The sequence below is a fragment of the Anas platyrhynchos genome, chromosome 6, assembly GCF_047663525.1.
Source record: "Anas platyrhynchos isolate ZD024472 breed Pekin duck chromosome 6, IASCAAS_PekinDuck_T2T, whole genome shotgun sequence".
Lineage (NCBI taxonomy): Eukaryota > Metazoa > Chordata > Aves > Anseriformes > Anatidae > Anas > Anas platyrhynchos.
In genome coordinates this window covers 2,989,312-3,111,513 of record NC_092592.1, presented here as the reverse complement: position 1 = coordinate 3,111,513, position 122,202 = coordinate 2,989,312, and the positions used below count along the sequence as shown (strand labels likewise).

The window sequence follows — 122,202 nt, the reverse complement described above, 5'->3', positions numbered from 1 at the left end:
AATTACAGTATTTTGCTGCATTAAACCATGAATCTTGTTGTTTCATTTATGTACTTCTGAAAATTCTCATTGTTTTCCATACTGCATTTTTAGACTTAAGCCAGTTGGATGCCAAATACTGATATACAGCATAGAGACTGAACAACATTCTGCCTGGAATGTTTAGAAATGAAGGCAAACAATGCATGTGATTGCAGGAAAAATGAATATTGAGAGATCTTAATACAACATTAGTAATCATCATATTAGTAATCATTAGTTACTATCTTAGAATAGTCACTTAGTATATTTGATTGTGCATCTGATCATATGTATACATTTTTCACATCTTCCTAAACTACTACAAATCCATGTGATACATAATGAAGGAAAAAAAAAATAATAGTGGCTGTAGTGGCTGTTAGGCATAAATAAAATCTTTTTTTTTTTTTTTTTTAGTAGAGAACTGTTTTCACACACCGAATTTTTACAAGTTTAGCTGAAATTGTTTTAATTATATATTTGAAATTGATATGCTGTTTTAATTTAATGATGATAAACATACTGATTCAAGCTAAACAGTTGAGTAAAATAAAATTAATTAAATCAAAACATAAAGAATTCTTGGGGAAAAAAAAAGTTTGAGGCTTTGATATCATGGCTGCATTCTGTAGTTTAACCTGATGCATCTTCATGTTCATCACTGTTTTGAGGTGCTAGTTTTGGCTAGGATTGAAAAAATCACAGCAAAAACTGCAGTGATAATTTGATGCTGCCACTACATATATACCACCAAGTATTTCCTGCTACCATCCTCACAGCTAAGCCAGGTTTTATGTTTATCCAATTCAGTACAAACCCAGGCACTTTTAATTACTTAATTACGGAGATATCCAGCTGCACTGTGGGATAGGCACATAGCTTTCATTTGACAGAAATTCTAAACAGAATAAAAACGATGCTGCTCAGCTACTGTTTCTGTGTTAGTCATACACGTATTAGTTTAATCTGTAGCAGCTACTCACTGCTTACTAGTCCTCTGGTAAAATATTGCTTTATCTGTAAAATTTGAGACAGCTTAAAGCATGTTTCAGGATTTCAGGAAAAGAAGGGAAATATATTTCTGTTGGTGTATTGCAGTGAAAGTAGATATCTCTCTATAGCTCTAAAAAGTCTTTTGAATATTAGTTTTCAGAGTGGAAACTTTCAGCCAAGTGAGAGATGCAGGCTGTCTAAATGCTGAATTACCATCGAAAGGACTCATGAACAAGAATGGAAATTAAAACAGAAATTTTACACTCTGAACTCTTAATTTCTGTAAAACTAACAACAGAAGAGAAGCAAGGATCAGACACACAGCAATTTAGGTCACTTATTGCTACCATTGGTACTAAACAGTTTAAATACCTGTTTCTTTTATAGACCACTATACCAGTATAATTTCCTCTTGGTAAGCAAAAGCACGCATGATATTTATGGGTAGTTTCCCCTCCATCAATGAGGGGCATAGGATACTAAAATCTAGGGACTTGGACTGGACAAAAAATGATCATGCTTGGGATTTCCCTGTGCAGCTTTGCCAATTGCATTGTACATCTTAGAAGACTCAGCAGTTTATTACCTACAGAATAATCGATCTCATCATGATGTGGGAGAAATCAAGCTTTATTAAAATTTATTTATTTATTGTTTTACCAAAAGTTGTATCATACAGGCTGAATGATGAGACCAGAAAGAGTACTGTGGGTTACCTACACCACCAAATTCATTATTCCTGTGGACTTTGCATTATTGTTTTTAAGGACTGCACTCTTGGACAACAGTTGTTTCAAAAACCAAAGCACTTTATGGAAACATCCTAAATCAGTGATATTCTTAAAGCTGATACTTTCTGTTGCTATCTATTTCAATACCAGTAAAGGACTGAATGTCACCAATACCATTCTCACACTGAAGCAACAGCTCCTACTGAATTGTCATGTTTAAACTTGGAAATTTTACATTCATGAATTTTATGTTCAAATATCAGTTTTCACTTAATGGGTTTAAAATTAGATTGTTACCCAATGTGTGCATGCTCTGTGGAGCAGAAGGTCTCATAAAAAAGAAAAAAAAAGAAGAAAAAAAAAACACTCAGATGTTTACATCAGTGAGGTATTCAGCCAGAGACCAGTTTCTGAAGTTGGATTACCATTTGGAGTCCGTACCGGTAGCAGTTTCCCTGGCTAGTAGACCAGTTTTTCTCCCACATTCATCATCATTTAGAAAAGCAGAAGTCAGTTTCTGTGGTTAAGAGTTCCTCAATATTTCAGTTTTTTCTCACAGCTGCACTGAGACAGTGGTTATCCCAACGTGTTTCCTGTTACAAATACAAAATTTATTCAGATAGCTTTCTTCTTTACGGTGAAGCAATATTCCAATGCCATGAGAGTTCTGCAGCTTTAAATGCCCCAAATGCCAGAACTGGTAGGAGCCAACACTGCTGCTGCATCCGTGACACCATCCAGTGGCAGACAGCAGTGTGCTCCAAACACCCTGCCTCGCCTCCCCAGAGCTCAGACCACGCCACCCGCACTTCCTCATGGCTTGAGCACAGCAAAAAGGGAACTGGTGATGACCACACTCTGTGTGTCTGCCCTTGTCATGGCTAAATGCCAAGAAAAGCTGTTGTCTGTGAGAGCAGTGCAGCTGCCAGAAGTCAGGAAACAGGCGGTGACAATATTGGAGCTCACATTGCTCACCCTGCAGCAAACAGAGCAATGCCCTGTCCATAGATTGCATGTGAGCTACCACCAGGGTGACACTGTCTCAAAATGGATCACTTCTACATTATTCCACTACTAACAAGGTCAGACGAGATGAAGAAAGAGGAAAATTATACATGTATGAGGAAAATTATCTCTGCCACTGATTCCTGTATGCACTAATACTTGATACTGAACCAGTATCAGTACTCTGAAGGACCCATACTGCTGCCTAGGGCTTCCATACTTCCACTGGAAGGTCCAAATTAAGAAACATACTTCTTACCTTCTGAATTTAAATTTTCAAGTGAGAAATGATGAACATCATACACAGCTGGTTTTTTTTTGTTTGTTTGTTCATTTGTTTGTTTTTGCATAGTGCTGTGGTTTAACCTATCAGGCAGCTAAGCACCACGCAGCCATTTGCTTACCCTCCTCCCTCCCTCTGTGGGATGGGGGAGAGAATCAGGAAAAAGAAAAAAAAAAAAAAAAAAAAAGGAAAGAAAGCCTGTAGGTTGAGATAAAGACAGTTTATTTGGAGAGAGGAAAAAAAAAAGAAAAAAAAGAAGAAAAAAAAGGAAAATAATAATAATGATGATAAGAGTATTAATACCACTAATGTGTACAAAACAAGTGATGCACAATGCAATTGCTCACCACCTGCTGAACGATGCCCAGAAAGAAAGAAAATTATCTCTAAGCTACACATGGCTCTGTAAAAGGAGTCTAGATAAACTATACTAAAATTCTTTTTGAGTCCAAGCCGAAAAGTGTTGAGAAAACCCCAACACAGAACATAAAACTTTGGAGTACTGGCTCAATAGTCATGATGTCAATTGGATTTCTGGTTTTCACATTTCTATTTTCACATTAGCCTGCAACTATTATCATCATAATATACAACACCTTTTTTTCCAGCTACTTCATAAAGTTTTGCATTAAAAGTCAGCTGCTTTCCTTGCATGACCATGTGTTTTTGTTTTTGTTTTTGGTTTTGTTTTTTGAGAATGGAAAAGAGGAATCTGAGTATAACATTTTCTCATGTTTGAAAGTGAGCAGCTTAATGGCTGCTGTGATATCAAAGTTCCAACACATTGACTTAATAGTACAATATTGCTGACCTGCAATTTATGTACTACAGTAGCCTGCAATCCCAGAAAGTCCAAAATTGCCACAAAATCATATTTTTCACACCAGCAGAGATAATCACAGACATTTTATTATCAATAATAAATGTATCAAGCTCATATGTCTGCATTTCTTGTGTAACACAGAAAACACTAAGATCAAGGACATGTATGCATCCTACATTCAGCATTTTTATGTCTTTGACAGTGAATGTCGTAGCAATATTGCAGGAGTTCTGGGAAAGCAAACAGAAGCAGAAGGCCATATTCCCAAGCGAAGGCATCATTGTGTATGAATCACTGAGCTCCCTGGGCCCACCATTTGTGAGCTATGTTACCTTGCCGGGAGGAAGTTGCTTTGGTAACTTTCAGGTAAGTGTCAGCTTCCAATCTTTGCCAGGGGAATTTTATCTATTTACTTATATATTTATTCAGGAAAATTCTTTTGCCATAGAAGATACAGGACAACTACTTCTGTAACAATGAATACTACACTTGACTTTTCCAATCTCATTCTGTCCCAGCCCTCACCGACTTGAGAGACAAGGTACCTGAAGGAAAACAACACAGAGTTCTAGGAATGATTTTACCAGTCTTGTCTCTGGTTTCCAGTCATATCTACAATGAAGTGAAACATTATGGGTAACTCAAGCATTTCTGTCAGTTGAATCTAAGACCAAGGTGTTTGTAGTTTCTTTCTTTCAGAAAACAATAATATATTTTATGGTGGAGAAATAGCTTAGTATTTTATTTTATTTTATTTTATTTTAATTTTATTTTATTATGTTTTCCTTCAAAACAAGGGTCTGATTTGCCATCCGTAAAGTAGAATGACACTGAATTTCTTGCTGGTTCTGTGCATCGTTTCTTTTAAACCAAATATACTGTGAGGAATTTTGAGGAGGTTTGACCACTGGAAAGGACAACTTGAAACAAGGTTGTCACCCACTGTTGTTCATTCCACCTTGCTGCAGAGCTGCTTAAGCTGGCAGTTGCTTGTGCAAAGAGGAGAGGAGAACAGCAGCGGGAAATTTACCTATTCTCCAGGTGTTCAATTGCAAAGCCTCCTCTGGAGGATCAACAGCAGTGAATTCAGCGTGCTTAGGAGAAATTAGATCTACGTCTGAACCACAACTATTTCAGTAGCATCACTAACTTATATTACTCTGAAGAAGCAGTCGGCACCGTCTCTATGTTAGGAAATAGCTGAACACAGTCTGTTATTCACAGGAATTATTCAGGCAGGCTTCTTTAGGAAGGCTGGGTTTCACTAGAACATTACTAGCCTGTAAGCCTCATGGCATCACCTTCCGTCTTGACTGCTAAACCTCCTTGCTCCCTACTATCTTCTTTGCCAAGATACAGCTGTCCACGTTTACTTTTCCTACTTGGCTGGACTGAATTTAAGAAGGGATCCTGCAACTCTTCCTCTTGTTTGCCACTTAATCATCACACCAAATGAAAACTATTTGCCTTTCACCTCTTTATTTCAGGCCTTCTTTCCTAGTGGTCATTTAAAAACGGAAAGAAAAAGTCCATCAACTTTTTTTTTTTAATATTCAGCAGACTCTTAAGTCATCAAGCACTTCAAGACTGTTTGAAATAATCTCTACATTAATAGAAAAGGAATTCCTCAGACACACTGCGGCCGCTTACCTTTAATACACTCGTTGGATGAGACGGAGCTGTATTTCTTGCTTTCGCCTGCACTGGAAGGCTTCCCTTCCTTGTAAGGTTGTTTACTGCTCTCACTTGTGCATTGCTCACATGAAGAGCCATCTGGAGGATGGGATTCTTCCTTCTTCTCCCGCATTATCTTCTGGAAACGAGGATCTAAGTGTTCCAAGGAGCCCTTCACTTTCCTGGTGTTTCTCTTTTTTCTTCTTTTTCTTCTCCTTTTTCTTCTTTTTTTACGCTTGCGATTGGCATTGTCAAAGTGGAGCGCACAGAAACACAAATCGTGAAGTCTGAAAGAAACACACAAGTTTAAAAGAGAAAAAAAGATGTGGCACTTGTTGCCTATATGAAACTTTATTTATTTTACCACAGGTGATGATTTGCAGCATGTCAGCTATTTTGTGGTGCTTTGTGCACACGCAACTTACTTTAGATGTAGCAAACTTAAGCCCTCAGATTGAAGGACCATAGGTCCTGGTTTGTACACAGATCATTAACAATGGCTAGCTCTGGAATACGTGCAAGCAGAAAAAAACTTTTAACCTAATCCAGAATGGTGTACGGATGTGTTTCCAACTATGTGGTCCAAAGCTAGTGCTCTGACACAATTCAGCAATAGCTTTCCTATCTTCACCGATCAACCTAACAACATGATCCCCAGCCAGCTGATGCTATCTAAGTAACTTAGAAACTACCAGAACAAAAAAAAAAAAAAAAAGAAGAAGAAAATAGAGAAGAAAAAAAAAAGGAGAAAAAAAAAAAAGGAATACATGAGAAGCACCCAGAAAAGAATTAGGATAAAAAATGGGGAGTATGCTGGAATCCTTGCTTACTTGGAATCCTTCTCTCCATGTTTATCCTTAGACTTCTTTTTCTTCTAGAACTTGTGATATTTTTGCATTTTTTTCACCACCTAAAAGCTCCTTTTCTATCTTTCTGTCTTTCCTTTCTATTTCACTTTCACTACCTTCTGCACGGGTAGATTTTCTTTTTCTGTTTCCTTCTGTTTCATTTTTCTGGCGACAGTTCTCCAAATGAGCTGACACAGGTGGAAGCGCATGTCTTTCACGAGAATGTCTTCCAGAATGTTGCTGAGATACCGAGCAACGATGCAAGTCTGCTCGGGGTGTGCTAAAGCGACGTACATCTTCATCTCTCAAGAGGGAACCGTGAGGCCATCCACTTTTGTAATGATAATGCTTATGTGACCTGCCGTAGTAAGTTGCAGTCCATTTGTCAAAGGCTGCATCGCCGTGAGAGAACTTTCTCTCTCTACTGTCTCCTGTCGCATGAGGTGAATAGTAATCATTGGAATAGCTACATCTTTCCCATCTCCGTGCTTCATCTCGATAGTATCTTTCTCTGCTCCAACTTCTTTCCCCTTTGGATCGGGAATATCTATTGCTACCTTGTTCTGATCTTCCTCCGCTGCCAGATCTGGACTTTGAATATTTGACTGCTCTTCTGCCATTCTCAGGGCTGTTTCTTTCACCAGGGAAAGATCTGCACCTGCTTCCCTCCCAGTGCTCCTGCTTGTGACGCTTTTGCTCAACAACTTCCACGCTCTGAGAACACCTCCTCTTGCTGGAAGGACCTGCTTTTTGACTCTCCTTCTCTTCACTAGGAGCATGTTCCCTCTTGCTTTGGTAATGCTCTTTCTCAGTGTTTTTAGTCTTGGCCTTTCTACCTTGGCATCTCTCTGCAATAGCTGAGGAGGAAAGCTTTTTAGAGCTACATTCAGTGTCACACTTGAGAGAGGAAGTTTGCCGCAATTTCTCACCACGCTCTTTGCCGTCCAAAACGTTTTCTTTTGAAATGAGGTCACGTTCTTTTGATCTTCTTGGTTTCTCCTTGTCTCCACCGTCATCACATTGGTACTGTGCGAGGTATTCATCCTTCCCAGCAGATTTCGGAGGGTCCGCGACACTGCACAAAATAAAATCACATTTCTCACTTCTGCTGAAGGACGTGAAGATTAACAGTAAAACCTTCCAAAGGCAAACAAACAAACAAAAACCTCCGGACTACAGGAACACTCGCAAAGATATGCCATTTAGAAACCTCTCCTGCAATTAGGACACCTTCTCCAGCTCCCAGAGAAAGTGCTTTTTCCCCTCTTGCTTCTGAAGCCATTGCACTAAAAAAGCAAACGCATCTGTCTCCCTCCACATGCTGCTGCTCTGAATAAGAGCCAGAAGGTTCAAAACCACCCTATTTGGTCTCCCCACATAGCCGAAAAAAACACCAGTTGAAACAGAGTTTTCTACCTCTCTCCCACAAATTTACATTCACATATCCTGTGACTGCAAAAATAGAAGGCGGGGCTCAGGAGGAACAGCCAGTGTTGGAAATGAAAAAAAGCAGCCTCTTTCTTCAGAGTCTTAAGCCTATGCTACTAAGAAAAACAAAACAAAACAAAACAAAACAAAAGGAGAGGAGAACAACAGCGGGAAATTTACCTATTCTCCAGGTGTTCAATTGCAAAGCCTCCTCTGGAGGATCAACAGCTGTGAATTCAGCGTGCTTAGGAGATATCAGATCTACGTCTGAACCACAACTATTTCAGTAGCATCACTAACTTATATTACTCTGAAGAAGCAGTCAGCACCGTTTCTATGTTAGGAAATAGCTGAACACAGTCTGTTATTCACAGGAATTATTCAGGCAGGCTTCTTTAGGAAGGCTGGGTTTCACTAGAACATTACTCCGCAAGTCCCTTCTATTCCTTTTCCCCTTAGAATCTGGGGATGTTTCAGCTAAAAAGGAGGGCAGAAACACTCTCCGTAGGTCTCCACCATGTAGTAAAACAGCGCTGCGTACCTGGTTAACCTCTGCAGCCAGCAAAGCATTTCTATTTGCAGCAGTGCCCTGACCCCAGCCTCTTGCTGAGCTCCGTCCTGTGCTGCTCGGATGCTCCCGCTGCTCAGACATGGGGGCTTAGAGAGCCACCGGGCCAGCACAAGCCCCCGAGCTCACTGTCAAACTTCACTTTTGGCATCTTTCACTTCACCAGCGCCGCCGGACGAGGAGCCCAGCAATGCCTGACGCCGCTCCGGGCTCACCTAAACGCGGGGCAGGAAATTCAGATTCAAAGCTGCGAAGGTTTTTCTTAGTGAAAGCATGGAATGAGTGGCCATCGGTGACTAACCTTACAGGAAGGCATTCACTTTGTGAATGCTGCAGTGAGTGAAGACTGAAGGCATTTTCTGAGTGACCTAAGGAGAGCCCTCCCCGAAAAGCAGGACGTTTTATTGTCTATGTAACATCTCCTTTGAAGGCTCGAGCACGAGATCCACCAGGTTTAAAGTCTCAAGACACGGATCTGCCACCACAGAAGCAATACATTTCATCTACTAAGCCTAAATACCGTATTTTGCCTCCTCTGTAGGTTTAAAAAAACACGGCCACGCTTGAAGGAATGCATTCTCAGATATTCTACGTATTTACAGTGCTTTAATTAATACCACAGACATGTTGTGCTGTTTAGGGGAATTTGCAATTACATTTTCATTTCCAACCAAACGCAGCCTGACACAAATTGGGAGCAACAGGAACTAATCATCTGGAAGCCGGGATATGCATCATTCGCCATTTTCTAAGAAAATGACAAAAATATAAAACCCCAGCAGTCTGAGAACGTGAGCACTGAGGTAAAGGCCTGATCAAACAAACGCGCACAACTATGATTTGTCCTTTTAACTCAGCAAAAGTCTGCAAACTGCCATGGTAGCAAATGAGGAGAAGGAGCTGGTATTTACAGAAGTTGCAGCTGAAGATTCAGATAAACCATTCGGGTCGATGCTCCCTTCCTGCAGGTTTAAGCTGCGGTCACATCGCCTATTTCAAACCCTTTTGATTTCTACCAGTCACCCCAGATCCCACCTATTTTGCACGTTTTCCAATCAATGAATTCGCTACATGATTTCTGGGGCACAAGAGCAGGCCTGGTGAAGAGGAGCATGCCTGGTGCCATCATTCAATCAAATCAAAAGCGTCCAGGAGAAGCCCGGGGTGTGGTACTCACAGGGAATGTTTGCGAGCGGCCAAGTTCAGCAGAAGAGAATAGGCAGGACTGGAAGCCCAGGGGAACGAGATGCATCTGTTGTTGCAGGCAGCCCCAGCAAAATGTTACAGCTTCACTAGCCTGGGGCATGATTCCCCCCTTCCCTTTTCACAGCCAAGTACAATATTAGCTTGCCTTTTCTTTTTTTTTTTTATTATCATTATTTTTATTTCTTTTTGCCATCGTCAGGCTGAGGCCGGCTGAGAATATTCTGTGTCTAGACTAATAAATGTTTGTGCGGATTTTGCAAGAGCGGCTTCTGGGAACAGAATCCACTTTTTGTTTTCTGCTGGAGGAAAAAAAATAAAATAAAAATAAAGGAGGAGCATTAAAAGCAACCAAGCACCCCCGTGCATTTGTTTGAAATTGCATGTTACGGTGCTTCTATTTTATGTGCAATCAATACATAATTTGGAAGAAAAAAATGCTTTTAAAATTCAGAGCTATCCCTGAGCAGCTAAGGTTCTCTTGGAAACTGAAGGAGGAGTCTGAAATGATTGTTCTTGTGTTTGCATCCCCCAGTGGGAAAGGCAGCACACAAGTAGAAGCCACTGTGCTTTGAGGCGGCATGAATCATTAAGAATAAAGATCCCCCCCCATTTAAACATGAGATATTAAAACTGAATCTAGGACAAAGGTAAACTAAACAGACTCCTTCCTTCCCGGGCAGTCAGTGGGTTAAATCAAATATCAAAGGGGCAACATCAACCTTATAACTTCCTCTGCCGAAATTAAAAAACAAAATAAAGGTAACTTCTATTTTGCCTGCCCCGACCCCAATCGCATCGCCCGAATGGGTGCAAACTGCTGGGATATGTGAGGGCCCAAGCCTACATTTTCCCTGTTTCGTATTTGTTGGAGGAGGGCGGGGTATCTCCAGATGAAATGGCTGACCGAGCTTTTTATTTCCTCGCTTTGGGTGGAAATGACTGAATCTTTCCAGGCAGCGGAGCAGTGCTCGACCGACTCCCTCGGCCTCCCCGCGTGGGAAGAGCCCTGCCGGGAGCAGCCCGCGTAACCCTCAGATGCCAGCCCCATCAGGATTAGGTCCAGCAATGGGATGTTGGCTCCTCTAAGTGAGGACGCATCCTCTCGAAACACATACACAGAGATTTAAATGAGATATTCCCAAGAACACCTGCCTATTCTTTCAGCACGTGTGCAAAGAGTAAATTCATTTTACTTCGTTCCTCTTTTTCTCAACTCTCCCCTCCTTCCTCCGGAAGGAAACAGCCAAGCAATATTAGCAGGGCCTTCCTTTTCCCCTGGTGGAGTCCAAGAACGCGAGAATTGAGAAAAGCGACTTGTCAGGAATCAAGTTTAAAAAGAGTGTTTGTGGTAAAATACCGGAAGCTGTAATCAGAAACACAACTTTTAACTAAAAAAAGCTTCTTTCCATTGTAAATTATTCCAGTTAGTGAAATAACAAATTAGTTCTCTGCTCAGCCACAGCCTCCTCCACCAAATTTAAGTAGAACCTGCAAAGAAGTTGAAGTTGTAAAACATTTGTCAGATGCAAGGGGCAGCGTTGCGTGGGTTAGCATCATGCTCGGATGCCCACAGTACCAACAGGTGCTTTCTTTCCAGAGGCACCAGCTCCTCCAAGAGTTCCCTGCACGAAGAACTGAAGAAGCTGCAGGCAGGGTGAGCTTTCCTCAGTCCTCATCCTCACAGCGAGGAGTACTGGGGACGGGGAGCTGTGTTTCGGCTTGCTAAGAAGCAGAAACCCCCCGAGTTTTCAGGCGGGCTCCGCTCAGCTCCCCTTGTGACTGCTGCTCGGGACACGACCCTGCCTTGCTCAGCACCCTCGACTCCAGCAGGTGCTGCTGCTGGCAGCTGCCCTATGTATACAAAAAAAAAAGAAACCAACACAGTATTTTCCTGCTTTTAAAGTATATCCCGAAGATTTACTAGGCATTGTGACGTTCTGCAGAAGCCCACAGCTGTAACTAAGGTTTGTGGGGTGTAGAGGGGCTGGGGGCTAAACAAGGCCAACAAGAGCCACATCTCCTCCCCGGTTGTCTCCCCTGTACTCTTTTTAGGACATCCAACATTCCCAGATCTCGTTTTGTCCCAGTGACCAAACAGGAGCCTGGCACTCATGCACTACGCCTTAAAACCTCTACAAACCGTGCGCCTAAGTCACAGCACTCATTATAAGCCGGCAGCTCTTTCTGGTCTCACAAACTATATGTGGCTTGAGAGATGCTCTCCAGATTCAGGGCGCTGAACACCTGCAGCCTTTGCCATAACCATGACAAAGTTCAGGAGCTCCCTGCTGGCTCCAAGGCTGGCTCCAGCAGCGGCTTCAAGCTGTGGGTCAAGAAGGCCAAGGCACCCAACGAGAACCTGCAACACCAAGTGGCTTTCTGGAACGGCTCCAAACACAACTGGAAGCCTGTTGGTTTTTTTGGAAGTGAGCTCTTCTGGACCTGTTAGGTGCAAGCAGAAGTCAAACTTTCAAAGCATGTTTGCATCGTTAAGCTCTCCATGATCCATCTCCAAGGTCTTCTAAGAGCTAGTAGCAACGTGGTCAGAGTTCTTGCCTGTTTTTCCCTTCACGTTCTCCCACGTCAGCAGCCGTGTGCTCCCTTTGGGCTGACTTCCAGAGCTGGGTGGAAAGGATCCCCTGGAAGCAGAGATGCTGCTTTATGCAACACCTTGCAGCTCACTGCACTCTGAAGGGTACACGAAAAGAGGTGAGTGGTCCTGGTGTGGTTCCTTCCAGCTCTCAGAAAGGCAAGAGAACTGGAAATGAACCATCAGCCAAAGGGAGGCACGGCGCAGCGTTACGAAATGCCATCTGGCTGCTACAGGATAAGGAAAGGAGGCATTTTTGGTGGCTCCCATCTCCACAGAAAAAGAAACAACTATTTATGCAGCAGAGTGGTTGGAGTATTTCAGGAGGCCCTGAGCTACCCCAAAAACCAACAACGAAACCACAAACCAAACCGAAACCAAACCAAACTAACATGATGGACTGCAATAAAAGATAAACATCAGAATTAATACTACCAATGACAATAAAGATGTTGAAAACTTGAGTCATCACATCCCTTGTGTAGACTGCAGGAGGAAGCACCTTTAGTGCCTGATGTGACAGGGTCAGAAAGTTAATTAATAACACCACAAAACTGGATTCCTGTGAGCACACACTCGGCAAAGGTGATACAACCGACAGCCGGACTTGAACACTGATACTGGTACCTGACTGGGAAATAGCAAGGAAACAAAGGGAGGAGGGGAAACCGTGCTATCCTGAAAATTGCATCACTTGTTTACAAGTCACCGGCAACTCCGAGGCAAACCATCTCGGGCATTTATGGATCAGTGACCTCACGTCTCTGGCACAGGACGGAGAGGGAATACCGACCGTGAGTTCACAGAAGGGAACAGCGCGTCCAGGCCCTCCTGCACTGCGCCAAATGTGGTCAAAATGTCCCCTCCCCTCATCACCCCAAAACTTATCACGTAGGACTTCTATTAAACAGACCCCAAAGAGCTCGTTCTGTCAATTTTGCAACAGGCTCAGGATTTCTCAGAATTAGAGAGGCTAATTTCATAATATACAAAAATACTGCATCTGGCACAGGGGAATTCTCAGCTAGACTTCAGCCTAGAGACACAAAGCGAAACTGACCATAGAAATAGAGATTGGCCAGAGCTCAGCCACAAGCGAGTATGCCTCGGTTATATTTATTACCTGCAAGCAGAACTAGAAAAACAGTTTACACTGACTTGCTGCTTTAGAAGTTAGTTCCATAAAGACGGAAGAAATTCTCAACTCAAACTTGAAGAAAGCATCAGACTTCAAAACCAGTCGTAGATCTTTGAAGTAAGACTGTTATGAATTCAGAAGTCACATCCAAACAAAAAGATCATTTATATTAATGGTAACTAGATTAAAAAAAATTAATCCTGTCCCTCAGGCTTTGTAAGTGACTGGGGAAAAAACAGCGCAAGGATAGTAATAAGCCTAAGGGAAACACCACAAACTGCTAAGGGAAGCAAAAGACCCAAGGAAACAGCCTTTTTGGTACATTAGGAACAAAAGGAATCCTAACAACAGCACAAAGTCCATCACTTGACAGAAATTCTTCAGCGTTGAGAAATTTACAAAAGGCAGAACCATTCAAAAGCCAGCTCTAACAGGCTCCAGGGACGCGTGGACACGCAGCGATAAACATCGGTTTTCCCAGTAATAACCAGCAGAGATAAATGACGACAATTACGGCTAGCAAACGGAGCGCTGGATGCAGCTGAAGCAGGCACAGGTCATCGAGGGCTTGGCAAGAGAAGAGAGAGCCCAGGAGAGCCACAAGAAGCATTCAAGGAGTAGGAAAGCCTCACAAAGAGAATGCGTGCCCTACCTCCAAGTGTTATGTCTCAAACTTGTCTTTGTTAAACAAGCACAGTGCACAGGTGCTTTACGGAAACGCAGAGGGCTTTTTGGCTGAGGAAGGCTAGTAGGACTGCCAGCCTGAAGTTAGCAGTCACCTCGTTTAGAAAAAATGGCACCTCCTTCTAACGAGCTCCGGGGAACCCAATTAACAGCGTAACTGGCAGAGGCTGCCTTGCTGGCAATGTTTCAAGACGGTAACAAATGGGTTTTCTACTTAATGTCTGCTTGTTCGGGGAGGTTTGGACTTACAGCCTATGGCATTTGGGTCCTGGGGTTTGCCTCATACAGGTTGTTCTCCACAGCTGGACCAGGTTCCTCAGAGCACCCACCAGCTCCTCGTGCGTGAAACCCCTCTGAGCAAACACCAACGCAGCACAGGCTGCTGCTTAACACCAGCAGCGCAGCTTTCCAAACTCCCCTCTCCTTTCCCCCTCCAGCGGGCTGCTCGTGTTCACCTCAGGCCTTCCACAACAAAGCCCCCTTTGCACGGATCGCCGTGCACTTTGACAGCCCCAAGGCGCTCTCTGGGGCGCCTGTCCCGGCTGGGACCGCCACCTCAGCCTTGACTCACCCTTCAACGAAGCCAAACTCCTCCGTCAAGCCTGACGGGGAGCCCCAGCACCTACCGGGCAGCGCTGACAGCCGCAGCCTCTCCGCTCCCTCAGCGCCCCGCCGCCGCCTCCATTAGGCGCCTCGCCTCGCCCCGCCCCGCCGGCTGCCGATCTCCAGCGCCGCGCAGCACCTGGGGGACAGCCGGGCGTCAGGGCGGCCCCCGGCACCGCAAAAACCCCCGGCAGGGCTGGGGACATGGCCCCGCTCCCCTCCCACCGCCACACCGAGCGCGTGTGTGTATATAGAGAGGGGGGGGAGCCCGGTCTCGGCTGGCTCCGTCCCGGTTCAAGGCACGGAAAGCGAAGTTGCTCGCCCTGCCCGTGTGCCCCCCATACCCCCGGCTCTGTCACAGCCCAGCCGCGCCCCGTTCCCCCCTCACAGAGCCGGGGAAGGGGTGCTCGCAGCCGCCCCTCTCCTCAGGGCCGGCCGGGGGAGCGCCTCGCCTTCTCCCCGGGGGTCTCCCGTGGCCGCTTGGGGTCGCCTCCCGCAGCCGCCTCGCCCCCCTCTCCTCTCAGCCCCGCCGCCTGCCTCCTCCTCCGCCGCCGCCGTTTTGCGTCTCCGGGAGTCGTCCGCTGCCGGCGGGGCGGGCGCTGAGCCGTCGCCGAGTCCCAGCTCCGCCGGCCGCCCGGGCCCTCGCCTCGCAGCCCGCGGCGCCCACTCGCATCCTCCCGGCGCCTCGCAGCCTCCCCCCCCCGTCCCCGGGAGGGTTTGAGAGCCGGGCAGGGCCGGGCAGCGGCGGGCAGCGGCGGGCCGCGGTGCCTCAGCCTCCCCCGGCAGGGAGCGGGGCGGAGCCGCTCCGCCCGGCAGGCGGCGGCCGGCCCGGCCCGGCTCGGCTCGCCTCGGCTCAGGGCATAAAGGCGCTGAGGGCGCCCGGCTCCCCGACCTCGGCTTCTTCTCCAGCCCCGAGTTCCCCTCAGGTGCCCGGTGCTGAGGGAGGAATGCCCTCCGGGGCTGGCTGGGACACCCCCAAAACCTTTGGAGAAAAAACAAACAAACAGCGAACAAACAAAAAACCCACCCCCAACCCCCTTTTTTTCCACCTCCAAGTTGAATAAAGAGGAGCTCTTCCTTCAGTACGTGTCCAGATATCTGAGTCTACGTTTTGCTTTAACTCCCACTACGTACTTCTCTTCAATACGCTGTGTTTCCACATACCGCTGCTTTTAGCAATGTTTTTGCCTCAGACGCTAAAAGTTGATCTTTTCCCCAAGTCAGAAAAACCAGAATGGGGCTTCTGGGAACCCTTAGCTGTGACAGCTGTTCATGTCCAACCGAGATTTACGCCTTTATATATATTTAACTGTGAAGGTCTTCTTCTCTCCCGACTAATAACGGGGAGAAGTTTGCCCAAAACTTCGAAGAGCAAAAGTTTTGATGCCAGGAACGCTCCTGCTTCCTCGTTGCCTGTCATTCCCTTTTAAGTATGAAATTTTCCAGTTGCAATGCAATGAGCTGACTGTGGTTCCAGAGGTAAAGATGCATTTAGGATACCAGGTTTTCAACATCGTCTTGAAGTGGATAAGAAGAAACACATTTTTGCCTCAGTGATATGTTTTTTCCTCTCCTTTGCCTGGAGATGCAATGAAAGCTTCCTGTTGTCTGCTCAACACAGGCATCTTCTTCACGGTAGCTTTTTAAATACAGTGCTAACAACACAGCTCTTTGTTCCCTTCTGTACATCTACTGAAACGCAGATTAGGTGCCAGGCGTAGGTCAGTCTTGGAAAAAGCTGCCACCCCTAACACACTGACGGAAACGTCGGCATTGAGTTGCACCTGGCTCACGATTTGCCGGTGTTTGCCTAGAAAGCTCCATGGTTTATATAGCATAGATAGATCCTGAAACAATTGAGAAAAGTTAGACTTGGAGCACTGTGTCCAGCAGTTCTGGGCTCCCCAGTACGAAAAAGACGGGGGTCTCCTGGAAAGAGTCCAGCGGAGGGCAACAAAGACGATAATGGGGCCTGGAGCATCTCCCCTGTGAGGAAAGGCTGAGAGACCCGGGGCTGTTCAGCCTGGAGAAAAGACTGAGAGGGGATCTCCTCAATGTGTATAAATATCTGAGATGTGGTGGACAGAGGGATTTGGCCAACCTCTTTTCAGTGGTTTGTGGGGACAGGACAAGGGGCAATGGCCACAAAATGGAGCCCAGGAAGCTCCGCACCAACATGTGAAAGAACTTCTTCACGGTGAGGGTGACGGAGCACTGGGACAGGCAGCCCAGGGAGGTTGTGGAGTCTCCTTCTCTGGAGATATTCAAGGCCCATCTGGATGCCTACCTGGGCAACCTGCTCTAAGGAACCTGCTTTGGCAGGGGAGTTGGACCCGATGATCTCTGGAGGTCCCTTCCAACCCCTACAATTCTAACAAAAAGGACTGGTTCATATTCATTCTGGTGCCACAGTGGTGGAAGACGCTTATTAGACTGGCCTAGAAACCTGAAGTAATGTGCTCAGGAGTGCTAGCTAGTATCCCAAAAACTCAGCCCTGTAGAATGCAGTCACGGGAGAAAGATGACAATGCACTTACAACAGATTAGGAAAAAAGCTAGGAAGCAGAAATGGATATTTTTATGGTGTACTCTTTTGAGCACCTCAGAAGTTCTTGTCACCTGTCTTGTCTGTGATTCCTCAACTTCATGTTCATTATATAAAGGATTTCTCAAAAAGTCATTTTAGAGAACAAGAAAAGCAAACCATATACACAATCCCATTAAAAATGTCAAGCATAGATAAAAAATACCATACGATGGGTGAGCAATGTCTGACGGGTAGGGCTCAGAGGGTTATGGTAAATGGGGCTACATCAGGCTGGTGGCTGGTCACCAGTGGGGTCCCCCAGGGCTCCGTTTTAGGGCCAGTTCTTTTCAATGCTTTTATAAACAATTTGGATGTAGGACTAGAAGGTGTTTTGAGCAAATTTGCTGATGACACTAAACTGGAAGTTGTTGACTGTTGAGGGTGGAAAGGCCTTGCAGAGAGATCTGGACAGATTGGAGAGCTGGGCGATCACCAACCGCATGAAGTTTTACAAGAGCAAGTGCCGGGTCCTGCACCGGGGACGGGGCAACCCTGGTTATATGTACAGACTGGGCGATGAGATGCTGGAGAGCAGCTCTGCAGAGACGGATCTAGGGGGGTCGTGGTTGACAGCAAGTTGAGTATGAGGCAGCAGTGTGCCCTGGCAGCCAGGAGGGCCAACCATACCCTGGGGTGCATCAAGCACAGCACTGCTAATCGGTTGAGGGAGGTGATTGTCCTGCACTGCTCCGCGCTGTGCGGCCTCACCTCGAGCACTGTGTGCAGTTCTGGGCACCACAGTACAAAAAGAACATTAAACTGTTGGAGAGTGTCCAGAGAAGAGCTACGAAGATGGTGAAGGGCCTTGAGGGGAAGACATATGAGGAGCGGCTGAGGGCACTGGGCCCGTGCAGCCTGGAAAGGAGCAGGCTGAGGGGAGACCTCATCGCGGTCTACAGCTTCCTCATGAAAGAATCATAGAAACACAAGGTTGGAAAGGACCCACAAGATCATCTAGTCCAACCATCCTTCTATTACCATTACTACCTATTACTAAAATAGCAGTAAGCACAAATGAAAGCTTAAGAACACTTTCTATTACTATAAAAATAAATAATTTGTAATACATGGTTAGTAATATTTAGCAAACAGTGTGCTACCGCCATCACAACGGCCTATTACCCCTTCTAGCTTCAGAGGCATCCTTATACATCCAAAATAGAGAGGAGGATATAAACTATATGGATCTCTCTCAGCAGTGGTTTCACAACAATTAGAAGGAAGAAACAGTTGCTGAGAAGCCACAACAAGCTCAAGTTAATTTCTGGACTTTGAATAATTACTCCTTAAGTTCTCTCTCTCTCCATACAGTAGAGCACGCTCCTGACTAACTTGTACAGTGCACTCTGAATAGGAGAGATTTGTTTGCCTAAGCTAAAGGAAGAAATAGAAAACCAAGAAAGCTACTTAACTTTTAACACTTAAATTAAATGTTAAGTTACAAAAGTTCACAGGCCATGAGATAACATAAATAAATCCCTTCTCGAGCTAAAAGATCTCATTTTTTTTTTCAGGAGCGGCCTCCCTGAATCTAAATAATCCTCTGACAGGCAGAACAGAGTGTCCGTTCTAACTCTTTATCAGATGTGGAAGAAGAGATCGAGATGACCAGTGCCTAAAAAAAAGAGGCACTCTCTTTTCAAGGCAGACTGATCGGCACAACAAATTTCATCTGTTCTCAAGCACAAGCAACTCTAAGATAAATGGGTTCAAGGATCTTCAATGTGAAGAGTGAATATCCAAGCGTATACTGGGAACACCTGACTTGGACCATGGACGCCTCACACAGATTTCTGAGGAGTTCGGACAACTCCAAAATCATCTTTTACAGGAAGAGACCAGAGAATTTGACTCAGTGTAAAACTGGCACAGGCAGAAATCTCCCCAATTACAGATGCTCAAGCGCATTAGTTAAAAAGAGATTAGAGTGTGACTAGAGAGAAGTCTCAAACTCTTGTTATATACTTAAATTTCTCTCCAAGGATGGAACAACTGCTATCACCGTGCATGACTGGCTGTAGAGGGAGAGAGCGAGTGAAAGACTTAGAAAAGCACCTTCCCTTCGTAGTCCTCCCGCTCCCAAAATGGTTCCCAAGGAAAACTACTGACAGACTAAGGTTAACTGCTTTGAAAGGGTTGTGTGGGTGGACCCATTGTCTTCAAGTTCAAGTTTTTTCCTGCAGAAACTGCCAACAGTTATGCCAAATATAAAAATTGTTTTGCAAGGTGGATAAACGTCTTCCAGACTGAAAGGGAGAAGTCGTACTGTTGTTGTCTGTGCACAGACAGCTAAGCAGTGAAGAGCAATGCTAAACAACCACGATACCCCAGAACACACAAGTACTGCGTAACAGTGACAGAAAGTGCTAGAATTCAAAACAAAAATTACCTCCACCATATCGGTTTTGTCGTAGTCTTCTCTCTGGTTGTAAATACACTGATTAATGACGCCATATACTTTTTCCAGGTGATAAATGTCAAATCCCTTCGTTATCTCAGTGACAAAGCATAACAATTTCTGAAGACAACAATGGAGCAAAACAACAACTTTAGAATAGTACAAGATCCTTTGAATACGCTCTATATGTTTTCGGAGGTTGAACAGTAACAATACAAGTGAGAGCCTACTTTTTCTTACGCTATTAAATAAAATGTGACACTTCAGAGAACAGATTAAATATCCCATGAGATTTCAGCAGGGAAAATGAGTTATTTTTTCATATTTCAGAGAAAGGAAAGGCTGAAATTTTGGACAATCTTTTACTACTAACCAATCTATCACATCAATGGTTGTAATTGCAAGTCGACTGCTCCCAAAGCAGTAGGGAATGACACGATCCTCTTTGTAGGACAGCTGCTGCCACAGCAAAGCCACTGTTGCATTTCATTAGAGAAGCATTGCAGCAGCGCGGGGCACTGTAAAAAGGCTGCAGATCTTGTAGATACAGCTGTGCCAGCTGGAAAAGGAAGCACCCTTAGGTGATTACCTTTACCCACGTGTGCCATGCCTACAACTCTGCTGGCAGAACAGATTGCTCAAACGCCCAGAGCAAAGGTGGATTAGTTTGCTCAATCCTACCTTTAAATTCAGGGGTGGGTAAATAGCAAAGCGACTGCTTGTAGCAATCACCTCTCTCTCACACAGTCATTTCTATTACCAAAGATGCAGAGATGATAATCTCTGGCACAGCAACAGTGACAAGCTAGTGGCAGCACCTTCTTCCACTGCCACAGCTGTCCATTACCTGTGTGAGCCTGCAAGCTTGTAGCTTTAGGGAGCAGCCATACCAAATGGAAATACTACTGCCCCCTGGAAATAATGCTGCTTATCATCTTATCAGCAAACTCTGCCTCCCTCATGTATATATATATATATACATACACACACACAATATAAGAAATTCTAATACTGCACTTTCAAGGAATTTCAGAAAAGTAGTCACTTCTCCATGGCTAGCTAGTTTACGTCAACCTGCTAACTTCAGGTTTAATATCATCACTGCAAGAAATAAAGATCCTTTTCAGGTTCTTAATACATCAAAGCATGAAAAAAAATCCCCAAATAAAAGCCCTCAAACCCATCATAAGAATTATGAATCATTAAAATGATATCCATAATAGTACTAGCAGGTTGTCAGTGTGGTATTTTAAAATTCAGCAAGGCCTTTTGTCTTAAAAATTAGGCAAAGAATCTGTCTCCTAAACTACAGATGACCAGAAGCAAATGGTAGCCTACAGAAATCTCCATGAGGTGTGGAAACTAAACAGTCACAGTGCATTACAGGCTGAATTATTTCACTATCTGTATGTCCTTCCAATTAATTGTTTTAATTGGCATTGGTTAACAATGGGCTTAATTTGCAATTTTACATGACGCAGGAATATGTCCTATTTGAGCATTAAAAAAAAGGTGAAATTAGACATACTTTGAGCTCATAGCGATCCACAATAACTATGTAGTCTGTCTCCGTAGGGACTTGTACAGTGTTCTCATCACTTATCTGTTGTTGGTCTTCTTCCCAAGAACGTTCAGGAGTCACCGCTTGAAATGCCCAGGAATCTGGAAGGACACAGATTTCTTCAGTCAGGTTTTCTGTTTATCTAGAATACAGTCTCAGTGAAGTATCCTGTACCTGCCAAACAGTCTCTTTCTACAAATACAGAGACAGAATTGTTATCGTCTTCACTGAGAAATACTTGGCTTCTCCCTTCTTTCTAGCTAAAGTCACTGCTCCATAAAAATTAGAAACTAAGACAAAAAAAGCAAACAAAAATACCCACAAACAAACCAAAAGCACTAATGAAAAGCTTAATAGTGGAAAAAAATAGTCATGTTGCCAATTCAGGGCTCAGAGTCTCAGAGCGCGTGGTGAAAGGTGACCCCCAGCTGGCTGCTGGAGGAAGCTGAGGCAGCAGCGTTCAGCTCTAACCTTTGCCTTCTTGGCTGGCATCTTTGCACTCCTGCTGTCAGTGGGTGTTGAGTGTCCTTCCTCCCAGCCTCAGAACGTGCCCTCAGATGTAGGCAGCGTTTAGCAGCTAGAATTCACTCCAATATAAAGAGTACAAATCATGCGTTTTCTGCTTTTGCTTTGGAACTCTTAGCTTGAGGTTTTCCTGCAGGCCATGAGGTTTCTTGCAGCAGCAGGGATGAGTTCTGTTAGCAAGAGGCTGTTCTGTGCTTCGACTGTGGGAAGATGAATGCACCGTGAAATAGAACTTGACACCTAGCACACCGCACTTGCAGCCTGTGGGGTGCTTTAACAAGCAGGTAAATCAGCAGAGGCTGTTTTGCAGCCGGGGTGATGCTGGGTGATTAAAAAGCAGGGGCAGAACAAGGAGTTTCTAGTGTTTGTTCTTGCTTGTCATCCGACTCTCCACTTCCACTGTTCGTTAGAAAAAAAAAAAAACAAAAAACAAAAAACAAGGGGTAAGCATCTTAATATCTTTATTGTAAATGGAAGGCACAAAACAGACCAGCAACAGAGACTGTCCAAGAGAAATACTTGGTGCTTTATAAACAAACAAGGAAGTACCCTTAGGTGGGTGTGATAATCCTTCTCTAACGCGTTTTTGGAGTGCAAAAATAGATTTGTTCCTTTCTTGCTCTTCTCTCCAGGACAAAGGCAGAATAGCCAACTGCAAAGTTAGACCAGGGAGGTCAGTTTGTTCCATACTGAGAAAGACAAGCCTGTAAAACAAACTAGACAGATTTTCTTTGTGTTATTTGTCTTCCTTCAGCAAAGGCAAAGCTTATGCCACTTGTTGGTGTGTATTTCCAGAATTTGGGAAAAAGGCTTTGCTCTGAGAGACTGATAACTTGATTTGATTAACTGAAGACAGCTGGAAAATTGTTGGTTCCTCATTATTTTTCACTTGTTACTTTCTTTAGGGTTACTTTTCAAAAGAAGATTTCCCTGCTCACAAGCCAGTAGAAGACTTTCAGCCCAAGCAAGGGTGAAGACAGCTCTCTCCAAGAGCAGAGGAAGTCCCTGTGGAGAGAAGCCGAGCTTGTTAGCAGAACTCGTCGTCATGTCTAAACAAGGAGACGATTGCTACTTCTATTTCTATTCTACCTGTACCAAGGTATGGCTGGCTTTCCTTTGCTTTGCTTTTTTTCCCCATTTTTTTCAGGAAGGAGTAGATTAGGAGGAGGAAGCACACTGGTCTTTGGTTAACTTGAGAACCAGATAGATTCTGAATTCAGTTGTAGCAACATTAGGCAGCAGCATGGCCATTTTTGAGGCTGTACTCTATTTTCCTTGTTGGTTTCCTTTTGGTTCCAGGGAGACAAATGTGCCTACCGCCACTGCGAAGCTGCTCTGGGCAATGAGACGGTCTGCAAGCTGTGGCAGGAGGGTCATTGTTTCAGGAATGTCTGCCGATTCAGACACATGGAAATTGACGTGAGTGCCTAACGATGTGTTCTCAAAATCAATCAACAAAAGCATTTTTCAGTGCCGTAGGTGTACTGATTGTGCTTTTGCAGGATAGATTCGTTTGCTTCAAAATCATACTGGTTTCTGTTACCAAGAGAGGGGGTGGGAGGAAGCAGAGGGAAATAAAATCAATGCCTTAGGTGTGTCTTAGCAAGATATATATATATATATATATATTTATTAGATGCTGACAGTTTTCTCAACAGATGCAGAATAGCTGTTAAATAGACTGCTAAAACCTGCTGGAGCAGGGGGGTAATAAACAGGCTGTTCTATCCTCATGGGAGCAGGCTTGATAATGAACTCTCAGGTCTCTTCTGACCCACAGTCCTTCCGATAACGCTGTTCTAGCTGCCTGGGGTAGAAAGTGGGGAAAGTTAAAGGTGCAGAAGAACTATGTCTCCAAGAAGTAGTTCTAGACAGGGTTAACCTAGGCAATTTCAGATGTTCTTTTTCCCTCTGAATAATGCTAGTATAATCCTAGGTGTATTAGTTTAAGCCACCCTCAACTGATGCCTGAGAGTGCCTGTCTTCTCAAACTGAATGATGACAAATCTAAATGTGCATAGTGGTTGCAGCTTATGCAAACTTTGTGAATATGCCCAGAAATACTCCACTGAACTGAGAAACTGACCTTTGGAATGATGTTTCAGCACTGCGTTGTGACAGCTGTCGTGATCTGGAGCTGTGCATCTCTTTGCAAGCCTCAGGTGCATGTTATCACGAGCTTTTCTTTCTTTCTGTCTTCAGAAAAAGCGCAGTGAGATTCCTTGCTACTGGGAGAAGCAGCCGGGAGGCTGTCAGAAAGCCAACTGTGCTTTTCATCATGCAAAGGGACGTTACATCGATGGACAATTCTTCCCACCAAGCAAGAGTGAGTTTAGGTCCTTTTTCTTTAAGTACTGAAGAATTAATTTGGAGTATTACTTAGTGGGTGCCAATCCTGTAGGGGGCATCAGGTAACTGTTCATTTGTGAGTGCAGGAAAAGGTCTGCAGTCATAGGTGTACTGCACCGAGTGTACTGCTGGTGTTTGTTTTCTGCTTTTGTGCTCAGCTTCTCTTGGCTTTGTGTGATGTTTGCCTTGCAGTTTGCTTCCTGTTGTTTCATCTTTTGCTGGGTGGTAGGGAGATGTGTTGTTGTTCGAAGGGAAGTCATTGTTCCCGGTGTAAACAGTGATGGGGTGGGCAAAAGGAGATGCTGAATTTGTTGTCTGTGCGGGTTATCTGCCTTTCCTACCATCTCTTTGCATTGTGGTCAAAGTTTTAAACTGCCATATTACCGATGATCCTCCTCTTCCTCTAGCTACACTGCCAAGTCCGCCTGAGTCCGCGGACGATGATTTGAAAGTGGCTCAGATGTCACTGCAGCAAAAGAAACTTTCTGTCCAGCCAAATCCCTCTCCACAGCTAAGGGGGTGATGAAAGTGGAAAACTCTGAAAATGTCCCAAGCCCTACACACCCTCCAGTTGTAATCAATGCTGCAGATGATGATGAAGATGATGATGGTGAGCATGTTATGGTTCTTGGAAGGAATTTGTGCTGTAAATGAATGTGTAGATCTTTGGTTCTTGAAGGAATCTGTGCTGTAAATGAATGTAGAAATCACAGATGGCCTGAGGTCTGACTAGCGATAGGGCAGGCAGTCTGGCCAGGTCACTGGTGGCTTTGTCTGGCAGTCAGTGGACAGAACCTGAAACGTTGGAGGAAAGCTTAGAACCACTCCTGGCTTTAGCTGGTCTGTTGTGTAAAGTTCTGTGTGAAACTAGGAAGGAAATTTCTTTTTTCTGTCTGAAGAGCAATGTGTTGTGTAGTAGTTAAATCTGCAGAGAGAATCTAGAGTCCTAGATGTTTTGTCCTAGTGTATTCTACTTAGGAGTTTATCAGGTCAGTGTAGCTCTTTAAAAAACAAAACAAAACAAAAGAGCGACAAAGTTTTTTATATGAAGCATGGGCTGAAGTGTCACTGCATGAGCTACGTAATCATGAACAATCTGGTCTATGCATAACTGAATAGATTTTTCCCCTTCAGACCAGCTTTCTGAGGAAGGAGAAGAAACTAGAACTCCCGTCCAGCAACCAGCTGCGAAAGGCAAAAATGGATTACGGGTGATTTCCACTTGCAAAGGCAGTTCTACTGCTACTAAACAAGGTATTCCAGCACCTTAGTAGGATAAATCAGAAGAACTTGACAGTTAACTCAAAAGCAGTGTGGTGTAAAAACACAACAAAATGTAGGGGTGCTGAATGGACTCAGTTATTTCCATGATCTCATTTTTGCCATTCATACCATCACGTGCCCATTGGGTCAGAAAGATGAACTCCTTCTCTTTACTTTTGGAGAACAAAACAGGGCCACAGCGTGGAGTTGAAATGGCTGCACGTGCAGCCTTGCAACCACTGTTGATAAACCATATCTAACGATAGAGGGATCTAATATGGTGTAAATGGATTAAAATTAAAACTACATTTTTAAGCCTGAAGGATGATAGGGGGGGCAAAATGCCCTTGGTTCTCTGGCTCTTTCACTTGTGAGGAGTGTTGACAGGCTTTATTCTAAATACTTCAGAAAGTTCCTGAGCGCTAAGAAGCCTGAGGACCTGTGGTCCCTCAGTTAGTGCCTCTAAGCCAGTCTCATGAACTGTTTCCTGTTTTCAGAGGGCAATCTGAATTTTGGAATAAAAACACTTGAGGAAATCAAATCTCAGAAGATGAAGGAAAAAAATAAGAGACACGGTGGTGAGTTAATATTCCCTACTTTCTTATCCTGGTCACGGCAGGTGATGGTGCCTGGGAGCTGCTTGAGGGACAGACTTCCATTTTTAGCTGGGGGCATCAAGCAACCTGATTCTCAGCCAGCTGGTATTCTAAATGGGAGTTCAAAGGGCAACCAAAGGCAAATTAGTCACCTCTCTTATTTACATGCTCTGCTTGCTGTATTTTGGACAGTAACAAATAATTTAAAGTTTTTTGTTTTTTGTGATAGTTTTTTATGTTGGGTAAACTTCCTTATGTTTTGGTTGCTCTGAACAGAAGGTTCTTCAAGATCTTCTCTTCATCCCATTGATTCTATGATTTTTCCTGCTCCAGAAAAGGAAAACGTCCGGACAGTGGTGAGACCTGTGACACTGTCTTCCAGGAAAGGTAATAGTGAATGCTTTTGTTTTGATTTCATTACTCCCAAACTGGAGGGTTAAGCAATAATTAAAACAATTCACCCATGTTAGCCTTCTGGTGCTGCCTTCTGTTCAAAACGTGCTTTTATGCTTAAAGTCCCTGGTTGTACTGGCAAGATTTGGTGCTCAGGTTAAGTGCAGTGGCAGGAGAAAAAAAAAAAGTGTCAGTATGCAAATAGGGGGGTAACTGAAAAACAGAAGAGTAACGAGAAGAAAGAGCTGTAGAAGACAGTGCTATATAAGAAGCAATTTCTGAAGCATTAAAGAGGCTGACAGTGGCAGGTGTGGACACAGTATGACAGGAGTTTGTGTATACATTGTTTAGAGCTGTGCAAATGCCTTTGAAAGGGAAAAAAGTGTGGAAGTACTTTTACTCGTAGACATTCACCTTTGAAAGGACTATTTGTCAGCATTTGTACCTAATAATATTCTGCTTGCTTATGCAGCTTTGTTCTGCACAAAGTATAGCTGTCAAGCAGACTCAGATTCACTCTCTACTATCTCAGCTGGAGTTTGAAGCAAGCACTGAGACTATTAATATTTTTTTTCTATGTTAATTATAGTTAAAATATGAGTTTATGTGGTTTAGCTGTCAAAACAGTGTCTGACATGGTGGAGATGGGCTAACAGGATAATATTTCTGTTGGCTACTGGTTTCTGTGAAATAGAAAAAAAAAATCCCTTTTGTTTTAGGGGAGGAACCTGTGGTTCGACTAGATCTTGCTGATAGACAAGGAAAACGGAAAGCCTCCGCGGGTAAGAACTTTTTATGAGCTGTTACGTAGGTGCTGCCTTCTATATATGACTGCATTAAAGAGTATTTTTGATGTATGAAAGGCAAATACGTTGCAGTGGAGATCTGTGTTGACTGCAGAAATGGCCAAAAAAAAATATCATTTATCAGCTGAAAGGCAATTCTATGAAAATATGCTTGAAAAATAGAAGCTTATTGTTGACTGTTCTCAAAGCTTCCTGCAAAGAAAAGTTCTTACAATATTCCTTGTTTTCTCTGAAGACGATGTAAGCACCCTTCCAGTGAAGCGCCGCCTTGCTGAAAGGCTGGGGAAGAAGGTAGAGGCTCCGGGAAATGCTGACAAAGCACCCAAGAGAGATCCAGGTACTAAACAGGCATCTGGATTGGATTCCTGGGTTTTGTATTTAGTCTTTCTGTTTGTCCTTTTCCAGTGATGTTTCTTTTTGCATGTTGGCTGAGGTGGTAATCACTGGGATTCAAAGTTCCCTTTCCTGTCTTGTTTTGCAATGTGAACCTGAAGTTGACATTCTGCAGCCTCCCTAATTCGTTCTTGAATTGAACTGTTTTGCAGTTCAAGTTGCCAAGTCTCTGAAGGACAGGCTGGGATTACCTCCTAAACAGACCAGTACTGAGAGAGGTAACAGCTAGATATTAAATATGCTTTCTCCTCCTTCCTTTCCATGAACTTGGACTGCTTTCATCCATCCCTAAAAACTAATTGAAACGAAAACAAAGAACTGATGCCTCTTGCTTGAGTGCTGAAGCTCTTCTGACAGCCACTATCAGAAATCTGGCTCTAGGTGTGTGTTTCTTTTCTACTTGTGCCTTGTCAAGGTTTTTAGCTGCTTCTGTGAACCGTTCCGTACAATTAGAATAGAACCACTGCCAGGAGCAGGAATTTGAAATGCAGTCTGAAAAAGTACTAAAGTAAAGCAGCATTTCTGTGTAGCAGTTCTCTCTGGATAGGGCTGGTCTTCAAAATACAAGTGGCTCAGAGGAGGAGGAGAATGTTGTTCTAAGGATATTGTTCTAAGATGCATTATTGGGAACACTCAAGATTAGTTTTCCTTAGTGCTCTGACAAATGTTGGAGACTGAAACTATTGCTGGACTCTCTTTAAATGTTGGTGCTTCTCCTCATTTCTTGATGATGACAGGGAAGGCTGCTAAGCCGATGGGAGAGATCCATGTGAAAACACTGGAGGAAATCCGTCGTGAGAAAGCTCTTCAGAGACGCGAAACTCAAGCCAAAGCCGAGGCTGAAGGGCATGGTAAAACTGAAGATTCCAGCGCAGGGGCAAGACCTGCTCGTGCAGCTCCCTCAGCACAACCCGGACCTGCCCCAGCAGAGCAGAAATCTTTATGGAGCACAAAACTAACAGGTGCTCCATAAACAGATGCTTTAATGCCTGCCCCAGTGAGGTGCTTCCCATCTTGAGCAAGTTCAGTTTGCTCAGGATCTGCTTCATGGATAATTGCTGAATGGATTGCACATTGTAGCCTTTCTCTCTCTCTCTCATGGGGCACAAGGAAATAAATGCACATTGGAAACAAGTACCCAGCTTTCTTTATTTCTGCCGTTGACCAAACTTTTTTTGGTCTTCTTTTTCAGGTGCTTTAAAAAAAGAAAAGAAGGCAGTGGAATTGAACCAGCCTTGTCCTAAACTTTCCTCTGTACCTGATGTACAGGTGAGTCCTCTGTGAAGACACACATACATTCGTACAATTTCTGATCATTCTGACAAGTTTGGTTACTCACCGTGTGCCACCCTCTTGAGTGTGTTCTTACCCTTCAGCACCTGGTAGGAGCTGCAGTGCAGTCTAAATCCTATCGCCAGCAGCATTTCCAGACAACTCTGTACTCCTCAAACTTGGAATCAGTCTGTTTATACCACAGCAACAAAGAAACCCTGTTAGCACCAGCTGAAATCTACACAGTTAACGTGGAGGGAATTCTTTTTGTTCTTACTGACTTGATCTGTCAGACATGAAGGATTTAATGCAGAAGGCCAGAGTTCTGTGTTCAAGGAAATCAATCTGTCAGTGGATACTGTCTAGGGGAACTTGTATGACTTTCTGCTGCTTAAAAAGAATGGGATAAATAGATGTACAGCAGAACACCCTAGCTGTTTAAAGAAGCTTGCCATAGTGGATATTGCAGATATGTGAGACTGTGTCCATAGTAAAGCATGGCTCTTGTTACAGGCAGAATTTTAGGGAAAAAAAAACACAACAGTAACCTGAACGATATTAATATGCTGTTCCACATCAAGACCATTTTGGAGGGATTGCTGATCAGATTTTCTTAACGAAATCTCCACGGATTATTTTTTTTTTTTGTGTCCTATTCATGCACTACTTTTCTTTCCTTCTAGCCCACTCAGCAGAGTGGAACTCGTAAATGTCCAGAGAAGAGCTTTGAAGAGAGACGGTGGGAGAAGTGGCAACAGCGAGAACAACAAGAGAAGCTTGGGAAGGAGGAAGCTGCTGTCAAATCTACTGCTGGCTTCTTTCATACTGAACCAGCAGGGAAAGTGGCAGCTCAATTTCAGGGCCGGGAAGCTAAAAGTAAGTGTTGAAGGTTAAGAGTTACTTAGGTTGTCTTCTGAAATACAGACAGAAGATGACAGTTCTCATGCTGTAACTCTGGCTGGGTGCATTTTGCCACGCAATGCTACGAAGCGAAGTGTGGACTTTCTTTTTCTTAGTTTGTTTCTTTTCCGGCCAGCCAGATGTTAGGTAAGGAACGGGAGACTAGAAAATGACACTACAAATTTGGACTTTGTAGAACAACTTAACTGTGGGACATCACTGCAAGGAAGAGGAAGCTGGTACAACAGTTGCATACGCTCTTGTCCTACTCTAACTGCTGCTTTTCCCTTTCCTAGAGGGAGCAGGACTTGAAATATAAAAGCTGTCTATATTTGTGAACCTAGCTTGCACTTAGGATTGCTATGTGTCTGAGGTTTCCCTTGTCCTGGATTCTTATTTACTGTAGCTATTCGGTTTCTTGGTTCCTTTGTATGGATTATTGGTAGACAGAGTTTACTATGTGGAAAACATTCCTGAGAATCCAGGCAATGGCGGTGCAATTCTGCTGGCCAAATGCATTTAACTGTGTAGAAGGACTGTGGAAATGATGAAGAGAACCTGGATTTTTCCTGAGGCAGAGCAAGACTGTATCAGTTCTCTCTTCCTTTTACTCTAGCCAACTTGATGACATCTGCGAAGCCTTCGGGTGGGAAAGTCACTTTCCCCAAGAAGAAGGCATTGAAACGTAAGGCACCTGGGAGTTATCCCTCTGCCATAGCAGCTGTGGAACTCCGGACTGCCTTGGATGCTGACATGATGGGACCTCCAGCCAAAAAAGCAGCCATGGTAAGGCCAGGGGCTAACGCAGAGATGGATCCCTTGTTAAATTCCTACCCTCCTCTAGGAGAAAAGGTGGAAAAGGCAAACGTTCTGCAGGCCTTCTGTTTCCTTGGAAATCCAGTAGCTGTCTACAGGATGCTTGTAGAACCCTTCTGTATTTATGAGCTGAATGGCACTCTTTAACCGGTACTCTGATGCTGTGATTTCTCTGGTGGGGGGGATTTTGTCCATGAATGCCATGTTCTTAAAAGACACAAGATCATGAGTAACCTCCAGGTGAATGTGAACTTTCTTCAGGAGCACCTTGGTTTTGTATTTTGGCCACGGCTCCGCAATGCCAGAGGAGAAGCAGTGTGGAGGAAAAAGCTATTAAGGAATCTTTTACCCATGTGTCATAAATACTGTTTTGCTGCTTTCTAGGGTGTTTCAGACGTGCCGGAGCACGTCCCAGCCATCAGACTTGAAGAAAATGCCCAAAACAGGTGACAACCCCAACTTGTTCTTTTTCTTAATCAGTGTATATCCCCAGGGAAACATAAGTTCTGTCACATGTGGGAAAAAAGGAGGGTTCTGAGATAATTAAAGCCCAAATCCATCAAAGGAATAAGTCACCTGAAACCACTTTCTAGCAGCTAGCAGGATTGCTTAATTAGGCTTTCTTTAAATGCTGCAAGTCAGCACAGCTTTCCAGTGACTTCTTGGGTTGTCTGAATACCTGAACGAGGAGGAGGTGAAGTTCTACTTCCTCGGGAGGTGATAGATGAGGAGTAGTGTCCTCTGCCTTTTGGTCCTCAAGAATGCCACCTCAACTCCAGGTGCCCTGGCTTCACAGATAAAGCCCCAGACTGAAAAATGTACCTGGTAACACATCGGGCTCTAAATGTAGCCCTGGGTTGATTGACAACAATCCCTGTGTAAGATTGAAGCGTAGGAGGGCTTGCCTACAGTTTTAAGAGCCGGTTTGCAGAAAAGGGATTTCCCGTTAAGAAATGGCATATCCTGATTGTTCTTTCTTGCTCTCCCAAGACCTGAAGTGCGTCTTGGAAGCCTGGCAAGATTAGAGGAGCAGATGGAGATCGATCTCGAGACCTCGACCTCAGCTTCTTCCCAGCTAGAAGAGGCACGGACACGCCGGCTGAGTTCCACAGGGAACGCGCCCTTATCTGCGGATGAAGATTTGGAGAAGCTACTTTGGGAAATCTCAGGAGGCAGACTGGAAGCCGAGATTGACTTAGACCTAGGGAAGGACGAGGATGAGCTCCTCCTTGAACTCTCCGAGATGATTGACAGTTGAACTGCGTAGTCCTATGGTATATTTAAAAAAAAAAAAAAATTGAAACTGTTCTTCTTGTTGGATACCCCGAGGTGATCCTTTTTCTAACTGAGGCTTTGCAATGAGACTTAAAGCACAGTCCGAATGGGTAGAAATTGGCAGGATCTGCACTCAGTTGTCCTAAATTTCCCTGCTGGTCAGAGTTAAGGGCTTGTGCATCCGTTCTGTAACTATAGGTGGCTACCTTCGCTATTGAGAGGACAAAGCACTTCTTTCGGCACAGAAAGATCTCCATTGGCACGCCACGGTGGCTGCAAATCGATCTTCTGATGGAGCGATGCTCTGAAGGCTTAAACGTAAAGCTTCTTCCTTCCTCCCCCCTTGGCACAACTCGATGTTGGGCACATTGTGAAGCTTCGGTGTTCTGATTTCTCGGACAGTTGATAGCCAAATCCTGGAGTTACTATGTCAACTCTTGACTTTTACTCGTGTATGCCATTGTTTTGACTGTACCCGTGTCAGATGATGAAGCTGTAGGGGTGTGAGGGAGCAGAATCGTTATTCCAGTGTGTTGTGGACCAAGCTTGCTGCCAGGACTGGGGGTGGGGGTCATCCCACCCAGCCTTACTGTCGCGTTAAAGGGGTGTAGCTGATTAACCGTCACGGGCCCGTTTGGATTCAGAGTACTGAACCAGTCGGGCCCGTGACGGTTAATCAGCTACACCCCTTTAACGCGACAGTAAAATTGGCGTAGTCGGCAGGATTGCTATGGATAAACTACTGCAAAAATATAAATGTGCCCCTTCCCAGGCAGGGAAGGAGTTTTCCCAAAAGTTTTGGAAAGATGAGGAGAAAGTGGTAGAGCGCATTGAGCCGTGTCAGGCTTCACGAAAGATTGGTCAAAGAAAGGGTAAAGGTGCGATTTATGCTGTGTTAGGAGATTGTTTGTCTTGTGCTCATCAAGAAGCTAAGGAAACTCCTGCTCCCAAAGTGATCTCTGATGCGGAACATACAGCTTTGAAATCAGAGATTGAGGTGTTTAAGTCATCATTGGCCTTTGAAAGGGAGACGGGAAAAACATTAGGAATCAGAGTGGATAAACTTTTGGATGAAAATAATAAACTTTCCATTGAGAATGACAAACTTGTGAGTGAAAATGATAAACTTGTGAGTGAAAATGATAAACTTGTGCATGAGAATAATCATCTTAAACAATTGCTGGAGAGGGTTAGTCATCTGTTAAATAAAGTACAGCCTTGTGCTCCGGTCAAGCAGATTCGTGGAGTGCTGCATAATGCAGAACCTGAAAGCTGGGACAGTGATTTCTGGTCTGACAGTGATGATGGTGTTGAAGAGATTTCTGATTCTGAACCCCAATCCATTTCCTTGAGACCTTTGGTTAAGACTGAGACTACTATTGATGATAATGATGAAATCCGCACTACTGTGCAAACAATTCCGTTGCCACCAGCAGAGTTGGTTGAAATACAGGAGAAGTTCTCAAGGCGATCAGGGGAATCAGAAGTTGAGTATGTGTGTCGAGTTTCTCTTAAAGAAGGAGATCGAATGATGTTGAGTGAGGAAGAGGTAGGAGGCTTTTGGAGACCTGGAGTATTTTTAACCACCACACCAGGAGCTGACCTGGCTGTAGCAGTACAGAAAGCAGCCTGCATTCAGGCGATATATGAAAGAGATGAATTTAGGAAATCCCCGATGTTAGCTCCTATTGATCCGATTCGGTTAACCCCTCTCATCCGTGGACTCCCTGATTGTCTTAAGATGTTTGTAGCAAACACCCAAGATCATATACTAGCTGCTTGTAGGGATGATGATAGTGGTTGTAGGCAAAATCCTAACTCCCCTATTCCCACCTGGAGTGAATTGGTACAAGACATAGATAAGTACGGACACCGAATGGGCTGGATTAATTCATCCAGTATTAAATCCCAAGACCACTCTCGGCGAGTCCGCCAAATCCACACTAAAAATCCCAGATATCCCAAATTCAAAGAGAGATTGAAACCTAATAGGGAACGAGGTGAGTTGTGGTGTCGGCAAAAAAACTCTTATCCCCGGGGAGGGCAGTGAGCCACCCTGCTCGGCAGGTATTAACAATTCAATGGCTCTCTAATGAACATATTGACCCTATCATTGCCATTCCTGTTGAACCCCCAAAAATATTGGTAAATTTTCTTATTGACACTGGGACCCAAATATCAGTAATTACACATGAGACAGCACAAACCCTGAGCATAACACCTGGTCAACGCAGGGTTAAAATCACGGGAATCAATGGTGTGGAAAAACAATGCCCCACTGCAAAAATTTCACTCTGGTTGCCAGAGTGAAATTAACAAAAATTAACCAGGATAGAAGTATTAGTTGGTGCTGCATATACTAATATTTTAGGATTTGACATACTGCATGGTCGTATGTGGAAACTCCCTGATGGAACTGCGTGGAGTTTCGCGACACATCAAAGGGATTCAGGCACCATGAGACTGAGTCTGTTACAAACATCCATACCCTCATCCCCTGCTAAAATCATTAATGATCGGCAATATCTGTTGTCAGCAGCAGCACTTATGGGGATTGACGGGGTGGTAAAAGAATTGGAAAAAAGAGACATTATTAAAAGGACCCATTCACCTTACAATTCACCAGTGTGGCCAGTAAAGAAACCAACCAGGCAATGGCATTTTACAGTGGAATACAGACAGTTGAATGCTAACACTATACCTTTGACTGCCGCAGTTCCAAACATGGCAGAGATAGTGAAAGCCCTCTGTGTTTCTAACAGTAGCAATAGTGCTAACTACTCCCAAATATTTCTACGCATGGGAAATCAAAGATTGCTATTTCACCCTCTTTCTAACCCTGCCGGTTGAATACAACCGAGCATATTTTATTTTCTTTTGTGTTCACAGGAACCCTGAGCGAACTGTATATGGACATCTGGAAGATGACGAATCAACAGTTTGGATTAATGATGCTATGCTTTACCCTGACCTTGATGCAATTACAGACCTTAAAGGAAACTTAGCTACTGTGGCTGTGCATGGAGCTGAGGTGTTTCACCGTGGCATTTAACCATGTATTGTCACAGTATAGCACAGTCACTGGAACATCTCAAAACAGAAAGGACCTAAATCTCTCTACTTTAGTTCTACATGGAAACAAAATATTTTCAAAAGATGAATGGAGTTGGAACAATTCTCTAAGAATGGCTGAACTTCAAGCCATGTCTGGACAGACAATACAAATTGGTTGCCAAATAACTAAAATAACTGAACCAAATTTTGATTGCTGATACAATTTTACTTTCACCAAACCTATAATTGTGTACTGTCTTTGGGGTTACAGAGGCACAGAAATATTATTTGAATTCATGGTTAATACAGAAACATCATCGACTACAAAGGATAAGAAGCCTCTGCCTCCGCAGATATTTGAAAATGAACCTACTCAGCCCCCCATTAGTCTGACTCCCTCCATCTTCAAAACAGGTCCTTACATAATTAAAAATGTGGGACAACAACAAATTCTCTTTAACCCTAGTTGGTCCCTAAAAAGGGTAGAGCTAGCGCTGCATATTAATATCTCTGAAATTAACTCGAAATGCACCACCTTTCTGAGAACTGCCTACACCGGCTGGTTAGCATGGTTACATGGACGTTCTCTAAAACAATCTCAGCGCGTGCCACGGGATGCAACTGGGTTATTAGGGACAGGATTAGGTATATTAAATAGCATTGATGCTGAGGTCTTAATGAGTAGAATAACTGCTACTACAGATGACCTAAGGAAATTGGAACAACCAATAAAATCATCCTTATTGGCTTGAGGAAAATGATCATCAATTAATTGTAAATACCCTTGGAAAAGCCCAAGGCAATACCTCCCTTGCCTTGAGCTGTATCCAAGCACAGTTATGGATACAATCTGTAGCAGCAGCTATTATTAGAGAGGGAGAAGGAAAAACTTTGCCCACTGAAATTCGAAAATTGATTTGGGATAATGCTTCAGAATTTGAAAAAGAATTTCAAGCTTGGTGGCAATTAGTCAACTTTACCCATTATGCAGAAAATGATAAAATTGTTGCCTTTATACTTACTATAAGTAATGCCACCGTATACAATGTATATCCAATCATTGCATTAGGACTCAATCATAATGGAACTATACTTTATCCTAAAGAGCATAAAGTATGGGCCCATCAAGAGGGAGGAAAGTGGCAAACAATTGATGTAAATGCATGCATTGTGCGTGAACAAAAAGGTTTCATCTGTGAAAGTAACACGCTAGAATCTCAAGACATTTGTCTTGACACTGAGCAAAATATTTGCCACTTTGAGATACATCCTAATGAAACCCTTGAAACTGTACTTATATGTATTGGGAAAGGTTGCGTTTGTATGAGAACTCATTGTGATTCTATAGTCGTAGATGATACAGTGGTAGATACCAGTAATCTCTCTAATGTCTGTGTTTGCAATTTTACCAAAATTCTAGGATGTGATTTTAAATACTCAGTTCCTGTCACTTCTTATCAACTTATTGCATCTAATTATATTCTGCTTCATGAACTGCTGCCTACTCCTATTGGAATGAACCTCACCTTGGTGAAGAAATTGCTGGTGCATGAGGACCTGAAGCAGCTGATGACACAAGTCCAAGAAAATGGACAAAAGACTCTGATTACTGTCCATCATGATGCACAAGAAATACATCGAGTGATGGAAAGAGTGAAGAGAGATGAGAGACACCGATGGTGGGACACTTTGTTTGGATGGTCGCCAGCTGCCAAGGGAATCTTCAACAAGATGCTTCACCCTGTTATTGTTCTGCTAATACTCACTGTATTGTGTTTTATACTGACAATTAGTTTGTATGTCAAACTCTGGTTTATGATGAAACGTTTAGCATCCCTACACAATGTACATACACTCGATAAACCTCAATCCGAGAATGTATGTGATGTCCCTGACATATTCCAACTGTTGTGAAGCTTGAGTGACTATAGTCACGGGGTGGATTATGTGGTGTAAATGCCTGAAGTAACTAGGAAAATAAAACTAACATTCACGTTTTTAAGGAAAAGGTACAGCTTTGAGGAGGCTTTCAGGGTAGGGCATAACTGCATTATCTGAGCGTTCCCTAGGCTCCCAACCTTAGATGCTATCGCGCTGGGGAAACTTGGTGTGCTAGCTCTAAGGAACACCACAGAGCGTGGAGTGGAGTGGAGACACCACGGCTAGGCTCTGTAATCAGGTGGGACCTCGATTGTTCTTGTGCACAAAGCTGCACTTTTTGCCACCCTAAGCCAAAGACCTGTCATGTTTTGACAAATGCTGTACCCTAGTGTACTTTTTGCTCATTATAATATCATTATATTACCAAAACACACCTCCATCCCAAAAGCTACCCGCCTCCAAGGTGCGACCACCCCTCACTGAGCATGCGCTCTGAATTTCTCGGAGCCTATTACTTTAAACGGAGACGGGAAAACTTTACACCAATCATAACTAAGATATGCTTGACTAGAGCCACTCAAGCTCCACCTAAAAGATAGAAAATAATATAAATTGGCCCAAGAGAGAGGGGATGTTAGGGAAGATACCATCGTCAGGGGAGATACCATCCCGAGGACATACAGCATCCTTAGGACCTCCTGACTCCTGGGATCAGTCGACGGGCTGAGCCTCTCTTCCCCCCCCATTGGGACGCCTTTGGGTGAGATCTGAATATTTGCTTATAAATCTCTATATAGAGTCTTTGATCCTTTCAACGCGTTTATTCCTAGGCAGTGCACCTGTAACACCCATAACATCTGTAACACCTGTAACATCTATACCATCTGTAACACCTATAACACCTATAACATCTATAACATCTGTAACACCTATAACACCTGTCACATCTGTAACACCTATAACGCCTGTGTATTTCATACATACTAACTTGCTTTTGCAGACAGTCACTATCGCCGGCAATCCAAAAGAACCTGATTATCTGTTGCTGTAATAAACCATACTTGATTGCATTGTGATAGCTTTCATTAATGCGACTTGGGTGAGGGTGATTATCCGTGATAATTCAGTGTTCTGAATCTAACCAGACCCCCAGACGGTTAATGCATTGTTGGTGAATGTCTGAACGGACCCCCAGGTGGTTAATACGTTTTTGGTGAATGTCTGAGTGGACCCCCAGGCGGTTATTACGTTTTTGGTGATTGTCCGAACGGACCCCCAGTTTTGGTGAATGTCCGACTGGTTCAGTACTCTGAATCCAAACGGGCCCGTGACGGTTAATCAGCTACACCCCTTTAACGCGACACTTACTTTCAGTTATCAGGGATGATCAAATGGTGAAAAGCAGCAGCTCTGCCATGCGGCTCCGCTACCCCCACTCCCTTCTCTTGTGCTGTACCAAAGTTCCCCCAGGCTTTGGTTGGTGCTTTTTGCTGGTGTGAGGACTCCGGGGCGAGAAGTCGGGACTCTGCCGCAGTCTGAAAGGGTAACCCCTCCTTTTTAGTGGCTTTTTCTTGCTTACACATTAATCTTACAGACCAGGCTGCCACTTACAAGGAACAAACCCCTATTTTTAGGGTCACAATTTTATTATAACCTTATTATTGCCACATCAGGGCCCAGGGACCATCTCTGGAACCGGGAGCAGGGCCTCTGTGGCAGGTCCTGTCCCAACGGACACAACGGACCTGGTTCCCTGCAATGCGGACTTCTTAGATGGCGAGGCCTTATTGGAGAGGAACAGCCCTCCTTTCAAATTCCCAAATCCTCATGCTAGGAGATGAGGCCTGAATGTTAGAGTCCAAAGCCTCCTCTTTGGGTCCAAACACCCATCTGGAGGGATCAAAGCATCACTTTAGGATCCAGACAGAGGAAGCGGGCTGCGCTGTGCATGATTTTTAGGCCCCAGCATCACATATTAGGGCAGAAAGCCTCTTCCTTGGACTCTAAAGCCTTGTTTGAAAGGATAATTCCTCCTTTTTAGTGGCTAATGATTTCTTGTATCCCCCTAACTCCCTCTCTCAGCCATCCAACCCGCAGGGCTCAGGACTTGTTGATGCTCTAAGGAAAAGCCTGAGGAGACAGAGAGCTGTGTGTCCAGCCCACAGGGCGCCGGACAACAGGCTGGCCAGGACAAGGAGACAAAGAACAGGCAGGCAAACAGCGCGAAAGAAGCAGGAAAGCTGGAGGAAGAGGTTCTGCCTCTGTTCTGCTGCTGGCTGGAAAGCGGATCTGAGAAGGGACAGCCTCGTTCGCAGCTGCTCGGAAGAGAGCCCCAGCTCGTGTCTGGAATGCTCTGGTGTCCCCAAGGCTGCCAGCACTGGGAACAGCCTGTTTATGGCGGTGCCTCCCCTTTCCTGGTCTCGCAGAGAAAGGGAAGCCCATGCAGGACCCCGTTGGGAAGGCCTGCAATGCCATGGGAGGGCCTGCGTGCTGGAGCAGGGCAAGAGAGCGGGGACAAGCGGCAGAAGAGGCTGGAGAGGGGGGAAAGGTGTCCGCAGGTTGCTTGTAGCTTCTCCCTCCCCTGGCCACTTAGCGCGAGGCGAAGCACAGCCTGGACACTGGCGATTCGGGTGCAGAGCTTTACTCAGAAAAGCTGCCGGACGGCTGCCAGTCCTCACCCCCCCGCTGCCCCGCACGCCGGGGGGGCCGCCCCCAGCCCTGGCAGGAGGGCCGGGACGGTGGTGGGGGCCGGGGGGGTGGTATCCACGGGGGCTGGAGGGCGCTGGGCCGGTCGCGCTGCAGCCGGCTGGGGTGCGCTCGTCCAGGCCCGGGTGGCGGCCGCTGGCGCTGGGCCCGTCTCGGTGCCCGGGCTTCTGAGGCTGCGGAGAGGCGCCTGCGGAGAGAGGAGGCTGGGCAGCACCCGGCGGCCGCGCCGCAGCACCTCACCGGCGGTGCTGCAAGGCCAGCGGCAGCCGGCCGACGGGGAGCTGGGGCGAGAGACGGCCGCTCACTGCTGTCTTCTCCTGCGCAGCCGGATGACCCCGCAGCACAGAAGCGTGCTGAAGAGCAGGGAGCCCACGATTGCCGCCGCGCTCACGAGGCAGTGCTTGCGCACGGCGGCACCGGCCGAGGCACTCGCGCTCCTCTCGCCAGCCGCACCTGGAGGAACAGCTCTGGGCCTTAGCGCGTCCTCGCGCTGCTGGGCAGCCTGCGGGAGCTCTGGCAGTGCCGAGACGGTCGCTCTCCCGCTGCCAGCCTCTCCGGGAAGAAGCTGCCTTGCTTGCAGCAGAAGGCGCCGCTGCCATGCTCGCGGCTCCCGCTTACGGGCTGCTCAGTACCTGGATTCTCTTGAAAAAACTGGAACACCCCGGTGTGGCGGGCTTCTCCGGGCTCCGAGAGCACTGCCAAGAAGGAGAGAAAGGGAAAGCCTCAGCACGGCTTAGGCACAGAGGATGCCGAAGGACGGGCGGACAGACGGGCGGATGGAGAGGCTCCCTCTGCAAGTCCGTGCAGCCCCCTGGGCCGCAGGTCACAGGAGGGGTCCCACTCGCTGCTGCGGTGCTGCTTTGGGCCCCTGGGGACTTGGGCAAGCTGCGGGGCTCAGGTGCTGCGGGAGGTACGCTCCGGTACGGGTCACGGGCTGCAACTGGCTGCGGTGGGAGGCAGGCGATCCCCACCCACAGGCACAGAGGCCCGCCAGCATCTCTGGCACACTGCTGGCGCTGAGCTCCGCGCGCCAGAGCCCACAGCCCTCCTGCAGAGCGCTTCCAGGCTCCTTTGGCAGCACCTGCTCTGTGCTAAGCGTGCCACCGGACGGCAATTACCTGGCGGGACGGTCGCTGGCGCTGCCTCTGGCGCTCCCTCCGAGCCTGGCAGCGTGTTTCCCCTGGGAAGCGCCTCCTTCTGCACAGCCTCTCCGTCCGCCCCTTCGGCAAGAAAGCGGCACAGTTGCACTGGGAGCAACCACTCCTCAGCAGGAGGATGCTTCTAGCTGCAGCAGGCGATGCTTCTCAGCATGCACACGGCTGTAGCCAGCCCCTCAGGCTTCCCCGTGCAGCACACCCACCCTGTGCTCCCTCCAGTTCCTGCAGGATTTCCTGCAGGATTGCCGAGGTCCTCTGGGAGCTTTGGCCTCTTCTCGCTTGATGCCTTGCTCTTCGAGGACCCAGCGCGGAAGCTGGAGAGCCGTCGCCTACAGCCACACCTGCAAGCAAACACAGAACAGAGCAGCTCCCACCAAACAGGGCGGGATGCTTCTTCCCATCGCGCAGCTCCCACAGGGGATTGCTGCATGGCCCTGGGCTCTCCCTCCTGCCCAGGAGCCTCTTGCAAACAGGCAGCAGGGGCCTGCAGTGCCAGCGTGCCGGGACAAAACGAACGAAGCGTGCGTGCAGCTGCCCAGAGAAGGGCCTCCCCAGAGCTCAGCCCAGGCTCGAAACTCAAGCCCACCGTGCCCGCTGGCTCTGCAGCACGCTTGGGGGCGGAGCGGCTGGCAAAGACAGCTTGGCAAGGCAAAGCGCCCCAGGCGTGTCACCGAGCCTGAGCCCTTCCCTCTCTGCTCTCCTGCGCGGCTGAGGCCAAGGAAGGCTGAAGGTCCATTGCACGCGGGCAGCAAACAACAAGGGCAATGCTCGCTCCTCCCTCCCGCTGACTTACCTGGGGGATCGCCCTGGGGCACGAGGACAGGACCATGCTCGGACGTCCCGGACAAATCACCTACAGGCACAGAGCAAAACCGTTGCCAGTGCGTGCTGGGAGCTCCTTCTGCCCCAGCGCCCTGCGGTGGCTGACAGAGGGGCCGGGGCACGGCGCAGGGCCCAGGAGCAGGGCGAGCTGGCGGAAAAACACTCGTCCCCGCTTCTTGTGGAGAAGAGCCCACTGGCCAGGGAGAGGCTGCAGCACTGCTCAGCTGGCGCAGAAAGCCACCAACAAACCCCAAGGAAAGCAAGAGCCACACCGTAGCCCACGTACCTGTGGGGTGCCACCCAGTCTCAGGAGCAGGATTCCACGGCGCAGCTGGAACAGCACGGCCTGCGGGCACAGATGGGGGCCAGGACAGGTGAGGAGGGCTTCCACTGCGTGCTGCAACCAAGTCTGCCCTCGGGAAGCCCCCCCAGGGAGCGGACGACCCCTCGGAAGGGGGTGGTCTGCCTGCGCAGGACCTCCAGTCGCCCGCGGACCAGTGCTGCTGCTTTGGAGGCAGGGGACGGTGACAACTTACCGCTGGGCTGCCCCTGGAGCTCCACTCCAGGACCCAGCTGAGGAGCTGGGGAAGCGCTGCCGAGCGCATCGTCACCTGGAAGCAAGCAGAGAGCAGACACGTTCCCCTTGCCCGCTGTGCCCCCGAGCACCCTGCAGTGACGGAGGGGCCGGGGCACGGGGCGAGATGCCCGAGGCTGCGGCGGGGCTCAGGGACCTCCCGACGGAGGGGAAGGCTGGAGCCGGGGCAGCGCGGCGCATGGCTCGGCTCACAGGGGCCCCGGGGGGCTCAGCCCAGGCTTCGGCCCCCAGCCCCTCCGGCGACTCGCCCGCATCCGGCCCTGCCGCTGCCTCCGGCGCTGGCGCCCACCTGCTCCCAGCGCTCGCCTTGGCATAGCCCAGGCATCCCGGGCACACAGCACGAGGAGGAGGAGGAGGAGGCGGGTGGGGGCCGCAGCCCCCCACATCCGCCCCATGCTGCCACCGCCGCGTGAGTGCCGCCGTTGGGGCCGGCGCAGAGAGGTGCCCGTGGCCTGGCACAGCGTCACAGCGCGGCGCTGTGACCTCATGGCCGCACCCTGCTGGCACAGGGGCTGCATGCATGGGTTGGGGCTGCGTGGCATCAGCCACAGCCGCAGCTCCACTGGGCCACCCGCCCTCAGTGTGGAAAGTGGCCTCCTCCTCCTCCTCGTTGCCATCAGAGCTGGCCAGCAGCATCCTCAGCATCCTAGAGGCCTTGGGTCTGTACGATTCAAAATAAATACATAAATAAATAAATAGAAAACAAATAAAAACAGAAAAGGAAAAACAGAAAGAGAAAAATGGTGTTGGATCCTAAAAGGCTTCTTTGGTCCCTCAAAGCCTCTGGGCTGCATGGTCTGAAACCCAAAAGGACGCTCAGTGCTGGCCAGAGTCAGAGGGGGCAGATCCTTCCTCCGGGAAAATGGTGAAGTGGAGAAAGGCAGCACTCCAGCACGCCCCTGCTGTCCCAACAGGGTGCTGGTTTTCCTCAGGTGGGCAGCCGAGTTCCAGCACGGCCGCTCTCTCCCTGCCCCTCCTCCAAGAGGCAGGAGGAGAAAATACGACAGACACATGGAGCTTGTGGTTTGAGATACAAAAAGTTTAATTAAAGGGAAAAGGGAGAGGGAGGAAAAAAATGAAGGGACGGCAGGGCAGGGCAGGGCAGGGCAGGGCAGGGCAGGGAAGGGAAGGGAAGGGAAGGGAAGGGAAGGGAAATGGGGGAGACCGCGCGAAAGGCCAGAGAGAGGGCAAAAGAGCGAGGCCCCCAGGCGTGGGGCGTGTGCGCAGAGCTGCGCTCCAGGGAGGGCTGCACAGTGCCCCCGGGGCTGGGGAGGCACAGCCTGCGTGTAGCTGAGGATGCTGCTGGCCAGCTCTGATGGCAACAAGGAGGAGGAGGAGGCCACTTTCTGCTCTGAGGGCGGGTGGCCCAGTGGAGCTGCGGCTCTGCCATCCCTGGCAGTGTCCCAGGCCGAAGCGGGGGTCTTGGAGCAGGCTCGCTGCTGGAGAGGCGCCGGCTGAAGCCCTGTTGTTCATGGGCTTCGGGAGCTGCTTCGGGCGTGCCCCCGGCACGCAGAAGGCCGGAGAAGTGGAGGCAACGTGCCCGGGGAGCGGGGCTGCGCCGCAGGCAGGAGGAGATGCCGGGAGCTCTCCAGCACGCTCAGCTGCCTGCCGGGGAAGAGCGTCGCCTCCTCCACGCCTTCTGCAGCCTGGAGCACAGCTGCCGAAAGCTGAAGCGCGAGCGTGGCCTTGGTGCTTGCAGGTCTGAATCGCCAGCGATGAGACCGACTCGCAGGGGTCGTTTGCCAAGCCTCGCAGGACTGAGAGAACAGAGGAGAGGCGAGGTGACGGCCCTGTGCCCGCAGAGCGCCCGGCCCCCCGCAGACGTTGCCCCCAGCTCTCCGCACAGCCAGGAGGGAGCAGGGGACAGGCTCCTGCCATCCCCCTCCCTGGCTCACCTTGGCAGATGTCCTGGCTCTTGCTCTGGTGCTGATCCAGCAGGTGCCTCCCCACGAGCCCTGGGGACACACGGCCTGTCAGCGCCCCCGGCTGCTCCCCGGGGCGCAGCACGAAGGCACAGGGACGGGGGACCCCAGGCTCGCGGCTCACCAGTGAACCTCACAGCCTCCCGCTGCAGGGGCTCCTGCAGGCTCTGCAGGTAGGGCAGGCTCTGGGCCAGGTACTCCTCTGCTGCGCTGCTCCTCCTGGCCAGCTGCAGAGGGAAGGGCACGGGCTCAGCGCAGGGCGGCCCCGGCCCCGGCCCCGGCCCCGGCCCCGGCCCCGGCCCCGGCCCCGGCCCCGGCCCCGGCCCCGGCCCCGGCCCCGGCCCCAGGTGCAGAACTGTGCGTACCAGGCACTCGCTGATCTTCCAGCTCTGAGCGTCTCGGCCAGGTGCGCCAGCTGCCTCCAGCGCAGGAAGCGCGCGACACCAAGGAGGGCTTCCCGGGAGGCCTGCAGAACAGCTGAGATGGCAGCAGAGCCTGGGCAGAAGACCCTGCTCCCCCCCCCGCAGCCCCTCCGCAGGGAGGGGGCCTCAGTGGAGACTAACGCTGCCAGCAGCTGCAGCACCCCTGGTGCTCGGGGGCCCCCAAGGCAGGGCAGGGCAGGGCAGTCAGCATCACCCTCCCCCGAGGAGCAAAATGCCCACCTCGGCCACGCTCTCGTCCTGGTCGTGCAGGTGGAAGGACAGCGGGAGCAGGCTCCTGTGTGCCACCTGCTGCAGCTTCTCTTGGCTGCCCTCCACAAAGCCCAGCGTGTCGAGGAAGAGGCAAATAGAGAGAAGCCGCACCGTACTTGAGTCCTGGGGAGGGCGAGAGGGGGACATGGGTCCCACTGGGGGCAAAGTCCCCGAGCCCCCAAAAGCGCTGCAAAACGAGCCTGCCCAAGGGCTCGCAGCGCCCAGGGCTGGGAAGCGGGCAGGGAGAGCCCCCAGCGGGCTGTCCCAGGGACGCAGCCATGGGGACGCAGCCTTACGTCGCCAAAGAGGGCTGGGAGCTTGCTGGCCAGCTCCAGAGCCGCGAGGCTGAGCGTCCTCCCCTCCAGGAGCCGCAGCATGGTGCTGAGCATGGGCAGAGCGACAGCGCGGGTGTCGCTGTCTGCAGCCTGCAGCTGCTCCGTGATGCTCAGCAGCAGGACGAGCGTTTGCCTCGCCTGTGTGAACAAAACACCTTCCTTTGGGGAAAGCAATGACTGCCCCCTGGGCGAAAACACTCTCCCAGCCCGCCCAACGCCCCTTCCCCTCCCCGCTGCCTGGCAAGGTGCCGAGCCACAAGAGCCCGGGGCCAGCCCAGCCCAAGCCGCGGCACTCGTGGCGTTGCCGGCTGCCCCCGCTCACCGTGGCCGGCCTCTCGGTGAGCCCCAGGATCGCCCTGAGCACCAGGCTCTGCATGCCCAGGCACGGGCTCCGCAGGTAGCTGGCAAAGAGGCTCACGACGCAGTCCAGCTCGTCGCCGAGCTCTGTGCACTCCAGCAGCTGAAAAGGACGTGGGGCGCAGTGCCGGCTCAGCAGCAAGAATGCCAGGGCAGGAATGCCAGGGCACGGCCAAGCCTGGCCCCGAGGCAGCAGGGCTTGTGCAGAGCCCCACGTGGGCTCGCTGCTCCTGCTGCCCCTGCTCACCTTGCTGAGGATGACCATGGCCACCGTCTGCCAGGAGGAGGCCTCCGTGCGGAGCAGCTCAACCAGCTGGTGGATGATGGTGGTGCGCAGGCTCCTGGGCAACTCCTTCATTTCCCTGGCAGGGAGAACGGCAAGCAGGCGCCGTCAGCCCCGAGCCGGGCGGGCCCAGCTCTCCTGGCTTTGCAGCGCTCTCTTTTGCCACCAGCCCAGCGGCCACGGGCACCCATGCTGTGGCAGCACTTCCTCCGAGAAGCCCCTGTCACCTCCAGGGCTGGGATGGTGCCGACGAGGGGCTCTCACCTGGCCACCACCTGCACGCCCCAGAGGTGGCTCTCGGCGCTGAGAAGCGCGGCCCAGACGCCCTGCGCCTCGATGGCCAGCACCTGGCTCCCCAGGCCCACGCTGCGGAGCAGTGCTTTCAGGGCCTGCACCGTGGACCTGCAGGCAGAGAAGGGCCCGGGTCACGCCGGGAACCCCAGCCCTGGGCTCCTCTGAGCAGCAGGGGCCGGGGATGTGGCACCTGACGGGAGTGAGCAGGTCCTGCTGGTGCTTCTCCCAGAAGACCTGCACCTCCTGCAGCTTCAGCTCCGTGGTGAAGGACACTTGGAAGAGGAGGGCCAGGAAGAGCTGGGGGAAAATGGCCTTCGCCTCCCCCCGGCTGGTAGGCAGCAGGAGGATCTCGTGGAGGGGCCTTGCTGCCTGCAGGAAGCAGCCGGAGGCGGAGGCGTGGGCAGGGAGGGACAGAGGAGGACGCAGCCCCCCAGGCTGGTGCCCCAGGGTGCGGAGAAGGCTGGCAGGGGCCAGGGGAGGGGAGCGGGGCCCCTGCCCCTGCCCCTGCCCCTGCCCCTGCCCCTGCCCCTGCCCGATGGAGACGCAGACGGGCAAGCGAGGAACTCACGGCCAGGGCCTGGATGCGCAGGTGGTGCTTGGTGGAGGTGGATGTCTTGCAGCCAGACTGGTTCATGAGGATGCGGAGCAGCTCGTGCAGCACCCTCTCTGTGGCTGGGGGCTCAGACACCATCGCCCTCCACATGGTGACGGCGACGCTGCGGGACCCCCGGGCTGTCAGCAGGGCCGCCCCCGGCCCGGCTGACGGCTTTGGGGGTGTGCGAGAGGAGCCCTGCTGGGCCCCGTACCTGGTGCAGGTCAGTGAGCACTGCAGCAGGCTGGCAACCGTCTCCCTGGGGCGCTTGCTGGCCAGCAGCAGCAGGGCCCTGTCCAGGCTCTGAAGGGCCAGCGCGGCTCTGACGGACGGCAGGCTTCTGTAGATGGCCCACACGATGTGGAGCACCTGCCGGTGGGACACGGCTGAGACTGGGCCGGCACCAGGGCAGGAACAGAGCCCCGAGGAGCTCTGGAGGCTGGAGCCGTGGCCGTGGCCGGGGGTGCTGGCGGGCACCCACCTGTCCCGAATGGAAGTCGGTCTCTGCCGCCAGCACGTCCACCATGTGGGCAGCCAGCTCGGTGCTGTGGGGACTCGGGGCTCTCATGCTCTGGACGGCGGCGAGGAAGACGCCCAGGCGTTCCGAGGGCTGCAGGTACTTCATGAAGATCTGTGGGAGGAAGGGCAGCACGTCAGCCACCGCGAGGGCTGCGACGGCCCCGCTCAGCCCTGCTGCTCCCAGCGCCCCAGGAGAGCTGGGAGCAGGGGCTGGGCGCCGGCTGGGGTGCGGCCGCGTGCGGGCCCGGTGGGGACCGGGCTTTGTCGGGGACAGCGCCGGTCCTCTTGCTGCTGTCGCAGGGCCGGGCTCTCCTCCGGGGCTCAGGGCTCAGGGCTCAGGGCTCAGGGCTCGGGGCTGGCGCTTCTCACCATGAACATCCTGTTGCTGTTGCTGTCTTCGGAGAGCCGCAAGGACAGCCGAGCTCGCCAGCTCTGCCAGCCCTGCGGCTGCTCGGCATCCTGGTCGCACAGCCTTGTGCCTGGAGAAAAGCGGACACAGTGTCTGTCGGCGGGGGGGCCTGGGGAGCTGGCAGTGGCAGCCGGGGGCTCGGGCACAAGCCTCCCTGGCAGGAAGGGGGCATGCCAGAGCAGAGCCGGGGGCAGCGCGGCCAGGGAGGGCCCGGGCTCTCGCGCTCAGGGCAGGGGGAACAGCTCGTCAGCCCGCGGCAAGGCAGCCGGGCTCGCTCGTTCGCTCGCTCGGGTCTCTCCTGCTGAGGAGAGGGGCCCAGGCGGCCTGGTGCTGGCCTGGCTGTGCCTGTGTCTGGAGGGACCCGGCCCGACGCAGCTCCGCTCACTTCTTTGCTGTGTGACGAAGAGGCAGAGGTGGCGCACAGCCTTGGCTGCCTCGTGGCTTTTTCCCTCGCTCTCGCAGGTGCAGCACAGGAGGAGGTACCCCACCAGCCTCCCAAGCAAGGCGAAGCGGTGCTTCTCGGGGTGATGATGCCTCAGCACTGTGGCTCCTGCAAAGCAGGAGCTGACCTGGGGAGAGAGGCAGCGCAGGACCATGGCTGAGCGGGGCGGCAGGGCCCCAGCCCCAGCCCCGGCTCTGCGCAAGCCTGGAGATGGGGAGAGCCGCAGCCGGGGAGCGAGGCTGGGGGCGCCGGGGCTGCCTGCAGCAGGGGCTCCCTACCTGGGGCAAGGAGCAGGTGTTGAGGAAGGCGGCCAGCCCGGCGATCCGCACCATGGCCCTCTCCTCCATGGCCTCCGGCTGCTGCTGGGTGAAGGGCAGCAGGAGCTGGGGGGAGAAAAGCTGCTGGTGTGCCCGCAGCACAGGGCACTGCTCCTTCCCGTCGTCCCCCCGCTGCGCTGGCCAGGCGGGTGGCCGTGTCCCCGTCCTGCTGAAGCCCAGCCTTTGCCCAGCCCCACCTTCAAGATGTTCTGCAGCTCCAGGAGGCCACAGGCGCCGGCGCTGCTCACCAGCGCCTGCAGCAGGCTGTCCAGGGCTTCCACAGTCTGCAAAGAGGAGGACAGGGCTCGGGGCGCCCAAACATGGAGCAGTGGCATCCCCAGAGCCCAGCCCATGCATACCCTGACGTAGAGAGACGTGTCCATGTCTGTCCCGTCCTCGTGGCCAGGGAGGTGGAAGACCCCGCGGAAGCAGGCACGCAGGATGCCGTTGGTCATGCCCTGCGGCAGCAGCCGCGCTGTGCTGCAAGGGGAGGGGGGCAGAGGTGTGGAACGCCCCCTGTGCGGCACCCTGTGCCCCACTCAGGGCCCCTGGCCGGCAGTGGCGGCCAAGCCCGTGCTGGCCCAGGTACCTCATGGCGGCGATGGCGAGCATGGCTTTCTGCCGCACCTCCGTGTCCAGGCGATCGCTGGGCTCCTCCTGCAGCAGCGCCTGCAGGGCACAGCGCGATGGATGGCACAGGGCAGCATCTCCTGGCCAGCGAGCGGCTCCAGGGGCTGGCCTACAGCCTACAGGATGGCTGCCCCGTCCCAGACGGCTCCCGGTGCCCAGCACCCGGCCAGAGGGTGCTCCCCGCGGGGCAGGGTGTCCCCTCACCTCGATGCTCTGCGCCACCTCCAGCTGGCAGAAATACACCGCGTCCCACATGCGGGGGTCCGCGACGGCGGCTTGGCAGGCGTCGCAGATGGAGGCCAGAAACCTCAGCTTCTGCGCCTCTCGCTGAGCTGCGGAGGGGAGAGACGAGCGAGCGGGTCAGGGGAGCCCAGCAGGGGCTGCCCGCAGGAGGCCAGCAGCCGTGGCACAAAAGCAAGTGGTACCTTGGGTCTGCGGCTGCAGCAAGCGCGGAGGAAGCTCAGGGCGTCCTCTTCCTCCTGATGCGCCACGGCCGAGGCAGAAGGGCCCACGCCTGAGCCAGAGGGCGCCTGCAGTGGCTGCACCTCAGTCTCCTCATAGGGCTGCGGCTGGGGCCTGGAGGCCGGGGAGGCCCCAGCCTCCTCCAGCCAGGCCGCTCGCGGGGAGCAGGGGGGTCTCCCTGACATCCTGCCGGGAGCGCTCAGGAGGGAATGTGGCTCCTGCTCCTGTGGCGGGGGAGGGATGCCACAAAGTGCCACCGCTGCCACCGGCCCCAGGCCCCCGCGGATGGCCCCAGAGCCCCGCGGGGGTCCTGTCCCCAGGGGCCTGCAGACGCCAGCCCCTGTCCTGGAGGGAGGTCCCCCTGCCCGGGGCTGCCCCCAGCCCCACTGCCGAACCAGGCCCCTTGGGGCCGGCCCCGCTGCGCAGCCCTGGCAGCGCTGCCCCACCTGCTCCTCAGCCCTGGCTCCTGCGCTGGGTTTCTGGGGCAAGGTGCCCGCGCTTTGTGCCTTTGCTTCGCACCTGGAGCACCTGGGAGCACTCCAAGCCGTCGCTGCTGCACGGAACCAGGTCCGTTGTGTCTGTTGGGACGGGACCCACCCCAGAGGCCCTGCTGCCGGTTCCGGAGACGCTGCCTGGGCCCTGCAGTGGGCAGACTAAATTAGAATAACATCGTGGACCCTAAACACGGGGAACTGTTCCTTGGAAGTGGCCGCCTGGTCCACGACATTGACGTGGAAGCAAGAAAAAGCCACTAAAAAGGAGGGGTTATCCTTGCAAACAAGGCTTTGGAGCCCCAGGAAGAGGCTTTCTGCCTCGATATGTCACGCTGAGGTCTAAAAAGAATGCTTTGGGCCCTGAAAATGAGAGCCTGTGTCCAAAAACAGAGGGAGTAGGTGATAAAAAGGCGGCTTTGGATCCCAACTATAGGCTCTCTTAGTGATGAAAACGTCCTGAAAGCTGGGTGCTTAAGAACAAGGCTGTGGTCTACACAGAGGAGCCTTGGTGCCATGCCTGTATGCTTCTCAGCTGCAAAGAAAGGGTGAGAAAAAGGGTTTGGATCCGCAAAAGATGCTCTTAGCCCTGAAGAGAAGGGGTTATAGGGTGAAAATGAGGCATTTGGCCCTAATGAGGAAGGCCCCAAGAAGGCGGCTCTGAATTCAAGAGGTGGGTCTCTGGGCCCTAATATTAAGGCTTTGGTCACCAAAAAGTAGACTCTTGGCCCTACAAAGGAGTAGGTAGGCAATCAGGAGGGGGCTTAGGATCCCAAAGCAGCCTCTGGGCCCTGAAAATCAGGGTTTGGAGCCTGAGCATGAGACGTCAGCCATGAAGAATGAAGTTTTAGAGCCTAGCATGGGGGTCTCTGGACACTAAAATGGGGCTTTGAACCCAGAAAATGAGCCTTTGTACCCCAACCTGAGGCTTTGAGTCCCAAGGAGAAGGCTCTGGGTGCTAAAAAAGAGGCTTTGGGCTCTCAGGTTGAGCCTTTGGGACGTGACTGTCAGGCCTTGACTTAGCAAATGATGATCCTGGCACTGAAAAGGAGGGTTCGTTCTCTAAAAAGGGCTTTGAGCCCAAGGAGGATGCTTTTTGCCCTAATATGTGATGCTGGGGCCTAAAAATCATGGACAGCGCAGCCCGCTTCCTCTGTCTGGATCCTAAAGTGATGCTTTGCTCCCTCCAGATGGGTGTTTGGACCCAAAGAGGAGGCTTTGGACCCTAAAATTCAGGCCTCAGCTCCTAGCATGAGGATTTGGGAATATGGAATGAGGGGTTTTCCTCTCCAATAAGGCCTCGGCATCTAAAAGGGCCGCTTTGCACCTTACGATCAAAGTGTGGACCCTAGAAATTGGGCATTGTTATAAGTTGCCCCCTTAATTAATTTTCAGAGAGCATTGCATTAAGAATAGAAAGGAACTTATTGAGTAAGCAACAGCAAGCAAAACAGCGCTGGGCAGCCGGGGAGTCTCGGCTCCGCCACCAGCACGCACCTCACCCCCGCCAGGGTCCCTTTTTATATCTTGGTAATTCTGGGATTACGCAGCACATCCTGGTATATTCTGCGACTGCGCGCACTGTTGCTAGGGGGTTGTCTCTGTCCCTCTGGTGGTCGTGAAGATGAAGGCCGTAGTCTTCCTCGGCATTGTGGTTCAACTTCTTTTTTTTAGATTTGGTCATGTTGGCCCAGCGTGAGACAGGAAGGCAGGATGTTGAGACACTAGGTTAGCAACTTATCAGGAGATGGTTACATGAGCTTTGCAACAGTGTCTTTGAACCAAAGAGGCAACTGAGATGCAGAAGGAGAGAAGGGGAGGGGGTTCTCTTTTTTGTTACATTAAGCAAAAGTATTTTCATAGTGTCCAGCCAGGTATTATACAGCTCCTTACTTCAGCAGGGAGCCTTCGCAACTCCCGCTCCTCAAACGGAACTCCTTGTTTTTATAATACAAAAGACAATGAACAAACATTTATTGTGTATTACAGGCATGTTGCCCTAAAACGGGCAGCCTGGTCCGTAAGAGTGTGGCTGGAAGCAAGAAAAATCTGACATTGGATCCAGAAGCTAGGTTAAGGGGGAGGCCTGGCCATCTAAGAAGGCCGCGTTGCATCTTATAATAGAATCGTGGATCCTAAAAATAGGGAATTGTTCCTTGGAAATGGCAGCCTGGTCTCTAAGATTGATGTGTAAGCAACAAAAAACCAGGAGAGGTTATCCTTTCAATCAAGGCTTTTGAGCCCAAGGAAGAGGCTTTTGCCCTACTATGTGAGACTGAAAATGTCAGACAGCACAGCCTGCCCTCCTCTGTGTAGATCCAAGAGTGATGCTTTGCTCCCTCCAGATGGGTGTTTGGACCCGAAAAGGAGGCTTTGGGCCCAAAGCCTCAGGCCTTGGCTCTTCAAATGAACATTTTGAAACTAAAAATGAAAGAGGGTTCCTGTCAGCTAAGGTATTGCACCCTATAAAGGCAGCTTTGCAGCCTCAAATGAAACTGTGAGACACCAAAGTAAGGCATTGTGCCCTAAAAATGATGGCCTGGGCTTGAAAACTGAGGAGGTAAGCCATAAAAAGTCCCCTTTGGATCAGCATGGAGTTGCAGGGCCCTGAAAAGCAAGATTTGTTCACTAGAACGTAGAGCCTGGGGCTCAGTTCTGAGGGGTTAGGAGATCAACAGACGACTTTGGATCCCAAGTGGAGGTGCTGGACCCTGAAAAGAAGGCTGTGGCAGGCAAACAAGGAAACACGGGGGCCTACTAATGAAGATCATTTGGATCCTAAACGAGGGGTGGTCCTACAAGGAAGTGAGGCTTTGGACTATAAAACAGGTTTTGGACCATGCAGCCCAGAGGCTTTGAGGGACCAAAGAAGCCTTTTAGGATCCAACACCATTTTTCTCTTTCTGTTTTTCCTTTTCTGTTTTTATTTGTTTTCTATTTATTTATTTATGTATTTATTTTGAATCGTACAGACCCAAGGCCTCTAGGATGCTGAGGATGCTGCTGGCCAGCTCTGATGGCAACGAGGAGGAGGAGGAGGCCACTTTCCACACTGAGGGCGGGTGGCCCAGTGGAGCTGCGGCTGTGGCTGATGCCACGCAGCCCCAACCCATGCATGCAGCCCCTGTGCCAGCAGGGTGCGGCCATGAGGTCACAGCGCCGCGCTGTGACGCTGTGCCAGGCCACGGGCACCTCTCTGCGCCGGCCCCAACGGCGGCACTCACGCGGCGGTGGCAGCATGGGGCGGATGTGGGGGGCTGCGGCCCCCACCCGCCTCCTCCTCCTCCTCCTCGTGCTGTGTGCCCGGGATGCCTGGGCTATGCCAAGGCGAGCGCTGGGAGCAGGTGGGCGCCAGCGCCGGAGGCAGCGGCAGGGCCGGATGCGGGCGAGTCGCCGGAGGGGCTGGGGGCCGAAGCCTGGGCTGAGCCCCCCGGGGCCCCTGTGAGCCGAGCCATGCGCCGCGCTGCCCCGGCTCCAGCCTTCCCCTCCGTCGGGAGGTCCCTGAGCCCCGCCGCAGCCTCGGGCATCTCGCCCCGTGCCCCGGCCCCTCCGTCACTGCAGGGTGCTCGGGGGCACAGCGGGCAAGGGGAACGTGTCTGCTCTCTGCTTGCTTCCAGGTGACGATGCGCTCGGCAGCGCTTCCCCAGCTCCTCAGCTGGGTCCTGGAGTGGAGCTCCAGGGGCAGCCCAGCGGTAAGTTGTCACCGTCCCCTGCCTCCAAAGCAGCAGCACTGGTCCGCGGGCGACTGGAGGTCCTGCGCAGGCAGACCACCCCCTTCCGAGGGGTCGTCCGCTCCCTGGGGGGGCTTCCCGAGGGCAGACTTGGTTGCAGCACGCAGTGGAAGCCCTCCTCACCTGTCCTGGCCCCCATCTGTGCCCGCAGGCCGTGCTGTTCCAGCTGCGCCGTGGAATCCTGCTCCTGAGACTGGGTGGCACCCCACAGGTACGTGGGCTACGGTGTGGCTCTTGCTTTCCTTGGGGTTTGTTGGTGGCTTTCTGCGCCAGCTGAGCAGTGCTGCAGCCTCTCCCTGGCCAGTGGGCTCTTCTCCACAAGAAGCGGGGACGAGTGTTTTTCCGCCAGCTCGCCCTGCTCCTGGGCCCTTTGCTCACTGAGATGCACTCCTTCTGCCTGATGGCCAGAGGGTAGGGGATCCTCCATTTCCTCTGCTGTGTCTGCCTGACGCATCTGTCCCAGGGCTGGCAGAGTACAGTTCAACCTTCTCCGACTCCCTGGTGCTCCTCAGCCTGCCCACCTCCTCCCGAAGCTCTGCCAGGAGGCTGAGCAGTTCTTCTACCTGGGCGCACCTACCACAGGTGGACTCACAGGATGGGATGTCAGGAAGAGTTTCTTCATGCAAAGGGTGGAACCGGCTGCCCAGGGCACTGCTGGAGTCCCAGGCCTGGAGCTATTAAAGAAATGCGTGGACTTGGCGCTAAGGGCCGTGGTTTTGTGGTGGGCCTGGTGGTGTTAGCTGACGCTTGGACTTGAGCTGAAGGCCCTTTTCCAAGCGCAAGGGTTCTGTGACTCTTTCACTGGTTGAGTAGGCGCCATGCAGTCACCGGGCCCAGGGAAAAGACGTCCTTGGTGGCCTCCAAGTTAGCTCAGCGTCATGGCACCGAGTCACTGTGAAGGAGCTGCTGGAATAACGAGACAACAACCTAGTTCTATTAAAATATATATTGCTCTTTTGAGGACTGCTGCAGGGCTAGCAGCAGCACAGCAGTGGAAATCTCCGTCCTGACATTGCGTTATGACTTGAAGTCAGGATCAGGGTGGTTTGAACTGCCAGGGAACGGACCATGGGTTCCGGGTCGTTCTCTGAAGGCTGGAGGACTGCAAAAGAAAGAAGAGCAGAGATGAAAACCCACTCCTTGCACAGATCCCCAGGCATCCCCTGCAGACCATGCCAGCCCCACTCGACTCTTCCCCAGGCCAGGAGGAGCAGGAGGGACAAAGGAATCCGTTGAAAGCTGCTGCTCAGCAATGTCCCAAATGCAGCCACCAGTCCTTCCCCACCTGCGCACCACAGGTCAAGTGGGGCACCTTCACAAGCTGGTTCCCTCACCACCTGCCTCCATCCCTTGGGAGGATTCACACACTCCAGGAATCTCCTGGACTCTTTCCTCTCGCTATTGTGCTTCCCCATGAGAGCAAGGGCTAGCAATCGTGACCCTGCTCCTAGCTGCTTGTAGGCCGTCTCATCTCCCTCTTCGTCCTGGTTGCGTGCTCTACAACAGGCTCCCACCTTCTGTCAGCCTTACTGCCCTTTCCCCTGACTCTTCCTCAGGGACACTCAACCCTTTCAGCGGCACTGCCCAGCTCCAGGCTGGGAGGCCATTCCCTGACACCACAGGCTACCCCGTCTCCTCTCCCTCGTTCCTATGGCTGCATTGCTCCTCCGCCCTGAAGCATTTCCCTGGAGCAGGGCAAGGCACGGAGGCCTTTGCCGCTGTCCCCCCAGCCCTAGCACACCCCCCACTGCCCTCACTCACCGATGAGGATTTCCTCCAGCTTCTCCTCGCTCTGGTCCTCGCAGTAGCGTGCAGCAAGACCTAGACACAGAGATCCCATCAGAGCCCCGTTCCCCAGCATGCTCCCAGCAGCGCAGCCCCTGGCCTGGCCAGCCAAGCTGTGCCCCTTCCTGCACCCTGGAGCAAGGGCCCAGTCGGGGGGCTCTGGGGGCAACAGGGCTGTGCCTCACTGCCAGGTCAGTGCCTGGGGCTGCCAAAGGCTGCCCCAAGAGGGACCCAGGGGCTGGGCTCACCAATGAATCTGACGGCCTCAAGTCGCAAAAGGGTCTGAGTGGCCTTCAGGTAGGTCTGGCTCTGCTGCAGGTATTCTTCTACTCTGCCTCTGTCCTGCTGCAGCTGGAGAGAGAGAGAACGCAGGGTCACGGGGCTTGCACACCCTCTCCAGGGTCTCCTCCAGCATCCTGGGGGCAGGGAGGGCAGAGGGGCCTGCAGAAGAGCCCCCTGGGGCTCTGTGCTGGCAGGAAGGGAGCGAGGATGCGGCTGCAGGCAGCGGGCTCTGGCCGGGCGCGTTTGCCCAGCTGGGGCAAACCAAGTTGGGTCCTTACCAAGCACTCCCCGATCCTCCACGTCTGTTCTGTCTGGGCCAAGCGCTTGAGCTCCTTGCGTCGCAGAAACTTTGCAGCCACGGCGAGAGCTTCCCCAGAGGCCTGCGGAGCAGCAGAGGTTGGGAGGTAGCAGCACAGCCTTGGGAAGGAGACCCTCTGTCCCCTCCTCTTGGCAGGGCTGCGAGCCTTTCCCAGCGCGTTATGGGAGGCTGTGGTGGGGGGCAGCGTGCACTGGGTTCAGTGGCCAAGGCAAGGCCACGGGACAGCCACTATCGGAGGCAGCTCATGCTGCCGGCCAGAGATCCCCCACAGCAACCCTGTGGCATCAGCACACCCTTGCCCACATAACTGCTCAGCTCTGAGATCTGTACCTTTGCTACGCTCTCACTCTGGTCTCTCATGAGAAAGTAGAGTGGGAGAAGGCTCCTGTGCACGGTGCTCTTCATTTTCTTCTTCCTTTGCCGCAGCACAGCCTCCACCACGGCTTGGAAGAGGCAGATGGAGTGCTCCCGCACCTGGCTGGACTCCTGGCAGGGAGGAGGACAGGAGGAATTTCAGCATTAGCGTGGCTGATGTGAAGGGAGCTCCCAGCACTGTGAGATGCTTCAGCGCTGGATCCTTCCCAGAGGAGCTGCTCAGGGGCAGCTGCAAGGCCTGGTGCCCGTGAAGGGCAACGCAATCGGTTGCCATCGCAGGCTGCCCGCCAGCCACCCCACTTTCGCCACCAGCCGCACCAGCCATGCCCAAGCAGAGCTCCCCAGCGCCTGGGCTGACGAGGAGACTGGGAAGGCCCTGCCTGAGTGCTGCCCACAGGGCCGGGCTGAAGGGCAGCCCTCGTTACAGGGGGCCCAGCTGAGGGCTCGGGCTCCCGCAGCACACTTACGTGGTCAAAGAGTGGCAGGAGCTTCTCAGCCAGCTGCAGAGCCGGGCCACTGGCCTCCCTCCTCTCCACATGAGCCATCACGTTTTTCAGCACAGGCAGGGCCTTCAGCACCACGTGTGTGTTGGTGTCCTGCAGGGCCTCCAGGATGTCTGGCAGCAAGACCTGAATTTCCCTTGCCTGTAGGAAAGACACCATTTCCCTTCCGTGAGGCAGTGAGAGACCACCCTGGACAAAGGGCTCTGGTTCCTGAGCACCAGCCTCCTGCCTTGCTTCCTGGCAGCGGGGAGGGACGGGAGGGCAGAAGAGCAAAGCCCCAGGCTGCCAACATGGCTTTGCTTGACGATGGCCCACTCACCTTCACAGGGCTCTCTGACACGGTGCAGAGCCCTTTCAGAACCAAAAAGCGCATCATTGCTCTTGGGTGCCTCAGGTAGCTCTGGAGGTGCACTGGGTTAACAAAGTCCTCCTCATAAATGTGATTCTGGGCCAGCAGCTGCAAGAAAGAGCAGTGAGAGCCTGGCAGGGCCTGCAGGGCTCCCTGCAGCCTCTTCTTCTCCCACCTTTGGGCAGGGATGGGGCAGCGCCAGCTGGCACCAAAGAGGCACCAGGCGCAGGGAGCTACAGGGGCTTGCCGGCCCCAGGGACCATGTGTCCGTACGTCCTGCGGGAGCTGGCAGTTTGGGGGTAGATGGGCACAGGGCTGTGCCTGTGTGCCTGAAGGGGCACACGTAGCCCTGCTGGGAGCAAGGTTTCATCTGGGAACTCACAGCCAAGCGACGGATGCAGGTGTCTTCGGTGACTTCCTTGCACCACTGGCACAGCGGGATGCCTAGCAACACGATGTTTAAAACCTTCTCCAAGGTCTTCGGCATGGCCAGGATCACCTCCCAAATGGCCAGGTCAGTGCTGCAAGCCCAGAATACTCTGTCAGTGAGGCTGCCTCAGCCGCAGGGCCACAAACTGGGCCAGCCCCAGAGGCCCCAGGCTGTCCTGCAGCCCCTGTGACTTGGGGAGCACTGAGGGCCCAGCCTGGGCAGGCAGGAGGGGGCTGAGCTGGTGTTCCCTGGGGGCAGGGGGACTCTGGGCTGCCTTGGACAGCTGGGCTGCTGCAGCCCTGGCTGGCCCAGTAGGGCTGGAACACATTGGTGGGAAGGAGGGCTGTGCTCCTTGGGGATGTCCTGTCCTTTGCCATTGGTGTGGCAAGCAGAGAGTCTCCAGGTGCATCTCCCGACGCGGAACAAGCCCTCAAGGATGTTAAGGCCAGGACCTGTCACGTGGCGGAGAGAACTGCAGCAGGTTCTCGAGTTCTTCCCTGGACATCATGTAGGTCAGCCTGAGAAGCAGGGAGTCCAGGCACTGCCGCGCCGATGCCGTGTGGATGCTGCCCAGGTTTCTCCTGATGCACTCCATGGTCTTTGGCACCTTGGGGGACAAAGTGGGAATGGTGTTGCCAGCAGACAGCAGCCATTGCCACAGCTGCCACTCAAACTTTGGCCCCTTCCATTGCTCTCTGCTGGCTTCAGGTGGCTTCTGGAGCCCAAGAGACCCTGATGTGCGAGGGAGGCAGGGAGGGAGGCAGGGAAGGAGAGAGGAACCACGCCTGGAAGAGCTCAAGGGCAGGGCCATGGCCACAGGCCACTTACATCTGTCAGCCAGTAGAAAGGGTCCTCCAAGGCTGCGTCCAGCACGCTGCAGGCCCCCTGCTTGTCATGGATGCTGGAGTCTTGTAAAGCTTCAAGGGCTGTGAGGACGATGTCCAGCCTCTCAGCAGGGAAGAGATGTCCTCCAAACCCCTGTGGGAAGAAGGAGGAGCGAAGACATGCCTCACTGAGTGTCCCAAGGGTGCTGCTTAGCTGAGCAGCAAGGGCAGCTCTGGAGAGAGGGCCCTCGGGGGAAGGGGTGAGGATGGGGCATATGGGGCATATGGGGCCAGAGTGCTGGCCCTGCAGGTAACCAGGGCTTGCTGGTGGCCAGGAGGGTGGAGCTGCTGCCGGGACACAGGGGAGCAGCCTTCGCATAGCCCCAGCCTGGGGACAAGAGGAACCCTCTCAGCAGGGCGAGTGAGGCCGTGCCAGCCCCACCGGTTCTGGACCCCTTTGCTCACATGAGATGCCTGCTGATGCTGCGGACAAGATCCCCGGCAAGGCCAGAGCTCATTACCTTGGCAATTTCACACGGAGTTGATGTTGTAGAAAACGGGTATGCTGTGTCCTCCAAATTCTTGTGTCTCTCTGCATAATTTTCCATGTCCTCTGTCAGTGAGTATGCTAAACAGGGGGAAACAGCGAAGAGTCAGTAGGGAAGAGCATCTTTGCCAACAAGCTTGCCAAATGGTGAAAAGCACTTTCACTAGGAATGGCTGAGGAGGGAGGCTCAGACCCACGGCGAGTAGAGTGGTGGGCAGGGATGTAAAGCACAAGGTGAGGAGTGCTGGGAGCAAGAGGGACCTCAGGGATGATGCAGAAGGAGGAGAAGCAATGGCGTTGGGTGCCGTGGGGGTAGCAGCGTGTCACAGACCCCCTTCTGCTCGGGGTCAGGATGTGCAGGAAGCCCCCTGACACCTGCCTTTAAGACAGCAGGGAGCAAACAGTCAGGGAGCATTCTGGAGGGCGTCACCATCCCTGGTGATGCACGGCTGGCTCTGCTGTTCACTCCTCGGGGAAGATGCGGTTTGGGAAGTGCTCATCGATTGATGGCTTAGACTGGGGGACACCACAAAAGAGCGTGGTAGGTGATCTGGGGAGGGTTGGGAAGGACAGCAGCAGAGAACTGCTCCTGGACGGCAGGTGAGCGTCTAGCTTCTGCGGGAAACGATAGCCAGAATGCTGCGGGAAGCTGCTGTGAGGAGCAGAGGAGGCCAGGGAACCTGGCAGAATTCCGTGGGCAGCCTCCACCAAGCACAAAAGCAATCCTTCACAATACTCAGGGAGAACAGGCAGACAAACCAGCAGATGTCTGTGTGCAGATGGACATTGCCCACCACACCTTCTTACCTCTTCCTTCTCTGACGACTGTGTACATGCGATGAAGACTTTCCAAAGCTGAGTGTCTCATGGAATCATCGCCACTGCTGAAAAGCAAGAGGTGGCCCAGCAGCTTGCCCAGGATGGGGATGCGCAGGATGAAATCAGTGGGCTCATCGTTGTCATAGTTTTCAAAGTTCTCTAAGATCTGTTTGAGGAAGGGAGGAGAGACAAAGGGCTTAGTGGAGGCAGAGCCAGCCCCTGAGAGAGCACGGCCTGGGGAGGGAAGAGCAGGGGTGAAGGAGGGACGAAGACCCTCGATTCACGGTTCTGAGGCACTCACGTGCATCGAGGCTTGCCTCACAGGCACCCCTGAGTGGCAGGATGCTCTGGGATGCAGGAAAGGGTGGAAAATTCCTTGTGCCTTACCTTGATCACCAAATACCAGCGGATGAAAGTAATCAGCCTCTCAATCACCTTCACAGCTCTCTCACACACAGCTGAGTTTTTGGAGACAGCAAAGTCCAGCATCACCTGCGAGGAGAGAAGTTGCTGGGGGTTGACAGCGGTCTGCAAATGTGACCTGAGAGGATTCTTTGGAAATTCTTTGCAAATGCCAAACCTTCAACATATTCTGCATCTCTACGTTGAAACTGGCGATGGGACAGTTGAGTACAAAGCCCTCCAGCATGGTGTCCATGGCTTTCATAGTCTGCAGGGAGGACAGAAGAGCATCGAATTATTTCTTTGGCCCTCCTCACCCCCAGGAGCTGGCTCTGAGCCCCTCAGGAGTTCAGGGGTGGCTTTGGGGCTAAAAAGCCACTGCGTGCAGACCTCCTGCAGCACAAGATCAGGTCGGGGAAGGGGCGAGGCTGGGAAAGCAAATCTGGGCCCCGGCCCTGCACTGGTCTCTGCTTGTGTCAGCACGGGGAAGCAAGGCAGCAGCTCAGCAGGACTGGGGGTGCCGGTACCTCACCCAGCACATACCTTGGTGTAGAGCACTCTTTCTGTCTCTGGCACATCCGACTCCGGAGGCAGAAAGAAGACACTCTTGCAGCACATGTTTAGGAGTCTCTCCTTTTTGCCATGCAGTGCTGTCGGCGCTGTGTTGCTGAAGGAGAGAGAGAGAGGAGCCTGTTGGACGCAGTGCCTTGAGGCTTATGAAGGAGGACACGGACCTTGGCCAGGCATCCCTGGGAGGGACGGGCAGCCTCCCTGCCAGCTTCAGGGCCACCAGGACATTGCCACCAGGGGCTGGGCACGCACCTGAGGAGGGCGACAGTCTCCATGGCCTTCTGCCGGAATGCTGTGCGCAAGCTGTCCACGGGCTCCTTTTCCAGCAGCGCCTGCAGAGCACAAGCAGGATGAGACCTTGGAGCCGCCGGCACCCAGCAGCAGCAGAGCCAGCGCTGCCCCAGCCCTCGCCTCCCAGGGGGCTGGTGCCGGGGGGCCTTGCCCCTTCCCCAACCCGCTGCGCATCCTCTCACCATGATGTTCTCCACCAGCTTATGTTTGCTGCAGAAGCCATGCAAGTTCAGCGGCGCACCCTTCTCGGTGACACATCTGCACAGATCGCAGATTTTGCTGAGGAACAGCATCTTCTGCTCCTCGTCGTCCTGGCAGCCACAAAGACACCAACAGAGCATTAGGGGGACACCCACGGCCAGCAGGACCAAAGCCTTGAGGGGTCTGGGGCTGTGTGGGACCCCTGGAGGGCAGCGCCAGGAGCACAGCTGTGATGCAAGCGGCTGCCATTACCTTTTCTGTGCCTCTGACATACGCCCTGATGAATTCCACGGCCTTGTCTCTGCACAGTTTCCATGCCTTATCTGGAAAGGAGGAAAGCAAAGAGTGCTGCAGAGAGGGGCTGAATGCAGGGGTGAGGAGAGGAAGGGCCCCAGCCCCAGAAGGACGTGGGGAGGCCGCGGGGATGCCCAGAGGCTGCAGCAGCTCCGCTGGGAAGAGAGGCTGAGGGAGCTGGGCTTGTGGAGCCTGGAGAAGGCTGCGGGGGGACCTCGCTGCGGCCTCCCCATGCCCAAAGGGGCCTCCAGGAAAGCTGGGGGGGGATCTTCATCATGGACTGCAGCGACAGGACAAGGGGTGACACCTTTAACCTCAAAGAGGGCAGGTTTCTTTTGGACAGGCAGGGATTTCTCTCCTTCACGCCCAGGGCAGTGAGGCCTTGGCGCAGGCTGCGGTGCCCAATCCCTGGCACTGCCCACGGCCAGGCTGGGTGGGCTTTGGGCAGCCTGGGCTGGGGGGAAGCATCGTGATCGCCGAGGTTCCCCCAGCCCAAAGCGTCCTGGGATTCTGTGGTGCTGCGGAGGAAGCTCGGCCCCGTCAGCCCAAGCGCCGCTTTACCCAGGGAAGGAGTCCTGGAGTCAGGCAGGGGTCTCTGTGTCCCCAACCCTCCCCACCCCATCCCGAAGACCCTGACTCACTGGGATCCAGCCACTGTACGTCGTCCTGGCTCTCCTCTACCGGGCGGCTGCCCGCTGCCTGAGCAATGTCCTCTGCCGGGCTGCTGTCCTCTTCCGGCAAAAAGGCCTCGACTGGGGTTCTTTCCACTGCCAGCAAGCTGTCCTCTGCTGGCCGGTTGCTGCCCCTAGAAGACCAGGTCTCCTGCCAGGCCAGCCTGGGCTGCCTGGGGGGCATGCCTCCCTCCTCATCCCCTTCAGAAGCAGCCTCTGGAGTGGGAGAGCTCGCAAGGAGAAACCGGCGGCTCCTCTGGGCGGGCGGTTGTGGCATTGTGGGACGTGGGCTATGCTCGGGGACTCCTCGCAGGCCCTGTGCTCCTGCCCTGTCCGTCACTGCCGTGCACCGACACTGAGGGTCCGAGCCACGGCTGCGCTCTTATAAGGCGGAGCCCTGGGGTGTCACCAAGTGACGTCACAATGGGTGCCACTGTGACACGCGCCTGGGCTGGGTGGGCACCCATTGTGACGTCACTTGGTGACACCCCAGGGTGCTGCCTGACGCGAGCGCAGCCGTGGCTCGGACCCTCAGGCCCTGCTTCCCAGGACGTGGCTGAACAACGCTCGTTGATGGGAAGTAGAGAATAATTTTTTTTTTCCCTCTCTCCGTGCTCCCGCGCGGACTGATTGTTTCTTTTGTTTCTTTTTTTTTTCCTCCCCATTCCCTTTCCATTTAATTAAACCTTTCTCATCTCAAACCTCGAGTTCTCTGTGTTGTATTTTCTCCCCCTTCCTCTTTGAGGAGAGGGGGAGTGAGAGAGCGGTTGTGGTGGAGCTCGGCTGCCCACCTGAGTAAAACCACCACACTTTGTCCCAGCAGCTGCGGTGCCTTGCGAGGGGCTGGGGCTGGGGTGGCCGTGCCCAGAGCCCTGCAGCAGCCTGTGGAGGGCATTGCCCTGGGGCCAGCCCAGCCTGGGCTGCTGGGCTGGGCTGGGCTGGAGAGAGGGCAGGGTGGTGGGGAGAGGTGGGCAGGGGCCGGGCTGGGCTGGGCAGTGCCCGGCAGAGCACTTTGTTGACTTTGATGACTTTCACCTATTTCTTTGAGGACTGTAGACACCCGTCTCTGTTCACCACCTTGCTCTCATCCCAGCATTTCCATCATTTCACCAGTGTCTCATCAACCCTCACCAGCTGCTCCTTCTCACACAAAGCCATGGTCTGATCACAGACGCTCTTTGGGTGACCTCTGGCAACGCAGCACAACACTCTGAGGGACAGTTCTTCCTCCTCGTGGCCAGCACCAACATTCCAAAGTGCACTTTGTGGCAGTTTTTTCTCTCCTACTCTTTTCTACTACAAAAGAAAGCTCCATCAGGGTGGAACCCCCTCCTAAAGTAGGCATCCCAATCCATCAGGCTCCTTGCGGCCTGTCAGCCAACCAGACAGAAGTCACCGCACCAGCATCTTCCAAGCCATGGGCCTGCTGCTGTCCAGTCATGGACTCAAGCAGAAGGGACAGGACAACCCATATGTGGGCCTTCTTTCTGCATGGGTCCTCCTGGGTATGTAGGCAGAGGGGATCCCACAGTCAGCATGCCAGCCAGGTGCCTTTTGCTGGCCTACCAGGGCCACTGGCAGATGTCAGCCAAAAAGTACCGATCCCAGCTCTAAGTCAAGGGTGACCTGCCACCTACAGACAGAAGTGACCTCTCAGTCCCTTTCTGTGACATGTTCCTGCTGCTGCCCTATCTTCTGCAGGGACAGAAGTGACCTTACCGTCACTGCCACAGTCACATTGCTCCTGCTGGTGCAGGACTTCCTGAGGCAGAGCTGAGCTCATCAGAGCATTCTCCCCTGTCTCCTCCTTGTGGCCCACAATCTGATGAGATCCATGGCCCCTCACATTCAGCTTTGAGTGCCATGACTGCAGAGCAACCTCATGGTTCCTGCCCTGTCCCAAGGGATGACGGGCCTAAAGTTAAGGCTTAGTAGAGGGGCTGAAGGTGAGGAGGTTAATGCACAGGAACAGGGGTTTTGGGTGTTAGGTGTTCATGTATATGACTAGGGACTAGGGCCCACCTTACTGGGTTAAAGATTAAGCAAAGTTTGAATGGGAATGTTTTGGTATTCTTATGTGGGTATCAGGTCTGTGTTTAGGGTATGGACAAGCTTTGTGGTTTAGGGTTTTGTTTAGGTCTCTCAGGCAGTTTCCTAGGGTTAAAAAGAGCATTTTAATGCTAGTGTTAAGGTCAGGGATCAGAGTGATTAAGAGAGTAAAAACAAGGGGAAGGGGCTATGTGATGAATTTTGGCTTCAAGGGATGCGTTGAGGTCAGGCATTAGAGTAGTGGATTCCTGACAGTGTGTACAGTAGCATTTAGGTTTAAGGATTAATGTTGCTGGTTAAAATAGGGCAAGGTCTTTACATGACTCTTTTAAGTCAGTGCTACAGCAGAATCAACATTGCCTGAACCTTCTAGCCTCCCAGAAATCATTGATTCCTGCTGGCCTCTTCTCTCTCCCAAATCTCACATTTCTCCTGGCCAGGCTTCTTCTGACCTCCCCATATCAGTCATCTTCTTAGGGGTAGTTTTCTGATGGCTTTCATGATCTCACAGTGTCTGTCTTACCTCTGTTGGCTACTCCTTTCTTAAGACAGACGCAGCACCGAATCCAGGATGGAAAAGAACATAAAGGCTGCAGGAACACCCTGCACAATGTGCCCTGCAGCTCCGTACCACGCCAAAAATTTGTTTCCTGCCTCCAGCTTTTGGATATAGAATGGCTCCTATGCAGCCAGGGTAACTTTTTCCAGGCCCTCGTGCATGGTTCAGTTTACCCCAGGCATCTTGGAGGCAGTGGCCCCCTCTGTGTTGAAAACTGAAAGCAGTCCTGAAGGATGACTTCAGGCAAAAGCTGACACCTCTGACATGACAAGCCCTATCCAAGACCTCTTCCTTTATGGGGCCTACCAGGTACTCGGAAAGAGCGGATCTCACAAACTACAGGCACAGCAAGTGCTTTCTGCTTGCCTTTCAGGTACTTTTGCAGATATGAGCCTAATGGCATAGATCCCAGCCAGGAGTCAAGGGATGAGCTGCCAGCTATTTCTCCAAGAAGCCACCTCAAAGGCCATTTAACAGCCATTCACTTCCTGCTGGACTTAGAATTTCTGAGGCACCACCGCCTCATAATATCATACCTACAAAACACCCCCTTTTTGGCCTAGGACCTGCCCAGGTAGAAGTGATCTGATTGTGAGCCTTCAAGCCCATGGCACTGCTGCTGGGCTCCCAGACCCTCTGATGCATGTGAACCAGTTCCGTGCCAGTTCTGGGAGGTGCTAGGGCAGGTGGGACCTTGCAGGCAATGTTCCAGCCCCATGACTGTTGTTGGTCTCTCAGCTCCTTGCACACAGCAAAGATCACTCTGACATGCAGATGTTGTGTGCCTGAAGCTGGCCTAGAAGACACTCTGGGAAGCGCCCTCCCAGCCCCTGCCCCAGCCCGAGCTGGCGGTGCTGCTCTGCAGAGCAAGGGGGCTGTGGTGCCCAGGGCACGGGGACACTCTGCAGGGCCATGCTGGGCAGGCTGGGAGGCAGACCCAGCTCATGGGGTCACTGTCATTGCCCAAGGCTGCAAGGAATCAGTCACCAGCCTCCTTTGCTGGGGCTACTGCGTGTCCTGGGGCTGCAGAGCTCTCCTCTGCCTGTTGGCAGCAGCTTGAGCACTTGAGCTCTGCTAAATTCACCTTGGACAGGCTCATGCTCTGCGGGCTCCACCTGTTTTATGGGCTCATGCTGCTCCGGCCAATACCCTGGACTCTGCTGGCAGATGCTAATTCCCTCTGCAAGAAACATTAACCTGCCAGCAGTCCCAGCACAGCCCCACAACAGCACTGGCACCAAGCTCCAGGAGCAGCCGGGCCTGGCCCCACCAGCAGGAGAGGGCGGCAGAGGCAAGAGAGCAGCTTGGCATGCCCCAAGCGCTGGTGCTCCCTGGCTGTGCTGCTGGAATGGGACTCTTTTCCTCTGCAAATGGGCACTGCCCCAGCAGAGCCAGACCAGGTCTCAGAGGAAGGACATCAGACAAAGAAGGCAGTGTAGGCTGTTTTATTTCGTTAAAAGTTCACAGAGACCATAATTCCACATGGACAGAGACTCAGTACATACACTAAACACACGTACAGAATTGGGAGTGGGACAAAAATGACATTTTATTGGGCAACCTAACCTGAAAAAAACAAAACAAAACAAAACAAGACAAAACACAAAACTAAGTAATACCAGTACTAAAAATACACACTCACACACACAAAAACAACAAAAAAGGGAATATAGGTTGTTCTGTGTAAGTGATATTCTGAGTAATCTGCAGAAACAGACTGTGAAATTATTGCTTCCGAAGCAAATCAAGTCATCAGTTTCCACAAGGCATTCTTGAGGTCCTTGTTCCTCATGCTGTAGATGAAGGGGTTCACTGCTGGAGCCACCACCGAGAATAGAGCGGCCACCAACAGGTCCAGGGATGGAGAGGAGATGGAGGGGGGCTTCAGGTAGGCAAACATGCCAGTGCTGACAGTCAGAGAGACCACAACCAGATGAGGGAGGCACGTGGAAAAGGCTTTGTGCTGGTCCTTCTCAGAGGGAATCCTCAGCACAGCCCTGAAAATCCGTATATAGGACAACATAATGAAAACAAAACAAGCAAAGATTAAAGAAAGAGTAAATAAGAGTACAGCAACTTCCCTGAGGTAGGCATCTGAGCAGGAGAGCTTGAGGATCTGGGGGATCTCACAGAAGAACTGGGCCACTGCATTTCCAAGGCAGAGGGACAGGGAAAATGTATTGGCTGTGTGCAGGACAGCACTGAGAAAGCCACTGCCCCAGGCAGCTGCTGCCATCTGGGCACAAGCTCTGCTGCCCAGGAGGCTCCCGTAGTGCAGGGGCTTGCAGATGGCAACGTAGCGGTCGTAGGCCATGACGGTGAGAAGGGAATACTCTGCTCCAACCAAGAAGACAAAAAAGAAGACCTGTGCAGCACACCCGTGATAAGAGATGGCCCTGGTGTCCCAGAGGGCATTGGCCATGCCTTTGGGCAGAGTGGTGGAGATGCAGCCCAGGTCGAGAAGGGCGAGGTTGAGGAGGAAGAAGTACATGGGGGTGTGGAGGCGGTGGTCGCAGGCTACGGCGGTGAGGATCAGGCCGTTGCCCAGGAGGGCAGCCAGGGAGATGGCCAGGAAGAGCACGAAGTGCAGGAGCCGCAGCTCGCGCGTGTCTGCGAATGCCAGCAGGAGGAACTCGCTCACAGAGCTGCTGTTGGGCATTTGCTGACTTTGGACACAGGTATCTTTGAAGAGGAGAAAAAAAAATAGAACAGACTTCAATGAGGAAAACCTATTTCATCTCCTGGAAAGCCCGCAGATAAGCCTCTTTCTTTGCATGAGAACCTTTCTGCAGCTCTCTTGCTTGAGCTCTGGGTGGTGCTGGCTGCGTGTGACACTGGGAGCAGGGGCTGCTGTGGGCTCCAGAGGAGTCCTTCCTGCTGTGCAGCAGGAGGGAAGCAGGACCATGGGGGAAACTCAAGTGCAGTCCACTTGTCAGATCAATGAGCCATGCAGTCTTTTTGCAAACAACTCATCCGACCACACTGTAGAGCAAGAGAGATTTTATTTGCTGTATTTTCTTAACAATTACCCCTGTAATGCTTAGGACACCGATCATACTCGTGTTACGCTGAGAAAAAAACGGAGACAGCTGAGAGCAGAGAAGCCCCAGTCCGAGTGAGGCTGGACAGAATCCTTACCTTGGCCCTGGGGGCCTGAGCAGGATCTCAGCTCTTCCCCCCTAGCCAGGGCTGCCGAGGCCTCACTCCAGCTGCTCACAGACAGACATCCAGCAGCACGGACATGGCCTTAGCAAGGAGGTGTCTTCTCCTTGGGACGCCTGGATGCCACAAGGATGCCACGAGAGAGCTGCATCCTGCTGGAGAGCAGCCTGAAGCCCAGGAAAACACCCCACAGACAGGTGAATATCCACACGCTGGGGTATTCCAGTATCCCAGTCACACAACATGCTGTACCTAGAGGATTCTTGGCCACTCTGTTCCTGCTGATCTTGGCCAAACTCTTCTTTCCCCCGCCTGTGCTCACAGACCCCATCCCATGCGGCTGTGCTCAGCGCTGCCCTGCAGCACCCTGCCACCAACAGGGCCCTGCCAAGGGGCACTTCCATGCAGCAGGAGCTATGGGGCAGCTGACAGAGAGCCCTGCATCACCAGCAGGGTGTTCGAGGCTTCTAGGGTGTCAGGGGCACCTGGCTTAGGCCACTCCAAGGGGCTTCTGCCAGACTTCCTCACCTCGCAGTGCAATCCAGCAGGACTCTCACAGCCTACTGCATTGCCCACCGCCCTCCCAGAAACAAGACCCAGCACGAGACCCTTCCAGGAGCTGCAGCTGCATGGCCCTGCAGCCAGAGACTTACCTTGTCAAGGGCTGTGCAGATTTCTCCTGCAGGCAGCTCTCAGCACCCTCCCACTCCCAACTGCCTCCAACCCCTCTCTCCTCTCCTCTCTTCTCCTCTCCCCATGGGGGTCAGAGCCCCCAGCCCTTCTGCGCTGTGCAGAGGAGCTGCTCCTGGGCAGAGCTGTCTCTCTGCACCAGGGCCCTCTTGCCAGGAGCTCTCCCTGTCCCAGGAGCCCAGCCCAGATCAGCAGCAGAGGCATTGGAATCAGCCCTCTGGGGGCTTTGGCGATGAGCCCATGAACCTCAGGCACTGAGAGTGCGTTGAAGAAATCTCTCAAGAAATCCAAGGCAGATGCAAGTTTCCTGCAGTGTCCCCCTGAGGGGGGACTCTGCTGGCACTGACACAGCCTCCCTTGGAGCTCATTAGAGCAGAACACTGGAGGCAGTGAGGACAGGTAGACAAATGTGAAGGTGCAACTGATGTATTGAAAAACAGGCTTTGACCCCAGGCTCCTGGGAAGGGAGACCCTTTCCCTTCACACAGGAGCTCAGGGCTCTTCCTGGGCAGTAGGAGATGGGGATGTCCATGGCCCAGTGCAGGAGAAGGGTACGACTCCTGCCTGGTTCATGGCTGGTGAGGAGGCAATGAGACCCTGGTGCTTTAACAAGAAGCTGCCTCCTCATAGGCCTCGCTGTCGGAGACAACAGCCCTAGCCATTGACACACAGACCTCAGGCCTGTTAGGACTTTCAGCCTTTCCAGTGTGCTTGCTCCTCTCCACACCAGGCTGTCCAAGAGATTCACAGACCTGCACCTCTCTCCCTGCTGGCTGTGTGGTGTCTCATCAGATCGGAGCCGAGCATGGTAACTTACATTTTCTTGGTGGCCATGCTCCTCATAAGGCAGCTCTGTAGGAAGTTGGCCTGGTTCCTGGTGAGCTCCTGGTGAGCTCGTATGGCATCCCTCGTGGTGCCCAGGCCCTCCTCCTCCTGGGCACTGCTCACTCAGCAGGGTCCCAGTCTGCCCTGATGTGTGGGCTTCCTCTTCCTCTGGTGCAGGATGAGGCTTTTCTTCTTGTAAATGTCAAGAGGTTTCTGTAGGCAAAATCCTGCAGTTTCTCAGGGTTCCCCTGGGCAGATGCTCCATTCTTTCATCTGTTAATTTCTGCAGGAAGATGGCTCACCCTGATTGTGCTGTCTCTCACAAGATAGCATCAATGAGGTGTTAGTAGATACTGTGGACAGTAGAGGAGTAACCAGTTGAACAGAATTGCAGCACAGACTCACAGAAGGCTGGTGGATGGAAGGCTGCCAGATTCCACCTTTTCTGTGCTTCTCATGTATGCTGTCATTTTGTCTGAAGCTGTGTCCTAAATGTTGTTAGGGTGGGCAAGGATAAAATTGGAAGGGCCAGACCCTAGCGGAGATCAATCTATCTATTGCCGTCAGAGACAATAAGAAAGGTTTTTATAATGAAAGGAGAGCAGAGGGGAAGGGAGGGGAGGGGAGGGGAGGGAAAAGAGAATCTTCATCCTTTATTGGATGTGGGAAAACAGAATTAGAAGAGATGTGGAAAAGGCTGAGGTACTTAATGCATTCTTTACCTCAGTGTTTAGCAGCAAGACCAGTTGTTCCCCTAGTACTCAGCCCTCTGAGCTGGTAGATAAGGACCTTCAGCAGAATGAAGCTCTCATGAGGAAATGTTGAGAAAACTGCTACTGCACTCAGATGTGCACAAGTCTAGGGGGCTAGATGGCATCCACCCGTTGTTACTGAGGGAGCTGGCTGAAGTGCTCTCCAAGCTGCTTTCCATCACTGACCAGCAGTCCTGGCTATCAGGGGAGGTCCCAGTCACCTGGTGACTAGCAAACGTGACGTCTGTCTACAAGAAGGGCCGGAAGGAGGATCCGGGGAACTACAGGCCTGTCAGTCTGATCTTGGTGCTGGGGAAGCTCATGGAGCAGATTGTCTTGAGTACCATCACGCAACGCTTCCAGGACAAGCAGGTGAGCAGGCCCAGTCATCATGAGTTTATCAACGCCAGGTCCTGCTTGGCAAATCTGATCCCCTTTGAAGATAAGGTTATGCTTTCAGTGGACAAGGGGAAGGCTGTGGACGTGGTCTACCTAGACCTCAGTAAGGCTTTTGAAACCATTTCCCACAGCATTCTCCCAGAGGAACTGGCGGCTCAAGGCCTGGATGGATGTATGCATCAATGGGTCGAAAACTGTCTGGGTGGCCAGGTCCAAATTGCTGTGGTGAATGGAGCTAAATGCAGCTGGAGGCCAGTCACTAGTGGTGTCCCACTGGGCCCAGTACTGGGGCCACTTCTTTTCAATATCTCCATCAGTGATCTGGACAAGGGGATCAAGTGCACCCTCAGTGAGTTTGCAGATGACACCTAGTTCAGAGAGAGTGTTGATCTCCTTGAGGGTAGGAAGGCTCTGCAGAGGGAAATGGATAGGCTGCACCCATGGGCTGAGGCCAACTGGATGAAGTTCAACAAGGCAAAGTGCCGGGTCCTGCACTTGGGCACAACAACCCCATGTAATGCCACAAGCTGGGGGAAGAGTGCGTGGAAAGCCGCCCAGCAGAAAGGGTCCTGGGGATATTGGTAGATAGTCAGCTGAATATGAGCCAGCAGTAACTAGGGGTAATGGTTTTAAACTGCAAGAGGGTAGATCCAGATTAGATATTAGAAAGTTGTTTACTCAGAGAATGATTAGGCATGGGAACAGGCTGCCCAGAGAAGCTGTGGCTGCCTCATCTCTGGAAGCAGGGCCAGGTTGGATGGGGCTTTCAGCAACCTGGTCTAGCGGAAGATGTCTCTGCCCATGGCAGGAGAGTTGGAATTATGTGATCTTTAAGGTCCTTTCCTACCCAAACTGTTCTGTGATTCTGTAAATACGAAAGGCAGCAACATACCAGCTACTAGGAAGAAAAATGAACTCTATCGCAGCCAAAACTAGGACAATATCCACCCCTAATTCCATACCATATACGTCATGCTTAGGTCCAACACTTTTCAATTAATCACCGCCACCTTTCCTGTCTTTTGATTGTTGTCTCTCTCCGTGCTACCCCAGCCCGAGAGACAACATCAATTGGCTGCCTGGACGTCTGCTCCCCAAGCAGGGACACCAGAGACAGACACACCGTGTCTAGCTCAAGTGCCAATTTATTGCTGCGTAGCATAGCTTCTTATACACATGACTGCCCCAGATCCCCGTGACCCTTTGCCCCACCCACGGTCCCTCCCAATCCTCCCCCCACATCTCCCCCCCACATTGATGTGCACACAAAAATATCATGCCCTTACTCTGTTGGTGTCTGTAACAATAACAATAACAACCTACTCCTTTTGTGTAATTTTTTTTTTTTTTTTTTTTTTCCTCCCAGTTCTCTCCTTCATTGCATTGGATAAATAGATCTGTAGTGCTGAGCTGCCTCCTGGGTCAAACCACTGCAAGTCTTTTTGGTGCCTAGCATGGAGCACAAAGGTTGAGATGACAAATCGGACCAGAGCATTTTAAAAGTAAATTGTTATAAGCAATAGATCAGTTTAACAGTTGCTTTAACAGTTGCTGATCACAATGTTGATCTTTTTGATCTTGGGGCTGTTGTGCTTGTTTTCAGAATTGTGTTGTATAGCACATCACTAACTGTCTGTCTTCCATGTCATGCTGTTCATCAATTCTGGGGGCTGGTTTAAGGTTACTGTTTTGATGTATGGGATAACACTGACTTATGACAGGATAAAATTATTGCCACCTCTGTACCTCGGGAACCATCTCTTCATCTCTTAGAAACTATTAATAGTTACATTATTTTACACTTTTTGCCTTTTCTCCTGTGCAGGGTGGGGCAGGAGGTGGGGGGATGGAACTGGTGTGGACAGTGGGGGACGTTTCTCCCCACTTCTTCACTCTCCCTTTCTTCTTCTCCTCCGGGCTAATTACAATAGCTCTTGAAAGCTTTGAATATCCGTGGGATGGCCGAACCAGCATGTTTCTGTTGTCCCATCTCCTAAATGTGATTCAGGTTTTGTATAATTTTAAACAACTACTTAAGCATGCCATCCAGAGATCTTTCCAGAGGCAGGAGAGTTAGGAGTGGCAGGGACTGTGTGAGGATATGGGCAGGAACCTAGAGCAGTGGGCACCTCCAGTGCTTTGGAGCTTCACCTCTGAGAATGTGCAGAATCCTAGAAAAAACTGTGAAATGCTTGAAAACTGCGTGTGATCACCCTGGCATTTCCAAAGAGCCACAAATTACTGGAATGTGCTGGGGCTTGACCTGTGCTTAACAAGCCACAGGCAACACGTCTCCGACCCCTGGGACTTTTCCTGCAGGCACACGCCAGTCCCTGTGGCAGGCCCATCAGCCACTCCAACTTCTCCTGGACAGATGCTCCATTCTGTCAGTTGTTAATTTCTGTAGGCAGATGACTCACCCTGATTGTGCTGTCTCTCACAAGATAACAGCAACAGGAGTTGCAGGACGCTTTAGAGAATACGGCAGTAAGCAGTTGAACGGAATTACAGCATAGACTCAGGTAAGGGCAGGGGATGTAAGGCTGCCACGTTCCACCTTTTCTGTGCTATTTTTCCATCCATTTTTTCGTTTGGTGTGGAGCTCAGTCCTCCATGTCTTGAAGCTGTGCAGGGACAAAATCAGAATGGCCAAATCCTAACTGGAGCTCTATCTGACTATTACTAACAAAAAGAGTAATTATATATATATATATATATATACACATATATATACACATAACAAGAGCATTAAGGAGCATCTCCATTCTGAATTGGATGTGAGGGGAATGATAGTGACATAGAACCATAGAAGACATGAGGAAAAGGCTGAGGTACTTAATTCCTTCGTTGCCTCAGTTTTTAGCAGCAAGACCAGTTGTTCCCCTGGTACTCAGCCTCCAGAGCTGGTAGATAGGTACAGGGAGCAGAATGAAACACTCATAATCCAGGAGGAAATAGTTAGAGAACTGCTACTCCACTTAGATATACACACATCTATGGGGCAGAATTGGATCCACCTGTCACTACTGAGGGAGCTGGCAGAATCACTTGCCAACCTGCAACCATCATTGATCAGCAGTCGTGGCTATCAGGGGAGGCTGCGGTCAACTGGCGACTAGCAAATGTGACGTCTGTCTACAGGAAGGGCTGGAAGGAGGAGTCGGGGACCTACGGATCTGTTATTCTGTCCACGATGCTGGGAAAGCTCACGGATCAGATTATCCGGACTACCATCACACAACACATTTCCCCCTGTACTCGGCTCTGGTGAGGCCGCACCTCGAGTACTGTGTTCAGTTTTGGGCCCCTCGCTACAAGAAGGACATCGAGGTGCTTGAGTGGGTCCAGAGAAGGGCGACGAAGCTGGTGAGGGGCTTGGAGAACAAGTCCTACGAGGAGCGGCTGAAGGAGCTGGGCTTGTTCAGCCTGGAGAAGAGGAGGCTCAGGGGCGACCTTATTGCTCTTTACAGATACCTTAAAGGAGGCTGTAGTGAGGTGGGGGTTGGCCTGTTCTCCCACATGCCTGGTGACAGGACAAGGGGGAATGGGCTTAAGTTGCGCCAGGGGAGTTTTAGGTTGGATCTTAGGAAGAACTTCTTTACCGAAAGGGCTGTTAGACACTGGAACAGGCTGCCCAGGGAAGTGGTGGAGTCACCATCCCTGGAAGTCTTCAAAAGACGTTTAGATGTAGAGCTTAGGGATATGGTTTAGTGGGGACTGTTAGCGTTAGGTCAGAGGTTGGACTCGGTGATCTTGAGGTCTCTTCCAACCTAGAAATTCTGTGATTCTGTGATTCTGTAACACTGAAAGAACAGTCGGGTGATCAGGCCATTTCAGTAGGTGGTTATCAAAGAGAGGTCCTGCTTGACAAATCTGATCTCCTTCTAAGACAAGGCAATGTGCTCAGTGGACGAAGGAATGGCTGTGGATGTGGTCTACCTAACCTTCCGTAAGGCTTTCGACACCTTTTCTCACAGAATTCTCCCAGAGAAACTGGCTGCTCAAGGCTTGGGCGCATGTATGCCTACCGTTGCGTCCCGCATGTTCGTGGGAAACCCGGTGCTAAATCATTTGTAGACGACCTGATTCTGGGTCAGGGTTCCATACGTAGCAGAGCAGCTCCCTCGCTGCGATCTATTGAGAGTCAGCCCTTGACACGAGTTTTTGTCACTTTTCGCCCTTGCCACCACCAGGAGGAGGAGGGAAAGGCAAGGGGATGCGGTTGTCACGCGCAGACCTGCGCCTGCCTGCCGTTCACTCGTTCCCCCCTCGGGGGAGAACACTCTCGCTTTTCTCCCTCTTTTCCCTCTTACCCTCTTCCCATCACACGGCCCCACTTCCCCGCTCCACGCGGCATGGATTGGGTCTCTCTCCCATCTCCTTCCCCGTTTTTTTTCCTCCCCCCCCCCCCCCTTCCCGGGTCTGGGTTGACCTGGCGGCTCCGGCTCTCTGTTGGAGAGGGTCCAGAGGAGGGCGACGAAGATGGTGAAGGGCCTAGAGGGGAAGACATATGAGGAGCGGCTGAGGGCGCTGGGCCTGTTCAGCCTGGAGAAGAGGAGGCTGAGGGGGGACCTCATCGCAGTCTACAACTTCCTTGCGAGGGGGAGTGGAGAGGCAGGTGACCTATTCTCCGTAATCACCAGTGATAGGACCCGTGGGAAAGGTGTTAAGCTGAGGCAGGGGAAGTTTGGGCTGCACATCAGGAAGAGGTTCTTCACCAAGAGGGTGGTCGCATACTGGAACAGGCTTCCCAGTGAAGTAGTCACTGCACCAAGCCTGTCTGAATTGAAGAAGCGATTGGACTGTGCACTTAGTCACATGGTCTAAACTTTTGGGTAGACCTGTGCGGTGCCAGCAGTTGGACTTGAACGTTATGGGTCCCTTCCAACTCGGGATATTCTACAATTCTACGATTATTTCTTCATTATCTCTAATTCAGGAACGTGTGCAATAGTGCAAAGCCACCTGCAAATTCCTTTCCCACACAAGACCCACAAGGATCATTGAGTCAAACGCCAGGCTCCACACAGAACCGCCCAATATCGGAGAATGTTAGAGCGTTGTGCAAACGCTTGACTTGACTTGACTTCCAGCAGGCTTGGAGCCATGCCCAATGCCCTGGGCAGCTTGTCCCAGTGCCCAACCACCCTTTCAGTGAAAAACCTTTTCCTAACATCCAGCCTCTGCCTCCCCTGTCCCAGCTCCGTGCCGTTCTCTCGGGTCCTGTCACTGTCCCCAGAGAGCAGAGCTCAGCACCTGCCTGTGGTGCAGTTGCCTGAAGTAACTAGGAAAATAAAACTAACATTCACATCTTAAAGAAAATGCACAGCATTGAAAAGGCTTTCAGGGTAGGGCGTAGCTGCATTACCTGAGCATTCCCTAGGCTTCCAACCTTAGATGCTATTGCGCTGGGGGAACCTGGTGTGCTAGCTCTAAGGAACAGCACGGAGCATAGAGTGGAGTGGAGTGGAGACACCACGGCTAGGCTCTGTGACCAGGTGCGGACTCGATTGTTCCTGTGCACGCTGAGACCGATAAGCTGCACTTTTTGCTACCCTGAGCCAACGACCTGTCATGTTTTGACAAATGCTGTATTCTAATGTACTTTTGCTCATTATTGTGGTGGTTTTACCGTGCTGGGCAGCTAAACCCCACAACCGCTCTCTCACTCCCCCTCCTTTAGATGAGGAGGGGGAGAAGTAAAGCAAAGAACAACTCACGGGTTGAGATAAGGATAATTTAATTAAAGGGAAATAACTATAATAATTAAATCAAGACTACTATGAACTAAAAATTTAACTAAGGGGAAATAAAAGGGAAAGGGGAAAAGGGAGGGGAAAAGGAAAAATAAAAAGAAGGGAGGAAAACAAACCAACAAAATAAATGAAAGCTATATGGAAGTGCAGAGGAAAGAAATTACTCTCTACTTCCCACAAATGAGCGATGATTGACCGCGTCCTTGAAGCAAGGCCTCAACGCACGCAGCCAGTGTTCCAGAGGAGGACCGACGTCTTCTCAACGAGAGCCCACCCCTCCCCTCTTCTTCCTGTTTCCACCTTTTATTGCTGAGTGTGACATCACATGGTATGGAATATCCCTTTGATCGGTTTAGGTCAGCTGCCCTAGTGATGTTTCTCTCCTCACTTTTTGCCCACCCCCTAGGAGGGTTAGAGAAAGGCCCGATGCTGTGCCACTGCTGCTCAGCAGTAGACACAACACTGGTGTGATAACACTGCTGTTCCAGCTACAAGTACAGAGTACGGCACTGTATGGGCTGCTGCTGGGAAAGTTAACATTCCAGCCAGACCCAGTACAATTATAATATCATTAAAATGCCAAAACACACCTCCATCCCAAAAGCTACCTGCTTCCAAGGTGCGACCACCCCTCTCTGAGCATGTGCTCTGAATTTCTCAGAGCCTACTACTTTAAACAGAGACAAGAAACCTTTTCACCAATCCTAACTAAAATATGCTTGACTAGAGTCACTCAAGCTCCACCTCATAAATTGGCCTAAGAGAGAGGGTGTGTCAGGGAAGATACCATTGTTAGGGAAGGTACCATCATTAGGGAAGATACCACCATCAGGGGAGATGCCATCCCAAGGGAATACACCATCCTGAGGACCTCCTGACTCCTGGGATCGGTCGACGGGCTGAGCCTCTCTTCTCGCCCATTGGGACGCCTTTGGGTGAGATTTGAACACTAGGTTATATCGTGTGTCTCTGCGGAAACTTAGGAATCTCTATAGAGTCTTTGTGCCTTTTAACGCGTTCATTTCCAGGCTGCGCACCTGTGCCACCTCTGTATTTCATACATGCGTTATTGGTGAATCTGTGATTGTGATAGTTCAGGACCCTGAATCTGACCGGACCCGTAACGGTTAATCGGCTACACCCCTAAATGCCACACTGCCCCTCTGCTCCCCTCGTGAGGGAGCTGCAGGCCGCCAGGAGGCCTCCCCTCACTCTCCTCCAGGCTGAATTCTGACACGTTTTCAACTTGCTGTCGACCAAAACCCCCAGATCCCTTTCTGCAAGGCTGCTCTCCAGCCTCTTCTGCTGGCCCTAAGTGGAACCCTGGGGAACCCCACTAGGGACTGGTCAACAGCCTGATGCAACCCCATTTCTATAACCCCTTGAGCCCAACCCATCAGCCAACTTTTCACCCTAAACAGCATGTATTTATCTAGCTGTACAATGGACATTTTGTCCAGAAGGATACTGAGAGAAACAGTACTGAAAACTTGATGGAAATCCAAAACCTGGCATCCCTTGCTCAACTAGACGGGTGATGTTGTCATAAAAGGAAATTAAGTTTGTTAAACAGGACTTTCCCCTCATGAACCTGGGTGGGCTGTGATCAACGACTACGTTGTCTTTCTGGTGTTCTTCAGTAATGCCCAGAACAGTTTCTCCGTATTTTTACTAGGCTCTGAAGAGAGACTGGTGGGTCTGTAATTATTGGGCTCTTCTTTCTTGCCCTTCTTGAAACCTGTCACAATGATTGCCAGCCTACAGTCAACTTGGACCTCTCTGGGCTCCCAAGACCATTGAAAAATAATTGAGAGAGGTCTCACAAGGACATTAGTCGGCCCTCTGAGAACCCTGGAATGAATCCCCTCAGGCCCCGTGGACTCATATGCATCCAGTGTGGGTTTGGCTAGGAGGTTTTTGTTACCGCACTCATGGCCCCCCAACTCTGGGCCCCTTGGGTCCCAGAGCCCATCATTGCTCTTGAAGACAGAGGCAAAAGAGGCATTAAATGGCTCTGCTTCGCCTATGTCTGTGTTTGTGAGGTGACCATCCTCAGCAAGTAACGGACCAATGTTTCCTCTAGCCCTCCTTTAGCAGTTCACATCTTCAATACACATATTAATGTATATATTTGCGTGGTTGCCCACACTACTAGCCAGCGTCACCCCTGAGCTTTGCCTGCACGAATTTTCTCCCAACAGAGGCAAACAGCACCTCTGTAGCCCTGCCATGTCACACGACCTCGCTTCCAGTGGCCACACACTTTCTTTTTCCACTTAAGCTCTAGAAGAAGATCCCTGCTCAGCCAAGCTGGCCTCCTGCCCCGCCTCCTTGACTTCCAACATTTTGGAATCGCCTGCTCCTGTGCTCTTAGGAGGTCGTGCTTAAAAAGATGGACCCCGATACCTTCCAAAACAGCTTCTCAGGGGATCTTCCTAACTAGTTCCCTGAACAGCCTGAACTCTGCCCTCCCCGTGTCCAAAGTTCACAGAATTGGAGGGGTTGGAAGGGACCTCAAGAGATCATCGGGTCCAACCCCCCTGCCAAAAGCAGGCGTACTGGCAGTTTTCCTCCAATCGCCAAAGATTTTTAAATGTGAAGTGTCAATAGAGAGCTATTTGTGTTTGTATGTTCTTTCTTTGAAGTCTCTGATGTCTGGGGGTTTCAGAACAACTGCTAACAACTAGTAACTGTTATGACTTCCGAATGGGACACTATGCAAGCCCCTGATATCTGGCCAGGCGGCCAGGAGATTAAGGAGAAGAAAGAAGCTGAAGGATGGCTAGAAGACAAAACTTGCAGGGAACGCTGTGTAAGCTTTTGACATGCTGCCAAGGAGTACAAAGGGGAAGGACAAGAAAAAAAAAACGAGAGGAAGACTACAAGCCTTCAGCATAAAAGACCCCCAGAGACCCCCAGGGGGACCGCCAGAGACTGATGCGCATGCTCCAGTAGGAGGGTTTGGATCCCGGAAGCTAATTATAATAACCCATTTTTTTTAGAAGTAGTAATGAATATGTATCAGCCTAGGAGCATAAAAATCAGCTGCTTGATGTAACTGGTGTGCGTCCTGGTGGAGCAGAGACTCCCGGCGCACCCAGCGCTGTTTGCTTACCTCTATTCCTTTAATAAATTGTAAACTTTGATTATAATCCTATTTTGAAGACTGAGCCATTTATAACACAAGCAACAGGTCTAGGATGGCACCTTTCCTTGTTGTCTCCCTCAGTAGCTGTACCAAGGAGTTGTCATCAAGGTGTGTGAGGAATCTCCTGGACCTGCTTGTATCAGCTGTGTGGTCTTCCCAGTTAACGTCTGGCAAGTTGAAGTCCCCCATCAGGACAAGGGCAGTTGAGCTAAGAGAGGTCTCTCTTAGTTCCTTTAGCGAATAATTCATTGGTATCGCAAACACCCACTGCAACATCCAAGTGATTGGTTTCTCCCTTAATCCTTACCCAGAAGCTCTCGGCCACGTCCTTGTGCCAGCCCCTTGCCTCGCCTGCCCTGCCTATCCTTCCTGAAGAGCCCATACCCGTCCATCACAGCACACCAAGTCTCGCTTGTTCTGGGATGGAGCTGAAGCTTCCAGCTCCTCCTGCTTGTCCCTCATGCTGGGTGCATCGGTGCAGAAACATTCCAAATGTGCTCCAGTGTACCCAGAGTGGCATGGAGCAGGCCGAAGGATCTCGCTAGCGCACAGTCCCTCCCATTTTGGTGTGCCACTTAGAAGATTCTGTCAGGACAGAACAATAATGGATGATGCTCAGAGGGCCTTACGGCGCGAGCGAGCTTTCTAGAAACATCATTTACCCTGATCTCCTGGGAGGCAGCAGACTTCTCCATGGGTTGGGTCAGGCCGGCATATGCGGCCCTCTGTTCTGCTCAGAAGGGAGTCACTTATGACAGTAACCCTTCTCTTCTTCTTGATGGAGGTGGTCGTGATATTGGGGAAGGCTGACTTGCCCTAGAAAACCCCGCTAACCTGGATGGACCTTCATGCACATCATCGTTTGTGTGTCCATTACTTCCAGAGTCTGTTGTTTCAGCGTGGAGATCTGCTCCATGGGGGACCCATGGGCTGCAGGGGGACAGCCTGCTCCACCAGGGGCCTCTCCCTGCACAGCCCGCAGGGGAACTGCTGCTGCCTGCCTGCAGCACCTCCTGCCCTCCTGCGGCGCTCACCTGGGGGGCTGCAGGGCTGCTTCTCTCACGCTTTCACAATCCTCTCTCCCAGCTGCTGTTGCACAGCAGTATTTTCCCCCCTTCCTTAAATCTGCTCCCCCGAAGCCCACCCAGCAGCACTCCCTGCCTCGGCTCTGGCCAGCAGCAGCTCCTTTTTGGAGCCAGCCTGAGCTGGCTCTGCTGTGACATGGGCCAGCTGCTGGGCTCTGCTCACAGAAACCACCCCTGCAGCCTCTCCATTATCAAATCTTTTTCATGGGAACCCAATTACCCGACTTTCCACAGAACACTGAGAAGAGCTTAATATCAAAAAGTTCTTTTACAGCCAAACGTTTACCACAAAGCAGTTCAACCATGATCAAATGTCTTTCAAGGATATTTCATTGCATGTTAGTTTCCAAGTCTCAAAAGAGTTTCAGAAACTAACAAATCAGTTTGCTATGGATAACAGGGGCAAAGAGAAGTAATGTGTCTTTATTGAACACTGAAAAAATATATATATGTTGGTACCTATTTATAAGCAGCAGTGCACTTTTCTATTCCGTTACCTAGCATACAAAATGGATGTAGAAAATTAATGCCAGGACACAAATGAGGGTTGCCATGATGAGACTCATGCTAAGTCAGTTTCTCTCCACCTTTAAAGACACATCACAAAGCATTGCATTGCATTATCTCACTCTCTTTCTTTAAAGTGCATAAAAACTATCCCTCCTACTAGATTCAGAATATTCCATGCCAGATTTTTTTCTGAATCTTTTTCTCTGAGCTGAGAGAATGACAACTTCAGCCAGTACTGCAGAGTTATAGAGATAGTCATTTACCTCTGCTGGAAATCTTCTACAAGACTTTTTATTGATGACTTTGGGCTCTTGCTACAGTTGGAGCAAGTTTGATCTGGGATTTCTGGACATTTTGTCTGAGCAGCATGGTCCATTACTTACTTACATGGTCTGTTACTTTCTTATGGGTACCAGAGAAGGAATGTTTTGATTTTGTTTTCCTTATATCTAGACTTTTGTTGCCCTCCACTGGACTCTTTCCAGGAGATCCCTGTCTTTTCTGTAGTGGGGAACCCAGACCTGGAGACAGTACTCCAGGTGAGGCCTGACCAGGGAAGAGTAGAGGGGGAGGATCACCTCCTTTGACCTGATGGCCACAGTCCTTTTAATGCAGACATTAAAAACTTCCTATAGTCAGCAGGTTAAAGATATTCAGAGAGTAAACACAGATCACATTGACGCATGGAAAGATCAATATCATCCAATTTTTGTAGTGGTGAAGAGTCTTAGAAAGATACTGATATTATGCAAAATGCTACCAAAGTGAGAGAAATACATGAGACATGGTTTTGAAAGCTCTAATAAAAAAGTGAAATATTGTTTATTTGTAAATGGCACACTGGCCTAGTTATCAGTGAAGCATCTCAGGCCTAGTTATCAGTGAAGCATCTCAGATCCATGCTTTAAAATGAGATTCTGCATGCTGAGTCATTAATATTTTTATTCTTCAAACCTTTAATTTTTCTCATGAAATACACATTGCATTTTGACTGTACTTTCTTCTGGATCACTAACATCAGAAATGCAGTGTACCGATAACAAAACTAAAGGGAATTTGGGGTAACACTGACAAATTCAAATTAAAAGTAGAAAGAGGAAAAAATAACAGCTTTTTATATACTAATCACCTACATATAACAGTTAAAAATATTGCAAAATCTCACAAACATTTCCCTCTGTTACTCCTTTCAGTGCAATATCAGAGAAACGGGACACTACTAATGAAGTTGACAGAGCATCATAAATTAAACTCTAATATGTTTTTTTTTGTTGTTTTTGTTTTTGTGGTGTAGTAAATTTTCATAATGAAATGGGACACCCATTCATAAGTTGTATTTCCTTCTCAAAAAGTACTTAAAGCAGCTTTTAAATATATGGTTAAAATAACTCAAATTCATAAACAAAGATCAGAAAATGGGTTTTAAAAATGAGGTATTCATACTATAAAAGCCTGGCAGCTTTCTAAGACAAAGAATGTCACCTCCCTGAATGTGGATAATGGCTGAAAGAAAATAATTTTACCTCTAATGGCTTTGATTTTGCTAGCAATATCTCATAACAGGGTGCCTGAAAAACAGCTTCCAGACACAGCCTCCATAGTAAAGCAGGAATGAATGTGATAAAGGGAGCACTCTGTTGTTGCCGACGGAAGGAAGACCCAGACGCTCAATATGAGTGATCAGTGAACTTCCACTTTAATGGATAGCTCAGTCGCCTTTTATCTAGTTTGAACATAATCAACTCATACATATTGCAGAAACTAAGCTCAGGATTGGTTAACACTTCCCGGGCTTTTTCGTCTGGTCCTCCTTCTTTTGGCTACCTGTCCCACCTTAGGGACTTTCCCGATGGCCCAAGGGCACCGTGTCCTTGAGCCTGATTGGCCCTCAGCCAGCTGCATACGTGCCAAGGCTCATGTGAGTTGAGTACGGTGCTTCACCAGCCCATTGTCTCCCAACTGCTCAACATTCACATGTCCTGCCTCACTTAACGATTCCTCCACAATTCCCCCGTTTTTATTTTGCAGCAACTATAATCAATATAACTATAAGTAGAAAACGAAGTTCCTCTTTGACAAAGAAAAAACCATCCACCCATGTTCCCAAAAACAGATGTAAACCAACCTTCGAACCAACTATCTTTTACTACAATTTTTTGCGTATGATCCCTTAACCATTTCAAACATAATCAACTCATCAACGAAAGGATCAGATGCAGAAGCGAGGAATAGGCAAAATGAACTTTGTCCGGTTTGTTTTGCCCATGTGACCCACATATTGGTTTGAGGATCGATTTTGCTTAGGATGGCACTATTACGTCCAACCGTCATTGTCAAAGATAACGCAACCAGAATCCCTTGTGCCGTTAGATCAGCCATGGTTGCTGTTATTCGTACTTGATGACTTTTCTTCTGGCTGGTTTAACACATCGACTAGGAACCCAGGTTGGCCCTGTAGGGGAAGAGATACACACATAACCTCGCCCCATATAATTCACATCAGCAGGCCGCAGCCATTGTCCCCTTTTTCATATCTCGGTACAGTACTCTCATAATACATTTATTATCATTTTCAGACTTAATGTAATGACGTGTCGCGGGTGGTTCATCATCATCACCAAATACACACAAATGATTGAGAACAAATAAGGTTTTATCCACCCTCTCTCTAATATCTGTAATGTCTTTATCTTGGGCTTGTAAAATTTGATGTTTCCAACCATACTCATCCTTCCAAGTCACTGCAGCAGTTCGAGAACGTTTTCCTGCGTCAGTGAAAACTGTCACTGCATTCTTAAGTGGGATAGAGGATCGTTTTGGCTTAGTTATCCATCCCTGGTTTTCCATCCATGTCAGAGCTGTTGATTGTAATGTTTTTGCTACTATAGTAGCGCCATCCTGTAGTAGTGCAGCTTGTAACTCTTCAGAGTTTTGTATATACCATTCCAAATCGCCTGGTTTCATGGGTAACCAGATAATATTTGGAGGAACCCCATCCACTTGCAATATTCGATTCCTCCCCTTCTTTACTAATTCTGCTAATGTTGCAATTTTTTCTTGAATTTTTCGTCGAGGTTGTAACGGAGGAGCTATCCATTCTAATACCACAGTTTCTCCTCCCTTCTCCCCCGTTTTTATTTTTTGCTGTGTTATGGCACCCATCAGGCATTTTGAGCCACATAGAACGGTAAGATCGAGTGGCTTATCAGATATACGTCGATGCGTGACACTCGTTGTGATCAAAGATGCGATTTGTTGTAGTATTTCTTGTTGTTTTTCTGATAGTGTCACTTTTGAAGCAGGATCAGTTCCTTTTAATAACGGCCGAAGGGGATTTAACAGTTCATTCGGAATCCCGACTACTGGCCTGATCCATTGTAAATCTCCCAGCAGTTTTTGAGCATCATTAAGAGTTTTGATATCTGATTGGATTGTAAGTTTTTGAGGCTGAATGGTGGAATCTGTAATTTTCCAACCCAAAAACTTCCAGGGACTTGTCTCCTGAACCTTTTCCGGTGCAAGTATGAGTCCCATTTGTTTTAAGGTCAGTGTTAAGTCATTTTTCTGTTGTAGACTTGATTCGAATGTAGGCCAATGCGGTGGCCAACTTTGCGCAATGATTATTGTCACATCTGCGCCAGTGTCCAACAATGCCTCAGTTTGCAGTTTCTCATCCTTTAAACATACTGTGATTTTTTGTCGTGGTCTCTGCTGCATGCCAAGCGTTAATAACGCTATTTTTCCTGCGGAGCCAAATGCTCCGAGTCCTTGGTCCTTATTGACCATCGGTGGTAGAGATGCTGCAAGGTGTGGCAACGGAATTAATTGAGCTATCTTTGTATTCCGCGGCACATGCATTGGAGGAAACATTGCAGAAACTATAATCTGTATTTCCCCACAATAGTCTTTATCTGTAAGTCCAACCAATATTTGTAATCCATTCAAGGTAGCAGACGATCTTCCGATCAATAAAGCTCCTACAGGATCACCATTGACAGTAACTGGTCCCATAACTCCTGTTCCTACCCTGGTGGGTTTAGAGTCCAATAACGTTACATCTACTGCTGTTGCCAAATCCAAGCCGAGACTCCCTCTGGTGACTGGTCGGAGGTAAACGGTGTCGTTCCGGCCGCTGTGGTAAATGCCGCTTTTTGTGTCGTCGCGGGGCGGTCCTTCCCGCTGCTCTGGCCGTTTCCCGACGCACCATACCGACGGATGACACCACACTGATCTCGTTTTGCACTCTTGTTTCCTATGTCTGGTGATCCCACAGCGAAAACAACGCGGTGGCAGTGAAGTCCCTCGGCCAGTAGGACGGCCTCTGGGCGTTTGCAAAGGAGCAAGGGCAGCGAATACTTGATTCTGCGATTTCTGTGCAGTCTCTCTGAATACCTGTGCCTGTTCTTTCATGCTATTCCCTAGTTGTTTTATTACATCTACCAGCATAGCCTGCGGACCCACGGGTACCTGAGCCATCCTTTCTAAACCCTCTTCAATTGTCCAAGTTCCCGGTAACGTAGCTAATATACTACGAGTTGAAGGGTTGCAGTTTTGAATTGCACACTGCTTTAGAATAGTGCCCTTTAGATCATCAGGTACCCCAGCCGCTTGTATTGCATTTGCTACTCGATCAATAAACAACCCAAATGGTTCCTCCCTTCCTTGCTTGATGCCCATATAGGATGGTATCCCCCCTGGCTCTCTAATTTGGTCCAAGGCTCTTCGAGCCAATCTCATTGATTCTTTAGCTTTGTCTGGACCCAGCAACGCTTGTGTCTCTAATCTATAATATGGTCCGAGTCCCATCAATTCCTCCAACGTGACACCATACAACGGATCTCCAGGTGCCCTTATCACAGCTACTGCCTCTCGACAAGCACTTTGCCAATGCGCATTAAAAAGAAGCTGTTGATGTTGTGTTAGGATCAGCTTCATTATACCACGTATGTCCCCGGGGAGCAATATATTAGTTCCCCAAATATAATCTAACATTTGCCGAGTAGGTTCCCCCTTTAAACCAGAATCATTTACTGTAGATCGTAATTGAGTTAATAGTTTCCAGTATAAATTTGTCGTATTAATGGTCACATTCCCCTGTGCATCTGGTGGCGAGTATACTACCGGAAAAGCTTGTGTTAACTGTGCTGCCGTTTCATAATTTCCTTCACGCAGTGCCTCATTTGCTATTTGCCTCCATCGCTCCTTTTCAAGGCCAATAGGGCCTGGGTCAAAAGGCACGTTCAGGTCAACAGGGGGCGTAACAGCAAAGGCCTTCGATGGCTGCAGACCTTCTCTTCCCTGCGCCCCCGTTGTGAAGGGATTTATATTTGATGGAAATGAGTTAGCACTGGTCCTTTCACTTGCTCCTTTCTCACTTTCTATTGGAGCAGTTGGAGCTGTTGGTAGTGAGAGCTCCTCTGCTACAGAGGACATTGTCACAGGCACCCCCGAAATTCCCGAGGCCCCCTGTGTAATAGTAGAAGTTCTAACGGAAGGTGGCAACGGGCAATCTGTTCCTTCCATATTTATTTGCTGTGGATTAACATTACTAACCCTGCTTGGTGGTCCTAACCACTCTGTTGCAGCAGCGGCAACTCTTTGTTCATCTTTATGTGTGGCTAATGCATTAGCCACTACTCTCCATGGCCTCATCAAATCTCCCAGTAAACTTAACATCGTTCCTAACATCATCAAACAATTTATTTCCAAATTTACGTCACTCTGTTTGTTCAAAAACTGTATCAGGATTTGTAAAACAACCTTTAGCTAGCCCATATACTAATAACCCTGGCAAATCTTTTTCTACAATCTGTATCTAAAATGCTCCGCTTTTCTAAAAAGCATTTGAGCAAATAATACGCCGCTTATCTTTTCATACCTTTATATACGTCGATTGCAGCCTTTGCAAAGACCTCGGCGGCGCTTTTCCGGCGGGACCCTAAATAGGCTCATCCCGGGTGCGGGGACTCCCTTTCACCTTCCGAGCTGCAGATCTCGGTGACGCGCGACCGGCGGGATCCACTCCCGGGTGCGGGGGACTCCACGTCCTTTTCACCTTCCCGGCGCGGGTGCAGGGTTTCTTGTCCTTTTCACCTCCTGGGCTGCGTTGCAGGACCGGCTTCTCCTTTATTCCGTCCAACCGTGGCCCTGGATCACTGCCAGCAGTGTCCAAATCCTGTTCAGACTTGTCCCTGTTCGGGCGCCAATTTGTTGCCGACGGAAGGAAGACCCAGACGCTCAATATGAGTGATCAGTGAACTTCCACTTTAATGGATAGCTCAGTCGCCTTTTATCTAGTTTGAACATAATCAACTCATACATATTGCAGAAACTAAGCTCAGGATTGGTTAACACTTCCCGGGCTTTTTCGTCTGGTCCTCCTTCTTTTGGCTACCTGTCCCACCTTAGGGACTTTCCCGATGGCCCAAGGGCATCGTGTCCTTGAGCCTGATTGGCCCTCAGCCAGCTGCATACATGCCAAGGCTCATGTGAGTTGAGTACGGTGCTTCACCAGCCCATTGTCTCCCAACTGCTCAACATTCACATGTCCTGCCTCACTTAACGATTCCTCCACACTCTGTCAATACCACTTTACAATAAAAGGCCAAAGCAAATTACTCTCAACAATGAATGCAGACAAAATGAAGATTCAAACAGGATTTTTTTTAAGTAGGGGACATGGAGTGAATTTCTATATAAGCAACCCATAAATTTTGCACCCTCATTTTAAATTCCAAGAGATGGGGAGAAAAAGAACATGATAGGCCTTCAATCCACAGGACAGAAAAATGCAGGGATTTCTTGTTTTCTTTCTCTTCTTTATATCCCATGTAGACAATCTAAAAGAAGCTTGGTGTTTAAACTCTAAAATAATTTTTGGCTGATTGTTTTGCCATGGCGTATATTGCTTTGTGCTTTCTCTGGGTCATTTTTTCCTTCCTGAATGTTGTGCAAATCTAATTTGCCATTCTGCTCTATTATCACTAAATGAGCTTGATCTAACAGTGTAGACGTACAGAGTTGCAAATCTAACTATAATGTAAATCTAATGAGAAAGGAAAGGAAACAAGAATACAGAATTAAATACAACCTTCACCATGTTACTTTCATGAAATAGAGTGAGATACCAGATGTGTAAGTACCTTTTGCTATGCTTGCTATACTGAGAGCTGCAGTGAGTGCAATTGGTCCTCTCTGGACTTTTTCACATATTGGTCCTCTTACCTTTTGTATGCCTTATGTAGAATAAACTACAGAAGAAGTTATAGAGAATTTCAGAATTTTCAGCCAGGGTACAGAGTAATGTAAACACTAACAACCCCTCTCTCTCTTCCCTTCATGATCCAAATAATTCCCTACATTTGTAAATTTAATTGGAATCAAAGCTGGCTATAAAATTTGAAGAGTGGTAAGGGAGTATGAATGGAAGGAAAGCAAGAGAAAAGATATAAAAAACTGCATGCAGAAAAGCATGATAAAAAGTGAATTTTGTGTCACATGAGTTCTGTGTATCAATTCTCCTCTTGTTTGTAAAAATGTTCACAAAGATCAAGGGATAGTTACACAGAAATGTTTGTGTTATTCAGAGTCCTGTCTTTGCAGATGACATGAGAAAAAAATCTTAATTACTTACTTAATTAAAAGCTGTTAAGAAGAAGCTACTTAGATTTCTATGCCAAGCACAAAAAGTAGGAATAGTTAAACATATGTTTCAGTGAAGCTAATCATACCTTGTTGGTGCATACACATCATAGTACAGATTTTATGAATTAAACAGCTTGCAAGATCATTTAGTTATTTTTGCGAAGGTCTGCTGGGCAGTTTTATAGAGATACGCTCAGCCCATCTGCTGATCTTTGTAAAGTAATTTGTGGGTCTGTGTGGTGATTTATTACTGAAACACTGTGAAGACGTACGAGGAACGGCTGAGGGTGCTGGGCCTGTTCAGCCTGGAGAAGAGGAGGCTGAGGGGAGACCTCATCACAGTCTACAACTTCCTCGTAAAGGGGTGTCGAGAGGCAGAAGACCTTTTCTCCATTAACACCAGTGACAGGACCCGCGGGAACGGGGTTAAGCTGAGGCAGGGGAAGTTTAGGCTTGACATCAGGAGGGGGTTCTTCACAGAGAGGGTGGTTGCACACTGGAACAGGCTCCCCAGGGAAGTGGTCACTGCACCGAGCCTGTCTGAATTTGAGAAGAGATTGGACTGTGCACTTAGTCACATGGTCTGAACTTTTGGGTAGACCTATGCGGTGTCAAGAGTTGGACTTGATGATCCTTAAGGGTCCCTTCCAACTCAGGATATTCTATGATTCTATGATTCTAAATACAAGACAGCATGTAAGACATAGGGGATCTCTTAAAGAAATGTCCTAAACCCTGTTGGATACCAAGAAAAAATTCCTCATGATCCAGAGTCACTAGAATTAGGTATATGAACTAAGACTTCCTAACACAACAGAAAAAATACATAAGATACAGTCACACAAATTTCTTCTCAGATCTCTACAAGTTTCATTGCCTAGACATTATCAGATTAAATAAAAAATTATCAACAAAAAAACATTAAAAAAAAAACAAACAACACATTAAAAATAAAATATTAAATAACGTATAGGTACTAATACAGCAAGAATAATTCAAATACTTTAAAATCAACAATTAAATTGTGCAAAACTTCCACCATGTGCATATAAACACATACAAACTATCAGGAATAAGCAGACTGATAGCCTGTTAATTAAGCAATTATTGCAAGCATTATAAAATGCAAAGAAGTACCTAATGTGTCTCAGCAAATGTATTAGATTTCAAATAGATTCAATCTTTTAGCTCAGCAAGCTCTCTTGGAGTTTGCATCTCTTCTATTCTTGATTATAGCCCTCCTGTAGGTAATTTTTTTTTTGTTATCTTGGGTAAAAAATGGTCTTGCATATGAAAACTCACAGATGTCAGGCTGTATTTATAGCTTACGTACTAGCCCTTACAATGGCAATGCATATATTTAATGTGGCAAATAAATTTTCCAGTTCCTTTCTGAATTTGCTTCTTTTTAATTGAGTAAGCAATCATTTTGTCTGTGTCCTGGTTACATTTGGGATAATTTTCTTTCTAGTAGCTCATATGGTAGCTGTGCTTTGGATTTAGGTTGAAAATACTGGTCATAACATACCAATGATTTAGTTACTGCAGAGCAGTGCTTACACAGAGCCAAGGACTTTTCAGCTTCTGGTGCTGCCCTGCCAGTGAGGAGTGCACCAGGAGCTGAGAGGGAACAGAACCAGGACAGCCGGACAAGACTGGCGAAAGGGATGTTCCATACCCTGTGGTGTCATGTTGAACAATAAAAATGGGGGAGTTGTCTCAAGTGCAGTGGAGGGCTGTTGTTTGGGGTCTGGCTGAGCATGACCAGCAAGTAGTGAGCACTTGCATTGTGCATCACTTGCTTTGCTTATATTCTGTTGTTGTTGTTATTGTTTCCCTTCCTTTTCTGTCTTACTAAACTGACTTTATCTCAACCCACAAGTTTTTTTACTTTTTTTTTTTTTTTTTTCATTTATTTATTCCCTCTCCCATCCCAATGGGGTCAGAGGCAAGGGGGTAGTGAACAAGCAGCTGTGTGGTGCACTCAGCTGCTTGCCAGGTTAAACCGCAGCAATCTCAAATACAGTTAAGTGAAGTTAAGACAACCAATGAAGTTATACTGGTAGAACAAGTGGAAATTCCTTGAAGTTATGCTATACATTGGACACAAGCAACTATACAAAGTCACAAGAAGTTTCAGGCATTTGGGCAAACTAACTTTTTCAACACAAGGTCCCTAACACCATATTCAGAACCTGGGAATTTCACATGTATGAATAAGAAGTTCATAGTGCTAACTACTCTGAAAATCATACCCCTTTTAACATGGATAAGTTTGGCTGTCAAGATTTAACTTGAGGGAAAGACATAGTGATATGTGAATGTCCTGTTGTGTACTATTCAACTACACAGTCCTGATATCTATAATGTATTTAACTACCAAAAGTATCAGGTGAACACTAAAAATTCATGGTACTTCTCTAAGCTAAACTTGGAAATTTATTAAGAATTGCTTTTCACTGGTAGAAAAGTCAAAATGTTAACTGTATTAAATTTAACAGTTAAATTTCAAAGCTTTTGCCATTAAAAAAGACACCAAATGCTACTCTACAATTTCTGTGAATAACAAGGTATATTTTTTCGCCAACTGTCCATTTGCAATTATTTTAAGGAAAATGGCAAAAGTTGCGAAGAGAGTTTAAGGCATCACATAGCTCTGATAGAAGATTTAGTACAAGATATTAATTGAATAGTAAGCAAAATAATGAGAATATTGAAAGACAAAATAATGAGAATATTGAGAGACAAAAAAAAATTAAAACAGCCCCAACCCCCCCCCCCCCCAAAAAAAAAAAAAAAATCTAAGCATTTAGAGCTCTCAGAGAAAAATGGGATGAAAAACAGCACTAACATTGCAAATCTATGCTATCTGGGAGGCATGATTTTTCGTCGGGAGCTAGGACTATTAGAAATGCTCTAAGGTATGAAATGAAATCATTAAATATTTAGACACAATATAAAGACTTTTTAAGTTCAGATTAATTAGCACTTATGTTATTTATTAGTTGGATTTGTTTTTACAACAGGAAGGATCTGTCAGGGCTTTGAGGGCACTAAAAGGTTTTTATGTCCCTGACCAGCCTCTCCTCAGGACCATACCCACACTTCCATAGACTTAAGTTCAGGCCTGGGCTTTCTGTCCTTGTCTGAATTATATTGTAGGTGTGCCTGTCTACAGTTCTGTCTCTTAACCTGGACAGTCTTTGGACCCATGCTTCAGGCAGCTTTTCTTCTTGGATGGTACACTTTGATGTATTCTATAGATTGCCCGTAGTCTCACCTTTGGCTCTGTCTCCTTTCACTCTTGACTGGATTCCTTGTGTACCACTGGATCTGGCTTATTGCTTGCTGTGTCTGAGGGTATTGATGTTACTGACGCAGTTACCAGCACCTATCTCCTGACTTACCTGGCTTTAGGGAGCAGCTAGCTTTCACTGCTTTCTGACAGGATTCTTTCTTTTATGAGATGAGCCCACTCAAAATAGAGACAGATAAGGCCTAAGAAGGAGTCCTTGCTTGGCTGCAACACTTAACAACACAAGAATGCAGATGTTATACATCTACATGTAGATAACTGATATATGAAGGCATTCAGAGGGACATTTGTTGTTGTTGTTCCCTGGCCCGAGTCTTTTAATGTTGATTTGGGGAGAAGTTTTCAATATCTTTCAGAATTTTTGTTGTTGTGGTAGTCATTATAATTTTTTTTATTATTTTTTTTTTAATGATGAACTTTATCTTTCACCTCCCTTGCCAGGTAATTCCTTACTTGAGGTACCACTGAAGTAGGGTTGGTATATGTTCAGATAGCTAGACAGTTCAGCAATGTCAGTGTGTGGATGCCACACAGGTGTATATGGAGGCCACACACAGTTTTCAGCTAGTAGCCATATTAGTCAATAGCCAACAGCTTCCTAAATTTACTCATTGTTAACTGTTTATAGTTTAAATGAAAATTGAAACCATGAATTGAAGCTCCACAGGGTGTCTTAAACAAGACACCCTGTGGGGCTTAAACAAGTAGACCTCAGGTATCTACTCACAATTCTATCCAGTGCCTTACATACATGCTGCCAAAGTGGTGAAACATGAGATCACTGGTGAGCTTCAAATATTTGGCACTCATAGGATGTTAAGGTAGAAACTAAGGTAGAAACTCTGGAAAGTGTGAAGATTCTAACAAGCTTCCTTTTTTTTTTCTATGTGAACTCTAAAGATGTTACATATAGGGATCATAAATTTATTTCATTTTATATCTGCTGAGACAAGACATTTTATATCTGCAAGACAGCTTGTATTAATCTCATAGTCTATTATTATTATTATTATTATTTGTGTGTGACTATAAACTGGTGTTGATTTGCTCTCCTCACCTCCCTCATATATTTAAGAGAAAGCTTTGCAAAACAAGGGTTATTTGTGTTAATGTGTCAAGCTCATAAACACTTACCAGCTTATGAGTTCAGCCTAAATAAGAGTATTTATGTGTGGGGGGTGAACCATGAACCTAAGGCTTATTTCCTAAGAAAGAAAAATAAAAAATGTGCTAATTCATTACATCACATAACCTCCTCTAATTCTGAGCTCTTAAAAAAAAAAAAAAAAAAAAAAAAAAAAAAAGTGAACTTACTCAATACAAAATTTCCCAGAGTTTACTGTTGGATTCACACTTGCAAACTTTATGAAGCAGGCATTATTCATAGAAGCAGTAGACAATATTAAAAGTAAATACTAATTTTGAAAAATAATTATCCCATTTGGTATCTACTAATGCAAGAACTCTTTTCAGATGATACAGTCTTCATGCTTTTCCATACAGACAACCTTCTTCTTCAGGACAAAGTCACACGGCTACCACAGCACAGATGTGAGAGGGTAGAAAAACTAGCCACCTGTGTAGATTAGAAAACATTTTGCTTTACACTTTAGATCACATGGTGTTTGAACAGTCTTTGTTGAGCTTATTAGCAGGCCATAAAATAACAAAGACTGAAAATTAAATTGATTGTACAGAAACAAATTGCAGTTGCATTGTGATACAAGCACCATCTTGTGATACAAGTTCACCTCTAGATGCCCTCCAGCAGAAGCAATATGGAGCACTACAACATACATAGTTCTAGATATCAAAGAATCACAGAATTGAAGGAGTTGGAAGGGACCTCTAAAGATCATTGAGTCCAACCCCCCTGCCAAAGCAGGTTCCTCAGAGCAGGCTGCCCAGGTAGGCGTCCAGATGGGCCTTGAATATCTCCAGAGAAGGAGACTCCACAATCTCCCTGGGCAGCCTGTTCCAGTGCTCTGTCACCCTCACCGTGAAGAAGTTCTTTTGCGCGTTGGTGCAGAACTTCCTGCGCTTCATCTTGTGGCCATTACCCCTTGTCCCGTCCCCACAAACCACTGAAAAGAGGTTGGCCAAATCTCTCTGTCTCCCACACGTCAGGTATTTATTTACGTTGATGAGATCCCCTCTCAGCCATCTTTTCTCCAGGCCAAGCAAACCCAGGTCTGTCAGCCTTTCTTCATAGGGAAGATGCTCCAGGCCCCGTACTATCTTTGTGGCCCTCCACTGGACTCTTTCCAGGAGATCCCCATCTTTTTTGTACCGGGGAACCCAGAACTGGACACAGTACTCCAGGTGAGGTCTGACCAGGGCAGAGAAGAGGGGGAGGATCACCTCCCTTGACCTGCTGGCCACGCTCCTTTTAATGCACGCCAGGATCCTAGTGGCCCTCTTGGCCACAAGGGCACACTGCTGGCTCATGGTCAACCTGTCATCCACCAGGACCCCCAGGTCCTTCTCCTCAGAGCTCCTCTCCAGCAGGTCATCCCCCAGCCTGTACTGATATATGCAGTTGTTCCTTCTCAGGTGCAGGACTCTACACTTGTTCTTATTAAACCTCATTTGGTTTCTTCCTGCCCATCTCTCCAGCTGGTCCAGGTCTCACTGAATGGCAGCACAGCCTTCTGGCATGTCAGCCATTCCTCCTAGCTTTGTGTCAGCAGCATACTTTCTGAGGGCAGACACTATTCCCTCATCAAGGTCATCGATAAAGATGTTGAACAAGACCGGACCCAGCACTGACCCCTGGGGAACACTGCTAGTCACAGGTCTCCAGCCAGACTCTGTGCCACTGATCACCACCCTCTGAGCTCGGCCAGTCAGCCAGTTCTCAGCCCACCTTACTGTCCACTCATCTATCCCACACTTTCTCAGCTTTGCTATCAGGATGTCATGGGAGACAGTATCAAAAGCCTTGCTAAAGTCAATGTAGATGACATCCACTGCTCTCCCCCCATCTACCCAGCTGGTGATGCCATCATAGAAGGCAATGAGGTTGGTCGAGCACAAATTCCCCGTGGTCTTCAAAGGAAGAGCCTTCTGCCTTTAAATATTTCCCCTTTGTTGATGGTACTTCCTCTGAACAGTTTTCTGATAGTTTAAGGCCACTCCGCAGACCAGAAAACCCAGTCAATAATTTTCTTGCATAACCTACTTACTGACTATTCATGATTATAAATTAATATGGTAGGATATGAAATGTTTCAGGTGAGTAAACACTGTATAAAATAAAATGAATTTGAAGAAATCCAGGACTTGTAAGCAGATGAGTCAGATTCATTCCATCATGAAACAAATGTGTCTTATTGGCGGAATCACTAAGAAGACCTGCGGAGCTAAAGATTGCCTTATAATGTTCTACCGGTCCTGACCTGTTGAGTTTGAGTAAATTAACTTTGAGGCCAAAATTATACAATAAATTCAGAGAAAGGGGAATAAAAAATCATTTTCTTGGCAAATTTCAAATTTCAAAATATGTACATGCAAAAAATGCCAAAAAAGAAAAAAAAAAAAAAAAGGAGTCAATGAATAATTTCAAAAATATTTAACTGTTTATCATCTGACAGGCACATTTTTTTTTTCAGTTAATTTGGTCAGGGAAACTTTACAGATGGAGTCTTTGTTTTTTTGCTTCGCCTCTTCATTTGCACACAGTACACATTTTTTACATGACTGCATTCTTTTCTTCTGAACATGAACATGCAAATAAAACTAACTCTTTACCCCCAGAGAAGTTTTGCAGAACCATAGTTACAGTTCAGACTGAATTATAACAACTAAATGGTTTTAAATGATACCCCATGTTCCAAACTAACAATAATCTCGGTGATGGCAAATTAGAGTTTCTATTGCTCAAAGCACTATTTAATTAAAGTAACTGCTCAAACTAAATCACCATAATTCAAATAGATAAATAAATAGATAAATTGGTTAGACTTTCTGGTGATTAAAAATTGGAACCACAAGTTGGAATTTTATTTTTTGCCTAAAATAATTCTATTTATCTTTTTCCAAAGCACAGGAAATTAGGAATTGGTTTAAAGCTTTACTGCTAAAATAGGACATGGTTGTGGACATTAGGAAAAAATAATAGAAAAAAAAAAAAAGAAAAAGAAAAATCTAGATAAAGTATCTTGGAAAGCAAGGAACAAACACCTTATTAAATCTATCTCTCTATATATACATATAAACTGTTTGCACTTTCTCTCTTTCTTCCACCCCCACCTCCCAATATATTTTCTTAGAAATACCAGCATCGATTAATTTTTTGCTGTTATTGCATACTAGCATTATATTCAATCTTCTTATTCACATTAAGTTTTTCTCTACTTATGGGCATCTGCTTAATTCTATTATGGGGCGATTGCCTATGGCTAAGGCATCTGGATGCTGATGAGCATTTATTTCACAAGAAAGCATCAAGCAGCCCTTGCCACTCAAGATAACACTCAAAAACATATTTTCAGGATTATTAGGGTGAAGTAATAAGGCGGAGCTATCGGAGGACATGTGAGGAAAAAAAAAAGTCAACAGAAGTAGCAGGTAAAACAGCAACAACAGCAAACAACAATAACAACAACAACAAAACACATTCTTTCTGTTTTGGTATATCCAAGTATAATAAAATCTAAAGTTTAAGATAAACAAACTTGCTGCAGAGAGGCGGTTCTACTTTCAAAGTTTAAGTAAGGGACCTTTAGCAAACAAAACATGATTTGAAGGTTTTCCTTTTATATATCTCCCATGTAGTTATAAGATGCTTCTTTAAGTATGCTTGTCTGTGCTCTTGAATAACCATGGAGATACTGAACCACCACTGTTGCATCTGTTATCAACATAAGCATATGAAAATTAAGTCTGTTTAAGTTAACACTTCCCACCTCCCCCCCAAATCATGTTGGGTTTTAAAGAAAATACTTTTAATATTCAACAAGTACACGATAAAGTCCCAGTTCAAGGATAGACTTACAGCATAGGGAATTTCCTTTTTTTAAAAAACAAACAAACAAACAAACTATTGTGTTGTCAGCTATGAGTTGAATACACATACACACAAAAGCTACAGTTTGTTGGGTGTTTCTAAAGCAAGTAAAAATGTTAAAAAGCTCAGTTTTTGTGGAACTAGAATGACTTTCTATCTGGGAAATTTCTGAAGTCATTTATATATATATGGTATTGATGCAGAGGTAGTGCTCATCTGGTATTCTGTTCTTCTACCTTGGCAGTTACAAATTGGCACCTTTTCCCCGAGTCACCCCAAGCTCTCCAAATATAAGTGAATAAATGTACAATGTTCTTTATTTGCAGACAAAAGGTCTCGCACATGTTACATGTATATCTATCAGATCACCTATCACATGAGAAAACATGCTTCCCTTCTGAAAACACATGTGTGGGAAAAGACTGGCTTCTGTTCCTACACAATCTTCTATGAACACCAGAGGAGCACTTCTGGACTAAGAATAAAATCCGCTCTCCCATATGGTCTTGCAAAGTAGGTGGCAGATGAGGAAGAGACAGAAAGAGCCATGTTCTCTCATGTTTAATTACCACCAAAAAGCTGGTGCCCAAATGCCCTCAGCTTCAATTCAAATGTTTTCTTTACTTCTTTTTATTGGAACAGTGACCCAGAAGCTGGGATTTGACTAAGACAAAGGGTAGAAAGCCAGAGAATGAAGAAGGTTATAGAAAAACCCTTGTTTTCTATAACCCTGTTATAGAAAAAAAACTTTTACCAATCGTAGACTCTGCCAAATGTAAAATCAATAAAATTATTCTATCTGCATTCCTACAGAACTTTATTCCCAATCAAAGGTCACCACTGTGAGAGTGGTGAACAGACAATAAACTATTATAAACTAAATAAGTTTCAGGGGAACCAAAATAATGACATGTCAAAAGGGTATTGACTACACTACCCTTCTGCTGATTCTGTCTTTAATGATAGGAAGCAACAGCTAATTATGCTTTTAGCATATTGCTTTTTACTATGTAAGGTTTTCAAGGAATTTATGCATAGAAAAGGTCAAAGCATTTTCTCTAAAGACAGGACTGAAGAAGGACTGAAGAAGTCCAGTAAAGAAATCTTGCTGCAGTGAATGATGCTTCCAGGATGAAAGCAAAGCCAAGTTTTCTTTCCAATATATTAAAAACACACTTCCAAAGGAAACATCTTCCTTTTTGTCTACGTATGGGTGAATTCCTACTAATAGTGTTGTAGTGTGTTCATTCTGCAAACTGTATTAAGAGCTAGAGACAATGACAAGTGTTCATAAACACGGGAACGCGATTTAACAATCCATGCTTTTGTATTATGCTTTTGTGCATGGAAAGGTAAATGGATTTGTAGGCTCCTATTGAATCTGACCCCCTCCTCCCCCCCCCCCCCCCCCTTTTTTTTGTACCTGCAAAAAACAATGATTATGCAATAAAGGCAGTAGAAAGGCATTCTGTAAACTGAGTCACGCTCTCGCAAAAGGTCATCTTAGAAATTCCCACACTTACCAGGAACCTTCTACAAAAACAAATGTACTTGCCTAACAGCCACTGAATCCCCAAAACATCACATAATTTCTCATATCCATATTTTCCAGTGTTATGAATGCACATTCAATGAGCTTTGTTTGGGTTTTAAAACAGCCTACTGCAAATATCCCAGGGTTTCTGAGCAGTTGAATTCACTTGAAAGCGAATTCACAGATGCTTATATTCTTATTCAAAACTAAGTACATACTGATGATGCAGTATGGCCAGACAGCCACACAGAGGTACAGAATCTTCTGGTCTGATAGAGATTTTCATATGTAATTTGTTCATGCTGGGTTTCAACATTGAAGGGCCATGTAAAGTTGTGATGCCTTACCCCTCCTTTCCATCGCTCCCTCTTTCCCCCAGCCTCCTCTCCACTAGTACCAGGAACAGAAAGCCAGGCATTAACAAAAGTCTTTGAAAATGAAGTAGAAGATTCTGAGATCGATAAGCAATTAATTGAAGGTGTAAACGGAAAGTGTTAGCTACAGGTTTAACACAAAGAACTGATGGGAGAGTTGTGATACTGTAGGATATTGGACAGTAATTGGAGAACATAAGAAAGCATGCTGGGGAGCTGAAATATTATAACAGGTTTTAAGTAGAAAATGGATAGGGCCTAATTTGTATACCATTGTTAGACAGGCCTAAAAGTAAACCTCAGACAGGAATCAAACCCCAAACAGGAACAATAGGGAAGGGAAATGTTCCTGGGAAACAGGGGCAAATTGATTTTTTCAAACTCTCAAGAAAAGGAGGCTTTAGATGCCTATTGGTGCTAACAGACACCTTTTCCAGATGGCCAGGAGCATTCCCACATAGAACTAACAAAGCCAGAGAAGTGTCCAAAGTATTGTTGAATGAAATTATACTGAGATTTGGTGTACCCTCAGTAAGGTCTACTGACAGGGGACCACATTTCACTGCAGAACTGACCCAACAAGTCAGCAAAGTGCTGGGGATTGACTGGCAACAACACACTCCATATAGGCCGCAGGCAAGTGGCCACGGGAAAAAACATGAACCTTTTGATAAAACAACAGATTGGTAAAATCTGTCAAGAGACCAATATGTATTGGTAAAGATAAGCCTCTGTTGAGATATTGTATGGAAGGCCTTACCAAATGCCATAAGAAGGAGAAGATCTAATGCAAGGAGGAAACCAATCTTTGCAACAACATCTTATAGTTTGGGGCAAGCAACTAGAACAAATCAAAAAGAATGTTTAAGCACTAGACCTTTTAGTTGCCTTCCAAGGGGAAGTATGCACTTTAATAAAGATTAGTTGCTGTATGTATGCAAATGAGACAGGACGAATTGAGACTGATCTCTCTCTCTATATATGTATTTGGAAAAGACCAAGATCCTACATAAGGTAGCTCAAGATGACACCTCATAGGGTTTTGGAGAATAAATTTACCTGCTTTATAACCATCCCAAGGTTGTAGACAGAGTCTGATTTCCGCAAGTCATTTGCTGAACAACACAGTAGAGCTCAGAACAGGTGTCGTCAACAGACTTCAAGTGACTGATCGGCTAATTTGATGAGCTAATATGACTAATTATCTATAGCTACCAGGACTAACAGTTGGGTCCTTGTGGAGAAATGAAGGAGTGTTCAAATGATGATGTACTAGTTTTGAAGTCTACGAGGATATTCCACCAAACTTTTGAAGGATAAATTCCATGCTAGGCCAATTGTAATGAAATTTTTCTATTATTTCTACAAAGCTGTCTCAGTTTGAAAATGTGAGACAGTTCAGTGTTGGGTAGTCATCTGTCTTAAAATGCTGAGAAGATGGGGCTGCATTCATTTCCAAACTGCCTGTCAGAAAGGCCTTAAACTTTGCATTACGTTGAGGCAGTGGTGATCTCAGCCTTATTATATTTCCCTGCGTAATGTAGCTCCCAAAAGAGATCCCAAGGTCCAGAAAAGACATGGAAATAACTAGTGGGTTGTAAGGAAAAATCATATTCCATTCTACAGCAACACCAGAGCTGTCTGGAGAGTTTAGGAGTCATCTGAAGTTATTTATGTTTGATTTGAACTGAGTAAGATCTTACTGAGTAAGTATTTATTAATAATTAATTATTTAATATTGCAGAACTTACTAGCACAGGTATTATGGTTGAGTTTGGGCCAGTGATCTTAATGTTGCCATGAAGATTTAAAAGGCAGTCCAGGGAAATGTCTTCCAAATATAGAATCATTAAGGTTGGGCCTTCAGAATCATCTGGTCCAACCATCTACCAACGTCACCCACTAAACCATGTCCATAAGCAACACATCCAACCTTTCCTTAAACACCCCCAGGGACGGTGACTCCACCACTTCCCTGGGCAAACTGTTCCAAAGCCTGACTACTCTTTCTGAGGAGAAATGTCTCCTAATTTTCAATTTAAACCTCCCCTGGCAAAACTTGAGGTCATTCTCTCTAGTCCTATCACCTGTGAGAAAAGGCCGACCCCCTAGATCCCCATAGATTCCTTTCAGGTAGTTGTATATGCATTACTACTATCTGTTTAAAACATCTGTTACTTTCACTCCTTATCAAGATGCAAGAGAGATTTCAGACAATGCAACTCTTCCACATCTGATTTTCTCCATAATTTTCATTTTTCATCTGAGACATCTCCAAAGAGGGCACAAGTTCATAAGAACTTCCTTCATTCTGCTATAGATAGAGTCTACTTACTGGAGATGATTATGCTATTAACATAGCAGCAATTTAAATTACCAGAAATATGTGCACCAACACTGGGGAAAAAGGCCACAGTATTAATGTAATTAATAATCATCATCATCATCATCATCATCTAGGTAGGAAATTAGTATTTGCCTAAACTGTCTGAGAGTTGTATGAGTCAGCTGAATTTCTGCTGATATTCAACTTACTGTTACACCAGCCAGGATGGACTATTTTATAAACAGACTTAAATAAACTCCATAGTGCAGTGATTACAAAAGTATAAAAGCCTTATTAAAAACACAGATTAAATATATTGTTATTTAAATCTATTTCTGGAAGATGATGTTAATGTTCCCTTTTTAAGTACCAAACATAGCAGTCACATTATTACAGAGCAGTCTTGGTCAGCCTTTGTAATTTTAATGAATCAACAACTGCAATAGTCTGAGTGCATGTGTATAAAAGGGGTTTGTAAGTATAAGTAAGCTCATGTTTCTTTTTCAGACTATGTTTTGCATGATTTCACACAAAACTGTGTTGCCATTGCCCATCAGACAGAATCCTGCCACAGAAAACAAAACAGGATTTAACTCTGCAAGGTATTGGATGACCAAGAAAATTATGTTTGAAATCATAAATGATTAAATTTTACTCAAAACATATTTTTTACTGATTCCACTACTAACACAGGAAGTCTCTGGAGCCAAAATGAAGAACGTGAAACACATGGATTTCACAATGGAGGAAATAATGTGGTGCCATGTTTGTATTTGGCTATCTTATCGCACTAAGGCACATATTTTCCTGACGGTGCAATGGAACGATTACAATGCAGTTATATACACTCCCAAAGTAATTACACAGCCCAGCATGACTGCATCTGTTCCCTCAAGAGACCTTTCTTGTTTTACTATGATGTTATCCTCTATAAACAGTTTTGGGTGAGACATTGCGCTAAATGAGGCTCATGAAATTGAAAAAACTTTGTACATAAGGAAAGAGGCTGGCCTTGTAGAAAAAAAATCTGCTTAAAAAAAAAAAAAAAAAAAGAATAAATTATATCACTGTGATTTCCTCATCTGGATGGGAGAATGGAAGCCAGACTTTGTTATAGACACAATGGCTCCCACTGGGATAGATATAAAGTCATCCAGCCACAAATGTGTCTCCAAAAGAGATGAAGTGATTGCTTCTCCAAAGAAGAATCCTTCCTATTTGCCTGCAAGTAAGAAATATGTGTGTTTTGTGCCATCCCTTTGGATATCTGCAGCCTTCTGTCCAAGATGAATCCTGAGGCCCTTAAAAGAGAGAACAGAACAACATTTTGCATCCTTAGTTTTCTATAAGCCCTTAAATTATTCACATTCCCTACTAGCATTAGGAAGAACCCATTTCTGTTCCATAATTTCAGGGCTTTCCTCTACAGTTGTAGTAAGTCTTCAAAGGGCTAATTTCTTTCACTTCCTCTAACCCATTGTTTCTCAATGGACAAGACCAAACAAAGGGCAGGTAAAATAACTGGTGTGATGCTGCTCATGTGCTGTCTATAGTAATTCCATAATAAAAGTACAAGAAGAAAAGAAAGTTCAGATCAGTTTCCAGAGCATAAATATTTGGTGTTAACATCCCTCCTTTCACTTTTATTCTTAAACTCCTACTTTAGCCCCTACTTAAAATGGCTTTCACTTGCTTGACAAAAGTCCTGTGAATTCTCCAGTGAAATTAGTTTATTCTTTCTTCAAACTGAACTGAAGTTTCTGGAAAACCTGAAGTGATACTAAAGCCAAGAACTCCCTACAAAATGCCTTTGCATTTAGATGGAATCAGTGATTCTCTAGCATAAAGTGACACCTTCTTCTAAGAGTTAAATATTCAAAACTGAGATGTTTTGCATTTTTAACTTCCTTCCATAATAAGTATTACCATATTGATATTTATATTCATGTATTTTTTCACTCTATTTGTTCCATGTCTGATGAGTTGAAGCAAACATCAGTCTCCATTCCATACTTGCCTACACTAGCTGTTTATGTAGAAATATTCACTTGCTCCACGCTTTGAAAAATCTTGAGAATGTAAGTCAGTTAATCCTCTTGATCAATTTGGTGTTTAAAATCTGTTCAAAGTCATATCTGCAAAAGCTAGCACTTGAGCTCACAGAGCCACATTAAAGGTTAGTGAATCTACCAGGGGAGGTGCCCCGCTGGACATGCTGTTCACAAACAGAGAAGGACTGGTGGGAGATGTGGTGGTCGGGAGCTATCCTGGGCAGAGTGACCATGAAATGGTGGAGTTTTCTGTTCTTGGCGAAGTAAGGTGGGGGACCAGTAAAACCGCTGTCTTGGACTTCCAGAGGGCTGACTTTGAGCTGTTTGGGACACTGGTTGGTAGAGTCCCTTGCAAGGCAGTTCTGAGGGGCAGAGGAGTCCAGGAAGTCTGGGCACTCCTCAAGAAGGAAATCTTAATGGCTCAGGAGCGGTCTGTCCCCATGTGCCCAAAGATGAGCCAGTGTGGAAGAAGACTGGCCTGGCTGAACAAAGTTGTGGCTAGAGCTTAGGAAAAAAAAAAGAGAGTTTTTGAGCTTTGGAAAAGAGGGCAGGCCACTCAGAAGTATTATAAGGATGTTGTAAGGATGTGTAGGGACTGTGTAAGGATGTGTAAGGAGGACTAAGGAGAATCTTCATCCTTTACTGGATGCGGGGGGAAACTTAGTGAGGAGAGATGAGGAAAAGGCTAAGGTGCTTAATGCCTTCTTCGCCTTGGTCTTTAGCGGCAAGAACAGTTGTTCTCTGGATACCCGGTACCTTGAGCTGGTGGAAAGGCATGGGGAACAGAATGTGGCCCTCATAATCCAGCAGGAAATGGTTGGCGACCTGCTACAGCACTTAGATGTACGCAAGTTGACGGGGCCAGATGGGATCCATCCGAAGGTACTGAGAGAACTGGCAGAGGAGCTGGCCAAGCCACCTTCCATCATTTATCGGCAGTCCTGGCTATCAGGGGAGGTCCCAGTTGACTGGCAGCTAGCAAACATGACGCCCATCTACAAGAAAGGCAGGAGGGCAGACCTGGGGAACTATAGGCCTGTCAGTTTGACCTCAGTGCCAGGGAAGCTCATGGAGCAGATTATCAGAGTGTCATCACGCAGCGCTTGTAGGGCAACCAGGTGATCTGGCCCAGTCAGCATGGGTTTATGGAAGGCAGGTCCTGCTTGATGAACCTGATCAAGTGACATGCTGGGTGGATGAAGGAAAGGCTGTGGATGTGGTCTACCTTGACTTCAGCAAGGCTTTTGACACAGTTCCCCACAGCATTCTCCTCAAGAAACTGGCTGCTCATAGCTTGGACTGGTGTATGCTTCGTAGCATATTCGTTTATTATAAGACATTGCACCTTTGAAACTGATGGCTTTAGTATTGTATTGCTACAAGGTGTTTCTCTGCCAACATTGGCCAGTAATATCATATAAGCTTGATAGTTAAGATTTTATAAGGCCACTTATGAGTTTCTGTAGCATGAAGTTCTAGTCCCAGAAGTGGAACAGCTCTTACTCATATGGCAAATTCAGAGGACCACCAAGCAAGCCAGACTGCTAATGTGGATGTGCTTAGGCAATAATGAGTATCTTGTTTTATATCTTTATATCTTGTTTAATATTGATGTATCAGGCATCATAATTTTGCAGACCCCTATTATTTGACACTCTTATAGAAAGTCTCTATTTTAGTTTTGCATACTGCTAGTAACACTTATGTGACACTAACCAAGAGCATGGAAGTGCATTTTGATGTTTGCCATTGAGCAGTATACAAAACAACACTTACGTAGTAGTAATACCTTATATCACTGTATTGCAGGACGGATCACAAACAGAATCAGCTTATCTAATAGAGAGGCACAACAAATATAAATTCTTTTAGATTTAAAGATTCAGTGGCTCAGTGCCTGGATGACAAGAAGGATAAAGATCTCTTGATGTGACATGTGTGTGACATGTGACAGGCAACTTTTTACATTTTTTATGGAAAAAAAAAAAAAGCTAATCAACCAAAGATGGAAAATTTGAAAAATTACTATACCTTTATGGAAAACAATTAGCTGCCATTAATACAAATAGCAGATGTATTGTGTGTACTTGGTGCTCAATTCAAAGACACTCTGCGATGTCACTGGGCTTTAAAAGGAAAATCAAGACCAGTTACTGTTTGCATATTTCGTATGTAATCAAAGGTTGAATACAATCCAGAGATTCACATTCGCTGATATCCCTACTCAGACGAATGCTACTTGGTGATTGGCTGCAGTTGGCCTTCAAAAATTTAGTAAAATGATGTGTTTTTGAATGTACCAAACACAAAGCAGTATAGTCAGTGATGACTATACACTAAACAATTTTGCAACTATAAGCCTGCAGTTATAAGTGTGTTATTCATTTCTTGCTTTCAATAGGCTGTTTCACAGTATGTACCTATCTGTCTCAAATATTTGTCATGTATGTTTAAGAACCTGGGTTAAATAATGCTAGTTTTCAAAACACTGAATGCACACAAAGTTATCCCGAGAAAGAGGTATGAAGAGGTAACGAGGAGTGAAGACTCCAAGCAGGGATTTTGGACTGGGCAAGGAATAGATGAAACAGAAGAAATTTATGACTGAAACAGGGCAAAAACTGTTCCTTTTAGGAGTGGCGTTATTAGAGAGCAGTTTGTGTCATGTATAAGTAGTTTATATTTTTAAAACATAGTACCCTTGCACTTCTGAAACAGGCCCCAAGCCAATCTTATCTGGTTTCAGATAACCATTATTAATTATCTCCTCTACTTCCAATGCTTCAGGAAAGAATAGGGGTCCATTATAATAGGTTTTATACAAATGGCTATTACAAAAATTCTCCAACTGTAAATAGCTCACACACGGAAATGGTGGGGAAAGAAAAATAATATTCTTTGTTTACTCATAACCATCCTCAACATAATTAGTTTAGTAATTTAAAGAAAACCTTGAGCTGGAGGAATTAATAACTTCATGGTTATTCAAGTCATATGGCATGTGATATATTTCTTGATTACAGCAGGACTTGCTCCTAATATCTAAAACTTATTATGCCTCTGTGGCAATTAGGTATAAAACAGCTTCTGAGAAGTCTTTCATAAGCTACTCTACTTGTCATTAGTTCTTTAATTTTATGGTCTACACTACTCAAATACGTGCATCATGATCATTGGCAAGAAAAATTCATAGACAGTACAAAGTCAAAGAACTGCATGTGAACAGTAGAGAATGAGCAACTGTCACACTGTCTCGGAAAAGATAAAAGTTATTGGGATCCTTAAACTCAGCTTTTACGTTTTTTTGTTTGTTTGTTTGTTTTTTCTGTTATTTATTATTATTATTATTATTACTATTATAAAGATAGCTTGAGGCATTACTATAATTATATGAACAGCAAATGAAAATCTTTGTAATCTCTTAGGACAACTACAAATACAATTTTATAAAGAGATAAATAGAACTTGCCAAATTCAATTTGTATAGACAACAAACAAGCAGCTGCTGCAAACAGCTTGCTGTCTGTTCATTTTCCATTTGCCATTTTCATTTAAAATGTTGTATGTCAGCTACTTTCTAGACAAATAACAGGTGCTTCTACAAAACAAATGGATGGAGCACCTGAGTAATTGCATACACTATGGAATTACACACAGCACAATAAATAAATAAATAAATAAATAAATAAATAAACAAAGGCCCCCCAGTGTGATCATTTTAAATTCTACCTGAGTAAGTAGGTCCTTTTGTTCATATTTATTTACAGGAATTTGTATTTATTAAATTTGAGAAGTTACCTTATTATCCTAGATCACATTTAAAAAGACACTCTCTGTCTGTCTCTACATTACTGACTGTGACAATAAATCAAATAACAAAAGAATTAAAAATTCATCTTCCAATTTAAAACTGTACATATTCACTCTCAAAGCCTAAATTTACCAGCCCAGTTTTATTGATAGCTTTACTGTAAAAAAAAAAAAAAAAAAAAAAAAAAAAAAAAAAAAGAAGTAGGGAGAGGAGAGAGCGAAGCAGTACTAAAATGGTCTAAAACAAATCTCTCTAAACTTCTCACATTACTGAAGAGAAACAATAAAACACTACCTATTTTCTGTTCACAGAAACTCACAACAAAACTCTGAACAGATACCTGAGGATCAGGGAATTGGCCCACAAGGCAGACATCCTGGTGGGCGTCTGTTGTAGACAGCCAAACCAGGATGAAGAGGTGGATGTGGTCTTCTATAAGCAGCTGGCAGAAGTCACTCAATCAACAGCACTTGTTCATAGAGGACTTTAAATTCCTGGAAAAATGCTAGAAATACTATACAGCTCAAAGGAAGCAGGCTAGGGGATTTCTAAAGTGCATAAAGACAGCTTCCCAACTCAGCTGGTTAGTCAGCCGGCCAGAGGGGGTGCCCTGCTAGACCTGCTGTTCACAAACAGAGAAGGACTCATAAGGTGGACTGGCAGGGAAGAAGAACAGCATGACTGAACAGGGAACTTTTGCTGAGTGTCGGTGAGAAAAAGAGAGTTTATGTCCAGTGGAAGAAGGGGCAGGCAACATGGGTAGAGTACAGGGAAGTTGCCAACATATACAGAGAAAAAAACAGGAAGGTCAAAGCCCAGCACGAGCTCAACCTGGCCACTATGGTTAAGGATAACAAAAAATGTTTTTACAAATACAATTACAGCAAGAGGAGGAACAAGGAGAATCTTCATTATTTACTGGATGCAGGGGGGAACTGAAGATAAGGAAAAGGCTGAGGTTCTTAATGCCTTCTTTGCATCTGTCTTTACAGACAGATGTCTTTACTAGCCAGACCACTTATCCTTGGCATACTCAGCCTCCCAACCTGGAAGTCTGGGATGAGGAATAGAAGAAACCCCCCACAGTTCAGGTGGGAACAGAGACCTGCTGCTCCACCTGGACCGTCACAAGTCCATGGGGCCAGAAGGGATCCACCCGAGCTTGCTGAGGGATTTAGTGGGTGTGATTGTTGGGCCACTTTCCATCATCTATCAGCAGTCAAGGTCAACCTGAGAGGTGGACCATGATGACTGAGATGACTGGAGACTTGCTAATGTGATGCCCATACATAAGAAAGGTCGTAAGGAACACCCAGGGAACCACAGACCTGTCAGTCGGACCTTGGTGCCAGGAAAGGTGATGAAACCAGTGATCTTGAATGTAATCACACAGTATATGCTAGACAACCAGGGGATCAGGCCCAGTCAACGTGGGTTCATGAAAGGTAAGTCCTGCCTGACCAACCTTGTCTTCTTCTACGACCAGGTGACCCATGTGGTGGATGAGGTGTTGATGTAGTTTGCCTAGACTTCAGCAAGGCCTTTGACATGGTCTCCCATAGTATTTTCCTGGAGAAGCTGGCAGCCCATCGGTTGGACAGATACACTCTTTGCTGGGTTAAACACTGGCTAGATGGCCAAGCCCAGTGAGTGGTGGTGAATGGAGTGACACCCAGTTGACCACTGGTCACCAGCGGTGTTTTTCCACTGGGGGCTGGGGCCCATCTTCTTTAATATCTTTATTAAAGATATTAAAATAAAGATATTAAAGATATTAAAGATATTAAAGATTATTAAAAGATTATTAAAATTAAATTAAATTAATTAAAATTAAATTAAATTAAAGATTATTAAAATTAAAGATATTAAAGTGCACAGCTACATGGCTAGTGTAGCTGTGCACTGCATCAACAAGGTTCAAGTAATTCAGGTCAGTCCCTTTCTGCTTTTACTCCCCAGGTTTGGCTTGCAGGATCTTTTATCTGTCTTACAACATGCACTAACTTGCATAAAATAAACTTGATCTTTCTCTGAACTGTATTTTTGGAATCTTTTTATATTAAAGACTTTAAAAATGAAAATATAAATAATTTTTCATTTTTTCTGCTTCTTCCTCTTCCATACTCTATTAGTACTCATTTTATAAGAGAATAATCTCAAGAAGTCAGTCTCTGAAAACACAAAAAGCTGCAAGTTTCAGATCTATGTTTGATCTGTGAGAGTGTGTGGGTAAGTTAGTTACACTTCTCACTTGTCAAAAGGAGAAAAATTTTAACCTCTCCCTATTTTTCCTAGTACTTGAACCTATTAGAATGATTATCACAACTAGAATGATTATCACAACTTTAACCCAGATTCATGAAGCTTTGTACTCCCTTACACTTTTCAGTGGAAAAACTTTGCTGATTTAAATGAGCCTTCAGTGAGCTGAAGTCTCACTCTTTCAAACTTCAAAACTTCAAAAGCAAAGAACAATCAAGGAAAGAAGTTGGCACTTCTCTGCAATTGTGCATCTGTTGTATTGAATAGTCTTCACATTAATCTGAATAATAATCCTTTCCAATTTGCTGATAAAGTGACATTAAAGGCAGTGACACATTCAGCTTGGCCCCACAATTAATTTTTTGGCACTTTAGAGTTAATGCATCATCTCTGCAGAGCCTCTTCCAATAAAGTTTTTGCTGGCAGCAGTGTCTGTCCTTGTGAGGCATTAAGATGGTGAGAGGAGTCTCATGATGTAAAGGACAGCAGTGAAATTGCTAGACTGTCAGCCTGATGAGATCTTTCTGAAAAGAGCAAACAGTTCTGATTTAAATCCAGCTGGAATGTCATAGAGTTTAACTCACAACACATTGTTTATCTCACTCACAACACATTATGTTAATTAGATGGTGACAGCATCAGAAAAAAAAATCAAAACAAACAAACAAAATCTTTTCTACAGGGGATGGTTTAGGATAGGATAAGACAGTGACACATGAAAACCTCTGAACAAAAGTACATCTGTTATTTGGCAGATTAAAATATTAAGGATTTGTCCATATATTTGTTGTTGTTGTTGCTTGTTTGTTTAGTTTGTTTTTATCTCATATACATACTGTCTGCATAACCATTTATTGCTGACAAGTTTTCACAAAACAAAAGCCAGCATAGACAGTACCGGGCAAGGAAGAGCAGAACTTTCCTGTCTCCTTCTGTGCCTGATGGCAAACAAAGAACTGTCTCACTGAGTCACCAGAGTCACACTGGTGTAAAATTAGGGAAAGCAAGGGGAAATATAGGCTTTGTGGACTATAAAATCTGGAGTCTAAAAGCTGTCCATTTGGCTCAGTGAACTAATACTGTAATCTCTCTGACTGCTAGTGAATACTCACCAAGTCAATGAAGAGCTCACATTGTCACCTGTGGATCAGCTAACAGCTCTTGATGTATGCTACAGAGAAATCATCAGATGTTACTGGAAAGAGTACTTGAGCACTTTACAATAATATTTAATTGTTTTTTAAATAATTTAAGATGTAAAGACAATAATTTAAGATGTAGAGACAACTACAGAATGCTGTAGAAGCCAGCAGGGGATGGGAAGGACTGAATTTGCTGGTGACCATGCAGAACATAAAACAAATGGAAATGTATCATGTTAACAGGGAAGTAGGTGAAGTAGAGAATGCCTCTTAAGGATTACAAGCCACATGCCAGTAAGGGAACACAGTCAAAAGCAAGAAGGAAATGTACTGTTTTTTGAATCTGAAATGTCTCACTGCATGGTAGCCTGTTAGTTCAGCATCACCAACAGGCATCAGCTGCTTTGTCAGATTCTGTTTTCCATCTTCCTGAGCATGTGGTGTGCTCCCTATGAATATTTTCAACATGTTGATTCCAGACCAGCTGGCACAGTACTTGCTGCGTATTGAATGTGGCAGACATACAAAATTGTTTCCAACATAGTGAAAGGGCCCTCAGTAAAAAAAGTGGATGCTTTAAAAGAGGATTGTTTTGTCCTTCAATCCTTTTTGATAGTCAAGCATGCTGTAAGTAGGAGCTCTATGGTTACCAATGGTTACTCAATGAATAGTGCACTGGCTCTAGAAAGTTTGCTGAGATTCTCCAAATGCTGTACCAGAGCATGTGCACCAATTTATTTATCACCCAGTTTCAATAAATAACTTATCTCATGAAGCAGAAAGAATAAAGTAGACTTAGGAAAATCTTATATATATATATACATGTATATATGGAATAAATAGAAAATTTTAAAAACACATACAAGCTCATTGTAATTTGTGCCATACACACATTAAGCACAGACTCTCTCAAGAGAGGTTTGCTGCCTGCCTGTGGCCCGTATTCTTGACATCACAAGGAGGCTACCGAGACTGGTCAAGCCAGGTGGTTACAGCTGAGGCCATGACAAAGAGACTCGGAAACATCAAAAGGGACTTTATGTCCTTTGGAATGATGCTGAAGAGATCAGGAACACAAGCAGTGTTCTCATCAATCCTTCCAGCTGGACACTGGGATCAGAGGAGGAGGCAGTGTACGGATCAGGTGAATGATTGGCTGCATAGCTCATGCCACAATCAAGGTTTCAGGTTCTATGATCTTGGCATGCTTTTGAGAGACGGAGCATTCTGACACAGGAGGGGCACACCTGACCACATGAGGCAAGAGCAGTTCGGGTAGCATGCTGGCTGGATTCACTAGCAGGGCTTTAAACTAGATTCGGAGGGGAGCAAGTAATACGGGGGGAATTCACATCAAATTGTAATTATGAATACTGTAATTCTGGTTATGGCCATACTACTTGTTTGCAGAAGACAGGAAAGAGTCAGGACAGTTTTATAGAAACATGTTCTGTTGTATTTAGGAAATTTACTGATTTTGTAAACACAAACCACTAAAAAATCTTAGTTAAATGGCTTATAAATGTGAAAGTAACTGTCAAAATTAATTGATTTTGTGTCTAAGGATAAACCATATGCCCTCCTGCACAGCAATGAAATTAGATTAGTTTCTGCAGAAGTACAGGAGTAAAATTCTCTGAAAAAAAAACTGTCCTCTATGCAGAGTTGATTTAGTGGGACAGTTTCTACCTTTTCTGACTACTTTATTGTCTATTCTTACGTACAGTAAGACAGAAACCAAATATCAGGGTGCAAAGACGATCCATACTCTAATGAACAAAAATTCCTTTCCATTTCCTCATATAGTCAAAATTTCAGTGACAGAACTGTAGAGCTGCAGAGAACATTAACCTTCCAGGAATGACCCTGTCAGACATACAACCACTAGGTCAGGTAGGACCTGATTCCCAGCACCTTTATGTGGCAGCATTAGACTGCAGTCATGAGGTCTTCATGCAGAACCAAATTCTCCATTATTTGTCTTTTCCTACACTCTAAATCCTGTCTTTCCTCATGTTTTTCCTTATAATGAATAAAGACAACAGGAATAGACAGAGAATTTGGAAATTTTCTCTTGCTCAGCCAAGACTTCAGCACTTATGTGAGAAAGAAGAGGAAATGAGAGGCAGATAGTAAACAGGCTGGGGAAGCTGCAGTGGAACACATTCAGAAGAAAGAATGATGGATTAAGTCTTAGCATGGTACTCTACAAGTCATTCTTATAGTGTCACAAGTCTATCCGTTGATAGTTACATAGCAGATCCTAACAGGATTTATAATACGTGGAAATTCCAAATTCAAATACATCATTTGTCCAATAAACTGAATTACAGTCTATTGGTGCTGCAGAATGATAGCTAGCAGAACAACTCATGCTTTTTTAAGCTTCTTAATGCAAGGGCAGAATGTTTGCCTACCCAGATTTTTAATATTTTCTGTATATGTTAAAAAAATGGAAAAAAAAAAAAAAAAAAAAGACAAATTTATGTGTACCTTGGTTCCTTTTATTTACTGCTTCAATTTTCAGCTCCTTAACTGGGTTTTTGCTGTCACTGTCGCTCTACAGGTTTAAATCAACTGTCCCAGGTATGTGTAGTGGCAAGGCTTTTGTAGTGGGGGGCATAGGGGTGGCTTCTGTGAGAAGAATCCTGAAGCTGCCCCATGTTAGATAAGGGGCCGACCGCTGGCCAGAGCCAAGACAATAAGCGATGTCATTTGCATTTCTGTGAGAACAGATTTAAGAAATAAAAAAAAAGAAGTGATGAAAAACAAAAAGAGGTGATGGGCACATCACCAGAAAAAGAGGTAATGGGCACAAACGGGAACACAGGAACACAAGGGGTTCTCTCTGAGCATCAGGAAGCACTTCTCTACTGTGAGGGTGATAAAGCACTGGCATAGGTTCTCCACAGAGGTTGGGGGGTCTCTTTCCTTGGAGACCTTCAAAAGCCTTCTGGATGTGGTCCTAAGCAACCATCTTGAGCAGGGGTTTAGACCAGATCACTTCTAGAGGTCCCTTCCAACCTCAGCCATTCAGTGATTTTGTGAGATAAAAATGAGACACTTTGCCCAGTGATTTTGTGCCTTCATTGGTGAAAACATGTAATTTTGAGAGAAATATAAGTTCTGTTCCAGGCTCTGGGAATAATACAATTAGAATCTAATTAGAGACAAGAATCTAATTAGAAAAATGAAATGGAAATACATGGAAATTTAAAATATTATTCTATATTGTTTTTCAACATTAACTAATCTCTTTCTTGAGACGAGCCACACATGACAAAGAACTTGTCACAATTAGTGGCTTAAAACTCATCTGATTTGACTTAAGTTGTTCTGCATCACTCACACTAGCTCAGAACCTAAGCAGAAGAAATTTATGAATCTGAAGCTTTCCTGTTGTAAGACACTTTCTTACAGTTGAGATGCAACAACTAACAGTATGATGCTCTTGCCTCCTTTTTATCAGACCACAGCCCCAGTTCACACCCAGCACAGTTGGGTAATCAGTTAAAGAAGTGATTTCTGGTTCTTTATTGGACTACATTACTGTGCTACCTGATATACAGATGAATTTGAATTAACCATGTGCTATATTGTATAGGACAGTTTAAAATCTTTAGTGTCTCTAGGCAATGGAGTAAGACAAAAATGAGAAAACCCCTCACAGTTCTGATTCAGGTTTCCAGTAAAAGTTCCAGTCCCCTTTTCCGAAACTCCTCTTTGAATGTCATCACATTTCAATTCAATTCTTAATATTATCCCAGTGTCATGGGTGCACTTGGTTTCCTGCTGACCTTGTATCTGACTCCTAGTCTTACTGTAAGTTTATATTGCAGGAGTACATTTTTTTTTTCTTTAGAACTTTTTTTAAATCCTTTACTATTTTCGCTGAAATACTTCAGATCTCCAAGTCAGATCTACAGCATGAAAAACTTTAGTCTAAAAAAGATAAAAGCTCCTAACTGTCACAAATAGGATTTTATTGCAGAAACTCTTGGGCAACTTAAATAGACAATACGACAAGACCAGGATGAAATACTGTAAAGCATTTATTGTAAAGTATTGTAGATGCACTTAGAAAGAGTAATCTTTTATTTTTTTAAGGTGACAGCAGTTTCTCTTCTGAGGGCTAAATGTTTCTTTGACATCTTAAAGCATTATACTTTCTAAAAATATTTTTTAATTAGTCCTCTTGCCTACTGTCTGTAGGATCTCAGAGAATAGAATGTATGTATATTAGAAGGAGGAAAATAAATCATTGTCTCCTGTGATTTTGATATCACTTTTATTAACGTGTAGTCTTAATCTCTCTCTCACGAAAGCCTTTGAATCACAGTTTGTAATGATGGCCTGATGACTCTTGTGATGAATGATTCTCACTGAGTTCCTCTATTCTAACAATCATGTAGTGTGCTTCAAGACATGTTCTTTGTTTTAATATACTTCCTAAATGTACTTGATTTCATAGAGCTATCTAGAATGAGTGCTTGGTTTAAAACAAACCACCCAGTACATCATGAAGTACAGACAAAAATCAGAACAGTCGCACATGTGATAGAGACCTTCAGCCATCATGAGGTTTTGGTCTGCAGTGTGTTCCATGAGTGGTAGCACATTTTCAACGAAGCATTGTGGCTTTTCTCCAGTTCCCTAAAATGTGAATATACTGACTAGTAGAGAACTTCCATGTGGAACTAAAAAATCTGGATGATATCACCAGCAGTAAAAGGTAAGGAGTTATGAGAAGATTAAAATATCTTTATGAGTTTATGGTATTTAACCTCAGTCAGTGTTTTATGGGTATCCAACCTTTTTGGTTTTTGCTTTTATCTAAGGTAGTTGGCTCAGAAATTGCAGAGTCCAAGAAATAGTTTAGCAATAAATAAATCCTGTTAAAATTCTTAGACCTCATTTACTTCATTAACTGACAACCATTCTTTATTTCCTCTTCATCCAAAGCAGCCCGAAAGCAATAAAATTCCATGCATTCTACAACTAAAAACAAATTTAAAGATAACAAAAATAAAAACAAACAAACAAAAAATGAAACCAAACCAACAACAACAACAAAAAAAAATACAAACAAAAGGCAATGAAAAAACAACCCCCATTTTTTCCATTTTTCAGAGATTTTTGAAGAGGATAAGGAACTTTCATGAAAGGACAGAAAACCCTGAAAAGACTCTCTGGGAGTCCTTTCAATTATTATCTTTTTTTCATTGATGATTTCATTAATGGAAGAATTAGCTGTGTTTGAAGGTATGCAACATTTGTTCTTTTTTTTCCTTTTTTTTCCAGATCTGTAGAGAATGGTTTACCAAGCTCTGCTGCAAGTGACAAGTTGATCGAGCTAGGAAAAAGAACATTTCATCAAGTCTTGGCAAAATAATTTTACAGTCATTTCTACAGTACTAAATTTCTTCCAGTACGAGAGAACAACAGTTTTCCCTGCACTGAGGTAACTTATGTTTGTGTATGAGTTTCAGCATTGGTTCATTTTGATTTATACAATAATTTAATTTCCCTGTTATGAGAATAAACAAGGAAAAATATTAGATCATGGCAATGGACCTTTTGGTAGGAATGAATATAATACTTATATAGAACAAAATCACTGTTTACAAGTTCTCAAAAGAGAACTGTTTTTGTGGTTGGTTTTCTGCTTGGGTCTTTTTCCTTAGGCAAGTATCAAAAAATCAGTTAGTCTGATTATATAGAAGTCAGAATGTGTGCTTCTGAGGAATGGAAGGAATACTTGTAACTACAGCACCCCTACCATCATGGTAGAAAAATCTACTTACTTAATCAGTGTGCAAATTCTGCTGACAACTATGCTGACAGCTTTTTAAGTTGTTAACATACTTCCCAGAAGTGCATCCTGTGGTCCCAAACTGAAAGGAACTGGTCTTGAAAAGGAACATAATGAAACTGCATTATTGTTTCAAATATTACACTTAAAGTCATTTTTCCTTCTTTCCTTCATCTTTTTTCTTTCTTCTCAGATTCAACCTGTTGACCTCAGAGTCCCTCCAATCACATCTATTCTACTCACACTGACATGGAAGAATTTGAAGAAACAGAAAGGTAAGAAAAACAGTCACTTGGGCGTGTCTTTTTGCTGAAATCCTGGGGATATACCAAACTAAGTGACATCATGCACCAACATTTCTGAGAGGTGAAACTAAAGGTGAATGACCTGTTGATAAACTCAATCACAAGCAGTTGACAGATTTAATTATCTTGTCACCAGTTCAAGCGCTGCCTTATTGTACGTTTCACTGAAGCACAGGCTGACAGTAGCCAGAGGAACTGTGTCCCCACTTCTCCCATTCATCCATCATTAGTATTCATTCTGAGTTAAAAAAAAAATAAAAAAATGTTTCTGGCACATTTATCCAAGTTGTCAGCAGAATTCCTAACATCTCTGTTACCTTCCAGGTGTCATGACTGCTCATTTCAAGTCAAGAAGCACTCATCTCCCTTAGTCATTTTTAAAAGCAGAGCAGATTACATGCCCTGACTTTAATTTTTTCCCTCATGGCACACAAAGTAATTTCTCTTAGGCTCACAGTAGTTCTTCTTGTCTTCAATACTTATTACTAAGAGATCAGACTAAGAAGAGGAGAAAAAGAGTGTTTCTGACAGAGGCTTTGATACAAAGCCCTAAATTCTTAGATGTTCCCAGCTTCTCAAGATAAAGTACAATATCTGCACTTACTTGCTAAGCAGTAGTAGATGCACAAGCCCAGACATCAGAGATAACAAAAGCATCTAGAAGAGCTGTGAAAACAAACACCAATACAAAAACAAGGCATATTTGTTGTTGGTTCATAAAAACAGGTGGATGTTCTGTGTTGGCCAATAACGAAAAGTCCAATTACATTAAGTATCTAGGTGTAAGCAAGAACTGGAACTTGACAAACCTTCCCCTGAACCTGTTCTTTCCCACAGAAGGACATGCCACTGTGCACCAACTACACCTTCTTTAAGGTTCACATGGTACACGATATGCATCCATAATGATGCATCAGCAATATTCTGTTATGACTAAGTAGAGAAGAAGCTATTGTTTCAAACTAAGTTACAAAAACAGAAGATAGAGCAAGAGTAGCTTGGGAACAGAGAGAAGGCTAGTTTGAAGAACTGAAATTTTTAAGTAAAACAGAGAAAAGCTGGTCAAAAAGAGAACAACTACTCCAAGTGAGGAAAAGTCTGCCACTTTCATAATTTTTATCAGTGTAATAATTGTGAAGACTTAAAATTCCATTTATTCCATATGAAATGAGCCTATTTTCTACACATACTGAATGTTAGTTTGTAGAATTTGGCTGGTGTAGCCAGAAATCCACTGAAGATTATGAAAACTATTTTTAAGATTCCAGCTGCTTATGTATGCAAGAAATTAATCCGAAGCAGAATATCCTGAGCTTCATCCTTTTGAACTAGTTTTCAGAGCCAAATGAACAGGTCTTGGAAAACACTATAGAAGCTGATTGTGCCCATTAAGTTTTTCATGGACAATGCTGCATATTCCTGAGCACAATGAACTGTTACTTTATCTATGGAGATGTTCCTCCAGAAGAGTATTCCTGTATTCTCATGTCTGAATAGAAACATGAGGACAGCATTGTGGTGCTTTCAGGGGCTGTATGACAGAAGGATAGCTGTTCTTCAACTGTACATGCTGTATCTCTGGAGCTGCAAAATCCATTCTGAATACTTTTTTTTTTTTTTTAATAGAGTTTGTCCCATTCGAAATACATTTTTTAAAATAGTGTTTGCTTAGTCTTCATTCTTAAAATCTTGTGTTACCATTTTGCGCATGTATACTAGCTATATCCAGTAACCTCATGAAACCCGTATGTATGTCATAGAAATTAAATTAAATCAAACAGAATACCTGGGCTTAAATTTCATTATTACCACAATGAAATAGAACATTGCCAGAGTTAACCCTCTGCTTAGAATACTTAGAGACATGACACAGCTCTAAAGAAAGGGAGACAGTGGTTAGGATACTTTGGAAGCCAGTCAGAGACAGTTGATGATAATCCAACCACAAAGCAATCTGTTGGGTCCGACATTAACTACCCCAACATCTAATAAATCCCAGTACCATTAAAGTACCCAACAGAAATCATGCAATAAGACTACATTTATGCTACATCTCCAGGGAGTGAACCAATGTCTGAGTGGTAGGGTGCTATACAGGCCCAATTTCATTTCTCTGTATGGAGACTTGGCATTTTTTCTAGAGTAGTTTGCTTGTGGTTTGGGTTTGATACCTACTCTGTAGTCTCTATGTGGACATTCCCATGTAGTTCTTAGTTTCACAATCTGTAAGTCCACACTGGCCTGTTCACAAGTTTATCTGATACCCAAAGTAAGCTGCAATGATCTGCTTCAGTAACTTGCCCAGTATGTTTTCTATGTAGATATCTCATCGCTCTTCTTCCATAAATACAACAGTAATATGTGACCATAGAGTCTTGATACAGCAAAGAAGGAAGCAAATATTTAATCATTACTGTTGCCAAAGTCTTTGGTAATGGTGGTTTTTTGTTTGTTTGTTTGTTTTAATAATAAAAAGAAAAAATTCAAGTGTTGAGGCACTTTCAAATGTAATCTCTCTCTTTTTATTAGAGACCACAGTGTTAACTAGCTCTAATGATTGAGATCACATGACAAAAAATTTTGCCATTTGACCCATTTTAGAAAAACTTTCTATTGAGATCCATTACATCATTTTATGCAAGAGTAGCATTTAATAAACAAATAAAATTACTAGGTCTTTTTTTTTTCTTCTTCTAAAACAACAGTATTTAAGCTAATTCAGTATTGATAAGCTTACATCATGCCATATCACAAGTGAAAGCAGATACACACGTGTAGATTCCCTTCTCTGACACCCAATATAAAGTGGCATTACATTGAGAAAAGCAAATGCAACATTAAAACTGTAGAATCTTTTCTTTGTCAAGGATTCTGGAGAATTTCAGGGAAAGTAATATGATTTTCTTGATTCTCAGCTGACAACTGGGGTTACGAAAGAAGACAGACCTTAGTCATGCAGTAAAGATGAACAGAATTACACTAACAAAGGTGAGTTCTAATGCTGCCCACTAGTAGAAATGAATGGATTTCTATTTCACTTGACTATATTTTTATACTTCCTTGGACTGTGAAGTAGCTTATTGTCAAGAAACATGTTCACTGAAAACTATCCAGGGAAAGCACAAATAATACTAAAAGCAAACAACAAAGCAAAAACAACCCTAACAATAAAAAGGAGCTCTGTCCTGTTACATCTCCAGCTTAGTTCTCTTGAAAAGCAAAATTCTCATTCTTTTAGTGAAAACCACACCCTGGTTTCTGAAAGGTTGATTGCAGTCTAACTGCTTTCTGGTACATATGGTCAGCATCTGCCTTAGTAAACAATGACTAAAGAACTTTTTTTCTGTTAATCTTTAAATAAGTCTGTCCTCTTAATCTCAGTTAGCCAAATGGAGAATAACCTTACCTAACCTTATGGATATGAGAACAGTTGTAGTGCCAGGTGTTACTCTGTAAACTTCAAATGTAATCACTCTTTGAACAAAACTACAAAAATTTCAACTATGGTCTTAAAAAAAAAAAAAAAAAAAAGATGTTATACGTGCCCTATCATACCAAAAAGATGGTCTGTATTGAAATTAATAAAATATTGATTCCTCAATAAATTGCAGAGTTACACTGTAGGAAGCTTTTAAATAAATATATAAATAGTTTTCAATATGCCAACTCATTAAGCTTAATTTGAACAAATCTCTTTGTGTCATAGCAGTGCATCAGTGATACAGCAGCACTTATCAATTAAATTACTTCTCATTAAATTTTTAAAAAGAAATGAAAACACAAGAGTTAAAAACTTCAGTACACCTAAATAACTAAACTTAATAGATACAACTTTAAGACAGTGCATAATTTATATATATAGGGAGAAAAACAACAGGAGAATACTTCCCATTTTTAATCAAATGGTATTGAAAGAGGAGGTGAGGCTGAGTACATCCATGACAGCAGAGAGGAGAGGGGGCAGATCCTCCTTTGGCATTGTATCTGAAAACAGTTTCTGCTCTAGTTTAGTTTCTAGACAGCCCTCTGTCTCCACTGACCACACAAGGATCCTGGGGAGAATTGAAGTGCTGTATAACCTTTATGGCGTTGTCCCGTTATCAGACCATGGGCAATCATAGGTGAATTTCTGATTAAAGGAAAGGGAAATTCTATGTTCCCCTAAGTGGTATCAAGTGCTCAGTACTGAAGCCCAAACCCATAAAGTCCATTCTTCCTCCAGATGATAACAACATCATTTGTTTTTTATAAGCAGGTTCTTGCTGATATTTGATTTAAACAAAGAATAGAAAAGCACAGGATAAAAGTGTGTCACTTCCTTGCAAACCTAATTCTATTACTCTGCTTTCTCACTGTTGTTTTGACCAACATGTTTATTATTTCATAGAAGAGGAGTACTCATAGCAAAAATCTGAAGGAAAATGACATTTTTTCATTGTTTTTGTAATTGAAATTATTGTTTTGCTACAAACTTGCAGTCTTCATTATTCTTATTTTTTGTCCTTGTGTGTTTACATCCCTCAGGTTTGGGGTGGAATAAATCATCAGGTGGAATAGCAGGTGAGGAGGAGAATATTGGCAGACAGATGATAATGCTGCTTAGCTTTCTGAACAGGAGATGCTTTTCTGGGCAGCACATTGCCACCTACCAGCAGCTTGGCTGAGCAGCACATTCCCCTTTATGGCTGAAGCATTTCCAACTGCACTGAAATGCAACGGGAACGGTGGAAATAACATGCAACACTGCAAGCTGCACTTAGCAAGTGCAGATGGAGATCTCCCTGGGCTCATGCAAAATAAGAAACTAAGGGCATGAGACTACCACATGAACTAGACAAAGCCCAAATTTCAGCATCAACACTAAAAGGAAATTCAGTCTACCTTCATGGTGGTTTTGTAGCTTTACTTTTAACACCTTTCCATGCACAATCACTGAGTGCATTTGAGAGACCAGTAGCATTAGGGTTTTTAAGTAGTTGACCATGTTGCAAGGAGTAGTCTGATGCTTAGCAATTGTTTAGAAATTCAGACATAATTAGGCAGTTCCTCCAAATATACTGTTGTGCAGCAAATTGTTTAGGAGAATGCAGCTACAACAAAGAAGCTTCCAGAAAAATCTGAAAAATCTACCTGGCCATGTGATGAGAAATTCTAAACTGCGTGAGTCTTTAAAACGTGATCAACTTTTATTCCTTTCTTGCAGGGAAATAAGAAACTTTTTCAGTGTGCTCAGTGACCAAGGTGTATCTAGTTAAGCACATGGTTTCATAAATCCAAGCTCTTGAGGTGCTAGCTATTCTGAGAAAATAAGTCTTTGGAAATTTCTTTATGAAGTCTTCAATCTGAAAATATTTTATCTAAAAAATGCTACTTTTTAAAGTCTTCTGTGCATGAGCAGATTGACTATGAATCTCTTTTGTCACACCTGTAGAACTCTATTTACCATATATAAGCTAACAGTGACAAGCACTCCTTTGCTCTGCTCTGGGCTAAGAGCCAGCTGAAGTCAGCTGCAAGCAGCTGGCTTGGCTCCGGTGCACCTTACACTCTTTCCCACCATTGAATTATTACCAAATTCATCTTCTTAACAAGTCATCAAT

The 122,202-nt window shown here is 47.0% G+C and overlaps 4 protein-coding genes, 3 long non-coding RNA genes and 1 pseudogene across 15 annotated transcripts in view; 3 read left to right on the top strand and 5 right to left on the bottom strand.

The window, feature by feature from the left end:
• Positions 1–1,625: 1,625 nt before the first annotated feature.
• Positions 1,626–15,513, bottom strand: LOC140002781 (uncharacterized). Of its 8 annotated transcripts, none has more exons than XR_011810291.1 (5): positions 15,133–15,513; positions 14,619–14,734; positions 7,308–7,453; positions 5,507–5,817; positions 1,626–2,338 (listed from the first exon to the last, which is right to left on the bottom strand). XR_011810291.1 is itself a non-coding variant. In XM_072040004.1 (5 exons), exons 1-3 carry the CDS (start codon positions 15,266–15,268, stop codon positions 6,684–6,686), a joined length of 834 nt encoding a protein of 277 aa, XP_071896105.1. In that variant the 5' UTR covers positions 15,269–15,493; the 3' UTR covers positions 1,626–2,338; positions 5,507–5,817; positions 6,361–6,683. The 8 variants fall into 8 exon arrangements, 5 of the variants coding, with proteins under 5 accessions (XP_071896105.1, XP_071896101.1, XP_071896103.1 ...); XR_011810289.1 differs by having other exon boundaries at positions 6,361–7,453; positions 15,133–15,470; XM_072040004.1 differs by lacking the exon at positions 14,619–14,734 and adding an exon at positions 6,361–7,235 and having other exon boundaries at positions 15,133–15,493.
• A 7,560-nt stretch (positions 15,514–23,073) lies between these two features.
• On the top strand, positions 23,074–27,695 carry LOC140002824 (zinc finger CCCH domain-containing protein 11A-like; annotated as a pseudogene).
• On the top strand, positions 27,345–32,834 carry LOC140002776 (zinc finger CCCH domain-containing protein 11A-like). 2 transcript variants are annotated; one of them, XM_072039995.1, is made up of 7 exons: positions 27,346–27,684; positions 28,204–28,428; positions 28,659–28,735; positions 29,422–29,614; positions 30,255–30,424; positions 30,839–30,900; positions 31,445–32,834. In XM_072039995.1, exons 2-7 carry the CDS (start codon positions 28,221–28,223, stop codon positions 31,710–31,712), a joined length of 978 nt encoding a protein of 325 aa, XP_071896096.1. In that variant the 5' UTR covers positions 27,346–27,684; positions 28,204–28,220; the 3' UTR covers positions 31,713–32,834. The 2 variants fall into 2 exon arrangements, with proteins under 2 accessions (XP_071896095.1, XP_071896096.1); XM_072039994.1 differs by having other exon boundaries at positions 27,345–28,428.
• A 6,862-nt stretch (positions 32,835–39,696) lies between these two features.
• Positions 39,697–41,749, bottom strand: LOC140002794 (uncharacterized). The gene is made up of 6 exons (XR_011810320.1): positions 41,636–41,749; positions 41,321–41,380; positions 40,731–40,868; positions 40,489–40,590; positions 40,003–40,065; positions 39,697–39,823 (listed from the first exon to the last, which is right to left on the bottom strand). It is a non-coding gene; the product is annotated as an uncharacterized lncRNA (long non-coding RNA).
• Positions 41,750–43,564: 1,815 nt separating this feature from the next.
• Positions 43,565–50,009, bottom strand: LOC113842169 (maestro heat-like repeat family member 5). Its single transcript, XM_072039986.1, has 22 exons — positions 49,645–50,009; positions 49,162–49,422; positions 48,941–49,068; positions 48,696–48,775; positions 48,466–48,586; positions 48,304–48,390; positions 48,068–48,172; positions 47,733–47,916; positions 47,308–47,417; positions 46,901–47,050; positions 46,634–46,788; positions 46,396–46,543; positions 46,018–46,196; positions 45,798–45,935; positions 45,498–45,612; positions 45,216–45,353; positions 44,855–45,031; positions 44,529–44,681; positions 44,232–44,332; positions 43,991–44,093; positions 43,840–43,899; positions 43,565–43,701 (listed from the first exon to the last, which is right to left on the bottom strand). Exons 3-20 carry the CDS (start codon positions 48,989–48,991, stop codon positions 44,000–44,002), a joined length of 2,286 nt encoding a protein of 761 aa, XP_071896087.1. The 5' UTR covers positions 48,992–49,068; positions 49,162–49,422; positions 49,645–50,009; the 3' UTR covers positions 43,565–43,701; positions 43,840–43,899; positions 43,991–43,999.
• Positions 50,010–55,259: 5,250 nt separating this feature from the next.
• LOC140002823 (uncharacterized) lies at positions 55,260–59,798 on the bottom strand. The gene is made up of 10 exons (XM_072040215.1): positions 59,642–59,798; positions 58,809–58,915; positions 58,292–58,441; positions 57,916–58,070; positions 57,416–57,554; positions 57,004–57,141; positions 56,649–56,825; positions 56,137–56,292; positions 55,766–55,867; positions 55,260–55,337 (listed from the first exon to the last, which is right to left on the bottom strand). The coding sequence occupies exons 1-10, from the start codon at positions 59,700–59,702 to the stop codon at positions 55,260–55,262; spliced, it is 1,263 nt and encodes a 420-aa protein (XP_071896316.1). The 5' UTR covers positions 59,703–59,798.
• A 49,791-nt stretch (positions 59,799–109,589) lies between these two features.
• Positions 109,590–117,427, bottom strand: LOC140002831 (uncharacterized). The gene is made up of 3 exons (XR_011810370.1): positions 117,207–117,427; positions 110,456–110,514; positions 109,590–109,867 (listed from the first exon to the last, which is right to left on the bottom strand). It is a non-coding gene; the product is annotated as an uncharacterized lncRNA (long non-coding RNA).
• LOC140002830 (uncharacterized) overlaps positions 115,604–122,202 on the top strand; it is a 7,812-nt gene continuing 1,213 nt past the window's right edge. The window contains exons 1-4 of the long non-coding RNA XR_011810369.1: positions 115,604–115,946; positions 116,491–116,572; positions 119,518–119,590; positions 121,127–122,202. The exon at positions 121,127–122,202 is cut by the window's right edge and continues 1,213 nt beyond it. This is a non-coding gene — a long non-coding RNA (uncharacterized lncRNA). The remainder of the gene's footprint in view (positions 115,947–116,490; positions 116,573–119,517; positions 119,591–121,126) is intronic.

Coding starts and splice junctions, on each gene's coding strand:
- LOC140002781 (XM_072040000.1), bottom strand. CDS start 15,268: ATGCGAGTGGGCGCCGCGGGCTGCGAGGCGAGGGCCCGGGCGGCCGGC. Junction 7,454..15,132: donor CGGCGGCGGCGGAGGAGGAG/GCAGGCGGCGGG, acceptor TATTTTGTGCAG/TGTCGCGGACCCTCCGAAAT.
- LOC140002776 (XM_072039994.1), top strand. CDS start 28,131: ATGTTGGAGACTGAAACTATTGCTGGACTCTCTTTAAATGTTGGTGCT. Junction 28,429..28,658: donor ATGGAGCACAAAACTAACAG/GTGCTCCATAAA, acceptor CTTCTTTTTCAG/GTGCTTTAAAAAAAGAAAAG. Junction 29,615..30,254: donor TCAGGGCCGGGAAGCTAAAA/GTAAGTGTTGAA, acceptor CTTTTACTCTAG/CCAACTTGATGACATCTGCG.
- LOC113842169 (XM_072039986.1), bottom strand. CDS start 48,991: ATGTGGGACGCGGTGTATTTCTGCCAGCTGGAGGTGGCGCAGAGCATC. Junction 46,544..46,633: donor TGCTCACTGACCTGCACCAG/GTACGGGGCCCA, acceptor GGGGTCCCGCAG/CGTCGCCGTCACCATGTGGA. Junction 44,333..44,528: donor AGGACGAGAGCGTGGCCGAG/GTGGGCATTTTG, acceptor GCTGTTCTGCAG/GCCTCCCGGGAAGCCCTCCT.
- LOC140002823 (XM_072040215.1), bottom strand. CDS start 59,702: ATGAGACACTCAGCTTTGGAAAGTCTTCATCGCATGTACACAGTCGTC. Junction 57,555..57,915: donor TTCTCTCCGCCACGTGACAG/GTCCTGGCCTTA, acceptor CTGGGCTTGCAG/CACTGACCTGGCCATTTGGG. Junction 55,338..55,765: donor GGAGGATCGGGGAGTGCTTG/GTAAGGACCCAA, acceptor CCCTTGCTCCAG/GGTGCAGGAAGGGGCACAGC.